This window comes from Leopardus geoffroyi, chromosome D2 (genome assembly GCF_018350155.1).
Source record: "Leopardus geoffroyi isolate Oge1 chromosome D2, O.geoffroyi_Oge1_pat1.0, whole genome shotgun sequence".
NCBI lineage: Eukaryota > Metazoa > Chordata > Mammalia > Carnivora > Felidae > Leopardus > Leopardus geoffroyi.
Genome location: NC_059334.1, coordinates 52285955 through 52430133, shown reverse-complemented (window position 1 = coordinate 52430133; position 144179 = coordinate 52285955). Strand labels below are relative to the sequence as shown.

At 40.7% G+C, this 144179-nt stretch overlaps 1 protein-coding gene across 4 annotated transcripts; it reads right to left on the bottom strand.

Moving 5' to 3' along the window:
* Positions 1-63704: 63704 nt before the first annotated feature.
* Positions 63705-142910, bottom strand: HECTD2 (HECT domain E3 ubiquitin protein ligase 2). Of its 4 annotated transcripts, XM_045438188.1 has the most exons (21): positions 142631-142910; positions 123564-123693; positions 106924-107062; positions 106116-106218; positions 105365-105454; positions 103266-103330; positions 99177-99222; positions 97352-97461; positions 95787-95935; positions 94852-94975; positions 92235-92331; positions 88284-88391; positions 87292-87424; positions 86270-86358; positions 82403-82561; positions 79239-79313; positions 78057-78144; positions 77864-77970; positions 76472-76587; positions 68172-68315; positions 63705-66191 (listed from the first exon to the last, which is right to left on the bottom strand). In XM_045438188.1, exons 1-21 carry the CDS (start codon positions 142766-142768, stop codon positions 66071-66073), a joined length of 2331 nt encoding a protein of 776 aa, XP_045294144.1. In that variant the 5' UTR covers positions 142769-142910; the 3' UTR covers positions 63705-66070. The 4 variants fall into 4 exon arrangements, 3 of the variants coding, with proteins under 3 accessions (XP_045294144.1, XP_045294146.1, XP_045294145.1); XM_045438190.1 differs by lacking the exons at positions 63705-66191; positions 68172-68315; positions 76472-76587; ... (1 more) ...; positions 78057-78144; positions 79239-79313 and having other exon boundaries at positions 82459-82570; positions 142631-142903; XM_045438189.1 differs by lacking the exons at positions 63705-66191; positions 68172-68315; positions 76472-76587; ... (2 more) ...; positions 79239-79313; positions 82403-82561 and adding an exon at positions 82881-83429 and having other exon boundaries at positions 142631-142903.
* Between the last annotated feature and the right edge of the window lie 1269 nt (positions 142911-144179).

Sequence of the window (144179 nt, the reverse complement as noted above, 5' to 3'; positions counted from 1 at the left end):
TTGGCGAGTCTAGACACCCAGTCTAGGACTCATTCTACGTCTCTCTGCTGCCTTGTAATCCTCCTCATCTAACAAGCACAGGTATTATAGCTGCTAACTGGGGGTCTGAGGTGGGCCGGGGAAGGAAGGTCTGTCACAGAAGATGTGGTGCTAACCTTGCCCTGATACTTTCCCTTGCTGACTTCTGCTGTTTCTCCACATTCCATGCAGCTACTTTCCCAGGCTCAGCTCAGAGTAATGAAAGTGCTCTGGTGTCTTCCTCCTTGAGGTGAGTACCAGCTCTCAGTGGCCTCCCTGTCTATATTCCTCTAAAGGGGAGAAGTTATTGGGTTAGTGGGGCTAGATCTCAGGGTATCTAGTTCAACTTGACTCCTACTCAATGAAATCATCTGTCTTGGAACTCAAGTTTCTCTGACCTTTTAGTGCTGTCTGTGGACCAAAGCAGATAACCTGTGACCTGAATATAAAGAAGAATCCAGAGAAGTCCTAGGGGTATCTCTGTCAAGTGTTCCCGTGATGGCTGGTTTGAACTTAGAATTCACTATGAACATCACAGGGTCTGGAGTGTTGAGGGAGTCTGGTAGTACCTCCGAAGTGCTTGACTGTCACATGGGCCAGAATGTGGAGCACCCCATGTGGGTTGGCTGGAATTGTGCTTCCCAAGTTTGAGTACATTGAGGGCTACCTACATCAAAATCACAGGGGTTCTTGTTATACAAATCACTGACGCTCTTTCTGATTCAGAATGTCTAGGATGAGACTTGGGGAGCTACAGTTTTAACAAGTATCAGCCATGATGGAAACTACCCTCAGGTAGCGGGCCTTGTTGACGTCAGTCTAAGAGTCTTTGAAATGGTCCTTCAGCAAACACCATGCATGACAACTTCTGTAGTCTAATCTCCTACCTTCATAAATAGATATTGTGGTTGAACTATGTTTCCCCCCAAATTTGTATGTTGAAGTTCTAACCCAGAGTGCCTCAGAATATGACCTTACTTGGAAATAGGGTTGTTGTAGATGTAGTTAAGATGAGGTCATAGTGGAGTGGGGCAGGCCCTTAATCCAGTATGACTGGGTGTCCTTACTAAGAGGTGAAATTTGGACACAGACACATACAGAGGGAATATGATGTCAAGACATACGGGGAGAAAGTCATGTGAATTATACTATCATGAGTCAAAGAATGTCTGGGGCTACCAGAAGCTGAAAGAGGCAGGGAAAGATTCTTCTACTTGTTTAAGAGGGCAGCATGGCCATGCCAATACCTTGGTTTCAGACTTTTAGCCCCTAGACCTGTTTAAAAATAGATTTCCATGGTTCTAAGCCCCTAGTTTGTGGTATACCATAATAATGGTAGCCCTTGGAAATTAATACAGAGCTTTTAACTTTTTAGTGTTTAATGTAAGCTACTCTCCATTCCTCTGAGTTGCTCTTGTCTGCTATCTTGGGTGTGAAATGAAGATTCAATAAGGCCAGAGTGTAGCCTATATGCTAGGGTGGGGTAGGTGTTTAGAGGGCAGAAAATCTTCATTCCTATGAGGAATGTGACAGTGCCCCTATGAAGTCAGAGAGATGCCTTAATGTAGAGAAGGCAAGTTACTTCTCCTCTTTTACTCCCCTGATGAATCTGACCAGCCATTTTAGCAGCCAAGCATCTATTCATGATTGCCAATTCTGTGAACCCGGAGTTTGTGATTGTAGATAGGAGAGGGGTGCTGACATTAGGATCCTACTGGCTGTGTGGTTTTAGATAAGCTGTCCAATCCAGGAGTCCTCATGTCATAGAGCACCAGAATCATCTGCAGTTGAAATTCACTGCTGGCCTCACTCCCAGAGTTTCTGATTCAGTAGGTAAGGGATGGAGCCTGAGAATGCTCATTTCTTTTTCTTTCTTTCTTTTTTATAGTATTTTTAATGTTTATTTATTTATCTTTGAGAGAGAGGGGGAGAGAGACAGAGTGTGAACAGGGGAGGGGCAGAGAGAGAGGGAGACACAAAATCTGAAGCAAGCTCCAGGCTCTGAGCTGTCAGCACAGAGTTTGACACGGGGCTTGAACTCATGAACCACAAGATCATGACCTGAGCCAAAGTCGGACACTTAACTGAGCCACCCAGGTGCCCCGAGAATGCTCATTTCTAACAAGTTCCCAGGTGGTGTCAAGGCTGTTGGTCCAGGGGACCACACTGAGAACTGCTAACCTAGTGTCTCTAAGCCTCTGTTTTCCCATCAGTAAAATGGGGTTCGTGATGTTCCTAAATTATAGAGTTCTTAGGAGGATTAAGTGAGGTAATGGCTGTAAAGTGCTGCACATTGCTATGTGCAGAGCTTAGTTCATTTTAGTGATCACTTGTTAGTAACACAAATTGAAGCCCTCTTCTGTGCTTAGCTTGCTAAGTCACTCTGAGATGTTTCAGAAACAGGAAACACTCAAAGGTAAATCTCTATAGGATGCAGAGAAACATCATATCCCATTGGAATTTCCAGAGAAGGAAATTATCCTCCTGAAACTAAGGGACACTTACTGCTGTGCTGAGGTTGCATCTTCTACCTGTGCCAGCAGTGGAGCCCTAGATAAGACCTTTGGTAGAGGTGGGATTAGGAGAAGACAAGGGCTGAATCTCACCCTCAGGCTCATCAAGCACAGAGCCCTGATTAACACGCTCAGAAGTTTGGGAGCATCACACTGCCCAGTCCTGCAGCTGGCAGCCTCCGCTATTCTATGCAGGACACTGCCCATCCATTTGGAAACATTCCATGGTCTGTGCCCTTTCCCACACTCCCAGCTAAGCAGCGATTGTCTTGGTGTTCAAGCATCAAGTGTTGGGGCCTTTCAGAAACCACTGTATATGTTTGCCTGCGTCTCCTCCAGGCTGGGCTGAGCACAGAGAAATGGACTGTTAATGGGTTGGCCTTCCTAACTCAGTATGACATCCTGGCACTGAGTCTTCTCATTAGCTTGGTTCTTGGGATTCTAGCTTCAGAAGCAAGAGTTTATGTCGATATAAATAATGCTTTGTCTCTGGGATTCTGGCCCCATCAGAGGACTGGGGGCTCTCGTTGGAAGCTGCTGGCTTGTCGCTAAGGTGCTTGGAGCTTATCCAAGTTCACATTTCCTAAGATGGTAGAGAATAGCTAATGATTACAAAGCTCTGAAAATGTATATGTGGGTTTCATTCTAATACCACTTAAAAACACTTAATTACTAAGAGCAGGATATTTTCTGGTTTTGTTTGACTTTGGTGATAGTCGATCTTTGAAGGTAAAATTCAAGTCCTGTTTTCATGTGTGTATTGGCAAAACTTCCCCTTTCAACATGGTGAACTTTTCTTGAATACCTACTATGTGCAAAGTAGTACTGTGAGGAGCATCCTCTCCAACTAAATTCTTCCAGTTTAGTTGGAGAGGATGTTCCTGGGGAAGAGGTTATGATGTAAAAGTACAGAGAAAGGTGGCTGACATTGGAGTAGTATTTCTTTGAAGCTAAACTGTCTCTGAATTACTGTCCTCCTCATCCCCCAATCCTAGTTTGGCTGCCCATACAGATTTCGTGTTAGTTGATGGGTAATCTCATTTGTTTTCTTGTGTGTGTGTGTGTGTGTGTGTGTGTGTGTGTGTGTGTTTTAATGTTTATTTATTTTTGAGAGAGAGAGAGAGAGAGAGAGAGAGACAGAGACAGAGAGACAGACAGAGCATGAGAGGGGGAGGGGCAGAGAGAGAGAGAGAGGGAGACACAGAATCTGAAGCAGGCTCCAAGCTCTGAGCTGTCAGCACAGAGCCTGACTCAGGTCTCGAATCCATGAACTGTGAGATCATGACCTGAGTGGAAGTCAGATGCTCAACCAACTGAGCCACCCAGGTGCCCCAGTGTGTGTATGTTTTAATATGTGGTCTTTTCCCATCCAGTACTTCCCCCTGAACAGGTGTCAGTTGAATATTTATTTATTGTCTCTTCCACTAGAATGTTTAACTCTGGTGGGTAGGTAACTTCTCAGACTAGTCTGTCTTGGCAGCCAAATCAAAAAGTCCAAAAGGAAATCATGGGGGCAATTATATAGGATATTATTTACTGCATCCAAGCAAGCTGAGGCTTAGGTATACACTCTGAAGCTAAACAATGTGTTTAGTGTACATAAAAGCAGGGCTTATTTTATAGTTCTACACTGTGTGAAGGCAACTCATAACTTACCACCTTCTTCCCTATTTTATGAGGTAATGCCAGCTAGAAATAGCTTTTTTAAAAACCAGGCTTAATAAAGCTAAACACTGCATTTACCATGCAATGCAACAATTGTGCTCCTAGGAACTTACCCAAATGAGCTGAAAACTTATGTCCACACAAAAAGTTGCACACAAATATTTATAGCTCTTTTCATTATAGCCCCAAATTGGAAGCAACCATGATATCCCTCAATAAATGAATAAACAAACTATAGTATGGATGTACCACCATCCATACAATGGAAATTTATCCAGGATTAAAAAGAAATGCACTATCGAGGCGCAAAAAGACACAAAGGAAACTTAAATACATATTACTAAGTACCAAAGAAGCCAGTGTGAAAAGGCCACACAGTGTATAATTTCAACTATTTGACATTCTAGAAAAGGCAAAACAATAGAGTCAGTAAAAAGATCAGTGGCTGTCAGGAGTAACTGGGGAAGGAAGGAGTGGTGAAAAGGTAGAGCACACGGGATTTTTAGGGTGGCATAACTATTCTGTATAACACTGTAATAGTGGGTACATAGCATGCTATTTGTCATAACCCACAGAACTATACAACACACACTATTGTAAACTATGGATGTTAATAATTAGTAATCACGCATCAATATTGTATGACCAATTGTAACAGATGTGCCACATAATGCAAGATGTTAACAACAGGGAGAATTGTGTATGTGGTGGGGGAGGAGGTGGAATGTATGGGAACTCTACTTTCTATTCAATTTTTCTATAAACCTAAAACTTCCCTATGAAATAAAGTCTATTGATTTGAAAATCTAGCCAATCAAATCAATCAAATAATTTATTCACTTATTCATTTTCTATTTTGACATTTACTGAGCACCTGGTATGTTGGTCATCACATGGTCACATATGTGAGGTCATCTAGTGGCTCTTGTTCAGAGATGACGTTATTTAAAGAAACTCAGTTCTCTATTATTTTCAAATGACATGTCAGATAAAGGGTTAGTACCCAAAAGTCTATAAAGAACTTATCAAACTCAACACCTAAAAAACAAATAATCCAGTGAAGAAATGGGCAAAAGACATGAATAGATTTATTCTCCAAAGAAGACATCCAGATGGCCAACCGACACATGAAAAAATGCTCAATGTCACTCACTCATCATCAGGGAAATACAAATCAAAACCACAATGAGATACCACCTTACACCTGTCAGAATGGCTAACATTAACAACTCAGGCAACAATAGATGTTGGTGACGATGCAGAGAAAGAGGATCTCTTCTGCAGTGTTGGTGGGAATGCAAGCTGGTGCAGCCACTCTGGAAAACAGTATGGAGGTTCCTCAAAAAATTAAAAATAGAACTACCCTATGACTCAGCAATTGCACTACCAGGTATCTATCCAAGGGAGACAGGTGTGCTGTTTCAAAGGGACACACGCACCCCCAATGTTTATAGCAGCACTATCAATGATAGCCAAAGTATGGAAAGAGCCCAAATGTCCATTGATGGATGAATGGATAAAGAAGATGTGGTATTTATATACAATGAAGTATTACTCGGCAATCAAAAAGAATGAAATCTTGCCATTTGCAACTACATGGATGGAACTGGAAGGTACTTTGCTAAGTGAAATTAGTCAGAGAAAGACAAATATCGTATGGCTTCACTCATATGAGGACTTTAAGAGACAAAACAGATGAACATAAGGGAAGGGTAACAAAAATAACATAAAAACAGGGAGGGGACAAAACATAAGAGACTCTAAAATATGGAGAACAAACAGAGGGTTACTGGAGGGGTTGTGGGAGGGGGGATGGGCTAACTGGGTAAGGGGCACTAAGGAATCTACTTCTGAAATCATTGTTGCGCTATATGCTAACTAATTTGGATGTAAATTTAATAAAATAAAATAAAATAAAATAAAATAAAATAAAATAAAATAAAATAAAATAAAATAAAGGGGCACCTGGGTGGTTCAGTCAGTTAAGCGTCCGACTTCAGCTCAGGTCGTGATCTCACAGTCCGTGAGTTCAAGCCCCACGTCAGGCTCTGTGCTGACAGATCAGAGCCTGGAGCCTGCTTCAGATTCTCTGTCTCCCCCTCTCTCTCTGCCCCTCCCCTGCTCATGCTCTGTCTCTCTCTGTCTCAAAAATAAATAAAAACACTAAAAAAATTTAAAAAAATAAAGAAACTCAGTTCTCTAAAAGGTTGAAATGAACAATGGCAAGCATCAGCAGAGCACCAAAGAGTGTTATGAAAGAGGTCCCTACTTTTGAGGATGAAATCAAAGGCTGTGAGTCCTTTTTATAATCCACACCCCCAAAGGATAATAATATCTGGAGCTCAAGAACTTCTGCATGTGAAAGTGTAAATGGAAAAACTTCTGCTAATGTTAGATATTATTATTATTACAGTAATAGTGATATTCAGGAAAAAATTATGGAGTAGAACTCAGGCTTAAAAAACAATACATTCATTCATTTTTCTAAATAAAAATAAAACACCTTGAGCACCCCCTCTTCACTCAGGTAGAGGAAAAATTCAACATCAGTCATCATTGGGGCTCCTCCATTCCACTGGATTGTATAAGACTCCTGGTTCTGGGAAAATATGGGAGACACTGGGCTATAACTCCTGGCAGCTTCATTGTTGCATGGCTCCTTTTGCTGCCTTGTGCTGGTGTCTGGTGCTGTGATCTTCTGCTATCTGCCCAAGACTGCTTCTTGAAGGCTTTGATCTGTTCTGGCCTTGCTCTCCCTTGCAAACCTTAAGCTTTCCATTACCACAGTCTTGACCATAGGGACCCTCTCTACAGCTCAAGGCCACTGTGCTTAGCATCCAGCTTCTGAAGGCATCTAGCAGTCATCCCCCATCCACGGTCAGACCTCTGTGGGACACTCCCTAGGAGCAGGGTCCATGTCCCTGCCTCTCAGATACTCCTCACCCTTCTGCCCACAGTTGTCTCTCTCCAGGAAGTCTTTATGCCTTTGAATCTTGAATCAATTTTTTCTATATCTCAATAGAGCTAAGCTTTCAAAAACAAAGGCCACTAAACTCTCCCTTGGTGCAAGAGAACCTCAGATCTCCTGGAGTACAGGGGTTCAGGAATACTGGTGAGGGCAGAGTGGGGAGCAAAAGGGAAAAAAAGCTTTTCTTTCTTTCTTTCCTGAAGAGCCTCCATCGTACATTTCCCAGTAAGGCTATCCTGCCACACTATAATTGCTAGTGGTAGGGAAATTTATTTTAAAAACAAAACCACTTTTCACGAGCCAAATATCAGGTCATATCAGATGTCAGGCTCTGGGCCCTGAGCCTTCAGAAGATGCCTCACCACATCAGACGTCCATCAACAGCGAAGTCTCACTGAACTGGGGATAGTTCCAACATCAGCACAAAAGGTTAAAAGCTTATCCGGTCTAAATTCCCATGACTCTGCATCAGGGAATGTAACCCTTTGTAGAATTTTCACTTAGTTTGTCACAGAGCTCTTATTCTGTAGTATTTGGACATATAATTCATTCTTTGGGTAAACACTAGATGAATTGGTTAGTGTACATCTAGAGGTCAGAATGTATAAAAAAAATACCTTTAAATACAACAATCACCTTAGTGTCATTTGATGTCCTTGCTAAGAGAGGCCTGAGGGGATCTCCTCTCCTGTGGGACAGCTGATCTCCTACCTCGCATTCACTCAGGGGTATGTGTTTATGGATTATGATGACTGGTGTAGTCAACAGCACTGCTTGGACTGCTCTCTTTTTCCCTTTCTCTCCTTCTCTCTCTCTCTCTCTCTCTCTCTCTCTCTCTCTCTCTCTCTCTTCATCTCCACTCTCCTAAGTGCATTTAGTTGGCTTCGGATGTGAAGGGACTCCACTGTGCTATAAATACCTGCTTGCTCTGTGCCAGGCCTTGGATGGTTAAACAATCCTCACTCTGTCAGTTGGCTTTCCTGTCTCTCTAAACTTTCCATTGATACTCTTTGTAGGCTGTCATCTTGGATTGTTCTTTGGTGGCTCTTGCTGTTTTTTGATCCTTAAACGTACCTATATACCTTTTACTCAATCTAGATTGGGTCTGGTCATCAGTTATGCCTTTGGGTAACCTGACTTTGGCCCAGGCCCTGTTTGGAACCAGGCTATTTCCAGGCTGGTACCGGTAGCTGGAAGGACCCTGCTCTGCAGTAATGTAACAGGAGGTCTATCTGTTCCAGTCTCCTGGGCTCATTCTCACTGGTCTTTTTAGAGGCCAAAACTTCCATATACATCCAACAGGTTCCTACCTCAGCTGTTTGCTGCTGAGCAGTTTCTACGGTTCTTTCTCAGTGATCTTCCTGGAGTCACAAGTAGTAAACCTCACGGTTTGATGCTTATTGCCTCTTCTAAGCTGGGAGCAGTGGGAAAAAAATTTTGCACCTAGACAGAGTTAGAGGGGCGCCTGGGTGGCTCAGTCGGTTAAGTGTCGGACTTTGGCTGAGGTCATGATCTCGCAGTTCGTGAGTTCAAGCCCCGCGTCGGGCTCTGTGCTGACAGCTCAGAGCCTGGAGCCTGCTTCAGAATCTGTGTCTCCCTCTCTTTCTGCCCCTCCCCCGCTCACACTCTGTATCTCTCTCTCAAAAATAAACATTAAAAAAAAAAGACAGAGTTGGAATATTGTCCCTGCCTGTAACCCAGCACAAATTCTTTAGCCTCTTTGAGCATCTCGTGAGCCCCACTGTAAAATGGAGATGTACTACATAGCTGCTGCTATGGATTGCATGACTTCGCTGAAGGTTATTAGTGTGAGGAACAGAGTTAGGCCAAAGTGCACTGCACACACAGACGGCTAACCACTGTCAGCTCTTACTACTACCTCATTCACTGGGGGCAGGGATGGGCGAGGTGTCCTGTGGGACGGCTTCTCCTACTGAGAATGGTCGGAGCAAGTGCTTCTCTTCCTCTGTGTAGCTAATCCTGTTTTGCTTTAGACTGAGGTAAAGCACACATCGGGACTCAGGGTCCCACACGGACACTCACTTGGTGTGAGACTTGGGTGAGTCTTTGGTCTCTCTCAGCCACAGTTTTCTCACTTATAAAATGAAGGTAATAATAGCTACCCCTTAGGATTACTGGGAGAGGAAGAAAGAAAGGACATAAGGTGGTCAGATCAGTGCCTGACTCAAATCTCTCATCTGATACTGGTACACAGCTCTCTCCCCTCTCAGATCAGTCACTCCTGGCCCTGTGCTGGCATGAAGAGGGGCCTCATCAGCTACTGATGGAAAAACAAATAATTCTTCTTTCCCTGGTTCTCAGGAGACCGGGGTTTGAAGGCTAAAACCTTATTTAACATAAGGCCCCATAGCAATTTAAAAGATAAACAATTCCAGAATAGGTTCCTACAGTATTAAATAGGGCAGCTTTCAAATCGGTCATGATGGAAAAAACAAAAATCTCAACGGTGTTATATAAAGGCAGGCTCGTAGGACTTGATTCACATAGGGAAAAAACTCTGGAAAACTGTATCAGGGATTTCACACTGAAGTCAAATACATTTGTAGTAAAAATATTCCACATGATTTGTTTATTTATTTATTTATTTATTTTTTCAACGTTTATTTATTTTTGGGACAGAGAGAGACAGAGCATGAACGGGGGAGGGGCAGAGAGAGAGGGAGACACAGAATCGGAAACAGGCTCCAGGCTCTGAGCCATCAGCCCAGAGCCTGACGCGGGGCTCGAACTCCCGGACCGCGAGATCGTGACCTGGCTGAAGTCAGACGCTTAACCGACTGCGCCACCCAGGCGCCCCTCACATGATTTGTTAAAAAAAAAAACTTTTTTTTTAAGCAAAAGAGTGTTTTAAATAAAAACACTGTGATGAGGGGTGTTGGGTCAGTTGAGCGTCTGACTCTTGATTTTGGCTCAGGTCATGATCTCACAGTTCATTGGTTCGAGCCCCGCATTGGGCTCTGGGCTGACAGCACAGATCCTGCTTAGGATTCTCTCTCTCCCCCTCTCTGCCCCCCTCCCCACGTGTATACATGCACACGTGCTTGAGCACTCTCTCTCTCAAAATACATAAATAAACATTTAAAAAACCCACTGTGGGGGGCCTGGGTGGCTCAGTCGGTTAAGCGGCCGACTTCAGCTCAGGTCATGATCTCGCGGTCCGTGAGTTCGAGCCCCGCGTCAGGCTCTGTGCTGACAGCTCAGAGCCTGGAGCCTGTTTCAGATTCTGTGTCTCCCTCTCTCTGACCCTCTCCCGTTCATGCTCTGTCTCTCTCTGTCTCAAAAATAAATAAACGTTAAAAAAAAAATTAAAAAAAAAACCCACTGTGATCATAGCATCCCTGAAAATGTCATTCTGGTACTCAGTTTCCCTTTTCCAATGTTTGATGCCTAAATTAGATTCATGGGGCCTCGCAGTTTTTGATAAGACATTAGGATTTTTTCCTAAATACAGGAAGAAGCTACTGGTATTTTATGTGGGGGTAGGCCATGATCTGATTTACATTATTTATTTGTTTAAAAATTTTTTTTAATGTTTACTTATTTTTGGGAGAGAGAGAGAGACAGAGTACGAGTGGGAAAGGGACAGAGAGAAAGGGAGACACAGAATCTGAATTAGGCTTCAGTCTCTGAGCTGTCAGCACAGAGTGCAACACAGGGATTGAACCCACAAACTGTGAGATCGTGACCTGAGCTGAAGCCTGGTGCTTAACAGACTGAGCCACCCAGGCACTCCTGATTTATGTTTTTTAAAGCGCTAACTACTTCTCACTTTTCCCGTTACCCTGTGGCCATTCTCCTTCCTGCCTTTTGTGCTTTAGTTCATGTCAATTTCTCTTTCTACAGTACCCACTCCCTTCTCCATCCCATAGCAATCACTCCTTCTGAGCTCATGGCATTTGCTGGGATCTTAATCACACTCTGCCCCATGACATGGCACGCTATTATTATCTCCTTCATGTTAGTTAATTAATTCAACAAGCATGCATTGAACAGCTGCTACACGTCAGGCACTGTGCTAAGTCTTAGAGACACAGAGATGATTAGAGTAGGTTCTCTACTCCCAAGTAGCCTGGAGTCAGGGGTGGGGGGGACAGCTATATAAACAAATCACTGGGGGCCTTGTGGTAGCCCAGTGATAAGCATGGCAGGGTTTTTATTACATCCAAGATAAGGGGTCCCAAGCCAACAGGGGAGGGTAGGCTGCCTGAGATGGGGCGTGGGGTTATGGGAGACTTCCTGGGTGGACAGAGGTTAGAACCCACTCTCCAAGGCTGACTGGGAGTGAGGGGTGAAGGGGTGGGGTGAGAGGGGTCAGGGTCAGTAAAGGCATGGGAGCAGAAACAGAATGGTGAGACACCACAAGCCGTTCATTGTTGATGGCATTTAGTGGGAGGCTGAGAAGAGCAGGAGAGAAGGCCAGAAAAACAGGAGCCAAATACAACACAAATCCAACAATATAACCTCCAGGATGCCCATCTTCTACTGGAAGGAACTCCTGGAGCTAAACTGGGAAAAGAGTACCAGAGTGGGACACAGGAAGGCAGAGGTGGTCTTCATTTCTTTCTTCACTGAAATACCACACTGGGGATGCCATAGTGAGCAAAACTGACCAAATCTCTTGCTGTCAAGACACCTGTGGAAGAATGGCTGGCGGCCAGCCCAATAATCCTGTGTGATAAATACTAGGTGCTGTGGGAGCACTTAGGAAAGAGCCGTGACCCAGCCTCAGGGAAGGCTTCCTAGAGGCAGTGTCCTCTGGTCAGTTGGGCTTCATGGGGTTGAAAGGGTAGGGAGTGAGACAGGCGTGTGCGGAGAAGGATTGCCGTGGCCTACCCTTTCCCCTGAGCCCCACAGCCTCTAGGCCCAAGAAACCGAGCTGCAGGCCCAGGCTGGAGCAAGGGGGTGGAAGGTGGCATGGAGAAGCCTGCGCAGAAATCCTGGCCGCTCTGTGGGCTTCGGCCATCTCCTGGAACACGGGCCTGTTTTGCAAACACAGCAAGTTAGGCCAACTATGTGAGGTTTGGCCCTGGCTCGGCCAACCCAGCTCATTAAGCAAACAGCAAGAGATTTTTTTCCTTTTTCTCCCTAAACTAAATCTTCTCTGGGTGCATAATTTATACAGTTCCAGCGAACTGCAGTCTGGCTTTCTTCCCAAGAAAGAAAAACATCTCCTCAGATTTTCCACACACCCTCCCCATCCTGCTGGCCGAATGCCAAGACTTCCCAGCAAGGCCGGGGCGGGGCTGCTCCGGGGAAGGGCAGGGATGTGTCGCTGTTGCAGGGGCCGCAGGGCCGCCCTTTCAGGGGTAGCGGTAGTGGTGCAGGCAGGTGTTTTGTATAGGAGCGGGCAGTGGGCAACAGGTGTGCGGCCCAGGGTGGGCAGGAAGCTGTGCAGACAGCTGTGCTGCTGGGAACCACTCTAGGACCAGCAGACCCAGGAATAGCTCATCTGTGTTTACAAAGCACCTTCTCACCTCCTTTGAGTCACCCAACAAGTACACGAGGAGAGTAGGACACACATAATTACTATCCCCATGTAATAGATGAATTGCTAACAGAAAGGACCGGGCAATTTAAAATTAGCCTGACTCAAGTTAGAATCCCACCTCTGCCATGGAGCGACCTCAGGCAGGTTGCAAAAATTCTTGCAGCCTCATCTATTAGGGATAATATCAGCACTTTCCCCCAAGGGCTTGTGCTGCAGGTTAAATGAGATCCCATACGTGAGGAGCCCTCTCCATGCCTGGCCCCTAGCAGATGCTCCCTTGTTCCCATATTAATGGCCGAAGAGGTTTCCCAACTCCTGCGGGCACTGCTGGGCCTGGGCCCAAGTGTTCTGACTCCCAGCACAGCCCCTTCTGTTGCCGCAGTCAGCCGTGTGCCCACCGGGCCAGTCTGTCCCCACGAAGAGGCTGCTCGCTCTGTGAAGCTGCCTGTTCATCCCTGGCTCTGAGATCTTGGCAGATAGCTTGGTCCTTAAGTCCAAATGCCTGCCATGCTCTGTGGGAGCAAGCAGCTCTAGAAACTGCATAGCTGGTGAAACTTAAGCTTTGGAACATGAACCCTAGCCCACAATCCGCCTGTTTCCTCTTATAGTCAAGGGCGAGCACCCAAATCCCCTGTCATTTATCATTGTCACTACTGCTCAGAAAGGTCAGTGTGCATTCTCGGTTGCCTCCAGCCCCTGGGCTCGGAGCAGTGATTCCGACTTGGAGGCGCTGAGCCTCACATGCAGGAGGCACTTGTGAATGTTTGCAGAGGAGTTGTCAGGTCATGCCCGTATGCAGACATGCCATCGCAGCCTGTGTGAAAGCAGCATTTCCTCATTGGGGCCTGCTCAGTGGCTCCTGTGTTATACACCCGGAGTGTCTCCTCAGCGAATACTCTACAACTTTTGTTAACTATTCCCTCTTCTCAGCACCCTCTTCCCCCATGGCTGGTTCTTCTCATTCAGATCTTTGCCTAAGTGTGGCTTCCTCAGGGGCCTTGTCTGACTATCCCAAAGAAAGGGACTCTCCCCTACCCCACCCAAGGCACTGTCTTTCTCATCACTGTTCATTATTTTTTTCCTGGCACTCTTCACTGTCTGAAGTTATTTATTCATTGTCTTTGTGACTAGAATAGAAGGTCCATGAGAGCAGGACATAGTCTGGCTTGGTCTTGTGGTATCCCTAGTGATTGGCAGATAGCAAGAGCCCAGTAGTTATTGAATGGGTAAATGAAGCAAGCTTGAGATCATGGGCTCTAATGTCTTCATTTTGCAGAAGAGAAAACCAAGGCCCAGAAGGGTTAAGATGCTCAATGTCAATTTGCTTGTGTAAGACACCCCTGCTTTTTCTCCAGTTGCTTCTTCCTCAATTCTCAAGGGTCTCTGGAACTAACATATGGTAATGGTCTGCCTTTCTATTTGGGACTCTTTCTTGTCTCTCAAGAGTGACAGAACCAAAAATATCTGATGTGTGCCCTTATGAGCCAAAGGATAGTTTGCTCACTTGGGCTGAAAACAGAAAACACACAGATGCACATACAAATACCCTGAAAAGAAATTAAAATGGGCTAACACGTGGGTAAGGAATGTTCATATAAAACGATGCCATCCTGTTGGGTGTCAGCTAGCCAGGGAAACACCATAACTGGGTCATATTTATTGATGTCAGAGGAGAAATACCCCCTCCAGATTCTGAAGGAAGAATCAGGGGGCACAGGAGGAGTCCGTGTGGAGTAGTGGGATGGATATCCTCCTCATTGAGTAATTTGAAGATTAAGTCTGAAGAGGCATGTAAAGAGTCCAGCATAATACCTGCTCAGTCAGGGGGTAGTTCTGACACCATCCCCAAAGATGGATTATTCTAGCTGAGGACTCACTTACCTCCATGTTTCCCGGTCTCCCACTGATTTTCTCATATTTATCCCTCTGGAGATGACGGGAGATGACTCACACCAAGGAGCAAAATGAACCAGTGTTCTATCTCTGGTAAAAGGTTATGCAGAGCGGTAAGGAGCTAATAATAATTATTATAACAGCCACTACCTCACTTACTTTACATGTTCCATGTCCCAGGCCATGTGCTAAGGGATTATGGGTATTACCTCATTCAATTGTATAAGGTTGGAACTATTTTTGTCCTGCTTAACACATAAGGAAGCAACCACTCAATCCTATGAGAAAGGGGCTATTTTCATTCCTATTTTACAAATGAAGAAATGAAATTCGGAGAGGTCAAGTGGCTTGCCCAAGGTTGCTCGCCTGATAAATAAACACAGCCAGAATTCCAGCTGTGGTACATGGTCTGAATGCTAACATGGTATAAAGTAAAGCTCCAAAAGTGATATCGTGATCCAGGAGGCTGGAACTGACGGCTAGAGTAAATTAGAGTTGGTAGGGTTTTGGTGACCGGCAGTTACCCACATTGTCCCTAGCCCTTTGCTTTTGATAACTGCATATACCAAAGACGTACTAATAATTAACAGGGTGCATTGTTATAAATTAAAGGGAGTGGGTTTTAAGAGAAGATACTTGGGACGGTACAAATTACTGTCACAGCTATGATCCAGTGAAGTAAAGTTCCAAGCACGGGGCATTCTGTGCTCTTGGCACACTGCCTTGCATCTAAGAGACGTGCACTGCATCGTTTATCTTTCATCAAATGAAAAAGAATATATAAAAGATCCCAGCTCAGACTATGCCCAATGCCTGGCACAAAGTAGGTACTTAATTACAAAATACTCCCTTCTGTACCTTTACTTCCTGATACCTACCACAGTGCTTGGCATGCAGTAGATGCTAAACACTATTAGCTGTTTGCTATTTTTTGACTAGTAAGCACTTATTACTTAATATAAAGCTAATATTTATTGGGGTTCCATGCTAAGCATTTCCATGCAATATCACTTCTGCCCATTATACTTATCTAGTGAAGTACACTTAGCATCTCCATTTAACAACAGGATTCCTTTAACTGAAGAGAAAACAGACTTCCAGAGGTTAAATACTTTTCCTAAGGACACTAAGCTATCAAGCAGTTAAGGCGTTTGAATAAATGGGTTCTCGGAATTTCTTCCCCAGGTTCCCATCTAACCAAAGAGGATGGTGTCTGTCATTCTCTAAGTGATTTGTGGGCCATAGCATGAAGCTTGACATTTCCTAGAAATCTTATTTCTTTGGGGAGCTTGGGTGGTTCAGTCAGTTGAGCGTCTGACTTTGGCTCAGGTCATGATCTCACGGTTTGTGAGTTCAAACCCTACACAAGGCTCTCTGCTGTCAGCACAGAGCCCATTTCAGATCCTCTGTCCCACTCTCTCTCTGCCCTTCCCTTGCTTGCGTGCACTCCCTCTCTCTCAAAAATAAACATTAAAAATCTTTAAAAAACAAAAGTAATATTTCTTTAAAAAAATTCATACCATCTTTGCTTTCTAATAATTCAATCTAAGAGAATGTTTTAAACCACTGACAAGTTTCATTACCTAACTCACCCTTTTCCCCAATCTCCACATTATCTGATGCTTCAGAAAGATGCATCATAATTTGTTTTGTGACTTCTCATTCTCCTGGCAGACCACAGACTGAGCAGGAAGCTAGAGGAATCTGGTAAGCTCCCTGGGAGAAGTGAGTTGTGAACTAGAATTTAACTGACTGAAAGAGGAAAAACTGGGACCAGGATTTTACAGCTCTTCTTTTACCTGTCCCCAACTCCCTACCCCTAAATCCATTCTTGTTCATCCCCTAATAGGGCAGAGTGGAAATCAGAGTTCAGAATGTAGTAGATCCTCAATGGCAAATAAATGAATGGATGACTAGGTGGTTGGGTGAGGTCTGGGTAGTGATGGGCATCAACATCTCTTTGTAAAGGCCAATGGCTTGAGAGAGACTAAGGAGGGCTTTTATATTATAAAGGGGCTCCCTAGGGGAGGAGGCTACAGCTAAGGACACTACAGCCTTAACACTCCAATGAGTCCTTTCTAGACCTCCTTACGCTATTATTGATGCTGCTGTGATCCCTACATGTCAGTCAGTTTAGGAGCACCTTCTGCCACTAGCAATCAGTACTCATAATCAACTGGGAAATAACTTGGAGGCCCTAGATATATTCTAGTCATTCTTTCCATTTTGCAGATAAGGAAACCAAGACGCAGAGAGGGAAAATCAATGACTCAAGGTCACATGGTTTGATGGAACTGTTTATTGCATATCCAACATATCCATTTCCTGCTCCTTGTTCCTTCATAGCAAAACTCCAGTTTTGTTTGGTATTGGGCAGCCATGGTGTCAGGGAAGACATTATATACCCCTTTCCGTCCTCAGAGAATGAATCTTAATTCGTTTGAACCAATCACAACTATTCTACCCTCTCTACCAGTGACTGGTTTGGAAATGAACATTGATACAACTCTAACCAAAGAAACATGAAGGGAAACCTGTTGCTAGGAGCTTTTAGGAAAGTCTTCCTTCATCTTAAAGAGCTATGAGAGTGAAGGCTACAATCTTAGTCTCCATGGCTTTGGAGTTTGTTGGATAAGGACAGGATGCTTGGAGTAATTGCAGCCAAGAGTCATGTTGAGGACAAATACCAATACACTGTAGATGGCAAAATGGAATGATGTAAAAAGCCCAAGCCAAAGATGGCATTGCTGAGTCAATGGATTATCCAGCCCTGAAACTCCTCTACCTCTGGACTCCTTGTCAACTGAGGTAACAAGATATCCTTATTGTTTGGGGCGCCTGGGTGGCGCAGTCGGTTAAGCGTCCGACTTCAGCCAGGTCACGATCTCGCGGTCTGTGAGTTCGAGCCCCGCGTCGGGCTCTGGGGCTGATGGCTCAGAGCCTGGAGCCTGTTTCCGATTCTGTGTCTCCCTCTCTCTCTGCCCCTCCCCCGTTCATGCTCTGTCTCTCCCTGTCCCAAAAATAAATAAACGTTGAAAAAAAAAATTAAAAAAAAAAAAAAAAGATGTCCTTATTGTTTAAAATAGTTGACTTGGGTTTTCTGTTATCTGTCTCCCAAAGCATCCACATGGCCAGGTAAGATCAGATTCCTAATGCTGTGATTAGGTGGCTTCTTGGAATGGCTGCAGTGATCTCTGTGGTTACCAGGAGGTAATGGGGGGGGGGGAGGGGTGAAGAAGTGTTCAAGATTGTCAACTGAGTAGCAGGTGGATTGAGCTCCTGCAGAAAACTGGGGGCTCCCAGGAAGCTCTCATAGGCAGGCCTGAGAGTTGGACTTGAACCTTTTAACCAGTAGGATTCGGGTTGGCTTCATGAGACAGAAAACACAAAATAATGGTTTCCACTCCCAAGGTGTTATTCTCTCACATAATACTTGTGGCTGTTCCATGAAGTCATCAGAGACTCAAAATCCTTTCACATCTCTGATCCACCATTCCTTATGTCAAAGATGGATGCTAGAGATCCACTATTTCATCTAAACCCAAGACAGCCAAATAGAAAGAGCAGGAAGAAGTGCTGTTCTCATCCCTTTTAAGGACGAAACAGGATTTTATTGTTCTTTGCATTGTTCTTCCTCATCTCTTCTTCCTTCTTTTCTCTCTCCTTCCAAATATCAACACAGAGGCTCAAGTAGATTTTAGGCCTACAATAATTCAAATTTAGTCTTCTGATATATAAATGCTTTAAAAATGTTTGTTTCTGATGATAATGGAACATATGACCCCCCCCCTGCATCTTAGCTTTTAGGGCAGGGGTCACAACCCCCAATGCCCTACAGGGCCAGTGAGGATATAATGCAAATGGATAAAACAGTTTGGTGTAAAGAAAATGAATGGTGGGGCGCCTGGGTGGCTCAGTCGGTTAAGTGTCCGACTTCAGCTCAGGTCATGATCTCATAGTCCCTGAGTTCTAGCCCCGCGTCAGGCTCTGGGCTGATGGCTCAGAGCCTGGAGCCTGCTTCGGATTCTGTGTCTCCCCCTCTCTCTGACCCTCCCCCATTCATGCTCTGTCTCTCTCTGTCTCAAAAATAAATAAACATTAAAAAAAATTAAAAAAAAAAAAGAAAATGAATGGTAACAATTGTCATAAAATGGAGAACAAAATCCCCTTGAAAGGAGGCATTGTTACTCAGTTCCAGCAAATTGTTGTCAGGTAGGAATATAAGTTCCATGTTGCCAACTCTTCTATTATTCAATAAAAGCTGAAAAAAATCTGTATTTTAATGTTAAATATGATTTTGTTTATTTTTATTAAAAATTTTTTTTGGTAATGTTTTATTTATTTTTGAGACAGACAGAGCATGGGCAGGGGAGGGGCAGAGAGTGAGGGAGACACAGAATCTGAAGCAGGCTCCAGGCTCTGAGCTGTCAGCACAGAGCCCAATGTGGGGTTCAAACCCATGAATTGTAAGATCATGACCTGAGCCAAAGTTGGATGATTAACCAACTGAGCTACCCAGGTGTCCCTGGTTAAATATGATTTTAAAATATTAGGTCAATATTGTGTCTTTCTTGGGTTTGAGAGCACCCTGAGGTCAAATTTTATAGATGATTAATTCAGCAGAATATGGAATATAATGGGAACTCAATATTTGTTGTTGAATGGATAAGTTAAAATTTTTCCAGTTACTTCCTCCTGGAAGACTGAATGGAACAGCTGGTCAACTGGTTGAAGACAAAGGCATGTATGCTTTTGTAGTGTATATGTTAATTTTTCCAGTGTTTTATTTCTCTCTACCAAAACAGTCTAAGCAACTCTAAGGCAGAGACTATACCCATCACATCATCCTCTTCCTTTTCTTAAATATTTACTTTATTTATTTTTTTTTTATTTTTATTTTTTTTCAATGTTTACTTATTTTTGGGACAGAGAGAGACAGAGCATGAACGGGGGAGGGGCAGAGAGAGAGGGAGACACAGAATCGGAAACAGGCTCCAGGCTCTGAGCCATCAGCCCAGAGCCCGACGCGGGGCTCGAACTCATGGACCGCGAGATCGTGACCTGGCTGAAGTCGGACGCTTAACCGACTGCGCCACCCAGGCGCCCCTACTTTATTTTTTTTTAAGTTTGTTTATTTTTGAGAGACAGAGTGTGAGCACAGGAGGGGCAGAGAGACAGGGAGACATAGAATCCAAAGTAGGCTCCAAGCTGTTGGTACAGAGCCAGATGCGGGGCTGTAACTCATGAGCCATGAGATCATGACCTAAGCTGAAGTCGGACTGAGCCACCCAGGTGCCCCCAGCCTCTTCCTTTTTAAGGAGAATTCCCCAAAGTTCCACATAACACTTTAATTTATATCTCATTGGATAGAACATAGTTAACTTGGTGGGAATGTGGGAGATTAAGTCTTTCAGCTAAGTGAAATTGCTTGCTTAAAAACTGTAATTCTTTTACTAATGTAAAAAGGGGAAAGGATATTGGGAAGTTACTAGAAGTCCCCTCCACTCAACCCTGAAGAGAAAACTAAGGGGTACTGTGGTTAATAGTCACCAAATGCCATGCTATACTATAATAAATATTATTTATTATAGGATTATAGGATGTGTTATTTGTATTACAGGATGTCAGAGCTAGAAGTGGTGATAAAGGCTTCTTGTCCAACTCACTCATTTTACAGGTAGGAAGTTTGAGGACCTGAGTAGGGAAGGAATTTACCCAGGGTCACATGATAAAAGAAGCAGTCCTAATACTGCCTTGTACCCTAAGTCTCTACCAACTCCTATTAATGTCTAAATCCCCATATTCAGCCCTCATTGCTTCTTCCTCACCATGGTGATACACCCAGGCTCTTTCACCTTAACACCACCTTCGAACTGGGTACAACTTCATCCTCTTTCCTAGTCAAGTTTCCACTACTGTTTTTCTCAGTACCTCCAGCCCAGGATGGCTCCTAGTTTTCATCACAGGGAGGGATAATATTGGTTGGTAGAGGCTTCCAGAGGTGGTCTTCCATGGCTAATTTTGAAGGCTCAGTTGAGAAAAATTACTGGGATTGATTAATGAGGTCACTGTGGTTGTTGCTCGATAAATGGAGGCTCTGGGGGCAAAAGTTTGTTATGAGACCTGGTTTCTTTTCCTTTAGGGGTAAGGACAAAAGCCTTCTATCTGGGCATATTAATAAGGTGTCTGGCATTCACATGTGATAGCCCTGTTCCTACAAGCTGGGTGAACCTCCTACCACACTGCAGTCATCTGGGAGGATAGTGGGCAGTGGTGTGACTTCTCACATATCAGAAGCTCAAGGCCATGCATCACCCCATGCCTACTGCAACAGGCCACCAGGGCAGGCCCATCTGATCCTGTCTTGCATCAGAAAGATAACTCTTATCACCACTCCACAAAGTGAGCTTGTAAAAATAGACAGGATCAGGTTGTGACCAGTGCCCTGGAGTTACCAAGGCAGCGAGGTTCTAGTTACAGTTCTGTCACAGGCCAGACACTAAGTATATCTTCCCCACAGTGACAAGGAGTGTCAGGGAGCACGCCAGCCACATGATCCTTCCCAATCACAAGGGAGAAACCCTGCTCTCAGAGTCTATTCCTGAATCACTCTGCTCCCAGAGTCTATTCCTGAACCAGGCCTTGGCCCAGACTACAAATAGATTGCCTGTGTCCTGGCCAACTGTTCTACTTGTGGTCTCCAGATAGGATGCCACGTGTCAAGCATGGGGGGCAGCTGTGGAGCAAGTTGCAGGACTCCTGGGCATGTCTTGGAAGACACATCAGAGAGGGCACACATCTTCTACCTGCCTCATGGATGGTGGGAAAGGGAGGAAGTCTGGAACTGGAGGGGAAGGGGGCTGGGAGTGCTCCCTCTACCCCTGCAAATCCACCAAAGGATTCACTGATTCTGATTCACTCCTAAGCAAATCCACGGCTGATATCTTGCATTTGGTCAGATGTGCCCATTCTTTTCCTGACACTTCATTTCTTTGAATAGTATACATCTATTAGCCAAATTAGTAATTTTACTTATACAAATAGTACATTAATACATGTTTTATGAAAAAAAAAAAACCTCAAACAATACAGAAATTGGTAGGTAAAAAATGAAAATTTCCCTTTTCATTTATCTCTCACCAACTCAACCTCTGTCCCCAGAAGTAACTGTGATCAACGGTTTGATATTTATCTTCCATACTTTTTCTTTCTTTTAAAAAAAAGTGTTTATTTCTTTGAGACAGAGAGAGAGAGAGAGAGAAAAAAAAAAACATGAGTGAGGAGGGGCAGAAAGACAGGGAGAGAGAGAATCCCAAGCAGGCTCCACGCCACCAGCACAGAGCCCGAGGTGGGGCTCAAACCCACAAATGGTGAGATCATGGCCTGAGCCAAAACCAAGAGTCAGAGCTCAGTCGACTGAGCCACTCAGGAGCCCCAATCCCATACTTCTTCCATGCACACAGCACATCCCACCAAAACACCTGCAACACACACACACACACACACACACACACACACACACACACAGAGTATAGTGTAAGAGGTTACAAGTGATCATTCTAATATTATCTGGGTTCAAATAGCTTTGTGGCCTTGGGACAAATTAATTTGCTTCTTTGTGCCTTGCTTTCTTCCTCTGTAAAATAAGGATAATATTGGACTCTACTTCATAGGGTTTTTGTAAAGATTAAATGTAAGTACTTTCAAAACAGTGACTAACACAGTGTAAGGGCTTGAGTCTTATTACATATGTACATAAGGAGGTCATATTAGTTATCCACTATCGTATAACAACTCACAATTTAGTGAGTATGCCAATTCGTGGCATACAACAGCAAACATGTATTATCTGCGGGTCAGGAATTCAGGAGCAATTCCTCATACTAGTTGGAATCTTATTCTTCATGACAATTTTAGTCAGCTATCTGCCATCCCTCCTTTTTCCCCACATACCATGATTTTGTTTAGCTCTTCTGGTTACCCTGGTTTTGTTTAGGATGGTAATGGTCTAGTTGCAGAGGTTGAATCTGATTAGTCAAAGTCATTCACTATAATTTCACTCACCAGATACTTCTATTTCTAGCCTCTCTCACAGTGAGGGCTGGCTCATGTAGCCATTTTGGCCAATGGAATCTAAGTAAAAATCAGTTGGGAAACTTCTTGGAAAGCCTTTGCATTCCAAATGAAATCATCAGATATGGCTAGCAACACCCTACCCTTTCTTTACACCTTAAACATAGAAATAATATCTGGAGCTGTGGCTGGCATCTTGAGACATGTTATAGACAAAATTGAAAAGCCATCATGCTTAAGATTTGGGATAGAAAGCCAGAAACAGAGAATTTGATGATATTGTTGAGCTGCTAAAACAACTATGGACCGACTACCCACACACTTTTTGTTACAGAGAAAAATAATTCTACCTTTTAAAAAGGTACTCCTCGCTGGTTTACCGTTACTTGCAGCTGAGAACATTCCTGAGCTATTTCCTGCTTCTCTCTAATCTCTCTAAGTTCAGGGCCTCTGTGTCATGTACTTTCATCGAATGACCAGCGCTTTTGGGAGACACCTGTTTCCTGATACCCAGACAGTCCCCACATTTCTGGCTTAGCAGAGATGGGGGTCCCCTGAACAGGCAGATGGGTTCATGATACCTAGGCCACTGCAGAAATGTCTCTGCTGTATAATGTCCTTCAACTCAGTTTCATCACTAGGAAAAATAACACATCTGACCACTCCATAAAAGCTGAGAAATAAAATTTCTTTTAATCTTTTTCTAACTAAATACTCTTGGGTAGGGTCAGAGCGCACCAATCTTGAATTCTGCTCATTAGCAAACAGGTTTCTAGCAGGGGAGAGACCAAGGAAAGTCTCCTACTAGTGACAGCCAAATCAGGGAATGTTGGCTGGCACATTATCCAGACGGAAGAGTAATATCTACTGGAAAGTGAAGTGGTTCTTTAGTAAAGTGGGGAGGAAAATATTTTAAGAGTCTCGTAACTACTGACGTAAGAAAAAAACTGAATTTCAAAAAAAGGCATCTTGAGTTTGTTGAATGTAATTTGACTCTTGTAGACAATTTTAGAACCAACTTCAGGCCATGTACAGGGGTAAAATGAGGGCTGAATTAGCTTATCTTCATCAGGCTTTTGATACGTATAACTGGGACCGGTAGCATCTTAATTTTCTGGTGTGTTCCAGGAGAAAGGAAGATTTTTGGAGTTCACAAAGCTTATCAGAATCCAGCTTCCAGTTCCTACTATACAACTCTGGGGCAGTTACTTTCTTTGAGCCTTGGGTTCCTCAAAAATCTTTGGTTTCATAAGTACTCCCAGTCTCAAAGGGTTTTTTATGAAGGTTTAAATAAAACCATATAGGCAACTAGCTGACACGTATTATTACTACTGCTACTTCCTCTACTGTCACTACCAGAATCACTGCTAACTGTCATCACCATCACCACCGCCATCACTATTATTTACAATAGAAAAGACAACAGGCTTTGTATCACTGCTAGTTCTGTTCTAGAGAGATTTTAAATGAAGAAAACAAACGTTTCAATGAATAAGGAGTGAGGTAGGTCAGAATCAAATGCCTCCACTTGGTTCAAACAAATCACCTTCCTTTGGGTTTTACAAGGACCATGTGGCAGGTGAACTGTCCTCACTGTTTTTGGTCAGAGACGGGAGAAATGCTATCTGCACACCCCCAGCCAGGCCTCCAAGTAGCACTTTGACACTCTTGCAGGAGGCATGCCATCTACTTCTGCTGCCTGTTTGTTTGCAGGGCTGTGAGTTTCCATTTCTGTCCTCCAGGAAGAATTTATGATTTCCTCTCTACTCCCCCCTCTCCTCTCGGTCTCTGAAGGCAAAAGATAGCTCCCCTCCCCCTCTGCAGAGGTATTTCTTAAAGTCTGCTCTCCCCCAGCCAGAGGCAGCTTTCTCTACGGATGAATACAATGATGATAAAAATAGTGTTTCTATTTTCTTAGGAATGCTATGCCTTTCTTTCAAAAACCAAACCAAAACAAAAACTTTCTCCCTTAGAAAATTATAATGCTCTTGCACTATGGAAAAGACAGATAAGCAAAACGAAGAACATAAAACTGCCCATAATCAGAGTGTACCAGGACTCACAAGCAACGAGCATCATGCTTTCAGTCTTTTTTCATGTGCATATTTATACACTTTTATTCAAACTGGAATATAATCACACTCCATACCATAGTCTTCAATATATTTTTATTAATCAGTGAGAAGTCACTAACAACTGTCCATATCTTTCGAGACATGTTTTCAACATTGTTTCCATGGAATTCGATTCTGCGGGTGCCATCATTTATTATGTATTATTACTGGTGTATTATTTAACCAGTTCCCTGTTGCCGGGCATTTAGGTTGTTAATAACTTTTCACTGTTCTTCACAATGCTATAGTTATTAACAGCCTTCACACTCATTCATAGTTTTCTCCCTAGGGTCTATGCCTGGCAGATGTGATCACACGTATTTTGGAAGCTGGGAGAACCGAAGAGCAAAAAAGTTACAAAAAGGTAAATGAATGGAGTGAGTTGCCCTAGAGAGCCTGTGTTTGACAAAACAATTAAACGCTGAAGGACAGTTAACAAAACAAAATGACTATGGTAGCTGCTCTGAAGCTCTTCTTTTCGGAATTAGATCTTGGGGACACTTGTCTATTGAGTGCCTGGCAATAAAACCATGTCATCAGCATATAGAAGGGAGCTTACCTTTCTCTTTTCTGTCCTCAGAGCAGGCACTTGGAGAGTCAGGAGTTCAGCTCATCCAAGATTCCAGAATGGTTAAATCACTTGGCAAAGGCCACTGAGCGGGTTAGTGGCTAAGTCAGGACTGGAAGCCAGGTCTCCCCAGTCCTGGATGACTGCTTTTTGTGAAAATGTCCTTCTCCGAGACAGCTGGGCTATCACCATTGACAATGTCACTCAATCTTTTACAGTTTTATAGACTAGAGCAATGATCTGGGGATCTTGTTGAAAAGGCAGATTTTGAGCCCAGTTGGTCTGGGATAGGGCCCATTTTCTGCATTTGTAGCAAATTTCCAGGTGATGTCTAGGGTCCAGACCACTCTGAGTAGCAAGCAGCTAGAGAATGACTCAAATGAAGACAAAGCAAATGACCTAGATAAAGACAGGCTTATTGACAAATAGTACAGCATTTCAATGTCAATGACTGGAAAGGGAGCTCCTGATAGTTATGAGTCTTAAAGTAAAGGTATATCCTTTTCCCATCAGCAACACCCTGACAGGAGACCAACTCAACAAGTCAAAGGAAGGACTGGGGCTGTGGTGGCCAAGTGATGATCAGCCACACCCAACAACAGCACAGTAAGTCCCTTTGTTGTGAGGAAGCAGCAGCAGCAGCAGCAAGAGAGCCAGAATAAAAGCCACTTTATTTAATATTCCAAAGGCGTTCCCAGTGTCTCCCAGAGTCCTCATTAATTACCTGGAGAATTACCAAGGAATTCTCAGACGGGATGAGAGCCTCCTTCCACTGCCTCTCACCACACCTCATGACACCTAGATGACAGAAGAGCTGCACTTGATGAGAAGAGGAAACGGAGCCTGGGCACAGAAACAGAAGAGCTTTGGCCTGTGAGATTTCTAAATCACAGGCATGGCTTGCCCTCTTGCAAGTAGAGGCAAAAGACGTCAGCCTTATTGGCAGTCCCGGGCACGCAGCTTTGGGATCGGAATAATAACGGTTTTCAAGGCATGGGGAGTAGCCGAGGGTGGCCTTTTGGTGCATGGAGGGGTGAGAGGCCAGGTCCAGGCTGGGCCAAGCACGGTGCCAGGGAAGGAGGGCTGTGAATGCTGGTTGTTTATTTTTTCTTCCATGCAAACTGCTCACTTGTTAGCATCGGTACTGCGACATAACAGTTTCCAGTAAATACACTGAGCTGCACGGAGGTGGCAGAACAAGGGGAGGCTCAGATGTACAAGCAGATGGTTCTTATTACTTCCAGTCGTTCTTGTCGTAGTCCCACTGGGCTGGGAAGCCCTGAATCGGGCTGGCCTTCACGTCGAGCATCCTCTGAGTCTGCTTGGGCACACTCTCCCCTTAAAAGGTGTGCAGGAGGGACGCTACAGGCAGCGCTTCTCCCAGATCTGAACCGGAGCTGGACGCCCCTCAAGAACATGGCGGCGCCCACAGCCGCCTCGCGCGCCTGCGCACTCCCGTTCGCGTCCGCAAAGCTCGGGCTGAAATTCATGGGGCCCAGTTCCACATTCTCATCAATGGAGAAGCTGCTCGAGGGGGTCTTCTTTTATTTCAAGGCCTTCTGGCTGGCGGAGAGATCTTGATGTGGGCCGCGTTAGGCAAGGGATAGTGGCGCTGGTGGACATAACCGGGGAGAGCATAGTCTTCACGCTTCACACTTCCAGGTGCTTGCACACGCACGGAGGTGGGAACAGCTCGCTTGCAGATTAGAATAATTACTCTGGTCGCCAACATTCTTGCCGCTGCCCACTCCCCACCTCCCAACCCCCCAGCCTCCAGCAAAGCCCACCTCCCTTACCCCCTGCGCAGCCCGAAGAGCGTGGTTACTTTAGACCTGGAACCAGGAAGTGCTGGCCTTAAAGCTAGAGTAACAGGATCACAGGGAAGCATCTTAGAGGTACAGAATCCTGGCGTTTAAGTCATGTTCCCTGGAGTTCTCAAGATTCTATGTGAACATGTTTCAAGGACTGCTGTTTTCTGTGATGTATAATGGGATGTGAGGCTTGGTCCTTCATCCCCCCATTTTAGCATCACGTTGTATCTATTTTATACACTGGGATTCTGAATACTATTTCTGTAAAGGGTTGTGTACTTAAAAGCTGTTCTTTTTTAGGGGCACCTGGGTGGTTCAGTCAGTTGAGCATCCGACTCTTGATTTCCGCGGGGGTCATGATCCCAGGGTGGTGGGATCCAGACCTGCATTCAGCTTGGCATTGAGCGTGGAGCCTGCTTAAGATCCCTGCCTCCCCCTCCCCGCCCCCGCCCCGTCCCTCTCTGGTGCTCATGCTCTCTCTCTAAAATAAAATGCGTGCATGCATGCATGCATGAATGAATGAATAAATAAATAAATAAAAATAAATTGCTGTTTTTCAACTTCTTCACTTGACAGGAAAGGAAGGTGAATTTCTGAGATTTAAAGCCAGCTCATGACATAACGCTATGGTGTTCACCACCACCCCCACCCCCTCACATGTGGTTGTACCATGGTTCTGTAAGTCCAACAGGACCCAGAATATCTGGCTGCATTCTTTTCTCTCAGAGAGTTCCCAACACCCAGACCAGTACCCAGATTTATAATATTTCATGCACACCAAAGTCTGGAAATAGAACTGACCTATGTTATGGTGGACAGCATTGTCTATGTGGTATGATACCTGCCCACCTAACTGGAATTCCCACTACGGGGCGCGCCAGCAGTTTTCAAATGAACTCGGGTGTCAGCGCACCTGTGAAATACCATGAATTATTGACTTACTTAATTCCATCATACAAATGAGAAGGCCACTTTGCCAGCAGAAAAGCCAGCTGGTAATACACATAGAATAACACTGTGATCACACACACTGCATTAGTCATTAAGACCAGTCTCACATATTCTGGTTCTCTTCTGGGCACATGGTGAGCTTGCACTTCTCCTCTTTCTTTCGTAGGCATGGCCATATAACATGTTTTGGCCAAATAAATGTGAATGGAAGCTTTTAAAGTCAGTGCATGATGTTCCTCATCCCCTTCCCTGTAGTATAGTCTTTGTGGAAGTCTACGTTGAGATGAGCGTTTGTTCACCAGAGTCCCAGGGTGACTATGGTGAGCAGAGGTCCTTTGCCAACTTACGTCAAATGTGGTATGAGCAAAAAATACATCTTTGTCTGTTTAAACCATTAATAGTTGGGAGTTTTGTTACCATGGCAAAACCTAGCCAATTCTAACTGATATATTTACCAAAAATAAACCAATAAGCTGTTAAATGGAGCACTGCTGATTTGCTCCTAACTTGTCTGTTAATTCAATAGTTCATCTCCAACTTTGGAGGTCCACGACCTACTAGCCATGTGACGGGAGTATTCCTATTAGAAAGATTTAGAATTGAATGGGAAAGAATTATACTAAATGGACAATAGCTAGATGAGCTGATGAAAGCTTATGAATTATTTTACATTCATTAAAATAGACCACAGAGACAGCACAACAAATAATGAAAATCATGATACATACTTAATGATGTCAAATACCAGAATCAATGATATTTAATGCACCTTAAATTAGTATCAATGGCATCTGAACCATTAATTTCCATTTATCATCCCTTATTTGAGAAGACTTCTTCAGGATTACTCTTCTTAACATGCTAAGAGACCTTTTTCTGAGTCTGGATCTCTGTTTCAGGCTCCATGTCTTTCTGATCTAATGACAAAAAGTAGCTGACATTCATCTCCCCTTGTCCTGCCATAGTACTAGATAACTGAAATAATTCGGATTTTTGAGACTGAAATCATTTTGTGCAACCCATACTTAGTTTTGCTCTCAAACCCTCTTGTAGGTACATATTCCTAAGCTCTGCTCATGCCAACATCACATCGGCTTTCACGTGGCTTTTGTGTAACTTCGTGTCAATTTTGGTTCCAATTTCATATAACTATATGGCTCTAAATAACTGACTCAGCCTTTAAGTCCTAATTCCTAACTGCTGCAAGAGAGAGGATCTGATTGGCTCACCTTGAGCCAGGTGTGTTTATTCTTGATGAAATCAGTTGTGGGCAGAAGAGGATCGTATGGTATATAGGGCTTCCTTTTCCCAGCTATGAGGAAGATAGAATCTCAAAGAAGAGGATGATGGACATTAAGGGCCTCTTTAGCACAGAGGAACCTGTATACTTAGCAGGAAATGCTTATGGTTACAAAAAAAAATTATAGAAGCAAATTGCATATTCTATAATTCCATGTGATGGATTGGAAGAGGTTATTGTTTCATTTATTATTTGTTTATTTTGTTGGCCACTAGCATTTGCTAGTGGGAAGCAACAATGGGTGACAAAAATATAAGAAAAATTTGCTGGAGAACTTTCAGTAAAATTTTTATCCACTTTTTTTTTTTGGTATAAATTAGGAAACACTTTTTTTTTTTTTAATGTTTATTTATTTTTGGGACAGAGAGAGACAGAGCATGAACGGGGGAGGGGCAGAGAGAGAGAGGGAGACACAGAATCGGAAGCAGGCTCCAGGCTCTGAGCGGTCAGCACAGAGCCCGACGCCGGGCTCGAACTCACGGACCGCGAGATCGTGACCTGAGCCGAAGTCGGACGCTTAACCGACTGAGCCACCCAGGCGCCCCATGGAAACACTTGTTTTTTTAAAAAAGTTATTCTTGTGGCCTAACGCTTTGAGTTGGCTTGTAGGATATTGTAGAAGCCTTGCTTTAGACAATAAAAGCAAGAACATTATTTTCATAACCTCAAGTCGTCATACGGGTGGGAATAAAGCAGAGGTTCCTTTTCTGTCCATAGAGTATTAGGGCACCTTAAAAACAATGTAACATCCTCACACACCCACCAGAAAATTGATGATACCAAGTTTGGGTGAAGATGTGGAATAACTGAAACTCTTACGCAGTTCAGGTATGAGGTATAAATTGGTACAGTCACTTTAAGTAATTGTTTCACAGTGTCTACTAAAGCAGAACATAGTGATACCCAAATGACCCAGCAATTCTGCTCCTGAGTAGACACTCAAAAGAAATGCTTACATATGTTCACTAATAGATATGTGCTGGTATATACACTATTTATAATATCCTTAAACTGGAAACTGCCCAGATGTCCATCAGCAGTAGAACGGATCACAACTTGTAGTGTAGTCCTTGCGTGGCAGTGTTAAGTCTGTTCTAAACATCTCTATAATCTTTGAAGTGGAAGGTGGGGACTAGCTGATGGCTGGGGCAGCCATAGACATAGATAGAGTGTGTCTTCCCTGGCATCAGCCTGCTTTCCCACCCCTTACTGCTCTCCTGCCACTGTTCCTCGTCCTGGGCTCTCAGGCTCCGCCCTCTTCCTCCCATATTGTGACTCACCAGTCACTTGCGTTATTGCTGAAGGGCGTTGCTGGGAGATGTCTTTGCTTATTTCTAGAAAATTATGACCACGTCATTAGGTTGAAGTAAAAATATGGTCACATTTCGATCTCTTTTTTTTTCTCTAGTTGGTTCCTCTAGCTCCTCTTCTCCTAGTAGCAGAAAGGCTGATATCCTGCTTTTGAAGCTCATCTCCTTCAGAATTAGCCAAACATCACAAGTGGCTATCAATACTGTTTCTATATCTAGGCAGAGAGCACTAGAATGTTCTATCATTCCAACTGTGTCACTATTTTGGTTGTGGCATTCCATTCCTCCCTGTCTACAGACATGTGTTCAATGATGCAGCGAGCCCTGAGCAATCAGAGCAGGGCTATGACCCAGGGTCATGGTTTCCAGTTCTCTCATGTGCCCAGTGGACGCTTCCAAAGTATGATACTGGTCCGTGGCTGGGGTCTGAGGGACCCTGTGTTCTGTGTCATCACCCTGTGCCACACCAATTGCCTTAAATTTGTGTTAAACTCAGGGCACCAGCCCAGGGCTCTTACCTTGGGGCAAGTTCCTTCTGGGCCATTGATGCCCTTTCCTGTGAACTGAGCCATAACCAGGGCGAATTGCTTCTACCCTCCCACTCTGGGAAGAAAGTGTGGTTGTGGTCACTTCCCTTCCAGAAGGGCTCCTTTGCAAATTGCTTCTCATCCTCTCCTGGCTCCACGGCTCCGGGGCTCTACATACAGAGGGGTGAGGAGGGGGCAGCCTTGGCCAGACCACAGGAAAAATTCCCCATTTCCCCCCTTCCCCGGATAAGGAATCACTCGAGTGATTTTTCCCATCAATGCAAAAGTCTGCTCCAAGGTGACTAACCATCTCCACCTCTGGACACAGAAAAGGCTGGCATTGCATAATTTCCCTCAGCAGCCACCCCTTTACAAATAATGCATTAGCTCCAGCAGTGACTGGCCAGCAGTGACTCAACAGGTCACACCCCAGGGCATTCATATCCTAGTCAGACAATTTGCTTTTTCTTAAACATGCTCACAGCTTTCCTGTCCTCTGGCCTGTGCTCTACTCCTTCCTCCTTTCTCTTCCAGAAATGCCTTCTCCTCAATCTTTGTCCATGAATACTGCCCATCCTTCAGACCCAGTCAGAAACCCCCTCTTCTAACTCAGCTTTTCCTGGGTACCTAAACTGAAGGCCACAAAACGACCAACTCTCCTTCTTCCTGCCCGTTGTGTCTGCCTCATTTGCTGCATTTCCACGGCCTCCGCTGGCTTGTGAGCCAGGTGGTGTTTCAGGGTGGAGCTACTGGGTCTGAGTCCTGGCTCGCCATGTTTTGGCTGTGTGGTCTTAGGAAACGTATTTAGCCTTTCTGAATCTCATCTGTAAAATGGGGATGATGATAGTTCTTGCCTCGTGGAGTTATTATGAAGCTTTAGTTGGATAACCCATGCCTGCCACGTAGAAAGTTATTCATTCAATAAATAATTATTGTGGGGCTCCCCTGTGCTGGGCCCTGAGGACGTCCTGGTGAACAGACCACATCCCTGCTTCGTGGCGCTTACATTTTAGTGGGGAAGAAACACAAGAAACAAACAAATTAATAATAATAGCGATAGTTGTCCTATGTGAAGCAGTTGCTCTGTGCCAGTCATTGCTCTAGGTATTTTCATTAATTATTCTCGTCTGCCCTCACTGAAATACTCTGTACTACATACAATTGTTGTCGACCAACAGGCAGGAAACTGAAGCTCAGAGAGTTACTAATCTGCCTAAAATCACGCAGAAGGTGGTGAAGCCAGGACTGGATCCCAGAGAATAAGGCTTCAAAGCCTGTCCTCAGTGTTAGGAAGAAAATAAAGCCAGGAGGGAGGAAAGGGGGTGAGGGTGTACATAGGGGGCAAGGGAGCTGGGGAAGGTCAGGAGAGGCAGGGGAGAAGGCAAATACAGAAACTCTGAGGCAGGAATGAGCTAGAAGAGTGGGCAAGAAGTCCAGTCTAGCCAGATCCAGTGACTGAGGGTGGAGTGTGCAAGGTGAGGTTGAAGAGCTGTTGATATTGACTATTTTATCTACAATTAGTTTCCGGACTTTATAATTATAGTTCTCGCGTCTCCTGGTAGACTGTGAGGCAGGGACAGTGTGTCTTGCTCGTATTTGTATATGCCCACAGGGCCCAGCTCTATGCCTTATTAAATAATAGACATTTAATATTTTGTTGTTGTTGTTGAATTAGATTTCCAGTCTAACTGGGAAAACACAGGCTCTGCTAAAAATGAGAGCTGACTTTGCACCCTGACCCAGCCACTTCTTAGTATCCCTGGGCAGCTCACTCTCTCTCTCTCTGAATCTGTTTTCTCATTTGTCACATGCAGAAAGGTCACATTTCCTTTATGGAATTTTTTTCAGGATTAAGAGAGAGAATGCAAATAAAGCAGCTGGCGCATGGTAGATATTCAATAATTCTTACTTCTTAACCCTTCCCCTTCTGCTAATACTCTGATCTCTTGCCCTTAGAAGCATCTCCCGATTATCCCCCAAGAATTTTTTTTTTTTAGTCCTTGAATGCCTTGGAAAGCTGACCTGTCCTATATCCCAGATGATGTCCATGGGCAAAAATTGCCCCTTCCTATTGTCTGGGCTCCGTGGAAACTTGAGGCATAACCCTGGATCAACATGTCCTGGCCAATCTTTGCTCCAGATGCTGTTTGTGGGGATCACCTTGACAACGAGCTAAGATTTCAGAACTGTGCATTGCCACAAAGCTCACCCAGGTGGGGTCTCTCAGTGCACGGATGTCAGCCAATTGGGGATCACAAGGGCATCTGTGGAACCAATGACTTAGCGGAGAGCCAGGCTGCAGCTGGGACCCTGGCCACATGTGCAGGGTCCTTCTCCTTGCCAATTAGGCCTTTTAAGAGACCTTGTGGTCCCTCCTGTATACAAATGATTCTTAGCTTGTGGTCAGTTCCTGAATGACACCCTCCAATGGGAGGCTAGCTCCCCTTTTCATTGTCGCTTTCAGTGCCTCCAAAGAACTAAAGCCTTTTCCTTCTCTTGTCTGTGACCTAAGACCTAAATCTTGACTCCTTGTTCCTCCTTCCCCCTTAGACTTGTTTGGTGGTGAATCATTCGAAGCATATGACCATTCCAGAGCTAAATTTGACTCCTCTACAAGGAATTTCAGGGCATATGTGACATGCAGGAAAGCAGTTTACAGGTGTGCTCCCAACTCTTGGAGTCCAGGGTGGCCTGGCTATAGGCATTCCAGGGATTGCCCAGTCTGTTCAGTGAGTTTTCTCAGCCCCAGTTCTTAGTGAAACTTACTCTTTTCTGGCTGGACCTCAAGTCCAGCTTTTCTGCAGCCACTAAGTGCTATTGGTTCCTTCCCTTGCGTTCCATACTCGCTTAGAAACCTGTAATGTTTCCTCCACCTGGGCCCCCGAGCCTGGGGAAAGTTTTATCAATGTCCAGCATCTCAACTTCAAATGGTTATCTTTTTTGTAGGCGGGTGGGCACTCCGTCTCAGGTGTTCCTTTTTCTTTTACTTCCCCTTAGCTCAAATAATTTATGTTTACAAAACAACTCTATGTACATTGTTAATCTCAGCAAAGACAGAGACAGTCCAAACTGTTGATTGAAACAGACTACACAGCAGACCATATGGCAGTTGCTGTATAAATATTTGCATATTTGTTTTTGAATATATTCAATTTATTTGAATTGAATTAGTTTTTGTGTTTTTTTTTTAATGTTCATTTGTTTATTTTGGGGAAGAGAAAGAGAGAGAGAGTTGGAGCAGGGCAGACAGAGAGGGAGAGAGACAGAATCTCAAGAAGGCTCCTCACTGCCAGCCCAGAGCCCTACGTGGGGCTCGAACTCATAAACCATGAGATCGTGACCTGAACTGAAATCAAGAGTCATACACTTAACTGACTGAGCCACCCAGGCACCCTTGAATGGAATTAGTTTTTTTGTTTTTTTTTTTCAACGTTTATTTATTTTTGGGACAGAGAGAGACAGAGCATGAACGGGGGAGGGGCAGAGAGAGAGAGGGAGACACAGAATCGGAAACAGACTCCAGGCTCTGAGCCACCAGCCCAGAGCCCGACGCCGGGCTCGAACTCACGGACCGCGAGATCGTGACCTGGCTGAAGTCGGACGCTTAGCCAACTGCGCCACCCAGGCGCCCCGGAATTAGTTTTTGATGAACGTGCCAGGTTATATGCTTTTCAGAACCCAACCCAATGCTTAGTGTGTATGTCTCAGCTAAGATGCTTTCAGCATTACGACTTACAAATACTTCTGTAGGAGGGTGGGGGATCCTTTTTCACAGTCCTTTCAGATACAGCAGGTGCTGAGGTAACAGTAATGATCATGGGAAGGCAGAAGCCGGGTTGCAATTTGATCAAGGTTGCAACCTTATCTACCATCCACCAGATTAACTGTAACAGAGCGAGTGGGCCTTCTGGCATTACAGCTGTGGGCATACGGCTTTGGCAATTGTCACAGTGACCAACACAGCTCAATATAGAAGCCACTGGCTTAGTAGGCTCTAGAGGAAGAGGCTGTGGTGGCCTGGGAGAAAGGGGTAATGGGGACTTGTTGGCTTCTCCCTCTGGTTTGCAGCACTCTGAAGAAGGTTGGGTCAGTTTGCATACAAAGCCCTTCTGGGGAGGGAAAGGACTGAACAGAGTGTGGAAGTGTGGGGGATTTGATGGGGGTGGACTGGGGTGGTCAGACTTTGACCTGACTGACAGAATATCTCCTCAAAGTCTCCAGCGAAGGACTTGGCATGAGGGAAAGCGGAGTCTGGCTTTATGGCTTGGGATCCACAGAGAGCCTAATGATGGCCGTGGAAGTCACTGGAGTAAAGCTCTGAGGGCACAGCTCCGCTGGTAGGTGTGATTGTAAGAGCTGTAACTTGCAGCCTGGGTTAGGACCTGGAGCAGGGCATAACCACATGGCAGAGGAGTATTCTAAGAGGTGCAGGGCAACCCTTCACCAAGAAGTGAATAGATTTTCTTTCTTTTTTTTTTTTTTTTGATTAAAATTTTTTTTAATGTTTATTTTTGAGAGAGAGAGAGACGGAGCGCAAGTGGGGGAGGGGCAGAGAGAGAGGGAGACACAGAACCTGAAGCAGGCTCCAGGCTCTGAGCTGTCAGCACAGAGCCCAATGCGGGGCTCGAACTCAGGAAGCGTGAGATCATGACCTGATCCGAACGAAGTCTGACGCCCAACTGACCGAGCCACCCGGACGCCCAGATTAGATTTTCCAGTTGGTGTTTTATTTGTATTTAAAAAGCCCCTGGTATGCTTGTACAATAAGTGGGAAATATAATGTGATGCCTGGAATGGCCATCTCAGGATGAGTCTGCCGAATGGAAACTGTAACTGAGACTACCAGAATAGAATCACGTGAGGAAAAATCTCCCACGCCTGTTTACCTGACCGAACGTCTGATTTGTGAAGTATCAACTTCCTTGTCGTCCTAGTTTTGCGTCAGAATTTCTGTCACTTGCAGCTGTGTCCTACCTGTTACCATCATGAAATAAGACTGGGTATTCGTCTTAAACAAAGTTAATGAGGTTTCCCTTATTCTGGGACTTCTCCATGCAACAGCCTTTATTATGTGGATTGGTATTGTAAATATCCAAGGGCAGCATTTCCCAACCAAGCGTGACCATGCAAACGGGCATAGAGGATCCCGTGAGGCTGATATTGTACCGAAACACAAGTATAGGCGATCGGGAGGCTTGTGAGATTTTAATGCAGGCAGATAGCCGTATGTGCTCGGTAAACCCCACCTTTCACTCTCCAGCCACACCAAACATTATGTCTCCTATAATCTTAAAACTTAAGGAAACTCAGAAGTAGCTTTTCAGAAAAAAGTCATAAGCCTTAACTTACTTTCCTAACTCATTTCTTGGTCTCCTTCGGGTTCTCGAATTCTGTGGGGCTTGTATAATTTGGTACATTTGCCTGTGAGCATTGAACAAAATTTTCCTTCCTTTTTTAGCCACTCGCCAACATCTGTAAATGAAGTTGAAGTTGTATACATACACACACACACACACACACACACACATCCACATCCACATCTGCACACTTGTGTCTTCAACACATCTTTTTCCGGAATGAATTATTTAAAAAAATTTTTTTAATGTTTATTTATTTTAGCGACAGAACACAAGTGGGGGAGGGGCAGAGAGAGCTGGAGACAGAATCTGAAGTGGGCTCCAGGCTCTGAGCTGTCAGCACACAGCCCGACGCGGGGCTCGAACCCATGAACCATGAGATCATGACCTGAGCCAAAGTTGGACACTTAACCAGCTGAGCCACCCAGGTGCTCCGGGAGTGAATTCTTTAAACAGGCTAGCTGAATGAATCCTTGCTCAGTGGGTCTCTAACATTCAAGTTTTACTCAGGTTCTGACTACATTTTTTATCTCTCTAGGTTTTTTGTTTGTTTGTTTTTGGTTCAACAACCAAAAACATTCAGGGAAATGTTAGAATGTTTTCTCTGCAGTTAGTGACAGGGTAGACATCATGGCATAAAAAAGAAAAATCTACTCCATCCCAGATGGGAAAACTTACTTCTGTGTCTTTTCCTGACCTATGTTAAATTCATCATGGTATTCAAACTGAAACCACTTTGGCCCCCAAAAGCAAAAGGAAAACAGGAAGAGGAAAAATATATGGCTGATCTCTACATGAAGTGATTGGACCTTATAAGATATTGAAAAACCGTGTAGCTTTTGGCAGGCCAATAATCCTCAGTTTCCTTCTCCATGCCATGGAGTGCAGTCAGCGACCTGCGAGGAAAGACGTGATGTCAATGTGAACCAAGGCATGTGGCAAATGGCAGAGCTCCCGTGAAGATGATGTGAACATCGCTGGTGTTTTCTACCTTCATGTTGTGCTCCAGGGTGTCTGTGGTAGGTGGTGAATTATGAACTGGGGGCCGTGGAAAGAGATACTTGCCCTGTCACAGTCTCTCCTTTGTTAGAAGAAAGGCCCTGTCCCCACCCAAAAGCCCAAACCTCAAAGACCTCCCTGGGAATTCCTCTTTAATTCTAGGACGACCATGCTGCTCAACTTGGGTCTCTCATTGATCCAGGGTTGCCCAACTCAGAATAAGTCCCTTATTTCTCTGTTGACAGAGACCAAATCAATATGGGAGTTGCTTTAAAAATCCCAGCTAGGGTCAGGAAGGCCAGACGAGTGGACTTTCATTACAGGGAAAGGATTGCGTGTGTCTTCTGACCAGGTAATTATTGGTTATAGGACAAAGAGGAAGCCTGATCACCAACCAACAAAGCGAAATTAAAAATTAACATGCTCCTGTTTGCTCAACCATAATCTTTGAATCAGTCAATATCCAGAGGCTGTGCCAGTTGCCTGATTTGAGGGTGGACACAGACTCTGCTCAGGGACCATCCAAGATACACAGTTAAGGCTGAGACCAGTTGGGCAGGACAGGGATTTATATACATCTGGGAGATGGGTACTGGGAGATTTGTTGCAGAGAGATGGCATTTGTGGTGCTGGTGGGCTGGAGAGGACCCAGAGCTCCAGTCTTTCCAGACAGCATTTATTGCAGCTGTCCATTCCAAGGAAGTCCAAGGGCACCAAGCAACACCCTTCCTCTTTTCTCTTTCTTCTGTCCCTTTCTCTCTTCTCAGCCCAATATGGCAGCCAGCCAGATGGAGGTGTGTGGGCAGAAGCAGGGAGGGAGCTGGTCAGTACTGGTTGGAGGTTGAGGTGTAACCATCTGAATCTGGGAATGACTTGCTCCCACTCTCCTTTCATTTGGAGGGTTGAAAGTGCCTATGAAGAAGGGGGCAGTGGTAGGAAATAGAGCTGTCATTTTGCATTTTAAATATATCTGTGAGCAGAGTTTCCAGCCCATAGTAAGGAAGCACTCAGGAAATATTTGGTGAATGAAGAGGAAAAAAAAATGAATAGACTAGGATCACAGAAGACTGGGAATCAGGAATAGGAATTTTAATTTACATTCAACCAGTTGTATGGATTTGTCTACACCTATGCCTACCAACCACTCTCCCTGCTCTCTTGCTCCTGCTTACTTGTCTTCTCTCTCTCCTTCTGTATCTGTACAGAATGGTAGTTCTCATCCAGGGTGATTTGACCCCCTGGGGGTATGTGGCAATGTCTGGAGACATTTTTGGTCATCTCAACTGAGATGTTACTGATCTTCTGGGTAGAGGACAGATAGGCTGCTAATCATCTAAGACAAAGAATTATCTGGCCCTAGCATGAAAGAATGTCCGTTGCCAAGCTGTTAATAATGGGTATTGGTGGGAAGGAAGCTGGAACAGAAGTTTGGAAAAGTTTTCACTTACTAAGTTTAATCATTTACGTGTTGCTGGGATTTTTTTTTTTTTTTAGCAATGTAAGTGATTACATTTGTAATCAGAATCAATTAGACGTAGAAATATTTACTCTACACTTAATATATCTCAGGAATCATCTAGACCCTGGGGATATAGCAATGGGCAAGCAGTAGATGGTGCACTTTAGGAGCCCACAGTTCACCAGGGAAGATCACACGAGAACTTGCTCAGCAAGGTAGAAAGTGCTCAGCGCTTGCTGAAATATTACCTTGTTCTTTGGGCAAATTGAGAAGAAAGTGCTTGGTGTCACCAGGTGTAATTATGGTGCAACGTGGTTTCAAAGCACAGCAAGACCTTCTCCGGCCTGAGGAGGAGGTGGTGAGGCTTGGCCCAGGCCTAGGCAATTCCTGTCTCTTCTGGCATCCAGGACAGCCTCTCTGCCGGGCTCTCTCAGCAGACACAGCCTCTGCCCTGGCCTCCCCAGCTCCCTCCCAGGAGTCCTTAGCCCTGAGGGTGCGGGAAGCAGAGTCCAAGGGGAGGAAGATGTAAGAGGGAGCTGCCAGCACAGAGGGAGAAGCAAGGCTCACTGACCAAACCCAGTACTTGTGCCGGAAGGGCCTTAGGAACATCAGTGCTAACACCTCATTTCGTGGAAGAGGAAACAGAAGCCCAGAGAGGGTAAAGGCTTGCCTGAGGTCACACAGTGAGTTAATGTCAGGGCTGGGGCTAGAACCCAGTTTCTGATTTCTAGCCAAAGGGGATCTTTTGCTGCTCCAGGACACCCCATAGCTTCTTGCTGGGCCTGCCAGTTTGCTCTCTTCCCTCCCGTCACCATGGCAGTCTCTGAATGTGTTTGCCTGGCCCTGAGCATGGTCCATGTTCCCAGGCTAAAGTTTTTACCTCTAGAAGGTCCTGGCAGGGACTGGGGAGGTGCATGAGCAGCCTGTTCAGAAGCTCAGGCTGGCCAGGTGGCGCGCCTTTAACCACCTTCTAGCGTCAAACCGGTGAGGTCTCGAAAGTGGTTGTGAGGGTGAAACCACGCAGCAGTGACCTCATGTTTGGCAGACTGGGGGCAGCACCAGCACGAATAGTCTTGGGGATGGATGTGTGTGTGTGTGTGTGTAATTATACACATATGTCTATGCAAACATAAGTAGGTGCAGATTGTGTGTGCGCACAGCTATTATAAAGAGTTAGATCCATACTGAGTTGATAGAATAGCTAAAATACAGTGATAACGATGTAAGTTGCTGAAAAAGAAGTTTAATAATGATCCTGTTTTCAGACCTAGAAATCCCTGATGAATGTTTATACGTGTTTGTGTCAGTTCCAAGAAAGATACAGGAGCACATATCCCAAACTACTAACACTGATAACATAGAAGCATTGAGATTATTAAAGTATTATCTTTGCAATACCTTGCCTACTGTAAGTATAAAAATCTTGTAATTATAAAATCTTGAATAAAGCAAAAAAGAGAGTTGTGATCGTGTATGCGCGGGAATACGTTAATGTGTGTGTATGTATATCCACATGTGTCTAAGTGTCTACGTGAGTGTGAGTGCACATGTGTCCTTATGGGGGAGGAAGTCTCCAGTGACAGCAGTACTAATGGTACAAATTCCAGACAGTGGTCACATCCGCCAACCCTTGCACTTGGGAAAGAACCCTCGAGGATATGCACCTGACTTGAAACTTGTGGCATAAACATGACCTGCATTGCAGGTGTGGGCTGTTCCAGGGATCCCTGCTCAACTGAATGGCCCTGGATAAACTACAAATGGGAGAGGCTGCAGCCTTGCAGCCAAGATACGGTGGTTTAAAGGCTTCTCTGGGAAAATCCACATCTCCTTGCCCAGTGCCTGTGGGGCGCCTCCAGTGTGCAGAGTGCTGTATGCAGTAGGAAATGGTTTTCTTGGGAGGATGGCTGCACAAAGGAGAGGGGGGCTTAGGAGGCTCAGCCTGCGTAGGTCAGCAGGGACTTTCCTGGCACCAGGATTTATTAGTTGAGTCGACTATGGCTCAGTGAAGCAGTTGAAGCTGGTTTTCTGCTGGTCTGGGCTTTCATATTCCCATCTAGAGCTGCAAGAGTCCATTTCTACCAACGAGGGGTTAGAATGACCTTTTCCTAATGTTGGGTGGGTTGCTGTGCCTAAGTGTATGTGTGCACACGTACACGTGTGCTTGTGCGTGCACACATACACTTAAGAAGAGGCGGCCCTGCCCCCTTGAGGACACACACCAAGACTGACATCAGGGTGTGCTAGCCGTACCTGACCACAGACCTCTGAGCACACGTGGTCCCTTGGCAATAGAAGCCAGCCTTTCTAGTGAGCTGAGGTCCTTCCTGCCCCAAATGCCACTAGTACCCTCTCCCCACAAGCTGGGTGGCAGCAGCTTGGAGGGTTTTGAGAAAAAAGGAGTCTTCCTGTGTCATTGGATCTTCTCCTTTGGGCAGGTTTTTGGGGATGAGGCAGCTGGAGTCAGGCTGGTGGGAGTAGTAGGCAGAGGTATTCTGGCATCTTCCCGATCTTCTGGGTCCAGTGAGTGAGGATGTCTGTCCTCCAAGAATTGGGGGCATAGCTGGGAGGAGCTTTTCCCCTAGAAGCCAGAAAGTTTTATGGTCATGTTTGTTATGGTCAAGCCAGGTCATGTTTATGCCACAAGAGCCAGAAGAGGAGGAGGGAAAGAGGAGGAGGAGTGGAGAAAGGGAAGGAAGAGCAGGGAGGGGAAATGAACAGTTCCTCAGAGGGGATTTCCAAAAAGCCAGGAGGGACCTTGCCAAGCCATTTCCTAACCAACTCAGGGTGTCAGTGTGAGGCTTAATGCAGATGGGGAGCAGCTGTGTGTGTCCTCAACCCTGGACAAGGGGAAATTTTGGTCTCCCTGTCTCTGCATGTATTCTCTGTGCCTCATCCGGGAGCTCTGCCATTTCTGTCTTCATTTGTGCTTCTCCGATCCACCCACCTTCTTAGTTCTGGATGCCTCTCCCCTCTTTAGCTTCCAAAACGTGAGCCTCTGTTTCTGGGGGCTGGGGGTCTCCTAGTGATTCTCCTTGTCTCAAGTTCCCCCTGCATACCTCAGCTGGACCTCCGCCACACCACTGCCCAACAGCCTGTGCCATATAATGAGATAGTAATGAGGCATAAATGGTCAATGAAGATAGGACATCTGGTGACTACAAGTTGAAGGACAAAGGAGAGGACAACTGAGGCCCCCATGGGGAGGTCCTGGAAAAGGAGAAGAGGCAGAGAGAAGAGAAAGACCACGTATATCCCTGCACTAAAGATAAGCCAGATTCCTTTCTGTATCATTAGGTCTTAGACCATAGCAGGTTATGGGCTTTCTCCAGGCTCAAGGGCTCTCAGGGGGCAAACAAGTGGAAGTAGTTATTGCCTTATGGCCTCTGACTTGTTACTAGGGAAGATGGTCAGTTTCGTGTGGGATGTCTAGGACGTGTCCTTCTGGTCAGACTTCATTTGGTCCTACCCATCTGAGGCCTTTTGAGGATACTGCGTAGCCCAAGATTATTGGCTAAGAGACGAGTGAGTCAGAGTAGCCAGAAACCCACTCAGATTAATTTAAGAAAGAAAAAAAAAAAGAGGAATTTATTGCCTTATGTAACTGGAAGGTCCAGAGCTGCAAATAACTTTAGGTACACTGGACTAAAGGGGTCATCAGGGTTGGTTCTTTTTCTCTACCTCTTTGTTCATCTCGTCTCTATAAGGCTTCATTCCTCTGATAGGCTCTCCCTATCAGGAAAGTTGCTGGTACTCCTGCCAAAAGTGAATCCAATTGTGAGGAAACAGTCAGACAAACCCAAATTCAGGAACATTCTACAAAAACAACTGGCTTACATATTGTTTAAAATGCCAATGTCATGAAAAACAAAGAAAGGCTAAGGAGTTCCTCAAACTAAACAAGACTAGAGAGTCTCATTTTCATTCATGAAAACTAAATGCAATGTGCCACCCTAGGTCCTGGATTAGGTCTTGGATGGGGAAAAAAGTTGTTATAAAGGAATTTACTGTATATTAGGTAATAGTAGTGATTCGATGTTAAATTTCCTGGATTTGATCGTTGTATTATGGTTATATAAACGAATATTCTTGTTCTTAAGAGATAAATGTAAAGTATTTAGGGATAAAGGATCATGAGGTTTGTGACTTTCTCTCAGATGGTTTAGCAACAATTACAACAACCACAATAGTACTATAATATCACAGAAGAAAGTACAATACAATAGAACAAAACAGAATAGAATAGAACAGAAAAGAATATGCAGAGAAGGGAAAAGGAAAGAGAATCATAAAGCAAATACAGCAAAGTGTTAATCTTGGTGAAGGACATACTAGGTTCATTGTACTATTCTTGCTATTTTTGTGTAAGTTTGGATTTTGAAAACAACATATAAATTAAAACAATTCTTTAAAAGGCATTGATGGCAGACTTCTATCTCTCAAAGTCTGTGTATAGATCTCATAGAAGAATCTGGTTAGCCTGGATCACATGCTCATTTCATTGAGATGGGAGTAAGACACTGTGATAGATAGCCTCACTGGGGACCTTATGAAATGGGGAGGGATTCCACAAAGGTTCAAAGGAAAGAACATGGGAGAGAGGGTTGGACACCAAAATAAACCAACACATCCATCCCAACCCTCTCTCAGTCTTCTCTCTTCTCACAGCTCCTGGTCCCGCAGATCTGCTGCTGGTCTCCCAATGTCCACATGCTGCCTCGTTTATCTTCCCAGACCATTATTCCCTCTGGAATCGCACCAGAGACAGGTTCCTCTCAATAAATAGCTCCACACGTGGGACTTCTGGAGATTCATCTCTCCTTTCATGATACCCCTTTGGATCCCATTCCTCTTGGTCCCACTATTTCCTAGTTTGTGGATGAAGGAATTTGTGTTTCTGTGAACATGTGACCAAAGTTCATCTGTGTGCTCTTACCCTCAGCCTATAGATTCACATTTTGATTGGGCCTTAATCTAGGCAAGAGATGCCAATGGCAGGAATTTCAAGCACAGAAGTAGTCCAAGGAAGTAAGTACTTTTGGGCAGATGGGCCTCTGGTTTCTTTTGCACCCCACCGTGTTGATGGCTTTTTACTTCATCTTAGGCCAGGGTTTCTGACAGGGGGCAGACAGCTCTTCCTCTTAGTTGGAGGAAGACAGGGCAGCCAAAAGGAGCCAGGCCAACATCACTTCATTTCCGAAAGGCAATTTTGACAATTGATTTGTTCCCAAGCAGGAAAGTAGAGTTAGCAAAGAAGCTGCTGGAATTCAGTCAGTGCAGCCTTGGCATGGATACCTCTGCATTCAGCCTTCTTGAGAACAAGGAAAGATTTAGGGAACCCATCTGCTGAGGGGGAAACTAGTAAGAAGTGAAGAGAATTCCTTCATTTATCATTTATTTATTCTTTCATTTACTCATTTATGAAACACTGAATAGCATAGTAATAAAGGTAGGCCCACATGAGAGGCCCACTCTAGAGGTCATGTTGTGTTCTGCTCAATTCCAGGGGGTGCCATCCACAGGGACCATATGTGGTAGCCCTAGGTTAGGGGCACTTACACTAGGATTTCATCATCTGGTTTTGACTTTGTCTCCATGACCTCCTAGATTCTTCACATCTCTGTGATTTAGTGACCTTACATGTAAAGTGAGGACACTCTTTGCCCCGTATGGTCATTAAATGAGAGAATGGGGATCAAATGAGTGAATTCATCTTCAGTTCTCTGAACAGTTTAAATAGCACTGCAATGATATACTCCTAAAGGGTTGGTGGAAGACACTTGGGAAGTTGTCTGGTCTGGGGTGTGTGTGTGTGTGTGTGTGTGTGTGTGTGTGTTCCTGGACATTTAAAAGGCAAATCTCAGACAGCATATTATTTCACTCATAAATACTCTATGTGCCTGTAACAGAAAAGGACTGAAACAAAATCCAAAACTACAACAACCCACCCATATACAGTGCCACTATCATATAAACATAGTTAATAATTCCTAATACCCAGTTCGCATTAACATTTCTCTATCTCATTCACTTCTTTCTCCTTGTGTCCAAAATGTGTTTATCAGGATGGCTTCCCACTCATCTTGATGCAGGTGCTTTTAGCGCTGCTTCCATCTGAGGGAGCGCCCTTCCTGGCTTTTCTTCTTGCCGCTGGGCAGAGAGGGTAACTCTCTTGTTCATTATTCCCTCTTCAGCTCCTGATGATTTCTGGCCCAAATACTCAATGAATAGTTATAAATTCAATTGAACATTTAAGAGGATGTTCCTGGTGCCGTGGACATTGGTGATGGTGGAAAATTCCCAATAACTCAGAAGTGGAATCATCATTCTTTTAAGAAAATCAATAATGCTGCATTACGCTTATACGCAGATGCCAGAATTTTGCCACTTCAAAGGAGAAAAGGGGGAAAAAAAGTGCATCCAAAGCTACCCAGCTGGTGCTTACAGAAACACTGCTCTGTGATGCTTCTTTCTTCACCCAGGAGAGAATATTTTTAAGCCTCGTTTCCAGAATTGTACAGTTGCATGCGAAATGCCTCGGCTCCTGCTGATGAAGTGATTTCTGTAGAGGACTGGCTGCCTTCCAAGAGGAAGGAAGGGCTCCTGAGATGCTTCTGAAAAAGATGAAAGAATTTCCAAAATAGCAGCTTAATGTTGTACCACATATGGGATTTTCAAATTCACAGCTGGTTGGAAAACCATTTCCGGCTTCAGGCCATTTGACTTACTGTCTCTGTGGCTTCGAGCACCCAGAGCTTTATTTATCTCCTGGTTACCAGGGGGTTTCTTTTTCCTTTTTCCTCCCCCAGTCCCTCCTTCCTGTTGAGTGTTTCCAACTGTGTGAAACCAGCATTTGACCAAGTGTCCACATAAAGTGTAAGCCCCATGGAGATGGCACCACATCTGTGCATTGTCCCTTTGATCCTGCAAATAGCTGTATTTGAATATGTATTATAGAATAAAGGAGCCCCCAATCAAAAGGTTGCATGTCAATCAAAAAAGCATACAAGACAGTATCATTTATCAATATAAAAGAGAATATTGATACAAGCTGAATCCTCAATGAAATGTGCTCACCTGTGCCCAAATAACACACACTCCCTGTTCCAGTTACTATTGCTGCATAGCAAGCCATCCCAAAACTTGGTGGCTTTAAAACAACAACCATTTTTATTATGCTCGCAGAGTCTTTGGGTCAGGAATTCAGAGAGGGCACAAAGAGGCTGGCTTGTCTTTGCTCCATGACATCTGGGACCTCAGCTGGGGGCCACAGTCACCTGCACGTTCCTCTACTCCCATGTCTGGTGCCTTGGTTGCTATGACTTGAAGACCAGGACTGCTGACCAGAGCACCTACATATGGCTTCTCCATGTGGGCTGGGCTCCCTGATATCATGGCAGCCTTGGGGCAGATGGAATTCTTACATGGCTGGAAGTATTCCAGTGAGCCAAGGTAGAAGCTGCATCAGTTTTTATGACTCAGCCCCCAAAATCAAAGTGTTACTTCCTGCCCTACTCTGGTCAAAGCAGTTCCAAGCCCACTGAGATTTCAGGGGAGGGAAATCTGTTCTGCCTCCTAATGGCAGCTTGGCAAAGTTGCATTGTGGAAGAGAAAGCGGGACAAGAATATTTGTGCAGCCATCTTTGGAAAATACAATCTGGAACACTCCCACCAGCTTCCCCTGCTAGTAGGTAGATAACCAACTTTCAGACACTGGGTGTTGGAGGAATGACAGGCAGTCCACGTAATCTCATGCTCACACTGAACCTTTGTTGAGATTTATTTTTTCATTTCAAGAAGAGGCCCCTGTCTTTATCTTCTTTTTCTAATGTTTATTTTTGAGAGAGAGAGAGAGAGGGAGAGAGAGAAAGAGAGAGAGAGACAGAGCATAAGTGGGGAAAGGGCAGAGAGAGAGGGAGACAGAGAATACAAAGCAGGCTCCAGGCTCTGAGCTGTCAGCACAGAGCCCAACTTGGGACTCCAGCTCACAGACCGTGAGATCATGACCTGAGCTGAAGTCCGACACTCAACCGACTGAGTCACCCAGGCACCCCAAGTCTTTATCTTCTTAATCATGATTGAGTTTTGGATTAGGGAATGATTATTTTTAGATGCAAATAGATAGACAAGACCTACATTTCCCACCTGTTTTATTTATGAAGATATCAGTAAGTGTTTGTTGGGAAAAAGCACTTAAAGTTTGGAAAAAGTTTTATAAATGACATTTTCTCTTAGAAATTAATCCACATTATTATAATAAAGACTGAGGAGTCCTGCAACAAAAAGAAAACTTTTAAATCACATTCTATTGTATTCAGCCCCAACTAGGGGGCTTAGGCTTTCCCAGGAAATGAAAACATGTCCATTCCCAAATCCACATAAGGTTCAGTTTTGTGCTTAAACAACCAGGGGGACAGCCAACTGTGTACAGAATCCAGTGTGGTGAGAGGAAGGTCAGTCAGACACAGTAGGAGCTGAGCCCAGAGCCCCAGGCTGGGACATGCACATTCATGTTTAAGGGGTTGGACCAGTGGGGCAGGGGAAGGAGCAAGGGTACCCATCCCACTTTGCCACTTCCTGGCTGTGTGACCCGGGGCAAGTCACTTGCCCTTCAGGGGCCCAAGTTTTCCTCAACTTAAAACAGAGCTGGGGCAGAACTCTGATACACAGATGGTATATTAACTCAGTGTGAACTGAAGACTCAAACTTAAGACCTGAAACCATAAAACTCATAGAAGAAAACATAGACAGCAAGCTCTGTGACATAAGTTTTAGTGATGATTTTTTTTTTTAATCTGGCACCAAAAAGCAAAAGGAGCAAAAGCAAAAATAAACAAGGGGGCCTACATCAACTAAAAAGTTTCTGCACAACAAAGGAAACCGTCAATAAAATGAAAAGGCAACCTACTGAATGGGAGAAGATATTTGCAAATCATATACCTGATAAGGGGCCAATATCCAAAATATATAAAGAACTCATATAACTAAAAAAACAAACAAACAAACAAACAAACAAACCAAAAAACCTAACCTCATAATACAACTCAATAGCAAAAAATCCAATCCAAATAAAAAATGGTCAGAAGATCTGACTAGACATACAATGAAGACATACAAATGCTCAACATTGCTAACCATCAGGGAAATGCAAATCAAAACCACAATGAGATATCACCTCACACTGTCAGAACGGCAAGTATCAAAAAGACAATAGATAATAAGTGCTGATGAGGATGTGGAGAAAAGGGAAACTTTCTGCATTGTTGGTGGGAACATAAATTGGTGCAGCCACTATAGACAACAGTATGGAGATTCCTCAAAAAGTTGAAACAGTATGCAGATTCCTCAAAAAGTTAAAAATCTACCAATATAGCAACTCCACGTCTGGGTATTTATGTGAAGAAAACAAAAACACTAATTTGAAAAGGTAGCTGTACCATGTTTGTTGCAGCAATATTTATAATGGCCAAGATATGGAAACAACCTAAGTGCCCATGATGGATGACTGGATAAAGAAACTGTGGTATGTATACACACAATGGCATATTATTCAGCCATGAGAAAGAAGGAAATCCTGTCATTTGTGACAACCTGGATGGACCTTGAGGGCATCATGCTAAGTGAGATAAGTCACACAAATACCGTATGATTCTACTTATATGTGGAATCAAATTAAAAAGCAAAAATAAGCTCAGGTACAGAAAATAGATTGATGGTTTGTAATAGGGTGAAGGGGTTAGAGAAAAGGGTAAACTGTGTTGTTTTTGTTTTTTTACTTTAAGTAAATTGAATTAAAAGAATTAATTAAATAATTAAATTAATTATTTAAAAATTAAATAAAATTTAAAAGATGGTATCCCCACTACAATACGTCAAAAATAAAAATACTTTTTCTAACAAAAAAGAAATTTACCAAATGAAAATGTGCTGGGCAGTGTGGTGGTATAGTAGAAAAATCACAAAAGTGGAAATTTGGAGCCCAGAGTTCTGTTCTTGTATCATTACCTTGAGTAAGTTGCTTCCCTTGTTTGGGCCTCGATTTCCTCCATTTGTAAAATAAGCCCATAACCTAAACTATTATAGCCCTTGGCCTCAGATAGTTTCCTCCTACTTGGAAATAATGTGTACTGAGCATCCACAGTGGGGCAAGCACCAAGTACAGTCTTCAATAGCCTTCAATAGTTTGGTGGGATGAGTATTACTATCCCCATTGGGCTCAGAGATGTTAACAGGCACAGAGTCACACAGCAGGAAGTGGAAGATTTACATCTGGTCTGCCCAGCCCGAGGCCTTGGTCTTCATCTTTCTACTCTCCTCATCCTTTCTGAGCCGGCCCAGAGCTACTCAGTTCAAACTGATCACTCCTTGGGATTCCCTGGCTCTTCGAGGATTCTCTCCTACAGCACATGCCACCATGAAATCTACGGGACTAGAATACATAGGTCCTATCTCTCTACCAGGTGGAGAGCTTAGCAAGGGTGGGGCTGGGCTCTTCTGTCATTTCTGTGTTTTCCGTGCTCCCCATGCCAACAGAGCAGAGAAGGCAGTCCAGAGCTGCATTATAAAAAAGCTTAGTATAGAGTCCTTGGGCAGAATTTTGGGGGCTGACACAAGCAGGAAGGATCCTGGGATCTTATGGGCAGAGCCTGGTAAATTGAGACAAAGGTCCTTTGGCAGGAGTTAGGGGGTGGTGTGGAGATCCTAAGGCTTTGAAGATTAAATGCCTGGACAGGATTTAGGGAGGAATTTAGAGACACTCATCATTCCCACATTCTTGTGCGGACTGCTCTTTCAGAGATGCCAGTAAGGTCAACCCATCATCCCTGCGCCCCCCCCCCCCCCCCCCCCCCCCCCCCCGGCTCTGTCCACACAGTGTTTCATCAGTGTCCTGCAGTGACTTAGTTACAGGCATCAGGCAGTGTGACTGGGAGACAGGAAGGGCAGCCTCCATCCCCACCATGTGCTTCAGTGTTGGGCCACACGGCATGGAGAAGCCTAGATGTAAACACTTAGGGCCAGTAATGATGTGCCCATAGGCCTTGCTGCAAGAGGATATGGCTGTCGGAGCTCCAAGAAACCCTGAAAAGAGGAAGAGTGGCCCAAGGGAGCCAAGGTGGAGCCCAGAGGGCCTGGCCCGGAATGTGTTTGGTGTGGGGCAAATGGTCCCTTCCTGCTCTCCCCCCCCCCCCCCCCCCCCACCGACTCCTCTTGAAGTCACTCCCCGAGGACACTGGATTGGATGGATGACATTTTCTACCCCGGGCTTTGGAGGGCCTGAGGTTCTTGCAGAGGCCTCGGGGGAATTGCATGACAGAAGCCAGGTAGCCAGAGCCCTGAGTTCCTTGTAGCTCGTTTCAAAGGAAGTAGCTCTTCTCTTAGCTAATTTCTGTGCTTGGATCTCTGGGTGCTGTCTTCTCCTCACCACCTTTCTCTGCTCCTACCCTGGGCCCTGGCCTATTTCAGCTCCTTCCACAGTTCCTAGACAGGAAATCATCAGGCCTTGGGAAGGGAAGGAAGGTGTTGTGATGAGTCATTTCACTCCTCAGAGTGGAGGAAGGAGGGAAGACTGCCAAGATGGTCAGGGCATCTCGGGACCATCTGCCTTTTCTTGCTTTCTGGAACACCCTGGATAGTGAAACTGAAATCTGATGTGGAAAAGTGGTCGCTCTCTTTTGCAGACTCCTGGAGCTCTGGGGCCTTATGTGCCATAAGATCATCCATTTCCTTTGCAATCGTGTGTATAAAGCCCCTGATGGTATGGCTGTGTTCCTCACTAGGTGGCCTCTGAATTCTGACCCAGCTTACAAGATTTCTGCTTCTATGGCCTCTTGTTCCCTTATAGCCAGGCTATGATACTGTCCACAATGAGGAGGAAAGAAAGAAGCTGGCCTTCAACAAATCAACCTTTAGTAGTACACAATGGCTTCCTCATAATCCCCAGGCATTTGAACATAGGAACCCAGAAGGAACAGAATGCTTCCATTGGAAGGTAGAGCTTCCTGGTGTCTGAGGTCTGGTCTCACATGTGCCCTACACTCCAAAGCCTGCCATCCTAGATAGAATTCTAGGTGGAAGACCCGGGGGTAGGACGATCTCCACTTACCAAACACAGGCTTAAAGCAATGGGGGGAAGGATGAGGGGCTCTTTTCCTAAGGACCTTTCTGTGCTCTTGGTTGCATAGAAGGACCAGCCCTCTGGCACACAGATTAGCTGGTTGGCTTTCCACACTGATGAATCCTTGAAAATTGGGACTGATGAGAACAACTTGGAAGGCTCTGGAGGAGATGCTTCTGAATTCTGAATTGGAGTAGATGCTTCAGTCCTTATTCACCCCACCCCCATAGAGCAAAGCACATGTTTCCAGCTTTCAAGGGAATGTAGCAGTGTAGTAGCTGGATCTATATGGTGTGGCACTGGGATCCCACTTCGTTTGAGAGAAAGCTTGGTGACTTTCTGCAGTCAGGCTTTGCTCATAGGTAGTGACACCCTGGAGGTGTCACACAGAAGCAGCTCGGCCCCCTTCACCAATGCTATGTGTCCTCAGCATCTTCCACTGTATGCCTTGTCCTGATAGGAGGAGAGTATGGTGACCACACCAACACTAGCAAAGAGTCTGGTGAGAAAATAGCAAGCAGCATTTCCAGGCTGGCTACCAGCTGGGCCACCTTTCTTCATAGATTTCTGCCAACTGGTGAGCCTTGGAGCAAATGTTACTATATCCTGGGACCTCCTGTCCTGACTCTCTGGGTGAATCTCAGGATTTTCTGCATGTGAATTTTCCAACTCACCTGGTGCTTGGTGGGTGGTGTAAACACCCCCAGTGATTTTCTAAAGCTACTCCAATTTGTCTGCACTGATATTCTCACTGGCCAGAACCATTCTGGGGTCTACGAGCCATAACATATTCAGTTCACTCAAGAGAATGGCTTTGTTGTAAAAGTCTACATTTAAGGGGCCAACGGTTACTTAAGAAATCATCAAGACAGTAGCATTAACACAGGTGGTGCTGCTTTGCAGCAGGAGCAGTCCAGCCACCCTCCAGCCTCACCCACCCCCCAACCAGCCTTTGACCCATTTGCAACATGTGTATTTCTGGGCTAACTGTTTGGGTGACCAATGCACCCAATTACTCCCCATGGTCACTAGTGTCCCAGCCTAAGGTGAAACAGGGCATGAGAGGAGCCATTCCTGCACATCTGGACCCTGCCAGTTCTCTGGAGCCCTAGTTAGAATCCCAGGAAGGGCCGTGTTCAGTATTTGACCAGGGGGCAGTCAAGCGGCAAGAACAAGGCTTCCAGAGTCCCATAGAGCTCACTTGAATCCCGCACTGCTGCTTCCTACCCGGTGACCTAGCTCTGTGTCTCAGGGTACAATGAGGGGCCTGCTTTCAGTGACTTTAGGGTCCCTCTTCTGTCAAAAGCCCTAGGATACTGTCCTGAGGAACGGGAACTGACCTATTTTTCCTGAGTGTACTGAGTGTTTTCCAAAGTATACAAACCCTGGTTACTAATTACCTGACCTACATTCCCTGTGATTGCAATGGTAGTGAACAGATCTCAAATTTCTAATGAGGAATTGGAAAGGAGGTAATAGGAAGTACCTAGAGGTGAGGCCTAAGGTTCTCATTGATTGGGCAGAATCCTGAAGTTTTGGTTCATGCTATTCTCTAGCAAAAACTATATTTTAGGAGAGCCCCTTAGTCTTTAAACATAAGCAAGTACTACCTTATTTTCCCCTGGTTATAAAAAATAATGTGTTTATTACATATATATTATATTATTGTATTACAGACAATATTTTACACACACACACATATATATATACACACTATAGATACACATGTATGTATATATATATACATGTACAATCAAACGTTATTGAAGTTGTATATATATGTATATACACATGTATATATACATATATATGTATATGTATATGTGTATATATATACACATACACACACACACACACACACACACACACACACACAATCAAACCTTATTGAAATTGTAACTCAGAAAGTGAAAATCTGGAATCCTATTGCCTCTTCTTCCCTGGATAACACAGTTAATAGTTTGGTTTATATTCTTGTAGGTATTTGCTCTGTAGAAACAAACACAAATTTGTTATTTTGTGGAACAGGGATCATACCAAACATGCTGCTCTGAAGGTCGCTTTTCATACTTAACCACGAATTTTCGACATCGGTCTATGTTAGCACAAGAAGAGGTCTTAATGCATTGGGGACTTTAGGGAAGGGAGGAAACCATGAAGTATATAAAGCTTACTTTCTTTCATTTTCAGTATTATTTGTGCTGTATTTAGGCACAGGATAATATCTAAAATTAGTTTTCAAATACTTCAGATATAGTCAAATAAAAAAAGTCACAAGAATGACACTTGGATCACTGAAGAAAAACAGTGAATGAGAAAGACCTGCTTTACCATTCTGACCATTCTGACCATTCTTTATTCTTGTGTCCATTTGGTCTTCGACTGGACTGGTTGAGCAATGGAAAGCTTTCTGTGGTAGGCAGAACAATGACCGCCAAAGATCCATGTCTGAATCCCAGGAATTTGTGAATATGTTGCCTTAGCTGGCCATTGGGACATTGCCCATATGATTAAGTGAAGGATCTTGAGGTGGGCAGATTATCCTGGATAATTTGGGTGGGCCTGATATAAGCACAGGGACCTTCGTAAATGAAAGGCGGAGGCTGGAGGGTCAGAGTGAGAGATTAGAAGATGCTACATTGCTGGCTTTGAAGATGAAGGACGGGGTCACAAGCCAAGGAATGTGGGCAGCCTCCAGAAGCTTGAAAAGGCCAGGAAACCAATTCTCCCCTAGAGCCTCCGGAAGAAATGTAGCCCTTCTGATACCTTGATTTTAGCTTGGAAGACCCATTTCACACTTCCGATCTTGAGAACTAGAAGAAAATAAAGTTGTTGTTTTAAGCCTCTAAGTTTGTGGTAATTTGTCATAGCAGCAATCAGAAACTAATACACCTTCGTTCATTTGTCTTACATGTTGAGACGTTGTTTGGTCTCCCCTGGATTCAAACATAAACACTGCCTGAAATCATGACACCTCCAGTACTCAGTATGACATGGCCCTCAGGTAAGCCAGAGTCATCTTGCAGAAATTATTTTAGGTTATCAAAATCAAAAAGAAAAGTGACAAAGGAGAGCTGATTGGCCTCCAGAAGAATGCACACAGAGCCTGGAGGTCTACAAACCCAAGGTTTAAAAAGTCACCAGAAAAGATAAATAAAAATAAAAAGCCACCACAGAGGTCAGTGGACTTGATACCCTTCCTTCCCCCACCCCCCCCCCCTCCTCATTTGATGGCTACAACATGGAGGCTCTGCAAGATCACTTGCCCAAGGTCACAGAGCAGGTGAGGGCCTGAGCAGGGCTGAGATGGTCTTTTCCTCTCAGTTCTGTGATGGTTTCTCATCTTTTTTTAAAAAAAATGTTTATTTATTTTTGAGAGAGAGAGAGTACTAGCAGGATAGTGGCAGAGAGAGAGGGAGACACAGAATCCTAAGCAGGCTCCAGGCTCTGAGCTGTCTGCACAGAGCCTGATGTGGGGCTCAAACTCATGAACCTCAAGATCATGACCTGAGCCGAAGTTAGATGCTTAACCAAATGAGCCACCCAGGTGCCCCTCTCTTTTCTTCAAAGGGAGCACCAGACTTAAGATGCCACTGAGGAGTGGCACTGAGGAGAAAGAATGGTGGGCCCAGATTTGCCCATCCCACCACGCCCTCCTCTGCAACCCTCCTGCTCCTCACCCACCTGGGCTGGCAGCCTGTCAGATTCCCTGCTCAGGGAGGAGGTAGCTACCCAGGGCTAGTTGCCTGTGCTTCTGGATGACCAGACCTGGGTTAACCCAGGCAGCCTCCCTGGCTAGGACTTGTGTTTGGCTTGAATTTCCCAATGTTCTCATGTGAGGGATCAAAGAGGAGGGCTTGGCAGCGGTGCTCTCAGCTGTGACCTACACAGAAAACTTCCCAACTCTTCCTTTGACCATTGGAACTTCAGAAATGACAGTCAAAAGAGAAAAGTAGTTCACTTGGTATAAAGTGGGGGATTTATTTCTAGGTTTCCAGATTTCTCTCTTGGACCTAGAAAGTGATCATAGGCCCTCAGCAGCTTGGAGGTCAAGGCCGATGGGCCCACACATAAACAAGAGCAGTTGTGTAATTCAGAGGCCATTTTCATCTCCCCCTTTCACTTAATAAATCACTCCCAATGCTGATAAGCAAAGCTCCAGATGGGGCTGTTCATACTCTCAAAGAAGTCCAATGCAGCAGGCAAACCTGGAGACAGAAGCCACATTGATCAGGCACCTTCTGTTTGGGTACTTTCTGGACATTATTGCCAGGGTTAGGTTCCTGTGCCCATTACCCACCCTCCTCAGGGCTGTAGCAGATGGAGTAAACACACGTGGCTAAATGGAAATCAGACTACCTGCTGTGTCGTTTAGCTCCCAAGTACAGGCCCCTCCTGGGTTTGGAGAACATGCTGAGATCTTGCCTGACTGTTGGGTGTCACAGCATTCTGCTTTCCCCTTTTTTGGGGCCTGGAGCTGGATCACATTTTTCAGACTCCCTGGAAGTTAGGTGTGGTCATGTATGGCAGACACGCAGGTGTGCCTCCAGACACCGCTTCCAGGAAGTGTAGTCAGTAGACAGACTTCAGCTGTCAGCTCCTTCAGGTTCAGCTTGAAGTACATGGAGCCACCTCACCCAATGTCACACCCTTCCCAGGGCTGTCCTGACTACCTGAGGCATGGAAGAAAGGCCTGGCCATTTTGAATGAAAAAGGACAAGTCTGACATGCAATATTCGCTCCCGAGCTCCCCATGGGTTTGGCCATTGCACTGTCAGATTGTGCTACCATGGCCTGGTTTCTCCCTCTACCTAGTTCTGCTTCCCCCATTTTCCTTCCATAGGCACTGCTTTCTAAAGACTTTCGTGCACCCCTGAACTTCATGTCAGCATCTGCTTCTTGAGAATCCAGCCTGTGGCTCTGTGACTGAGTTCTCTCTCATGTAGTGTGTGCTATTTTTTGGCCTGGCCCGTGAAAATCTTCTGGGTGGATCTGCCACACTTTCTCCTTCAGCCCACTGGATACGGACATCAGTGATGCACTAGGGGATGGTGGACCCACAAAATGGAAGTGGCCTGGGCATCATGATGGTGACAGCTGCCTGATGACCTGATTATCCTCCCAGAACTGTTAAGTGAGTTAGAAATTAACTTCTACTGGGCAAAGCCACTGAGTTTAGGGCATCTGTTTTGTTACTCTAGCTTGATCTTCACTGACCTATCTCCCCTCTGCATTTACTTCCCCACAAATGGAGGAGGTTGAGAATGGTGGGTCTCCATGGGCGTGGCCATTGACTGAGGAGTCTGAAAGCTCACATGCCCATGGTGGCTAGGCCACCCAGAGCACTAGAGAGAAGAACAAGGCCTGGGGAAGCTTTTCCGTGCATAGATCCATACTCCAGTGAACCATGGCCCAATGTGCCCAGGCACTCATCAATCAAAAAGCAGCTGCCCCAGTCCCCTGCCCCCAGTCAGAGATTGGAGAGAAGTTCTCATTCTAACACTCCCTGAATGAAGAGGAGAATCAAAGGCCTTTTGTGTGTGTGGGTGTGTTTGGGGGGGGGGGGGCGGTGAGGTGGGTGGGAGGGAGGGGTCAGTATGGGTATGTAGGAAAAGAAGCAGGATTTCCCCAACAATGGAATAATTCAGTTGTTTCATAATTCATGGATAGCTAGGTGACAGGTGACAAACAGAAGTGAGGTGGAGAGGTAGATGATAGATGGTATATAGATAGATTTTTAGACAATGAATAGATGCAGTAGATAGATGAAGATAGGTAAGTAAGTAGGTAGACAGGTAGGAAATCGAGGCCCAGAGACGCTGAGGTATGTTTCCATAGTCCCATAACTAGTACAGAGTAGAGGAGGATTTAAATCCAGGTCTAGTTTGACTCAGAGCTGGGACTTAAAACCTGGCTCTATATCCTTCTGTCTGCTGAGGATTGCAATGAACATGTCTTGTTTGCCCCATACATCAGGGTTTCACTTGCCCCATCAGACATTATGTTAGCTTTTGTTTTCTTACGTTTAGGATTCATCTACTTGTAGCTTGGATTTGCCATCTAGTAGTTTTTGTTCATCTGGTTAAGACAGGCATTTAAAGGGATGCATTCCCTAAATTCTTGTATACCCAAATATGTTTATTGCTCTTTTGTTTGAGGAACAACTTGGGTGCCTACACAATTTCTTAGTAACACTCTCAGAACTGTTGCCATAGCTTTCCAGCAAGTCTGTTTGGGAGGATTACGGCACATTTGAAGGAGAAGCGTAGGCGTTAAGGTTGAGAAAATTGGGTTGAACAATGGAAAGCCTCCAATCTGCTGCCATGTTTTGACCTTGTGTTGTGGGCAACAGAGAGCTGTTGAGGGTTTTGGAGCAAAGTGGTGATGGTAGCTTGTGTGTACACGGATTTGGGAAGAAAGAGGCCACAGAGAGACCAGGTTGGAGTTCCCAATGTGATTAGGGGGTCGAGGCTTGGACCAGTAAACACACACTGTACAGATAAAATTTTCAGGGCTCAGCAACTGCTCGGACAAGGATAAGGACAAAGGGGAAAGCTGGAGTGACCAGGTAGGTGGTGTCATTTCTAGAACCAGAGAAAAAAGGTGGAGGAGAAGAGAGATGAAGGACAGAGGGGGGGATGAGAGGAGGAAGGGAGGATCTGAGATCTGAGAACCAAGTGGCTGCATTTTGAAGGAGCTGTTAGGACCCTGAGGGGAGCACTTGGGCTGCTGCTGAAATCTGCTAGTGGAGTTCAGAGGAGAGGTTAGGGCAAAGGACAGAGCATAACCAGAAGGAGTCCCCAGGTGTGGTGATTAGGTCCAATGCGGTTTCTTTCTCCTTAGCCATGTTTCTGGAGGGTGTTGTGAGAACAGTCTCTGACATCTGTACTGTCCAACCTGTTTTTGTCCAGTGACGAAACTGCAGTCTCTGCTGAGCAGGATAAACGTGGGCTCTATGACACACCTCACCACTTGCAACTGCTTCTCCTGTCTAAGCTGGTGTGGTTTTCTGTTTTCCCTTAACGTTGCTAGAAGTTTATTGATTGTATCAGCCTCTTCAAGGGACCTGCTATTGGGTTAATGTCTCACTCATACTGTTTCTATCTTTTCTGATTTAGTTCTTTATTGATGCTTTTCTCCTTTTCTCTTTATTTTTCTTTGTCCCACCCGCCCCCAACTGAAATTTTAATTTATTTGTCAAATCAACTAATTTTATCTTTTGGCAATAAAAATATTTCGAACTATAAATTTCCCCACAAATACTCTTTGCCTATATTCCAGACGATCGGATATATAATGTTTCACTATTGGGGTTTTCCTAGACATTATTACAGACTAAATTTCTTCCTTCACCCAAAGGAAGTTATTTTTCGGTACTATATTTTAAAATTCCAAGAATATTTGTAATTTTTTTGAAGACAAAAAAAAAAAAAGGCAAATAAAGGAATCATCTAAGGTTACGCAGCCATTAAGTGTCAGATTTAGGATGAGAACAGAGACTGACTGACTCCTGGGCCAATCAATGAGGAAATATTTTGTCCACATCTAGCAGCATAGTTTGAGCTTAGGAGTTTCTGGAAAGTCTCACTAATTGGGGAAGCATTTGAAATGGAAAATCATAATGTTTTGAGTCAGACAGACATGAGTTCAAATTCTGCCTTGGTTCCTGTGTGACCTCGGGCAAACTTCCAGACTTCTCTGAGTTTCAATTTTCGTCTCGATTTTTATGTCGTTGTTGTAAAGATTGAATGTGAAATGTATATGTCTCATACATCATAAGTGTCCATAAATATTTATCTCTGTTCCTTCATTTAATATTCTGTAGGCGCTTAGAGTACTGGATAGCTGGTTTAGAAAATTAAAAAAGTTTTTTTTCCCCCTTATTAGGAAGTATTCATGCAGAGAAATTAAAAACACATGAGCAAAAAGACAAAAGTAAAATTATACATAATCCCAGAGATAACTACTATTAAAAAAGTGCAATATAATCTTTCAGAACATAACACACACATACACAGGCACATACATATTCACACACATACGTACACTCATAACCAAAATTTGGATTATACCACAGAACTAATTCGCAGTCATTTTTTTCTTCCCTTTCACAGTGAATGTATGATGACCACCACTGCTCCTTGGTTTTGTTTCATTTGGTGAATGAACCACTTGGTAGTTGCAGGCAGGCAGGCTAAGGCTCTGTGTAGTTGGGTGTGGAAAGGTGGGCCTAGGCTGATGGGAACATGGTGGTAGGTGGGGGTTCAAAAGCTGTTTCTCCAAGGCCTACACACGGGAGTCTTGCCAGCCAGAGTGTGAAAGGGTTTGCGTGAATCAGGACAATAGGCCACGATTAACGATGAAACTACCCAAGCAGGGTAAGTAGTTTTCTGGTTCACTCCACTGATTTGATGACTGTTTCACCTGTCCAGTCAAGTCAACAAGTCAGGTAGGATTTTATCTGAGTTTACTGACCCAGCACTGTGCTAGGTGCTAGGTGCTAGGTGGGGACACGAGAAATATCTTCCGTTCTCAAGCTGCTGATATGCACGTACTGACCCACACAACAGTTTGAAAACATGAAGCACCACCTGAGGAATGAAGATAGGTGGGGTGGTGTGAAAAAGAGTGAGATGTGCCTTCAAGCTAGCTTTTTTGTTTGGGGGAGGGAGGGAATGATGGTTCAGGGAAAGGTTCAGCCGGGGACAGAAAATTCGAGTCTGGGAGGCTATGGAGGACAGGAGACTGTGGAGTTGATTTGGGGTAGAGCTGAGGGAGGACTTGGCTGGAGAGGATCAGGAAGTGTACTTCAGAAGCACTAGGCTGAGCAGGGATGGGACTGAGTAGGGTGTTCAGTAAAGGAGGATCCTCTTGGAAGCTGGTTTTGGGGAATATGCAAAATAGAAGTGGAATGCATGTTAGACTCTGGAGTTGGAAGGTGGTCAGATAAGCACCAGATATATCTCCGACATTTGATGGCGAGGCACGTTAAAAACAGAATTTTATAAAGATTAACTGTAGGAGCCTTAGGATAAATGGGGAAAGAGTGAGCCTACAGTCAGGGAGGCCAGTTAGATGTCAAGGTTGAGTGTCTAAACCAAGGAGGAGCCTGTAGGACTGGAGTAGAAAGAAGGGTGAAATTGGGAGATAAAACATAAAGGTGAAGCTTGCTGATAGGAGGTTGAAGAGAAAGAAGAGTCAAAATGAGACCAATGTTTACCAGTCAAGTCAATCAGGAGAGTAAGAGAGAAAGAGACGAATAGGGAAGGCAAATTGAGAGGTGGGCTATCTACAAGTGGAAACACAGTACAAGACTGTGCTTCTGGAGAAATTCTACTGAAATAATTCTTTTTTTTCTCTTTTGTGATGTGTGTGTGTGTGTGTATGTGTGTGTGTGTGTGTGTGTGTTCATACACATAGAAAAAAACAAGTTTTGTTGCTGGAAAACCCAGCAGCTAAACTTGATGGGGACTAATGCTCCTATTGTATGTATACCCATGGGTGCAGTCACAATATCTAAATGGTATGAAAACATTGAGTTGCATAATTGCTATGAAAATCCTGGAGAAGTTTTTGTTTTTTTTGCTATAATACATATTTTAATGCTTCATAAATATTTAAAATTACATCTGCTTTGTATGTTTGTAAAGAATAACCAAGAGGTGTATGGAGTGGAAGATCAGCCTCCAGCTGAATATAATAGTAACTCAGTAAACAAGTGTTAAATCAACAAATTAGTAAGGCTTGTTGCAAATAAGCTACAGAAAACAATGTTTTTAAAAGTTTCATGCATTGGATGGGGTAAAAGAACCAAGGGCCACGCTTATATAGGCTGAGCTGAAATGGAAGAGGCCATTGACTACTGTAAAATTTTATAAATTTTAGAAACATATCTATAAAAATCTTAAAATATAAATGTCCAAGATTGAAAGGAAGGGAAATCATTCGTTATAGGAAATGAGGATGAAATGAAAAGCTGAAAGCAGTAAGCAGGATTAGGTGACTCATGGGGTGATGAGACCTCTCATGGATTTCCATGTGCATGAGTTCAGTAGACATGCCTCAGGCCTATTCAAGGAGAGGAGCCAAAAACTAACCCCACTTTATAAAGCCTAGAATTTAAAAGGGTTGTTATGTGTATGAAAAGGGGATAGAAAAATTCTACTCATAAACCCACCACAGTTGAGGGTGTCCACATTTACATGGAAAGAGAACCCTAATCTAAGAAGTTAACATAAATTGGTGTGGGAAATATGTGCGGCCTTGGTTGAGAATAACATAAAACTACTGTGCTAGGGCACTTGCACGATTCAGGACCCAAAATTAAATAGAAAATGCAAAAATACAAAATTACAAATTACACGAGGAAGCAAATCACTACGAGAGCCAGCGGATGAAGAAATACAAGAATTAGGGGCACCTGGCTGGCTCAGTCGGTGGAGCATGTGACTCTTGATCTCGAGGCTGTAGGTTTTACCCATGTTGATGTAGAGAATCCTTAAAAAGAAAATCCTAAAAAGAAAAAAAGAAATATGAGAATTAGTACTTCAAGAACTGAAGAGTAGAACCATCTACAGGAATATCAAACAGGTATGCTGAAAATTGTTAAAGAAATAAAACCATATGAAGGAAAGAACAGTATGAAAAAAGAGTAGGTGAACTTGAAAAGGAACTAAAGAAATTTCTAGAAATAAAAAGTATAGCCATTGAAAAAAAAAAAAACAAAACCAAAAACTCAGTGAGTTGGTTAAACAACAGATTAGGCACACAGAGAGATGGAATGGTTGAATGAGATGTTCCATTATACGCTTAATAGGAGATATTAGAGAGAAAAGGGAAGAAATAATATTCAAAGAGGAAATGGCTGAAGAATTTTCTAGAATTGAAAGTTACAAATCCATAGATATAAGAACCATAATGAATTCTAAGTGGGATAAAAAATACACTGCATATATATATATAAACATCTCAATATCATTTTAATGCCTCAGAAGCTCTGTGTTTTTATATATGTGTGTATATATATCTATGTATGTCATTGATGTTCAGCAGTGTCATGGGAAAATATTAAAAGTAGAGAAAAAGAGATTATCTACCAAGGAATGGCAATTACACTGACAGCTAACTTCATATCAACAATGAAACCCAAAGATAGTAGATTAATATATTAAAAGTCCTAAGAGAAAAAAACCACAAAAAGCATCAACATAAAAATGCATGCTTAATGAAACTTTCATGAATAAAAGTGAAAGAAAGTCGTTTTCAGACAAATGAAAAAAGAATTTACTACCAACAAACATTAAAGGAGCTTTTAATAATTGTAACTTAGGAGGAAGAAAATTGATCCCGGAGGTAAGTGTGAGGAACAACAGACAAGGGAATGGTGTGCAAGGAGATTGTAAATACGTGGTTAAATCTAAACAAACTATATTATATAATGTTTTATTTTATGGACTACAGTAACAGTTAAAAATTTGTATCATGAAAGTCAGGCCTCATACTGGAAGATCTCTGCGATGCATAATCTATACTAATAATAGTCATCGTACAAACACATAAATGATTATGGGATAAATTCTGAAGCTGTTTCTAGAATAAGAAATATTCTCTTAACATCATTTTAATGCCTCAGAAGCTCTTTGTGTTCTTTAATCTGTGGTTGGCCCTCATGTCTGATAGACCAAAACCTCCAGAAGGCTTCAGAAGCAGGGGATTTAAGATGTTACCACATTACCACCATGGTTCCTCTTGCACCACATCATACGGTTTACTATAGGCCAGGTACTGTGAGTGCTTTACACACATTAATCCATTTAATCTTCCTACAACCCTATCTACGAGGTAGGTAGGTTTGTTAGCTCCATTTACAAATTATTTTCAAGCAGCAATCGAGGCGTGAGGAGAGTAAGTAACTGGTCCAAGGAAACAAAAGTAGTACATAGTAAACCCCAACCCAGGCAGTCTGGCTCCAAAGCACGACTGGTAAACCTAAAGGATTGATGGCTGTGTGGCCATCTGGGTGAACTGATCTTGTATTTGCTCCTGTGAAAGACCACCCTGGTGTTTCTCCCACCCAGCTACCTATCTTCTGTTAATCAGTTATCTACCTTCTTCCATTAATCACCCATAATATTCTCCCCTACATTCTCACAATCTCCTCTCTCTTTTCCTTAAGCATAGGAGATGTGGGCAAGGGGGAAATGGCCAAACTAATGGTTTTGGGGAGGAACACATAAGATCTGAAGCTAGCCAATGAAATGCCATACTTAGTTTGTTTCCAGTGGTCTCCATGGCATTTTAACATTCATTTGACAGAATATCTGTGACCATCCAGACACTGGATATACATTGTTTCATACTGAAAATAATGTGAAAGAAGTTGGTTTTATTTGGTGTCAATATTAACACATAGCTTTTGAAGCTGTATGTATTAGCAGTTTTCCTAAGCACTAGTTTAAGAGTGTAGTGAAAAGAATAGTTTGCTTTTATAATGTATTTTAAACTAATGGTTTTAAGTAATTGCCAAATGTTAAAAAATTGAGCTGAAGCCTGACTGATTGTATAACTTTAATATTTGAAAAATTTTCTTCCAGAAATGAACAACTTAATACAATACAGATTTGTACAAAAAAGACAGACCATTAAAAACTTTTGATCATACAGACAAAAATATGATTAAGCAAAGATTTAAAAAGGACAGGACATTTTGTAAATACTGATAAATACTGTGCAATGCTTTAATTTACTGTGGCGGATATAAAAATCAAGAATTCCTTAACAGATTATATTTAAAAAAGCAACTACATGAATTTTCTAGCTATTTAAATTAATGAAATAGAACAGTAGTGATTTTTTTAAAAAAATGAGGTATTATTACACTGTAAACCAAAAACAGAACATAAATAAATAAAGGCAATGTGTAAGTAAGTGATAAATGGTTACAAATTTCAACTTATTAACAACAGACAACAATAGTTTTCCAGTTATTTATGGACTTTGTCATTTAAAAATTTGGCTTGCTTGTGTACTTATTTAAAAGTGACATAGCTATCGATATACAAGCACATCATTAAACATGCAGACCAAGCCAGCACAATTTTCCCGTCTCTACCAAATAAAAACTGTTTACATTTTATTTAAAACACTTAAGTCTGATTTCTTATACATGATTCTTTTGTGCTTACTAGTAAGCAGTAACCTACATTAAACATCTTACGTTCTATTTCAAGCAGAGTAACCGAGAAGCAGTTTTATTTGCATATGGATAAAAAACAGAGCAAACGAAACAAAACCAACATGCCTTGAACTTTCTTAGGATTTTCCAAGATTTTTAAGAAGAAAAATCCTTGACATAGTATACCCTATGGAAAAGCAGAGTCACTTCCGTCTTAAAGAGAATAGTAAACAAAGTAACTCCTTTTCCTTGAAGATTGGCGAATTGGCTTTCGAACTACAGGAGAATGAGTTAATTCGTTCCTCCACCCGAAAAGAATTCTGCTGGTTGGGTGCAGGAAGCAGAGCAATAAGAAAACAGTGTAACTGAGAAAAAATTGGGGGACAGTATTATTTGCCTGTGAACCATATGCTGGTACTAAATGCTGGCTTCATTATTATTGCAAATACATCTTCAGAGTTTTCTGAAGGAAAGCTATCAAAGTATAATAGAGAAGTCTTGATTTGAAAATATTTGTAACATGCTAATAAAACTGCTTCATTTGCTGTAAATAAAAAGAAAACCATTTACTGTCTCACTTAAAATGTAGTTTCTTTTTACATGCTGCTTTTTTAAGAAACTCCAAAAAGGGAACTTTTGAATTTACTACATTCAGAATCCAGTGAAATACAAACATTTTGGCCAAAATGTTGAACTTTATTTTTACACCAAGCTATATCATTTTGACACAGATGTTATTATTGTATTCACTTTTGTCAAATATCTTATCCTAGCCTTTAGCAAAAATTAGTGTTTCAGTACAACTGGTGATCAAAAATACTAGAAATAAGCCTTGTATGTCAAAGTATGTATAAAAACAGTTCTTTTCTTTTGTGCTTGTAATTGACTTAATTTATCAACAATTAGTTAGATCTGATTTCCTTTCTAATATTCTGACCCTTAAGAAGAAATGATCATTATACAAATATTACAGAATACTCTAACTAGTTTACTGCCAACGTGCATGCAGACTAACGTTACTTAAAAGAACATAACCTCGAACCCAATGGTCTGAAAATAGTTAACACTCCTGTACAGTCATCTTTATTGATTTGTAAAAGCTGTATACACATCTAAAACCCTGAATTTACTTTGTAAAAATAAATCTTTTAGCAATAAATGGCACTATCAAAATCCCATTATTCTCAGGCTAGTATGTAGTTATTTACATGCTTTTCAGCAACAGTTGAAAAGAATCTTATAGGACCAAAGCCAGTATATCAAAAAACCCTGTAAACTGCATTTATACTGCTGTTTGTTGTTGCCCTCAGGTGTATGAAAATATGGCTACATGCCTTACATGAATGAGAATGTAGCTATGTGCGTTGCTACGTGTGCTGGCAGCACGCAATCTGCCACTGGGCTCCGCTATGGGGTCAACGCGTGCTTCACTGTGCTTTGCTTTCCCAGTGGAACACCTGTGAGAAGCTACTTACGGAGAATCATAAAGTGCTATAAAAAAGAGGGGCCGGACCCACACCTGTCTCTGCCGTCTGGTCTCTTCCTTACTCGAGCGATTTCTGTGTTTTTAGAAAATCGTGCCTCCCCCATTGAACACACTTCATACTCGATTTAAAAAAAAAAAAATCAGTATTTTAAAGTTGGCGAGCTTTGTCAAGGTGTTGTGAGACAGAGACATGAAAAGGTTAAAGGCACAATAAGAGGGAAGTGAATGCTACATATAAAATATATTTCAAGTCTTCTAGGTTACTCAAGTCCAAAACCTTCTGAATTTGAAATTCCAATGATCAATTTCTGCTTCAGGTCCTTTTTGCTCTTGTAGGGGGGAAGGCAAAGTTGATTGAAGCAGGTGTGGGCCACAGGCAACCTAGGGGAAAAAATGTATTTTAAAGATACTAAGTCTCAAAATACATACAGGATAGCTGCTAAACTACTTTCAAACAGGGCAATTCAAATCTATTTCACTACGGTAGGAGGCGGCTCATCAATCCCTTCGCTGAACAGATACTTACAGAGTACTACTACCTATCGGCACCAGTCTAGACACTGAGGCAGCCTCTGAAGACAAGGCAGTCAATGTCCCCGTGCTCCTGGGAAACTTTCATCCTAGAGGCATTATGTTTGGAGTCAGACTGAATTTGAATGCTGTCTCCCCGACTACTGGCCGTGGGACCTTGTTCCAGTAGCTTCATGACTCCAAATCTTAGTGTCCTTGCCACCATGACAGGGTAAGCCATCCAAGTGGGTTGTTTAAAAGATTTAAACAGGCAGGATGGTAGACAATATAACTGTTACTATAATTTCAGTCTTGACCGTCAAAAAGTAATAAAAAGATCACTCCTGGATACTTGATATCTGCACTCTCCATGCCCCTGCCCTCAGCGCAGCACCCCCCCCCCAACCCCCCCTCATCCTCTCCTCCATGACACTGTGTATCTATCTTCACCCTAGAGGCTACGGATTTCTTAGGCCTTTCCTTCAGTCTTTATGAACATCACAGCATCACAAAGGTTGTCAGAGAAGTCCGTGAATAAAAATAGGGAATGTACCAGGGAAAAGGAGAACATTTTAAAAGAAGTTTATATTATTAGAAACTAAACTTTGACAGCCCTCTGTACTGAAAGACTTAAAATTGTTATAGTCAGTTTGCATTTACTGAGTGCTTGGTCTATGATAAGCATTGTGCCAAGTGCTTTTATATGCAGTGTTTAAGACTCAAAGCAATCTAAAAAACAGATTTTTGTTATCCTCAATTTACCGATGAGGAAAACTAAACATGGGAATATACGAGTTAAGTAATCTGTCCCAGGTTGTAGAGCCGGTGAAGTCACACACCCGAAAATCAAATTCAGATCAGTCTGACTTTACACCAATATTGTTACCATGTAAAAATTTAACATTCTTATTTAACAAAAACCTAGTGGGTCTATGACAGTGATGTATACATCTTTGACGGTCACTTATATTTAATCTTTGTGAATGTCTTACTGCAAATCCTAGAGTTGTGGAAGATTCATGCCTAAGCCATGGGGACTCATAAAATAATCCCTGAAATAATAATAGGAAAAGTTTAGATGTAATGTCACCTTTGTATTAAATTACATAACTCAGATTACCTTTTTTTTTTTTTTTCCAACGTTTATTTATTTTTGGGACAGAGAGAGACAGAGCATGAACGGGGGAGGGGCAGAGAGAGAGGGAGACACAGAATCCGAAACAGGCTCCAGGCTCTGAGCCATCAGCCCAGAGCCCGATGCGGGGCTCGAACTCACGGACCGCGAGATCGTGACCTGGCTGAAGTCGGACGCTTAACCGACTGCGCCACCCAGGCGCCCCTTTTTTTTTTTTAACTTTGAGAGAGAGAGAGAGAAAGCGAGCTGGGGAGGGCAGAGAAAGGGGGAGAAAGAATCCCAAGCAGTCAGCACAGAGCCCAATGCACGGCTTGAACTCATGAAACATGAGATCATGATCTGAGCTGAAATCAAGAGTTGGACGCTTAACTGACTGAGCCACCCAGGCACCCCTCACCTTAATATTTTTTAATAAAAAAACCTTTAAATAAAAATGAACATTACACATATTCTACTAAAAGCCAGTTAGATTTTAAAAGGGACTACAAAGCAGTTGACTTAGCATTGTAAAAAAGGCAATAGGTTATCAGTCAGCGTTGGCAAGTCTCAAAAATTAACAGAGAACTTTAAAGCACACTCTCTCATTTCAGGCTTGTTTTTACTCCCAAGATTTTTCTATGAAAATGACTTCAGATTGAAAGACTCCTTTAAGTCCAAGCATATTATTATTAGCAAAACTTACAGATTAAAAATAAAATTACAATCTGGAAAGTTACCAGTTAGTAGAAGTTTCATTCTTTGAGATTTTAAAGTTCAAGTCAGCCATTCCTCCTACAGGCACTCTGTCACTTCCTGTAGTAAAATGTAGCAACTTCTTTTGAAGATCAAGAGGAAATCCAAGCACAACATCCCAAAAATATCTAAAGAACACCAAAGGAAATTTACATAAAATGTCTTGTCAGAAATCCTGCAGGTCAGAGTAAAGTAACATAAAGTAAACTCTGAGGATAAAAATTCCCTTAAACATACATAATATTTCTTAATGTGAGATTGACAAATGACAAGCCTCTATGTATGACTTATTTCTAACATTATTATAAAAGCAACATTTTTATGTTTTTTTTTGTTTTTTTTTTAAATTTTTTTTTCAACGTTTATTTATTTTTGGGACAGAGAGAGACAGAGCATGAACGGGGGAGGGGCAGAGAGAGAGGGAGACACAGAATCGGAAACAGGCTCCAGGCTCTGAGCCATCAGCCCAGAGCCTGACACGGGGCTTGAACTCACGGACCGCGAGATCGTGACCTGGCTGAAGTCGGACGCTTAACCGACTGTGCCACCCAGGCGCCCCTAAAAGCAACATTTTTATAAAATTATAAAAGTAGTCCAACAGGGTATAGTACAAAAGCCATTTCTCTATTATATAACTTACAATTCTTATTTCTTCAGTACAGTGCTATCAAAATTCTACTTATAAGTATAGCATCCCTAAAATTCTAGAACCAAAGTCATTTTTTAAAATTTAAAATCTATCCTTTTATTTATTTTTTAATTTTTTTAAATTTTATTTTTTAAATTTACATCCAAATTAGTCAGCATGTAGTGCAACAATGATTTCAGGAGTACATTCCTTAATGCCCTTTACCCATTTAGCCCATCCCCCCTCCCACAACCCCTCCAGTAACCCTCTGTTTGTTCTCCATATTTAAGAGTCTCTTATATTTTGTCCCCCTTCCTGCCTTTATATTATTTTTGCTTCCATTCCCTTAAGTTCATCTTTTTTATATCTTAAATTCCACATATCAATGAAGTCATATGATATTTGTCTTTCTCTAATTTCGCTTAGCAGAATACCCTCCAGTTTAATCCACATAGTTGCAAATGGCAAGATTTCATTCCTTCTGATTGCCGAGTAATACTCCATTGTGTGTGTGTGCGTGTGTGTGTGCGTGTGTGTGTGTGTGTGTGTATACTACTTCTTCTTTATCCATTCATCCATGAATGGACATTTGGGCTCTTTCCATACTTTGGATACTGTTGATAGTGCTGCTATAAACATTGGCGTGCAGGTGTCCCTCCAGAACAGCACACCTGTATCCCTTGGATAAATACCTAGTAGTGCCATGCTGGGTTGTAGGATAGTTCTATTTTTAATTTTTTGAGGAACCTCCATACTGTTTTCCAGAGTGGCTGCACCCACTTGCATTCCCACCCACAATGCAAGAGATCCTCTTTCTCCGCATCCTTGCCAACATCTGTTGCTACCTGAGTTGTTAATGTTAGCCATTCTGACAGGTGTAAGGTGGTATCTCCTTGTAGTTTTGATTTATATTTCACTGATGATGAGTGAGTGATGTTGAGCATTTTTCATGTGTTGGTTGGCCATCTGGATATCTTTGGAGAAGTGTCTATTCATGTCTTTTGCCCATTTCTTCACTGGATTATTTGTTTTTTAGGTGTTGAGTTTGATAAGTTCTTTATAGATTTTGGATACTAACCCTTTGTCTGATATGTCGTTTGCAAATATCTTCTCCCATTCTGTCAGTTGCCTTTTAGTTTTGCTGTTTCCTTCGCTGTGCAGAAGCTTTTTATTTTGATGAGGTCCCAATAGTTCATTTTTACTTTGGTTTCCCTTATCTCCAGAGACATGTTGAGTAAGAAGTTGCTGCGGGCAAGATCAAAGAGGTTTTTGCCTGCTTTCTCCTCGAGGATTTTGATGGCTTCCTGTCTTACATTGACGTCTTTCATCCATTTTGAGTTTATTTTTCTGAATGGTGTAAGAAAGTGGCCCAAGGTTCATTTTTCTGCATGTCGCTGTCCAGTTTTCCCAGCACTACTTGCTGAAGAGACTCTATATTCCAGTGGATATTCTTTCCTGCTTTGTCAAAAAATAGTTGGCCGTACGTGTATGGTCCATTTCTGGGTTCTCTATTCTGTTCCATTGATCTGAATGTCTGTTTTTGTGCCAGAACCATACTGTCTTGATGATTACAACTTTGTAATACAGCTTGAAGCCCAGGATTGTGATGCCTCCAGCTTTGGTTTTCTTTCTCAAGATTGCTTTGGCTATTCGGGGTCTTTTCTGGTTCCATACAAATTTTAGGATTGTTTGTTCTAGCTCTGGGAAGAATGCTGCTGGTGTTATTTTGATAGGGATTGCATTGAATATGTAGATTGCTTTGGGTAGCATTGACATTTTAACAATATTTGTTCTTCCTATCCAGGAGCATGGAATATTTTTCCCTTTTTTTGTGTCTTCTTCAATTTCTTTCACAAGTTTTCTATAGTTTTCAGCGTATAGATTTTTCACCTCTTTGGTTAGATTTATTCCTAGGTATTTTATGTTTTGTGGTGCAATTGTAAATAGGATCGATTCCTTGATTTCTCTTTCTGTTGTTTCATTGTTGGTGTATAGGAATGCAACTGATTTCTGTGCATTGATTTTATATCCTGCAAGTTTGCTGAATTCATGAATCAGTTCTAGCAGTTTTTTGGTAGAATCTTTTGATTGGTAGAGTATCATGTCATCTGTGAAGAGTGAAAGTTTGACCTCCTCCTGGCTGATTTGGATGCCTTTTATTTCTTTGTGTTATCTGATTGCTGAGGCTAAGACTTCCAATACTATGTTGAATAACAGTGGCAAGAATGGACATCCCAGTCTTGTTCCTGACCTTAGGGGGAAAGCTCTCAGTTTTTCCCCATTGAGGATGATACTAGTGTTGGGTCTTTCACACATGGCTTTTATGATCTTGAAATATGATCCTTCTGTCCCTACTTTCTTGAGGGTTTTTAGCAAGAAAGGATGTTGTATTTTGTCAAATGCTTTCTCTGCATCTATTGAGAGGATCAGATGGTTCTCGTCCTTTCTTTTATTGATGTGATGAATCACGTTGATGGTTTTGCAGATATTGAACCAGCCCTGCATCCCAGGTATAAATCCCAGTTGGTCATGGTGAATAATTTTTAAAAATGTATTGTTGGATCCAGTTGGCTAGTATCTTGTTGAGGATTTTTGCATCCATGTTCATCAGGGAAATTGGTCTATAGTTCTCCTTTTTAGTGGGTCTCTGTCTGGTTTTGGAATCAAGGTAATGCTGGCTTCATAGAAAGAATTTGGAAGTTTTCCTTCCATTTCTATTTTTTAGAACAGCTTCAAGAGAATTGGTGTTAACTCTCTCTTAAATGTTTGGTAGAATTCCCCTGGAAAGCCATCTGGCCCCAGACTCTTATTTTTTGGGAGATTTTGATTACTAATTCGATTTCTTTACTGGTTATGGGTCTGTTCAAATTTTCTATGTCTTCCTACTTCAGTTTTGGTGGTGTATATGTTTCTAGGAATTTGTCCATTTCTTCCAGATTGCCCATTTTATTGGTGTATAATTGCTCTAATATTCTCTTATTATTGTTTTTATTTCTGCTGTGTTGGTTGTGATCTCTCTTCTTTCATTCTTGATTTTATTTATTTGGGTCCTTTCCTTTTTCTTTTTGATCAAACTGGCTAGTGGTTTATCAATTTTGTTAATTCTTTCAAAGAACCAGCTTCTGGTTTCATTGATCTGTTCTACTATTTTTTTGGTTTTGATAGCATTAATTTCTGCTCTAATTTTTATTATTTCTTGTCTCCTGCTGGTTTTGGGTTTTATTTGCTGTTCTCAGTTCTTTAAGGCATAAGGTTAGGTTGTGTATCTGAGATATTTTTTCCTTCTTTAGGAAGGTCTGGATTGCTATATACTTCCCTCTTATGATGGCCTGTCCTGCGTCCCAGAGGTTTTGGTTTGTGGTGTTACCATTTTCATTGGCGTCCATGAACTTTTTAATTTCCTCTTTAACTTCTTGGTTAGCCCATTCATTCTTTAGGGGGATGTTCTTTAGTCTCCAAGTATTTGTTACCTTTCCATATTTTTTCTTGTGGTTGATTTAGAGTTTCATAGCGTTGTGATCTGAAAATATGCATGGCATGATCTCGATCTTTTTGTACTTGTTGATGGCTGTTTTGTGTCCCAGTATGTGGTCTATTCTGGAGAAATATCCACGTGCACTGGAGAAGAATGTATATTCCGCTGCTTTAGGATAAAATGCTCTCAATATATCTGTTAAGTCCATCTGGTCCAGGGTGTCATTCAAAGCCATTGTTACCTTGTTGATTTTTGATTAGATGATCTGTCTATTGCTGTGAGTGGAGGGTTGAAGTCCGCTACTATTATGGTATTACTACAATGAGTTTCTTTATGTTTATGATTAATTGATTTATATATTTGGGTGCTTCCACATTTGGCACATAAATATTTACATTGTTATTTACAATGTAATATTTACATTGTTAGGTCTTCTTGGTGGATAGACCCCCTTAATTATGATATAATGCCCTTTATCTCTTGATACAGTCTTCACTTTAAGTCTAGATTGTTGGGGCGCCTGGGTGGCTCAGTAGGTTGGGCGTCCGACTTTGGCTCAGGTCATGATCTCACGGTCTGTGGGTTCAAGCCCCGCGTCGGGCTCGGTGCTGACAGCTCAGAGCCTGGAGCCTGTTTCAGATTCTGTGTCTCCCTCTTTCTCTGACCCTCCCCTGTTCATGCTCTCTCTCTCTCTGTCTCAAAAATAAATAAATGTTAAAAAAAAAATTAAAAAAAAAAGTCTAGATTGTCGGATATAAGTATGGCTTTTCCAGCTTTCTTTTGCTGATCATTAGCATGATAGGTGGTTCTCCATCCCCTTACTTTCAATCTGAAGGTGTCTTTAGGTCTAAAGTGGGTCTCTTGTAAACAGCTTATAGATGGATCTTGTTTTCTTATCCATTCTATTACCCTGTGTCTTTTGATTGGAGCATTTAGTCCATTGATGTTTAGAGTTAATACTGAAAGATATGAATTTATTGCCATTATGTCGCTTGTAGAGCTGGAGTTTCTGGTGGTGTTCTCTGGTCCTTTCCAATCTTTGTTGCTTTTGGTCTTTATTTATTGTTTTTTATTTTTATTTTTTCATCTTTTCTCCCCTCAGAGAGTCCCCCTTAAAATTTCTTGCAGGGCTGGTTTAGTGGTCACGAACTCCTTTAATTTTTGTTTGTCTGGGAAACCTTTTATCTCTCCTTCTATTTTGAATGACAGCCTTGCTGGATAAAGAATTCTTGGCTGCATATTTTTCTGATTCAGCACATTGAATATATCCTGCCACTCCTTTCTGGCCTGCACATAACCCTTCTACCCCTATTTCTCTCTCTTCCTCTTCTAGGACCCTTATGATTCTGATGTCGTTCCTTTTTAATGAGTCACTGATTTCTCTAATTCTTAAATCGTGCTATTTTGCCTTAATCTCCCTCTTTTTTTCTGCTTCATTATTCTCCATAAGTTTGTCCTCTGTATCACTGATTCTCTGTTCTGCCTCATCCGTCCTTGCCACTGTGGCCTCCATTCGAGATTGCAGCTCAGTTATACCACTTTTTATTTCATCCTGACTAGCTTTTACTTCTTTTATCTCTGCATAAAGGGATTCTAATCTATTTTCGACTCCAGCTAGTATTCTTATTATTGTGATTCTAAATTCTGGTTCAGACACCTTTCTTGTATCTGTGTTGTTTAAGTCCCTGGCTGTTGTTTCTTCCTGCTCTTTCTTTTGGGGTGAATTCCTTCGTTTCATCATTTTGAAGGGAGAAAAGGGATTAATGAGGTAGAAAAATTAAAATAAAAAATTGAAATTAAAACAATATTAAAATTAAAAAATTAAAAACAAGCACACACACACACACAAAATCAAATAAATGATGCTAGATCCTAGGTGTGTTTTGGTCTGGGTGTTCAAAGTGGCTTGATAGACTAGAGAAAAAAGGGGGGAAAAAAGAAAAATTGTTTGAATATTTGAAAAAAATGAATACACTGAAGTAGACTAAAATGAAATGATTGCAGTAAAATAGAATTTGAAAAAATTTACACAAAAGTAAAAAATACAGTAGAAAAAAATTAAAGAAAAATATTTTTAATAAAAATTGAAAATAGAAATGAATTTTCTCTTTTTCTGTATTCAAGAAAAAAGAGAAACAAAAAAGAGAAAAAAGAAAAAAAAAAACAAAGAAAATTGGACAGACTGGCTAACAGACTGAAATACGACTTAAATTACTTCATTTTCCACTAGAAGTCAAACTATGAAGTGCTTTATAGTCCATAAACTAAGCAGCAGTGAGACTTGTGTTCTTGAAGAGCGAGGTTGGCCCAGTTGGGTGTGGCTTAGTATAATGGTTCTGTTCTCCACTAGATGGCGCTGCTTAGCTTACTGGGGTGGATTGTTATGGCGCTTGTAGGTGCGTATACACCGGAGTGGTGAAAATTGCATCACCCAGCTACCCAGTCTCTACTATTGGAACTCTGTTCTCCTCAATCAGCAACTGTGCACCTGTCCTTTGTCCTCGGCTTCCGTCCACTCCCTGCTTTTACACAGTCCATGACCAAGCCCCAGGCAGCACCTCCCTCCCGAGTTTTGTCTCAGATGTGGCTGTTTTTCCTGGCCCCTTTCATCTGAGGGACTGTGGCTTTGACCCGTTCAGCCCCTATGTGGAGGGTCTCACCGAGCAATGGCCGGGTGCTGGCCGCACCCAGGAGTGCTTGCGGGACTGTGCTGCTGCAGATGCCCAGAGACTGTGACCAGGTGCCAGCCCGCCCCAGAAAAAGTTTGAGAAATAGTGTAGCAGCAGCATTTCAAGGATTATGAGAAATCACAACACACATCTGGCACCAGGCTTCACCCTTAATGACCTTGTTCCAGCACCAGTGAATGTGGCTGTTCTCTGGGGTCTGCTGGGACCAGATGGCCTCACATCCTCTACCAAATGTCCTTCCAGCAGTGGAACTGGTTATCCCCATGTGGCCTGAGAACCTCCCAGACCCCACTCTGCTCCTGGGGATTCGCCCTTCCCAACAGAGCACCTCCAGGTATCAGCTGTGGAGTTTCAGACTCTGTGCTCCCTGTTTATAGTCTTAATGGAATTTAAACTTTCTCCTTTCTCCCTTTTTAGTTCAGTCCCTGTGGCTGTTTCCAATTTTCCACTTTCTCTCCAGCTGCTTTCAGCGGGAGGTACTTTTCCCATATTCTCTCCCATGGTCTCCGCCCTCTCTCTGCATGCAAAAGCAGCTCCCTGTCCTCCGCGGCTTCTCTTTCCCCAAGTTCATCTCTCTGTGCCATGTACCTGCTGAATTCTGTGGTTCAGGCTGTGCAGATTGTTGTGTTAATCCTCAGATCAGTTTTCTAGGTGTGAAGGATGGTTTAGTGTTGGTCTGGCTGTATTTCATAGATGTGAGACACACAAAAAACCTCCATGCTGTTCTGCCATCTTGGGTCCTCCCCAAAGTCATTTTTTTTTAAAAGTAAAGTCTCTAGGGGGTGCCTGGGTGGCTCAGTAGGCTAAGCATCCTACTCTTGATTTCAGCTTAGGTCATGGTCTCATTGTTTGTGAGTTCGAGCCCCAAGTTGGGCTCTGTGCTGATAGCTTGGAGCCTGCTTAGGATTCTTTCTCTCTCTCTCTCTCTCTCTCTGCCCCTCCCCTGTGCTCACTCATGCTCTCTCTCCCTCTCTCTCAAAATAAATAAATAAACTTAAAAAAAGAGTACATTTTCTATAGTTTTTTTTTTTTTTTAAAGATTTTTTTTTCCCAACATTTATTTATTTTTGGGACAGAGAGAGACAGAGCATGAACGGGGGAGGGGCAGAGAGAGAGGGAGACACAGAATCAGAAACAGGCTCAGGCTCTGAGCCATCAGCCCAGAGCAGGCCTGACGCGGGGCTCGAACTCACGGACCGCGAGATCGTGACCTGGCTGAAGTCGGACGCTTAACCGACTGCGCCACCCAGGCGCCCCCATTTTCTATAGTTTTATAGAAACTTACTTAGATCACTTTCTCCCAAGTGGATTGCTAAGTGACTTCATATTTAATAGTCTCACCTTACTTTCTAAAGATAAAATAAGGTAGGGTGGGACTCTACAATATTTGAGCTAACTTAACTTGATTCGAAGACTGTGAATTTGACAAATAAGTCACATTCTCTTTCATTCCCTCTCTGCAATCTCACTTTCAGAAGGAAATGAGCTCACCGTATAGTTAAGTCTGTTTTCGCGTAGCCATCATACTGAGTGCTTCTCTGCAGAGCGTGCATATCCAGCTCAGGACTTCCACAGACCAGAATTTCAACCTCTTCTGGACGAAGCAGCTGCCGACAGTCATTTCCCCAAAATAATAATAAAAAGTGATGATTAAAAAAGTGAAATTGGAACTATCTTCCCTGAATCAAATTACAAAACACGTCTTCTAGTAAATCAAGCCATTTTTGTTAAGGAAAAATCTCCATTTTTATTTTTCTACCGAGGTTAAGATATTTTTGCTTCTGAAAGTTTATAAATCTTGTCAAACTATTAGGCTCTCCCTTTTGCAAATAGTAATTAGCTGTTTGCCAGAAAAACAAGCAGATGACTAAGCATGAATCCAAATTACAATTCTCCCCCCACAGCCTGCTTGAAACTCTGAGTTACTCCAGCCTCCTCCCGATACCCCACGCACCTTCTAGGTGCATGCAGAATTTGGGTACTTGGGTTACAGTCTGTCTCATGTCGCCTACTTGTTTTTTCACCCATATAAGTTGTCTCCCACCTAAAGAGATTAAAACTTAAGAATAGAGACCATGCTACGCCATTTCATTCTTATTTTCCCTCCTTCCACCCCCACAACTACCAGTGCGTCACAGCCAAAATTCACTTAGAACTCAATAAAGTGCTCCATTTTCAAAGGTGTTTTTAACAACAAGTATGTGACAAAGGTTACTCTAAAACAAGCTCTCTTCTATAAAAATAACTCAAATGGAAGACCTTACTCCAAACCCTCATAATGAAACCGAGGGGAGATACAAGTGGCATGATGGAGTGCACCCTACGTAGCTTGGGTGGAGAGCAGTGCTTCTTTAGAAAGCTATGCTTTTATCTTAGGGTATTTCCGACACAGTGTTCTATATAGCAGCTGACCCATATTCACATAGCTAAGGCAAGCCAAACCAACGAGAGTTCATCATGATTCTGAAGACAAACTATTTCCTATGGGTAAATGATAACTCCAAGCTGCAGCCAGAAGCAGTTTCAATATGTTCCTTAATCAGAAGAAGTTGTGGCTTTCGCCCAGGAGCTTATGTGTTGACTCCGTTAAGACCTTGAGCCTATGGGATCTCTTCATCTACTCTTGAGGAAAATTCTTAAAGCCCCAAAAGAGACAGTATAAGACACAGCACAAGGAAAGAAAAATAGAGTTGACTGGCCTTTTTTCCTATTAGAAAATTAAGGCTGAAATGAGAAAACTCTTTTTATTTCTAGCTCTACCTTTAAAAAGTAGAAATTATTTTCTATTTTAGAAGCTTATCTATTAAAATACTTAAGGACTTATTTGTCAATATTATAGTATTACAAAACCTAATTTAAAGCCTAAGTTAGTTTTAAACTCACCATCAGGGCATTTGAAGCACACACACTATGAAATCCATAATAAAATGCAGCAAACTGCTTATAGATGGATTTGTTGAGAAGAAAGTCAACATAAAGCTGTACATATTCTGGAAAGCAATTTTACATCTGTTAAACAGTAAAAGTAAATGGTAAACATTAATGCATTTTAATTAAGAAATGGTGTCTAACTTACCTTTCCTATTTTGATTGGTAACTGGAATTTTATCACCACCTGGCTTTAAATTATAGGACTTAATTATTCCAAATTCTTCTTGAAAAACCTGATGGGAGATTCCAACACACGATATTTACTGCTATGGTTAATTTAATAGTAGGATTCAGTGAACTGGTCTGTGACATTTAAGAACAGTTTTCTTCCTGGTTTTAAATATAGAAACTACAGGGACAAATCCTCTCTGTTGAATACAGTTAAACACCTAACAGCTGTTCATAAACTTGTGTGGCCATTTAGATAATACACAGGTCTTTGGAGCTTTTGGAGCTATGTGGATTACTCTGATTTCCATCTCCCAATTATTGTTAGGGGAATGGAAATGAGACCATTTTGGTCTGAACCATTAGTTCCTGCTTCTAACTTTTTTCTTGTAAATATTTAGTCATTTTTGAGAGGTGGTGGCGGGGGGGGGGAGGAGGGGGAAGAGATGAGAGGGGAAGTGGCAGAGAGAGAGGGACAGAGGATCTCAAGCGGGCTCTGTGCTAACAGCAGCAACAGCAAGACTAATGTGGGGCTTGAACTCACAAACCGTGACATCATGACCCAAGACGAAGTTAGATGCTCAACTAACTGAGCCACCCAAGTGCCCCATGCTCCTATCTTCTTGTATGAAGCTAAAATAGAGGCTTATTTTTATTTTTGTTTGAGAGAAAGAGAGAGCATGCGTGCACAAGACAGGGAGGGGCAAAGAGAGAGGGAGAGAGAGAATCCCAAGCAGGCTCTGCACCACCAGCCCAGAGCCCGACCTCATGAACCATGAGGTCATGACCTGACCCGAAACCAAGAGCTGGACGCTTAACTAACAGGGTCACCCAGGCTTCCCGTTTGTTTCTTTTAGTTTTTATAAGGAGAGGCTTATTTTTAGAAGCTGAAAACTGTGAAAAAGTAACTGAGTCAAGGAAATATGACAGTTGCCTAGCAGAGTCATAGGAATTTCTTTAGGCACTCTCTTGACTGCTCATCTACAGGTGTCTACTTCACTGTCTCTGCTTTATCGAGTTAAGATCCTTTATGACAAGGAATGGTGTGTACTGACTAATCCTTGTTCATCTTTTCTAATGATAGGTGTTAAATAACAAATGGCATTTTTTCATATATGAAATACATGGTTAACAGAAAGCTATTTGCCTTTAATAGTACCTGGAATGTTGAATAGAAATCTTCTTCAACATTGCCTTCATATGATAGGAGTTCACTTAACCCATGGGCCAACTCCTGTAAAAAGAAATCTGTTACCCTTGTTTTTAAATCAAATAACGTTACCTAAAATAGTTAAGCACGTCTACTTCAGTTAACTTACATGTGAGTAGAGTCAATACACTCCAATTTTGAACTAAAGGTAATATTTGGGATATATTTTCCAGGGAATGAAATGTTTGTTAGTGATTTCTACGACATAAAAGGCTTGGAAAAACTCACTAGAAAAAGTCATATAAGAGGAAAACATCCAGTTGAGATGATGGAGGCATGACTCTGGGATCTGTTCTTAGGTAGCAAGAGTGCAGTTTCCATACTAAATCACTGCTTTCTTCAACATTACTACTTACGAATTTGTAGTATTTAAAAAATCTGCTGTATTAGGATTCATCTTTTAAGCATAAATACACACAGTTCATATATGTTAAGTGGTTCCTACATTTGTTACAGTGCTCTCCTCTCCCCCCAAAAAGTGAGAACAGTGGAAGAAATAGTTTCCTGTAACTCATGTTATCCATGAACAAATATTTACAAACAGAAAAATTAATGCATTATTAAAAAATTTTTCACGTTTTATGAAAAACATTATAGCTTAATTTATTTTAAATTATTAGAAGAAAAGGTAAACAACAGAATAGTTAGATTTTACATACATAATACATTTTCCATTCCATTAAAGTCAGAAAATTTTATACAAATCTAGGCTGGCACAGATTTGGTATGCTTGTCATCCTTCAATTATTAATAAAAATTATGGATGCTGAAAATTATAATTGGGAGTTTGAAATTTGTAAGAACTCCAGGGACTAGTAGGTGAACCCAAGGGAAAGGACTTCTCATCTTTCAGAGGTGAAACTTTTAATGACAAAGTTAATAGGTCATGATGTTATATATTCAGATCTGTTTTATTTAGGACTACAGGCCCTTTATTTCCAGACTTTGTAGTTTCAAACCCCTATTTTTGTGGAGAATTTTTTTTTTTTTACCTGTACTATCAGTCTTAGACTCTTAACTATAATATACTATTTCTAAAATATTAGTTACCCACATAAACTTTTTATGATTTTGTAAACGTGTAATTAAAGAAAGAGTGTGTGAAGATACTGAATACTATTTTTATACACCATTTGAATACCCTGGTCTTGTTTAATACAACATATTCGGGAGTGACTTAAGCAGAAGAGATATTACAGTTGCTGATTCAAGGTTATTCTGGAGTCTCTTCTATTCTCATCTAACACTCTCAAATGTAATTTTCACAAGACTGTGTTGGGAAGATTTCTTATTGTTGCCACTGGACAATTTTAGTGCTTTGTCTAAGGCAACAGTTGAGTATTACTGCACTTATTACTGTATTTATTAACAGCACACGCTAGGCTCCATCGTTGAATATTTCACTTACTTTCTGTACTTTTCATCCTGTGTTCACATATACTGTCCTTAAATTAAGAAACCTGTCCACTTCTACATGTTTCTCTTTGCTTTCCTGTTACTCTTCTTAGAAACATACAGTGTACAAATGGGTAAACAAAGATTTGAATAAAAAAGCATTAAAAATTTTTATGGATATATTTACCCCATGTGAAATGGAAATTAGGTAGCAACTTTTAATAGGTGCTATTAATAAATAATCCATTCATAAAAGTTAAAAAATTACCCACATTCCACTACTCTAACACAGCAGTTTTTCTACATCCTTTTAATCTTGATTAATGCATGTATAGAAACTTAATTTCTTCTACAGCTGATCTCCTGGTATACGCAGAATCTTGATTCATTAAAGAGCCAACATAAGAATATGAAATTAGTGCAGTGAAATCTTCAGCTCCATAATATAAAACAATGTTTTGGTATGGTTATTCATAAAATATCCATTATTATTGACAACAACAACAATAAAATTGGACCTAAATAAGCCAAATTTGAATAACTTTAATCATAAAATTAGGCAATTTATTGGCCAAAACCAGTAATAAAATGAGAAGACTGGTAACAAATTTGACAAAAACTGGATATGTGCGACAAAAAAAATCACAAAAATCTAAAATGAGACAGTAACTCAGATATCAGTCTACTCCCAACATTTTACAAATAAAAAATTAAGTGAATCATCCAGAGTCATAGCTAGTGTGTTACAGATACAAGACCATAAAAGGGAGACCTTTCAGTTTCTTATTAACTTGGGTAAACTCTCATATCATACTTTTTCTAACTACTAAGTCTAATAAAAATGTGGTTTTATGCTCTTAATTGAAAATATCCCAAACTAACTTCCAAAAATGTGCCTGGTATCAACCCACTGAGGAATATGAAGAGTAGTTTTCTAACCAAACACGTGTTCTGGACGCGTTTCTCAACTTTCACAGGAAGGTGCCAACCCTGCACCAAACTCATCGGGCCATTAAAACACCGGGGTATTTACATAGGAATACTTAGCAACAGAGATTCTCCACATCTAGGCTATTTGCCAAAGACTTTACTGAGAATTTTCTGCTGACCAATAGTTATGAAAACTCAGCTGTAAAAAACATGATCATAGGGGTTTGTCAGAAGGATATGGATAGTATCCACTCCTCTACTAAATTTTAATCTTGGATTAAATCTGATGATCAGAAATCTAATTTCTGAATTGAGGAATGTTATAAGAGACAGTACCATGAAATTCATTTGTTGTCTTCATTTTAGAGACATTTTTGCAGATACTATTAATGATACTGCACAGTATCATCTTAATAAGAATCCACAGAAGTAATCAAGTACCAAGAACTTTATTATCCCATGTAATCCTCCATATATAAGTTTTGCTATCCCATTGTTCACATAAGGAAACTAGAGTTCAGAAAGATTAAACAACCTATCCAAGGTCACAGGACTATAAGTGGCAGAGCTCACTTCAAAGCCTGTTCCACTATGCTGCAAGAGCTTAGGGGTGCTGCAAAGTGGGTGATGTGTCTCTGAGGAAGGAGAAAGACGAAAAAGGAGATGGGTTCCAAAGGTAGAGAGAAACCATATTTAAAAATAAGAATAGCATTAGAAGGAGAAAGGCTTCAGGTAGAAGAGAGATGATTTAGCATTAAGGAATAAGATGCTAATGACTTTATACTTACAGGCATAATTTGACATAAGTCGTCAGTGGTCACACTGCAGATGCCTACTGGTGTATTCTGATCACTAGGAATGATGGGAGGGCTCAACAGTTTCTTGTAACAGCAGGGGGGGAAACGAATATCCAAGGTAATGCTGTTATAAACAGCTAGTCCCATAAGCTATGCATACTGAATGTTAAGCATTAACATAAAATCCATGACAACAAATGAGTTTTGAATTATGCATCAGTATATTTCTTGCACAGTTTTTTCAGATCTAACACCAACTTTAATTAATCCCACATACTTCCTTTCCTTTATTTTCCATAATATAATTCCTTGATTACCAAAAGTCATGTGAAAAGAGGGAAGGGTTCAGGTGACAGTATTTGATGATTTCCCTAGAAAAAATCATCTAAGATCACAGTAGATAACAACTGCAGACATTTCATAAATTGTTTAACATACAAGGAAACATTTTCTAAATTTAAACAATTTTGGTGATAAGTAGCAGCAATTTATTCAGAACTTGATGCAGAACACACTACTAATTCTGGTGATCATTTTGCTATTTTAAAACTAACTACAGACTATGTAAAGACAGCTGAACTGAATAAACCATATGGATACACGCACACACGCACACACATGCTACTGGTAAGCTAATAAGATGATCAGTCTCCTACAGAAATAGTTGAAAGGGCTTTATTACCTGGAGTTTACTCAAAGTACTGAAGTTAAAAAGCTATAGATGTTATATATCTAAACCCTGCCCCACTATATATTATTACTTATATGGCAGAATTTAACCTATCCATTTGCTGAAAGAGGGTTTTAAAATTTTTTTTTCAATGTTTATTTATTCATTTTTGAGAGAGAGAGAGAGAGAGCGCGCGCGAGCATGCGCACAAGCAGGGGAAGGACCAAGATAGAGACACAGGATCAAAGCAGGCTCCAGGCTCTGGACAGTCAGCACAGGCCCCAACTTGGGGTTTGAACCCACAAAAAGAGGGGTTTTAAATGTCATATTTCAACGGTCAAATAAAGACTATATCAAGTTATTAAGGAAATCATTAATTTTATAGGCTCAAAAGGAAATCTAAACATATGAGCTGGCTAAATTACTGAAAATAATTTTTAGAAATTGGAAGGGGCACCTGGGTGGGTCAGTCGGTTAAGCATCTGACTCTTGATTTCAGCTCAGGTCATGATCTCACAGTTGTGAGATCGAGCCCCAAGTTGGGCTCTGCACTGAGCATGGAGCCTGCTTAAGATTCTCTTCCTCTTGTGCACGTGTGTGTTGTCTCTCTCAAAACAAATTTTTTTAATTGGAAGACAAGCAGTATTTCAATTTACTAAGGCAGAACAAAAGTTAATAATAATTTAAGGAATTGATAAGTTATTTTATAGGTAGCCATATCGACAGAGACTGAGCAGTGTATTCAAGGGACAGATACTGAAAATGAGCTATAACATACTTCTATAATTGTGATAATAACAATGATGACCATAATATAATCATAGTTACCATTTATGATCATCTACCAGAGTGACAAGTTCCAAGCATTTTTGATTAAAAATTAAAAAAAAAAATCATAACTCTGAAGGCAGGTTTTTAAGAGTAGGCTCATAAGATTTGCTACAGGGCACTTTCATATGCAGAGTACAGTGTTTCATTTCACAGTAAGTCAGCTGCGCTGGTTGAAGCAGGGGCGAGACAAGGATAGGGAGGTTCTGCTGGGCCACTGAGGGAGGCATCATGTAGTGCAAACAGGGTAGGGTTTGAATACCATGCGTCAATGCCCTTTTTGGTAAAAGCCATTCTAGTTTTTAAAAACTGGTATACTATGGCTCTTCATGCAATCTTCGAAACATTTTATAATTATTGTTATAGGTTTCCCTATAACATTTCTTGTAACCTCCAAAGCCTTACTGTATATAAAAATGAACTATTTGGAATGCAATGCTGTCAGAACTACTAGCACAACAAATCTTTGGAACTGAAATTTATAAAGTGAAAATACGTTATGGAACCAACTACATCTTCTCAATTGTCATGTGTGTTCTCAATTTTTACTTCTCCTCACCTTTGGTAGATCTCTCAGCTACGTACATGATCACAATCCATGTGATCTCACAACCATCCCACATTTTTCCTATATATTATCGTGCTTTTTGGGCATCAATCTCACTTTCCATAGTTTTGTCATGTGTGTGCATGTGAGATAAAGACACATAATAATGAGATAGTAGTGGCTATAATAATCTAATTTAGATTTAATAAATTAACTTGAAATATGCAGCATATGTAAATATGCTTACTGTGCTTGCTCTTTTGGGTAATGATTGGATAGAAACTAATGCCTATTTGCCAAAGAAGCTAATTAGTAAGCTCATGACTTAATGTATAATACCATTCTAAAAATGTGATGGCTAAGTAAGCTCTAATACTTCATTATAAACATTAGAAAGTCAAAATATCACCCAAATCTAAGCTGTGATAAGAATGTAAAGTATAATAAACATATATATCAGGGAATTCAAATAGCTCATACTCATACTATAGTGAGAAGCATCTGTGACTCAGGCCTTCAATGAAACTGGAACATGCAACAAACGATTACTGTAGATAATACAAAATAAAACCATAGGTCTAAGAACTGGTAAGCGTTCTCTTTTGTGGAACTTGGCACTTCAGACCTTTGGACATAACAACATATACAAAATTTCAAATTAAGTTTATTCTCTTAATGTGTGGTTTTCTCCCTACTACCTTTTCTTCCATCTACTCTCTCAGTTTTAATATACAATCCTCAGGATTTATTACAAGTATAAGAGACATTCCAAGCCCTCTCTAAGGTCATTCCTGACTGCTGAAGGTATCCTCCCTAACTCCCGGGGTGCCCTCCGCTTCAATCAAGGCCCCCCACACCTCTCTGTAACAAGCCCAGCACAATGCAGCCTGTTTTCTAGCCATTCTCCCAGTCACTCCAGCCCTGTGCTAATCAGATAGAATGGTTCCATTTTTAAATCTCTATCTTGCCTGGGAAGAATACACTGACCCTTCCTTCTCCAAACTCCTTACCACTTCGTGTCAAATAATCATGTGACTCTGAGAATTGATGACCTTCAATTGGTGGTCATCTGCCCATCTAGAGGGTAACCTTCTTAAAGGTGGATAGTCTTCTCTCTTTTAAGCTAGTTATCTCCAGTGCTAGCTCACTTATTTACTCTTCCCTCCTTTCTTCCACTGACAATTATATTTCTTAGAATTAAAAGAGCTAATGCGGTAGGTATCTTTTCCAATCTCCTACCCAATGCAGGAATGCCATCTTCAATACACCGGAGAAGTATCAGAGGATGGCACAGAGGGTGTAAATTAATTTACATAATTAAAAAAACACTTTAAATAACAACATATACTTTAAATATTCCCACTCTATCCAATTTAAAATTTTTATGGATGTCTCAGGATTTGGGGGAATATTAAAGACGTAGATTTAATTTCCACAATTTCAATTTATTAAACTCAGTGAAATAAGCACAAGGTAAAAGAACAGAAAAATAGTTCATTATGAATGGGAAAGATACTTTTGTTTTAAAAATATCTTAATTTTCTAATAATTTAAATAATATATGAAACAAGAACTGTTTTTATTTTGAGATCATGTTTTCAGAGAAAAATATAAAAAATTCATAATTCCTTTCAATTAAGTCTGCTGACATATAACTGTGATATACTGTGATACTGCAAATGATTAAAAGTCTATTAGCAAATTTGACAAGAATATTTAATCTGCAAGACTTAATGAGAAGTTTTCCAAAATTCTGATAAAATTTAAAATTTCTAGTCTACTAGCACCTCCTAGTGGAAAGTTTAAAGGATACAATTCCAACCAATCGGAATTCAGAATAGTTATCACATTTAAAACTGCTAAACCAATGGCAGTGTGAATCCTTGTGATATGTAAACATGCCTGGAAAAAAAAAAAAAAGAAACATTTCATTAACATGACTGATTAAAAAAAATCAAAGTACTAAAAATGTACATGATATCTCAACTATTAGAAGCAAAACATTTCAGCAACAGTTATTGTTATAAACCATCTTTCATGGTAAAATATATAAAATATATACACAAAGAGTATGTAAGAACATTTTACTGTTTATTGGTATCCTGAACCAAGGGTATATATGCATTAAAAAGATAGAAACTAAATTAATCAGTTGATTTTCTTTTATAAAAACAACAATGTATAATTTATAAGTTATGATCAAAATTAATTATGAGGATTATCTGGAGATTTTAATTTATCCATGTCATCTCTATTTTCCATTGCCAGAAAGAGGTTATATCTACATATATACAAAATAAAAAGTAAGAAAAACACTTAAAACTGTTTGAAGAAAAATATTTTATAGATACTAAGGACTGTATAGGTGTTTTCTCTAAATAAAAAATAAAATTTAAATTTCAAGTTTACTTTTGTCTTAAAAAATTAATGAATTCTTATTTATGAAAATGGCTCACAATGTAACGAAAAAGCCCTCAGCTATTAGTGTAAAGCAAGCTGCCATCTTGTTTCTAATTCTGAATGTTCTTTTTTCAATGACAAATTTTCATGAGTTTGATTTATTCAGGAAAGAGGTGGATGTTGCCTTGCAAATATATACTTACAGTCTTTATACATTTTGTGTATGATTCCCAGTAAGGTAACAAACATTTTGATCATCGATTTGGTCACTTTTAAAAATATAAACAAAAATCCTTAAATTATTCAACATTTTTGGTTGACAAAAAAAAAACAAAAAAAAAAAACCTATAAAGTCATAGGGTAGGTGAAAAATAAGTCACTACTTGAATCTAACAATTATGAAGAAACACCAGTTCATAAAAATTAAATGCTCACCATAATCTGGATGAAAAATTTGGCGAATTAGAAGAAGGAACCATTCTTTGGTCAAGCCACCCATATCCAAACCAGCTTCCCCTACAAACGTAACTTTCAACTTCTTTTTTAAGTCTGCTCTTTTCCGGGTTAACTATTTGAAGAAATTATATTATAGAGAAGAACAAAGAGCAGTAAAAAGGAAATTAACTTTTTCAATTCTGGGAAATGTGGTAAGCAATCTTTATCTTTCTTTACAATGTCATAAAACTCACTCCATTCATCCATTCATCCAGTAATTTGTCAGATACTATGTGAATTAAGCATTATTATGTCTGTCATATAGATTAAGAGAAAGATTAAGAGAGATCAAGTACTTTGCCCAAAGTTACTGTCTCCTGGGTTCCTACACTGCCTCCAAGATTTTAATTTAACAGGTTATATCATAAAATAATTAATTTCCTTTTCTTTAACTTTCCTTCCTGATTTTAAAAATCACATAATGACATCAGCCATTATCTTATAACAGCCACATGAAGATCTGGCTGAAGCACTGTAAACACACGAAGCTCTGTAATATACACATATACATACAATCAAAGTACCTCTGAGCCTGAGTATACTTAATATACCCTGTAGGTCAGACCTCTATAGATGAGTAATCTGAGGCCTGGAGAAGTTAAAATGACTTGTTACCCACCCAACCAGTAACAAAGGTGGGTCTAGAATCTAAGTTACATATTCAGAAACACGAATTACTCATTTTCAGTGTTCAACACAAAATCCTTTTCTGGGGAGTTAACAACAAACCATTAAGAAACATAAATAATGAACATAAGGCTTAATTGTGAACACACGACTGATTTTAACTATGGTATCAAAATATAAGGATGCACACCTACTGGCATACAGAAATGAAAAACAGATTACTAAGATTTCAGTAATACACCATGTTGTAGAATTTATTTAAAGTTTTAATCAATTAGTTCCATGTTGGAATAAATGATCTATACCTCATCAAGCGAATCACTAACCAGGTGTGTCCGTCTTACTTTCATATTTAGAAATAGCATGTTCATATCAGGTCTCTGTCTTCGAGATACTTTATCCACCAGACTTTGCTGATTAAAAAAGAAAAGCAAACATTTTACTTTTTAGTTTTTACTTAGACTATAATTTCATTTAAAACATTTAAGCACTTGACTAAAAATCAGTTGTATCCTTCTCTATGCCCTCTCTCATATAAATATTTTCATAAACTCAATTATACAAATTATTATTATTATATATTTATATATTTTTTTCATTTTGAAATAATGATAACCAAACGGGGTCCAAAAGGGAGGACCAAAAATAATTCACCTTCTATAGTAAAGTATGTTGCATATCAGTTTCCATATGTCTCATGTTTTAAATGGTAAGTCTTTCTGTCCAATAGATACAAACAAAGTGGGAACATTTGAAATGAGGTACATACTACTGATGACAAGCTTGGCTTAAGCTTTTTAAATAGTACTGAATTTACTCTAAAAGCACAATTAGTCTACTTTTAGAAAATAATATGTCAACGTTTATCAGAAACATTAATAAGGTCCATACCCTTTGTCCCAATAATTCCAATTCTGGGAATTCTAAACACAAAAACTATTTTATACAGTGAGATGTTCATCACAGCATCACCTATAAAAGTGGAACTTTAGAAATATTCTATATATGTATTTATATAATGGAATCTAATACTATTAAAATGGATGGTTATAATTATATAAATACCATGAAAATATTCAAGAAAGGTACAAGTGAAAAAATAAGGGAACAAAAGTGTGTATACAAAATGGTTTCAACTCTATTGCCTTTTAAAAATAATACAGAGAAGGAATAGCAGAAGAAAATTTACCAAAATATTAACAATTGTTATGTTTGGCTAATGGAAATGTAATTTAAAAAAATCTTTTTTTCATGGTTTTTCAAAATATAAGTAACGAGTATGTAAAAAACATTAAAGATATCTATTAGAAATACATAAATATTTATCATATAGCATCTACAAGCTTGTATAATTTATTTAATTAATTTTATATAATTTATCTAAATAATTTTTATCAGACTACTTCATCTTCTTTGGTAGCAAAGGAAAATTACTCTACAGACTAGAGATGAACATTTCAGACATTTTAAATACATGCAGCAAAGTGCTTTAGTAGATAAAATGTTAATACCAAAAATCTACATAACACTATACTCATGATTTTATAGATTGCTATAATAAAACACTCTAATTCAGAGCACTTCATCTCTGTATTTCCAATTCTAAAGACTTTTACTTTTTATTTTTGTTTCCTATTTTAGAAATTTTATTCTTTTTAAAAATTTATTTGTCTAAGTGATATAACGTACAGCATAGGGAATATAGTCATGACACTGTAAAAACTTCATATGGTGACAGATGGCAACTAGACTTATCATGGCGATCATTTCATAATGGGTAAAAATATCGAATTACTATGATATACATTGAAAACGAATAGGATACCATTTGTCAGTTACACTCCAATTAAAAAAATTATTATTTTTTTTTAGTTTCACATTTACAGGGTAAATATTAGTTAACATACAGGGTAATATTAGTTTCAGGTGTAGAATTTAGTGACTCATCACTTATATACAAACCCAGTGCTCATCACAAGTGTCCTCCTTAATGCCCATCATTCATTTAACCCATCTCCTCTAACCTCCCCTCCAGCAACCCTCAGTTTGTTCCCTATTGTTAAGAGTCTGTTTTATGGTTAACAATAAACCATAAAACCACGTTTTATGAACCATGTTCATTTGTTTTGTTTCTTAAATTCCAAGTAGGAGTGAAATCACATGGTATTTGTCTTTCTCTAAAGGTTTTTAATAGTGTTTTTCTTCCTTCTCTGGGTCTTCCCTTTGATACTCAAAAAGATCTATACTCCTGGGGTAGTATCCTACTGTCCCCTTTCCTATGTTCTGTTCCCAGTCTAGCTCCTGGAAAGCCATAGCTCTGGAAATAATCAGCAAACAAATTTATACTAAGATACTAATGGTAGACAAGGTTTAGTGGCTACTCCTTCCATCAGGAACTAATATTTAATAGAAAATACTTCAAACAAAAGAAGTAACCCCCAAATGGTAGAATTTGGGACACAGTCTGATGAGGAAGTTATTTTTGTTGGGCAATCTCTTTCGCAACTTCAGATAAGCTCTTGTTTACATTAACTACTTGTAAGGCTCTCTGTCCTTGGGTCAAAATGATCACCAGTCATTAATTCCAAGTGGTGTGACAATTTACAAGTTAAAATGTTGGGAAACACCCATAATAACACATAATTCCACTTAAGTCTTCAGTCTCTACTCATTTGTGTCCATTCTCTGTGGAAGACGCCTGTGACAGCGTCTACAGCTGCCACTCTCGTTTTAATTAGAAAAAAGTTCCACAGAAGATATCTGATGTTTCAAATATGAGTGCCACAGCAGAAAACTGCTCAGAGGAACTAAGGGAAACTTCTAGCTCTTTCAGACTTTTTGTTTTTACAAACGTACAAAATCATAGCCCTAGGTAAAAAAAAAGTACTAAAATTGCATAAAATTGTAACTATTGGCTGCATTTATGTTCTGTTCCCAGTCTACCTCCTGGAAAGCCATCACACTGGAAATATCCAGCAAACCAAGTTATACTAAGATGCTAATGGGAGACAAGGTTTAGTGGCATGAAATTGCATAAATGCAACTAATAGAAACTGCCAAAATGAGTAGCTCTATAGACTAATATTTGAGCCAATATCTACCCGAGATGAAGTAATAATTCTGATGCCAAATATACCTGTTTAAATTTACTTTTCAGGGGGGTACAGTGGCTTTGGAACTCCCTTGGTACACACAGGCAATAACGTTTCTTCTAATATTCTCATAGTCAGTGTAAGCTGACTCTGGGATGTCACCAGTCACTCAAATCTTTTGTCCTGCTCTGTGACAGAAAAAAATACTCACCTTCTGGGAACTGAATTACTTAAGAATAAACATTTCTTATTTTTAAAAGCATTTTGAAGTATTATAATTTATACTTTAGAATTGTTTTTATAGTCTTGGACAAGACATGGAAATCATTTCTTTTTATTCTGAGGATCTCTTTTTATCTTTAGAAGACTACAGCCAACCTTTCTTCTAATTTTTAAAGTAGTGTCATGAAAGCAGATACTCCAAATATATGAGCATTTAAATATATAGTCTAGCATTCTAATAAAAGAAAATCTGCTCCTTCAGAGCAGTATCTATTAGATAGATCTGTATTTATTAGATAAAATACGTAGTTTTCCTGCACTGTGCTGAACCACAGGCGGCAGGGGTGGTAAGGATAGGCCCAGAGATCAACTTCATCCGAACGCACGATCTGCCTTCAGCCAGTCTGACTACCATCCCAGTTTCTATGGGTCTCCATGCATTTTGGTTCCCTGAGAATCGATAAAATGTCTTTCACTTTTTTTGGACTTATTTCCCAGTTTCCCAACATTGTACATCTTATAACTTTCGGGTTATTTCTGTTGGATTTTCATCAAACCTAGGGAATATTCCAGTGGTTTGAGAGGTTTGCTCGTAAGGACACGCCTGGCCTTCCTATAGTTCCCACCAGTGCTCTGACGGCTGCCATGGACCTGGAATATGGTCTCCCCAGAATGGCATCCAACAAGTTCCCAGTACTTTGGATCTGTGAGAGGCTTCTAATCTTCCTGCTCTACTCATAATACAGTGAGAATTTGATGAGGGCTAGCTCTTTCTTGTATAGTGAATAGGTTTAAGCACTTCTGGGGGGAGTTAGAAAATGAATTTTACTTTGAACTTTTCCTGATTATGCTAGAAAAATTCACAAGACACTTGATTTATTTATTAAATTAGGTACTATATTGATTATAGTCAGCATAAATACGTTTTCGTAGCTGGCTTACCCTTGCGATGCTTATCATCTGTTGCTCTGAGTCTCTCTGAATAATGATTTTTTTTGCAGCTATAGAAATAACGAATGGGTACTGACAGAAGGAAAACCTGCTCAACAAATGAAAACAGAAAAAGCAAAATGGTGTATTTTTAGCAAAATTATACTAAGGGAATCTAAGGTACCCCTCCTAACAATATAAAACATTACTTTTGTATTGTGTTTTACCATTTACAAAATGATTTTATGTGTATCATCTCTTTCAATCCCCACAGCCTTGTGAAGCATAGATCATTACTAGATGCACTATGCTTTCATCCTCTAGAGCAAGCTACATCGAACGTTCTGAAACGTGCTCATCACTTACATGGTTTATACAGAAAATTTCAGTTTATGAATAGTCACCTGTAGATCATTACCTGTGAAAATATGGCCGACATCAAAACCAGGAGGCAGAAGTGCTAATGAAGGAGGATTAGGACAGAAAATTCATGTGTGGAAATTATTATAAAAATCCATTATTACATGGATATTTCTGATGTGCAAGCTTCATTGTATTTAATGATGTAGTTGAATTGAATGGTATATATTTGTAAAGACACACAACATTATGATCAAAGGTCATGAATATAACTAACTTCCTTCCTGGATCAGAGCTGATCTTATGTTAATAAAAGAGCCACAAACTATCCCAAGAGAAATGCCTTTAGAGAGAACTACTATGGCAACTGTGACACTTCAGGAGCCAGCCTTTCACCAGAAGTGGCTGCAATCACTCCATCAGTTACAGCTGGAATCCACTCAAGTACAGTCAAACCCTGGATGCAAAGAAGGCATTATGAGGAAAAAGGAGATAGCCCTAGTGTGAACCACAAATAAAGCAGCTTTCTCCAAGAGGCGACTGTCAATTAATAAGAGCTATTCAGTACTAATGTGTAATAGTTTTGAATCACTAAGTGCTAACTAAAAATCTGGAAATAAAACAGGTACAATGAGCTTAGCAGGATATATAACGGTTTTATTCTGTACTTTCAAACAGTGTGTCTCAACCTTGTCCTAGTCATGCACATAGAAAAATGGTACTAAGCAAATAAACTGATGTGGCTGCTCATGGCCAAAGGTGACTTGCTCTAGGGCTCCAGGTCCCCCTCTAAGTCCAGGCTGGCTTCCCCCAAACTGAAAGGATCATAGGATCAAAACTCCCCTGTAACTCATTCTGGTACACCAATGCTGTAGCCCAGTGGTTAGAAGAGCTCTGTATTAAAAGATGTCACTGAAATATGCACAGTAACTTTTGGAATTGTTCTGTCTACAACATTACAATTATATTAAAGGTGGAGAAAAAAAGTGTCTTTGTAAAATAAGTCAGCTTTGCCAAAAGAACATCCATCAGACAGAACAAGGTCCCCAGAAACAGTTCTTATCTGGTTCTGAGTGTTCAGATATGGACTGAGATATGTCCATAAGACCAGTCTATAGTTTTGGCCAATTCTAGTAGAAAGGGTCCCTGGTGGACTGAACCAATTTATAAAGTAATCTGGGGTTTTGAGGATACTTATATCCACACTATATCTCTTAATCTCCTTTAGAATAAACACACTCTCCAGGATATCACATGGTCTGGGATTAAATTATGTTTGGGACAGTCTCACTGGTTTAATTCAAATTATGAATGTGGATACAGGTGCAGTGTATTAAAGAATTTGGTCAAGTGTTTAAAAAAATCTATTAAACTATTGTAGTAAATACTTTGTGGTGAAGCCCCTTTGCTGTAACACCCCTTCTTTTTATATTGTGTATAAAGGATACTTTTTCTGCAGAATAAAGTAGAAAAGGAATGAAATGTATGTGTGTATGTGCACATGTGTGTGATTGCTGTGTTAGATCAGGCACTGCACTGGCAAACTCAGGCCCATGGAACAAATATGGCCTACCACCTGTGTTTGTATAGAAAGTTTTCTGGGACACTGATGCATGCATTTATCTATATATTATCTAACACTGTTTTTGTGTTACAGTGGTACACTAGAGTTGGTATAGTCCAAAGAGCCAAAAATATTTACCATCTAGTTCTTTTTTTTTTTTTTTTCAACGTTTATTTATTTTTGGGACAGAGAGAGACAGAGCATAAACGGGGGAGGGGCAGAGAGAGAGGGAGACACAGAATCGGAAACAGGCTCCAGGCTCTGAGCCATCAGCCCAGAGCCTGACGCGGGGCTCGAACTCACGGACCGCGAGATCGTGACCTGGCTGAAGTCGGACGCTTAACTGACTGCGCCACCCAGGCGCCCCAAACCATCTAGTTCTTTAGAGAGAAAGTTTGTGACCACTGTACTGGATGATAGCATATAGAAGAAGACGACATAAGAAACTTGCATACTAAGATACAACTTTTCCCTTCTTAAAAAGATGTTGTTAATCAAACCAAAGCCAAATTAACATGTATATAAACTCAAAATGTAAGAAAAAAATGCCTTAAGAAATATAATGATGTTTCAGGACTGGATATCCAAAGTTTATATATAAAGTCATATGCAGATTTAAATTTATTTTTAGAAATTTAACATCCAGTCATTGTTTTGAACAGTATTTCATTTAGGTAAGTAACCAAAATGAGCTTTTGAGCGTACCTGTGAGAGTTTCCAAAGCTCTGCCAGGTGTGGTATTCTTCCATGAGATCAATGTGATCCAATGTGGAATTATAGAAATCAGTATAAGGAATAAGGGGAGGGTGAGCCAAACTGTTTGCAGTATCTGTAAAGATAAATTCTAACAATGATCTTTTCCAAAATACATATGATTCACTCTAATAAGAACACCAGATAGACTTTATCTAGATAATTTCTAGACTTTATCTAGAAATTCCTATTTTAAGCAATTGTAGTTCCGAAGTTAAAAGGTAGTTTTAAAATTATGGTCCGAATGCAGCCAATAGTTTCTTGCTTTTACAAAATAACTTGTGGTGGGACTAGAAGACTATAGTAAAGGGAGTACACAGATGGTCACCTTCTCCCACCACTTCCCTGTCAGTGTGTTCTCTCCTAGGAATTCTCAGGAATCAATGCATGTTCCTGTTTCTTTATGGGTCACTACTTAAATTTTTTTTTTTTTTTCAACGTTTATTTATTTTTGGGACAGAGAGAGATAGAGCATGAACGGGGGAGGGGCAGAGAGAGAGGGAGACACAGAATCGGAAACAGGCTCCAGGCTCTGAGCCATCAGCCCAGAGCCTGACGCGGGGCTTGAACTCCCGGACCGTGAGATCGTGACCTGGCTGAAGTCGGACGCTTAACCGACTGCGCCACCCAGGCGCCCCTATGGGTCACTACTTAGCAGGTCACGTACAGCAGATGGCCATAACACAGAACACTGCCCAATAAAATGCATAAAGCTTTTCCATGCTTATAAATTAACTGTGAAATCTGTTATCAAAACAAGTAGATTACAACTCTTCACTTCAAAGGAAAGTTTTAAAATTTAAGAGAATGCCTCTACAGTACTTTGAGATCCTTATAGAAACGTCCCTAATATTTCACAAAATACAAGATAAAATCATAAAACCTACTGAGTAAAGACAACACTTTAGATGCTGATGGGATCCACCAGGAGCACTTTGTTATAGGTGGAAATTCTTCAGGCTTTGCAGGAAACAGGCGTAAGGAAATAAATTGCAGCAATCTCTCTACCAATTGTTTGAACCTCTTCTGGGATAATCTGGTAAAGATTTTGAAATAATTCCAATAAAATTCACATTTTCTACTTTGGCAATATATTTGTTAGATATCAAAGTGCATCCTGTACACATACAATTTTAGAATATCCCCTCAAATTTTATTTCTTAAATTGCCAAACATTTGAAAAGATGCAAAATCTTACCTTGAATAGTGTTTCTTGGTTAAATAAGAAATAAACACCAAAATTACTATAAAGTTAGTCTTGAGCATTTCATTTTTAAGGCTTTCAATATGCAGTCAATCCTTGTTATTCAGACTCAGTATTTGCAAATTCGCCTACTTGCTAAAATTTAATGGCAACCCCCAAAACCGGTATTGGTGGAGCTTTCATGTGTGGTCATTTGCAGATGTGGAGAAGGGCAAAGAATGTGAGTTGCCACATGTGCATTTTCCCAGCTGAGGTCGAACAAAGAAACACTCTCCCTTCTTGTTTTAGCTTTCATACTGTAAACAGGTATCCTTTACACAATTTACTCAGTGTCATGTTTTCCACACTTTTGTGCTTTTTGCTGTAATTCTGGTGTTTTAAAAGTTCCCAAAATGCAGTGCTGACGTTCTGTCCAGTGTTCCTAAGTACAAGGGGAATGTAAGGTACCTTATGGAGAATAAACTTGTGTTAGACAAAGTTTGTTCAGACATTATAGTACTGTTGGTCATAAGTTCAATGTTAATGAACTGACAACTTATATTAAATAAGATATCTTTACAGAGAATGGAGATAAAGCAAGATTATGTATTCATTGGTTGATGGAAATGCTATGACCCACAGCTCACATGAACCTAACCATGTCATGTCTCATGGGAACAATGGTTCAGTATTTGTTAATTCACTGTTAGCAGCAACTTTACAGAACACGAATATCATGAGTAATGAGAATCCACTGTATTTAAAAATAATTTTGAAAATGTTTTGCCTCTAATATTTTCTCAATCATAGAGAAAAGTCACTGTTTATGTGAGTATAGTTCTATGAAAAAACATACCGTATTTTTAAAAAATTGATATTGATGGCTAATCTATATTTTATGATGATGTTATTAGGTAAGGAAAAGACACTGTGTGTCTTTACTGACATAAAGATAGGAAATTAAAAAATACACACTGAAATAGTAGTATCTGAGCAAATCCAGTCACCATCTTTGAGATATATGAAAACCAATGACAGGAAGGTGAAAGCAGTGGACAGAAATCTCAACAGCTTGCACCAGCAAGTGGTTACTTGCCCTCTCTGTGGTACTGACATATATGTTTATAACTGGCTTTGAAATACTGTTAATTAGAAGATCATTTCTAAAGACCTGAAAACATTTGAATATATTTTGTTATAAAAGCACTAATATCAAACTTGCAACTGTACGATTATCAGAGTTCTTATTAGTATCATAGAATGATTTACTTTTTAAACCAGTGAACTAGGAAATGATGATCAGCTTCCACTAAGGTAGCTATCTGTCGTAGCAAGTGAGCATAGATGACATACGTAGATGTGTTATTAAATTGAGGATTCTGAAAAAGATATTAAAGATAATTGTGTTAAAATTTTGTTAACATGTAAAAGGAAAGACACTGTGCTTAATGAGCTAAGTGGTAAATTAGGAAACTACATTTGAGATTACGAAATACTGGGTGAAATTCTAGAAAACAATAATCTATTTGTTTGATTATTTAATTAACAGATTCTTAGATTTTGGCTATGGTACAGCAGAAAGAGCATGGGCTTTGAAATTAAGACAGATCTGGGTCTGAGGGCTGATTCTACCACTTAGGCATGTTCCTTAAACTTTGATTCTCAATTTCCTCATCTGTAGAACAGGAATGATAATACCTATCTTACTTGTTTTAAGTAGTAAAAAAGAAAATGTATGTAAGGCTCCTAGCTCAGTGGCTGTTATAAGTGATGGCAATCACTGTCATCCAATTTAAAAACCTGGTTCTTCCTTGATTAAAAAAAAAAAAAAAAAAAAACTAACAAAAACAATGCTGGAAAAATGAAATAAAAGCTGGTTGTGAAACTTTGGCCATTATGAAATGAGTTAGTTGCATATCTCACAAAGAACAAGGAGAGAACCATATAACAGCTTTCGACAACTTTCAGATGTTAAAGGGACACTGAAGGAGTACCTGAAGGCTAAGCAAAACCTCTAGTTATATTTCCAAAATCTAACACTCTTCTCACGATGTGCATTTCAAAACGTCATGGAAGAAAGGATTATTATTGAAAAATAAACTGAAATTGTGGGAAATAAGAGAGCACCATGTATTTTCAAAATTGACTTACTGGCAAGCACGAATTCAAATTCAGAGAATGCCCTCAGTTGATAGCCTCACCTAGTGGTGCTCAAGAGAAGGTATCATGGGCAGAGGGGACTGCTAATTAATATACTCACTTAACAAATCTGAACAAGCTGTCATTTCTCTGGCTTTTACTATCTACACGTGTCCTCTCTTTCTTCTCCCTTTGCCTTTGTCCTCCTACTTCTCTCTTTCCCTTTTTTCATCTCTCAACTACCTCTTTTCCATCTTCCTCTTTTTTTCCATTTTTCCTTTCTCCCCTTTCTTTTATTCCTACCATGCAGGTTTCTTTTTACTGGACATAAAATTGAATTGAACACCATATCTTATTTAACATAATTTTTTCTTACCTTTAAATGAGATAAGTATATACACAAGCACCTTTTGTAAATTGTAAAGACTATACAAAAGCAGTATGCTTGCTATGTAATAACATATTTCTTTTTCAAAAAATAATACAAACTAAAAATTGCTTTTCATTTGTATCTCTCACGAGGAAAAAGTTCATCACCTTTGTAGAGCAAATATAAGCAACCACTTTGATTTTTCCATTAGAACTCTAACAAAAGCATTTACTGAAAATACCTAGAGAAGTTAGAAACCTACTAGTTGGGAAATACAATAAAGTTTTGGAGCCCGTTAGAACTAGTGACAAGAAAAGAGGTTGGCTGGAGGAGAAAGAGGTGCTTCCATGCTGCTTGTTACCCAATACCACAGCAAAAAGGCAAGAACTACATTAAAATTTTAATCTCCAAGATAATTTAGCTTCCCATTGTTTATCTGTTATAACTTTAATGTTCTGGTTATATTATAATCTAAAAAGTATCAATAATGTTGCCCAAAATACTACTTAGTACTTGATATCATTTCCCTTAACACATGCATAGACCAAGATCTGAGTTAGACAACTTCGATTCTTGCTTTCTTACCTGTAAAAGTATAAAATATGCTCTAAGATCATCTTTTGTTCGTGGACTGTAAAAGAAACAAGCATAATTGACTATAGATTCATACTTGATCTTATAGCATCAAACAAAAAATGATCACTACATGTTTCTGCGAGAACTGAGTTGGTAAAAGCCAAAACTGAGACTTAAGTTAATATGTATGATTACTGAGACAGTAACATTCACGATATGCTGGGAATATAGGTTCCTCTGTGCTTACCCTTGGCTGGTTCTGAAGATAACTAAAAAGTGAATTAAGTAGGCTATAACATTTTTGGGGGTAAATATCATGACTAACTCAGGAAGGAGTTAAAAATCTATGAACAATCAACAATTTTAGAACACTTATGTTTTTGTTTTAATAAAGGATAGCTGATATCTCACTTAAAAATACTGATGCACTGAAGTAAGAAAATATGTTTGTGTTTACAGGTCTATTTCTGAAGAGATAGATCTAGAAATGTCTGCAAATCAAATCACACTTTAAATATATCTAGTATGTTTCAAATTAAATTCTAAATTAAATTCATATTTTAATACCTCTGAAAAATGACTAACTGGTAATTGTCTTCCATGTTAATCTGGATTGTCACATTATCAAATCTGACCAAGAGTTTTTGATATTCCAAAGCTGGTAAGGGTTTTTTTCACCCTCTTGGGATCGATTGAATACGTTCTCGCAAATACCCGGAAGTAACTTCTTGAATTAAAAATGGTTCACCTGTATGTTAACCAGATGCAATTCATGATCCTTGACTGGGTCCTTGATTGAAAAACAAAACCCAGATATTAAAGAACACTTTTGAGACAACAGGGGGAAATGTAAATGTGGACTGCATTTGAGAGAGTCCTATTAGAAAAATGTTAAATTTGTTTGGTGCGACACAGTGTTATGGTGATGTAGGAGAATGTTATTAGGGAATACACGCTGAAGTAATTAGAGGTGAAGTGTCTTCCACTTGCTAAAAAAATAATTATACGTGTACTCACATACATAGGGCGAGAAGGCAAAAAGCAAATGTGGCATTAAATTAACAACTGGTGAATGTAGGTGAAAGATGTACTGAGTTTTCATCATCTTTAAGTTTTCTGTGGTTTGAAAATTTTCAAAATTAAATGCTGGGGGAAAAATGGTTCCCCTCCCAGTATCTCCTTGAATTTCCTTTAAGAAAATAAAATCACTAAATAATTATTTACTTTTCTGTTATAGTTACAAAATAAATCTAAAAACATAAACCATTCCCCCAAATGTCCTAAACGACCTTTACAAAATGTGAAGCTACATAATCTGAAAATAAATATATAACATATGTATTAAAATGTGAAAAATGTATACACATATTTTTATAAAAATGTTTAGTCAATAACATTTCTTTGTAGAATAACTATCTTGACTGAATGAGGATTTAAACTGTTTACGCTTAAAACAAATCTAAACTATTTCTGTCTGTAATATTCTAAATAATTGTCATACTATTTTCTGAATGGGACTATTGTTATGTTTTAGAAATTATATTTGGAAGTATTTTAGGGGCGCCTGGGTGGCTCAGTCGGTTAAGTATCCGACTTCGGCTCAGGTCACGGTCTCGTGGTTCGTGAGTTTGAGCCCCACGTCAGGATCTGTGCTGACAGCTCAGAGCCTAGAGCCTGCTTTGGACTCTGTGACTCCCTTTCTTTCTGCCTGTCTCCTGCTCACACTCTGCGTCTCTCAAAAAATAAATAAATGTTAAAAAAAATTTTTTTTAAATGCTCAAGGCAATTCATAAATATTAAAATTCCTGGTGACAGGCGAACACTATTTTTTCCATTTTATAGCAATACCATGCCAATTTCCAATTTCCTGTCCTGGGGACTAGTAATCCAATGCAGTACACAGTTCTGCGCACTCAAGTTGTGGCGGGAGATCACAGCTCTAGGCCAGACTGCTTGGGTTCTAGTCCTGACTCCAGCACTTACTGTGTTAACTTGGGCCATTTATGTAACTTTTCTGTAAATTAGTTTCCTCTACTGTGAAATGAAAATAATCGTATTACCCACTTCACAGGCTTATAGTGAAGATTCAATGAGAAACACATGGATGATTATTAGAAAGGTGCCTAGCCCATAATAGTCAGCGAGCTTTAGATCTTGTTGTTATTCTAATAAACCCAAAATAAAACAAGATTTTTGGGTAAAGACCACACGCTCCTTAGATAGATCAATGGAATTATCATTTAATGTGTCTCAGGCACGCTTCGGCAGGGCATGTGCTAGGCTAGAAAGCACTGAGTATGCTGAGCGCGGAATGAGGCCGGGCAGGGTCAGGCCCCTGGGCTTCCTCATCTCTCCGGAACGCTCCGCATGTGCTAAATCTCTCCATTTTCAGTAAAGCACTACGTGTTTGACCACAACCATACAATTCAAGGAAATGCAAACTTATTACTGGAATGATAAATTAGGAAAAATACTGTTAAGTTAAAAATCACATGAAACTACACAGTGTGATGTCAATTGTTTAAAAAAGGTGACTAGGAAAAAAGATGGCAAAATGTTAACATGTTATACTTTAAAAAAAAATGTTTTAATGTTTTATTTTTTGACAGCGTAGAAACAGAGTGTGAGTGGGGGAGGGGCAGAGAGAGAGGGAGACACAGAATTCAAAGCAGGCTCCAGACTCTGAGCTGTCAGCACAGAGCCCGATGTGGGGCTCGAACACACGAACTGTGAGATCATGCCCTGATCCAAAATCTGACGCTTACCCGACGAGCCACCCAGGCGCCTCAACATTTTTATGCTTTTAAATAATACTAGTAGTGCTTTCTCTAAATTTTCTGTAATAACCATGAATTTCTTTGAAAATCAGAGCAATGTTACTTAAAAATACGGAGCACATTTAACATTTAATAATTTTGATATTTTTAAATGGGGCTTAATATAAACATTCGGATTATAATTTAATGGTATTTCTTTGGCTTCAAAAGAAGCTATTATTTACATTATATCCTACTTAAATAATATCATTTTATTTTATTATTTTTTTTTTTAAAATTTTTTTTTTTTTTTCAACGTTTATTTATTTTTGGAACAGAGAGAGACAGAGCATGAACGGGGGAGGGGCAGAGAGAGAGGGAGACACAGAATCGGAAACAGGCTCCAGGCTCTGAGCCATCAGCCCAGAGCCCGACGCAGGGCTCGAACTCACGGACGGCGAGATCGTGACCTGGCTGAAGTCGGACGCTTAACCGACTGCGCCACCCAGGCGCCCCTTTTTTTTTTTTTTTTTTAAATTTTTTTTTTCAACGTTTATTTATTTTTGGAACAGAGAGAGACAGAGCATGAATTAATATCATTTTAAATAATATGGACTTTTCAAAGTATATTGTTGTGTTATGCATATCCACAGTTTCAACATTATCAATCACATGGCCCGTCATTCCTTATATAACGATTCAAGATTTAGTTCTAAGAAAAAAATACTTCAGTAGCCAAACTTATATTTCCTTATATTAGAAAGAAGAAAAACTTTGCTCTAGTTACCAAGAAGTCCAAAGCTAAATTTAATGTCCACGTTATTTAATTCTAGATTACAATGTAACTACCCACCCCGTTTTTGTTCCACACACATATCTGTACATAACAAATTTTATATGTAATTTTTTTAATGTTTATTTATTTTTGAGAGAGAGATAGAGTGCAAGTGGGCAAGGGGCAGAGAGGGAGACACAGAATCTGAAGCAGGCTTCAGGCTCTTGAGCTGTCATCACAGAGCCCAAAGCGGGGCTCGAACTCACGAACTGCAAGATCATGACCTGGGCTGAAGTTGGATGCGCAACTGACTGAGGCACCCAGGTGCCCCTATATGCAATTTTAAAGGACTCACAGATCCTCTGAAGCTCACCTATGGACCTTCCTGAGAAGTCACAAATCTCAAGTTAGAAAGCTTTGTCATAAACAGTTTATAATTTCTTTCTGATCTATGTTTTTATAACAACTAAAATTTTTTTCTGAGAGTAAACTACATACATATATATTAAAGACGTATGGGATGTAGAAATTATCTGTATCAATTAGCTAAATGTTAGTTACAATTACCCTTTCCATTCTCGTAATAGGCTGTTAATGATTCCCTTTAATACCGTCTTCTGAATGTCTTGAGGCTGTAGGCAAAAGAAAATCATAAAATAATTAGGATTAACTACTTAGGTGACTTTTATATGTTAATTATAGTGACAGATCTGTTTCAATAGTTAAAATCTGACTTGAGGACCCAGAACTGCCACTTATGGCGGTAACACTTTCACATCTGAGAGGGCTAGAGCACCAATGACATAAGATTACAATGAGAATGCTCCCTGGGATGGGTCATGCACCACCAACTGCACAAACACATATGGTGGCCCTTTGATGACCAACATCAGTTTTGTATGACTGAAAAACAATTTCATTCTCCCTAGATTGACAGGATAAAAGCACGAGCACAAGTCCAAGAGTAGCATGTTTAACAGTATAAAATGGCTGCATATATTTAAATATATGAATACCACCAGAACCAAGTTATAATTAGCAGTTAAACCCACAATCCTATTAAGTGCAATGAAATTATGTTCAATAAAAAAAGAAGACTTTTTTTCAGGGGCGCTTGGGTGGCTCAGTCGGTTGAGCGTCCAACTTCAGCTCAGGTCATGATCTCATGGTTTGTGAGTGGGAGCCCCCGATCAGGCTCTGTGCTGACAGCTCAGAGCCTGGAGCCTGCTTCAGATTCTGTGTCTCCCTCTCTCTCTGCCCCTCCCCTGCTCATGCTCTGTCTCTCTCTCTCTCGCTCTCAAAAACATAAAACATTAACAAAAAGACTTTTTTTCATTGTTGGATTTGGAAAAGGCATAAAAAAAATTCCTATATAGTTTAATAATTCAAATACTAAAAAAAATCGTATTTCCATTTTAGAGAGTTTTCCCCTTGGGTTGTAGATTTAATTTTTTAGTGTCTATAAAACATTGACAATATTCCAAGTCAAAAAAGGTCAGACAAATGTCCTAGGAGTGGAACTTTTTGGGTCACAGTATATATGTATATGCTTAAGAGTTAGTGAATAATGCCAAGCAATTTTCCAAAGTGGTGATACTAGTTTATCCGTCCCTCATCAAGGTATGAAAGTTCCATCTGCTCCACAATATTGTCAATTCATGGTAAGGTGCTTAAAAAACTTCTTACTCATTTTGAACAAATATGTAATGTTATTTACATTTCTCTCATGACAAATATTATTATGTACCTTTTTATACATATTAAATAGTAAAGTACTCAGATATCTATTACTTCTTTTATTTGAAAGTGTACAAGAGGTCCTAGCCAGTGTAAGATAAAAGGACTAAAGAGGTCAAAGTCTCCTTTTTCACAAATGACAGGATTGTCCATACAGAAATCCAAATAAATCTACTGATGCACTATTAGAATTAGTGAGTGAATTTGGCATGGTAAGTAAATAAAGATAAATATATGAAAGTATTTCTATATACTAGTAATTAGAATATGAATAGCAAATTATAATAGCATCAGAAAAAAATCAAGTACTAGAAATAAATGTAACAATATACAGGTAAGACCTTTATCCAGAAAACTACAAGGAATCACCAAGAAAAGCTAAAGAAGATCCAAGTAATTGGAGGGATATAGCATGCTTACGGATTAAAAAAATGTCAATTCTTCACAAATTCATCTATTGTACTGTGGTTCTCAAAATGTGGTCCCTGGATCAGGAGCATCAATATATCCTAGGAATTTGTTAGAAACACAAATGCTTGGGCTCTACCCAGACCTACTGAATCTGAAACTTTGTATTTTAAAAAGCCCTTCCTGTGATTGCCATACATAGTAAAGTTTGAGAACCACTATAAATTCAATGCGATGCCAGTACAATCAAATAATTTATCTTCTTTTGCTGACTAAGTGAAGCGTGATTTTATTTCAGCAAGCCTTAGATGAACTAGACACAGAAGTATTTTCTGCTTAATTCTTTAATTAAAAAAATCTAATTTTCTGAGAATTCCAACTAAATTTATTGTAAAATTATATCAGAATTTCTAATATAATTATGTTACAAAGTGATTATTACAATATTTCTGTGGCTGCTTTTGAAATACATAAGAGATAGAGAGTTATGCTATTTGCATCTGTTCACAAACAATACTTACAGTATTAAGTAAGGCATCATATACAGCATTCACAAACTTAGCATTAATCCCAGAGTCTTCAATGGTATTAAATGAGGTGGTGGCATCTTTCTGCAAATTCAATTAATAAGTTTAGTGTATATATAACATTTAAGGACTGTTCTTAGTAATATCTGAGCCCTAACCATTACTTCATAATTTCTTGGTAGGATGTTGAAAAAGAACTTTCAGAGCCAAGTTGCTAAAAATAAAAATGAATGTATGAGAATTATTTTAGTCACTTTCCTTTTTAAAACTGAAAGAGTGGCGTGAAGCATCAGCATTAGTACAAATACAAACAACCTTTAAGATATCAGTTAAGTAATATTTATTTGTGATATGCATAATTTCAGAAATTAATACCTATAAATATTTGCTTAAACGGCTGCTTAAGTCAATATTGGGTAGGGAAAGAGCTGAATTATCGTATCTTCTTTGGAAAATTGAAAACTAGGGGCACCTGGGTGGCTCAGTTAGTTAAGCATCTGAAGGGCTCAGGTCATGATCTTGCAATTCGTGAGTTCAAGCCCCACATCAGGCTCTGTGCTGACAGCTCGGAGCCTGGAGCCTGCTTTGCATTCTGTTTCTCCCTCTCTCTCTGCCCCTCCCCTGCTCATGCTCTGTTTCTCTGTCTCTCGAAAATAAATAAAAACATTAAAAAAGTAATAAAAGAAAAAAAAGAAAAGAAAAAAAAGAAAACTAAAATTGAAAAATGTGTTTTATGTGTAATTACCTTAAATGCAGCATTTAGTTCTGGGAAAGAATCAAATGTTGTCAGATAAAAATCATGTACTGCTTTCCAGTCTCCTGACGACTTAGCTTTTTCTGTATCTTCCCTAAGATGAAAACATACATCAACTATGACAGAAATACTACCCGGATAAAACAGCATTTCTTCTTTACAAATGTCGCCAAGCATGTAACTTGAAATACTGAAGCCGTTCAGTATGTTCCAGTTAATGTAAATATAGTTTATGAATCTATAATTCTTAATTAGCTCATGATATCAATTCAGCTTTCCCATCTACATGCTTTTGAAAAAGGTCATTCTTGACATGCTCCTTACAATTAACACTTCCTTTCCTCCACTTCACAGCTAAGCTTCTTGAAACATTTGTTTACATTCTCTGTCTCTACTTTCCCATTATCACTCAGCCCTTCAAGTATCCATTTGGACTTTCTTCAGTAGTGACATAGGTTTTAGAGTTTATGTGTTACATAGTAGATGAAATACTATTTTTTTAAAAAGGCAACATTTTATTATTTTATCACCACCTTCATCTCCTTTTTGTCTATTTTAACTCATATTCTGTTATTTAGTGTTTCTACTATATTCTGTTATTTAGTGTTGCTGCCACAATGTCTACCCCTTCCCTGTTATTTATACATTTGTTTTCACCTTCAACTTTTGTGTCTTCCCTCTTGACCAATGCCTTACAAATAGCCACGAGTCCAATTTCTCACACAAAAATATTAAAATGTGGAAAGTACTAGCATGCAGATATCCATATGTCTACATGTAACAGTGAGCTGAAACTTACTGAAAGTCTTTCATGGTCTTGGGCTGGTTAGGAAGAACAGGTTCTGGAAGAACTGGGGCCTTCATTTCAGATGATGATGCTTCTGTAGAGATACGCTGTTTTTGTCTAACATCAAGGCAAATTGGTGGTAGGTCTCTCACTGTGAAGTATAAAAAAAGCATTCAATGTAATTAATGGTAAAACTTTTCCAAATTATAAAATGCCAGGCTACCTCAACGTGAACAGAAAACAAATGAATTATTTAGTAATACATTTGCCTTGGGATCACATAACAGAAAACCCACCACAGTTAAAGGGCATCTACTGTAGGCTCTATTGCCACCAGTCCCCTCTAACCCCAACTTCACTCACAACAAATATTAGGCCGTATCTTAATTAAAAGTTATCTACAGATATAATCTACTAAATTTAAAGTTTCTTTCCTTGTTCCTTTCCAGAAAGTTGTGTTTCGGGGAGTATTTCAGTGAGACTCAATGTTTTTAATGTTTATTACCTTCTTGAATATATGTAAACCCTTTATTTACATCCGCTGTAATTATTGACTGTAGTTTTAGGTTTTTTGTTTTTTTTTTTTAAAAACCTATTTGCATGACACTTTTCCATATTTTCCTTTTTCTTTTTGCAAATATTTGCCAGTTCACTGTTTGCTTTTTTGTTGCATTTCATAATCTTTTAATTGCAAAACAAAACAAATACAGAAGAATCTCACAAAAGGAATGCATGGCTTAATGAATTATTAGAAGACAAATAGCTTTGAAATCATGAATCAGTTGAGTGACAGAGTCTTACCAAGCCCCTCCTTTCTCCAATTACCCAGATGTGAGCCTCTGCCTGTTTCAATTTTAGTTAATTTCTGTCAAATTTTTTATCGATTTCATTTCTTTTTAAATTTTAAACATTTCCTCCTTTTCATCTTCTAGTTCTCTTAGGGCATTATCTGGTATATATGTTTGCTTTTGTGTTCCCTCTGGTTTATTTCTAAAATTAAAAAAAAATATTTCTAATTCTTTCCTTATAATTCTGATTTTATCATTATATAATATTTCTCTCTCTCTCCAGGATTTTCTTTGTTCTAGGTCTACTTAGATTATCTGATATTAATACAGCCACTACTGTATATCTTTCCCCATCCTTTTACGTTTATCCTGCCTGTACTGTTATATTTGAATTGAATTTCTTACAGATGACATACAGTCAGGTCAGATTTTTAATCTACTCTGCCAATCTCTTTTTTCTGATGTATTTTAGACCATTTACAATCAATGTAATTATTGATCCATTAGGGCTTAAGTGTGTTGTTTTATTTTTTGTTTTCTATTTGTTTTATTTTTTTCCTACCTTCTTGTGGGTTATTTTGAATATTTTTTAGAATTCCATTTTGATTCATCTGTAGTGTTTCTGAAAGGTTGCTCTAGATATTATATACATACAACTTATAATAGTCTACTGGTGTTACCATTTTACCAGTTGGAGTGAAGTATAGAATGGTACCTTTTACTTCCCTTCACTGTTTTCTGTTTATAGTGATCTTACCCTACAGGTAAGGTGCTGTGTTTGGCTGCTTTTCAGAGGCCTTTAGTTTTCAGAGATGTGATTATCGAATGTCTTGACGTAGATTTCTTTGGGTTTATCCTGTATGTGGTTCACAGTTTCTTGAACCTGTTTATGTCTCTTCCCAAATATAGGAAGCTTTCAGTCATTTCCAAGTACTTTTTTAGCCTACCCTCTTTCTCCTGTCCTTCTAAGACATCAATGACAAGAAAGTAACCTCTTTTGTTACAGTCCCACAGGTCTCTGAGATAATTCATGTTTTCCTTCTAGTCTATTTTCTGCCTATTGCTCAGAGGGGGTAACTTCCATTGTTCTATGTTCCAGCTAATTTATTCCTGTCTCCTCCATTCTGCTTTTGAGCCCATCTACTAAGCATTTTATTTTGGTTATTTTACTTTATGAATTATTAATACTTCCAAACCAATAGAGTAGATGAATATTTTTCATATCCTAAATTCTACAATAATGAAATGTACACATATAGAATTTAATTCTACTCTTATGTTATCAGGATATATCTTCAACTAAGCAAACATAGCTGTATCAATCATCACAGTCATAACATAGCTATAAGGTCTTTCCTTCCTTACCCACTCCCCCAGTCTAGTATCTGTCCTTGCATCTATGACTAACTTCAATAAACTAGGATAAATTTCATTAGTGTCAGGGTGTATTTTAAAGTAAAATATCTTTCATATTAGAGGATACTTCAGACATGCCAATTTCTTATAATTAACAGCAATGATTTTCAAACTTTACTGTGTATCAGAATCACCTGGAGAGCTTGTTAAAACACAGGTTACTAGCTCCTTCCCCAAGGTTTGTGATTGAGGAGGTCTGGGGTGGGGCCCAAGAATCTGTATTTCTAACATGTTACCAGATGATGCTGATGCCATGCCGCCGGTCCGAGGATCGCACAGAGAAACATTGTTCAGTGGGTACTAGGAAAGACCAGTGACGCCGACAGTACAAGAGAGACGATTAAATTTCTTTCATTCAGTTCCAGAACTGATTTTTATACACTTTATTCAATATGGAAATACCCAATTTCCAGCAATTTTTACTTTAGGCATATATTGGACTGAGGTTCAATTTATTAGCAAGTAAAATTAGGTATCTCTACAAATGATATCTTGTTGTGTTTGGAAACCTATAACCATAAGAAAGAAATGGGCATCTCAGCAGCAAAGAAACAGATGATAGTCTCCTCTCTCCAACACTGGTCTTGTTACTGTTGTCTTGAGGCTCCTCTACAGTTTCTCTTCCTCTTCACCAGGCTCATCCTTTTCTATCCCTTCCCACACACCTTTCCCAACCTGGGCTATAAACACCCACTATTAGATACACACAGACTCATTCAAATATAAATTAACTTATTCACTCACAAAGCGTATATATGCATTTTTATACCCACTCATTTTTATTAATACCATGCTGAGGTGGAAGAAGAGTGAAAAAGTCTAGTTAGTAAGAGAGCTGGATTTTGGCAAAGCCTGAGAGTGGGAAGATTCTTATATAAGAGAAATAGTAATGCTGAGACCGAGAGGATTATAGGGTGAGATTAGATCCAGAGGCCCAGATGGGATTTATTTTTAGGTCAGAAGGTAACTTGGACAGAAGAGTAACATAGAATGTTAACGTACTATGTAAATGGAACTTGAGTCAGAAAGAAAGGCAGATCATTTGCTCACATTAGTGAATGAAAGCCAAACTACAGGATGTGACTTTCAACTATTAAGAAAGGAAGAACAACAGCTCACAGCTGCTCTCATGTCCCTAAATATCAAGGCATTGTTTCCAGAGACAGGCTTTCAGTCTGTTCTCACAGATGGTTATTAAAGTCTAATTCAAGAGAGAAAATCAATAAATGTGGTGATGAGAGATTAATTAAATCTCAAGCTGATATTATAAATAGAACAATTCTTTGTTCCATCACATGCAGGCTTTTCTGCAATATAGAATACTGTAATACGCTGAAAAAAGCCAAAATATGTTTATCAGTGAAAACCTGTCATTTTGGTTTCATTCAGCCAATACTTGGGAACAATTTGTGCTAAATTGATAAGCAGTAATCGTCTTCCCTAGCTTTTAATATAGTGCTGCCAATTTTAGTTGGTTGCTTAGAAACATTAAGTGAAACACTTGAAGCCAGTGCAAAAAGATTAAGGGTTCTGGTGGCGGCTGGAAGTATATTGGGGGGGGGGGGAATGAAGATCATAATACAACTATGTATAAGGGTGTGAGATTATCAGCCAAATTTTGCCAGCTCACTCACTGTTTTCAAGAAGCGATCATAAGCTGACTCTGGTTGGAAACTAGTAATATGTGGTTTTCCACAAGTGGAGCCACCAAAATTAAGACTGACATTTTAAATTGGCCACATGATTAGGACACTGAAGATTGTTCCTGGCCATCCAGCACAGATGGCAATGGCAGCATCAGAGGTAAACACGAGTCTCTGTGGAGGCTGGGCGTTCAGGAGGAGAACCTGGGCCTGTTCCTTATCCCTCTACTGATAGAAAGGAAACACTAGTTTAAAAGGTTTGCTGCTGGTGACACAGTGTTGCAAAATGCCATCCTCTAAGTGTCATCCCAAATAATTTACACTCAAGTAATAATAAAAAAGTAAGGACTTGGTCCCATTGTTGGCTCACTTACTCCTATAATCTTAGACATGTCACTGAAACTCCTTAGACCACACTTTTGACACTATAATATGAAAGAGATGGGGGGGGGGCGCCTGGGTTACTCAGTCAGTTGAGCATCCAACTTCGGCTCAGGTCGTGATCTCGCAGTCTGTGGGTTCAAGACTCGTGTCGGGCTCTGTGCTGACATCTCAGAGCCTGGAGCCTGCTTCAGATTCTGTGTCTCCTTCTCTCTTTGCTCCTTTCCTGCTCACACTGTCTGTCTGTCTGTCTCTCTGTCTCTCTCTCAAAAATAAATAAACCTAAGAAATAATAATGATAATATGAAAGAGATAACATAAGTTAGTTATTCCCAAGGTTCCAAAGAACTTCAAGGACCACCTCATGGGACCGGTGCTGGTGGATATGTTTGCTCAGAGCAGCTTAGCTTTTCTCTGCTTTTAATATAATGATGCCCCAAGAAAAATTTTAGTTTTCAAAAAAGTGTTTTCTATGAAAATAAAAAATAAAAATAAGTTTGAAAACCACTAGTTTAATAATTGCTAATGTCCATCTCTACAACTACTTAAGAACAAAAGGGATAGAACTTACAAACCAATCAAAAAAGTTGAAAAAAATTCTCTATTAATAGAGTGAACTATACGATGACATTATGACAGAAACTGAAGCAGCATGGAAACGTAACATGCATATGTCTTCTAAACACCTGATTTTAGTTATGATTTCCTGTCCTACAACAGGGTATAAGAAAAAGTTCTAAAACAAGAGTCAAAAGACCTGGCTCCTCTTTGAGGATTTTACACTCACATGGTGTGGTCATTTTAAAATACATAGATGAACATAGGGGGAGGGAGGGAAAAATAAGAGAAAAACAGAAAGGGAGACAAAGCATAAGAGAGTCTTAAATATGGTGAACAAGCTGAGGGTTGCTGAAGGGGAGGTGCGTGGGAGGATGGGTTAAATGGGTGATGGGCATTAAGGAGGGCACTTTTGGGGATGAGCACTGGGTGTTACCCGTAAGAGATGAATCACCAGGTTCTACTCCCGAAGCCAAGACTACAATGTATGTTAACTAACTTGAATTTAAATTAAAAAAAAAAAAATTAAAAAATACATCTATAAATCCTTTTATATTTCCCCCATGAAAAGATGGAGTCTAACTCTTCTCCCTTGGAATACGGGCCAGCTTTAGTTAATCCTTGCTAATGAAAAACTGTGACAGAGTGATGCTGTATGACTAGGTTACGAAAGGTAATAAAACTTCTGCTTGGTTGTCTCTTTTTGGGGTGCTTGACCCTGGGGTCTAGTCACCATGCCGTGAGGAAGCCAAGCAGTCCATGAAAAGGCCAGGTGCAGGTGTTCCATCTAGAACCTATTTAAAGTCCAAGACTACAGCCAGCATCAGTCACCAGCATAGGAGTGAACAAGCCTTCAAGGGATTCCAATATTGTAGAAACCAAAACAAATGAACAAAAGCAACCTGGAAGAGTCAGAAATCATGCAGGGAGGGGAAAAATTAAAAAACCTATCACAAGCCTTTCAGCTGGAACCGCCATCTTCTAGATTCGCTAAAATGACCAACTCAAAGGGAACGGGGAGAGGCACCTGCCATACGTTCTCTAGGCCTTTTAGAAAACATGGAGTTGTTCCTTTGGCCACATACATGTGAATCTACAAGAAAGGTGATGTTGTTGACATCAAGAGAATGGACATTACTCAAAAAGGAATGCCCCACCAATGTTACCAGGGCAAAACTGGAAGTCTACAGTGTTACCCATCTTGCTGTTGGCACTGTCGTAAACAAACAAGCTAAAGGCAAGATTCTTGCCAAGAGAATGAATCTAAGTATTGAGCATATTAAGCACTCAAAGAGCCAAGACAGCTTCCTGAAACCCGTGAAGGAAAATGAGCAGAAAAAGAAGGAAGCCAAAGAGAAAGGTACTTAGGTCCAGATGAAATTTCTTGCTGTGGTATCTGAATCAGCTGAGGGCACTCAGTGCACCTCACTGCTTTAACCTGGGGAACTGCTGACAGCTGGAGAGACCATATTTCTGCCAGACATTTACTACATGGTCCAAATCACAGCTCTGTCAGATATGCCAATGGTTCTTTTGTTTCCCAGGGCTCACTCATGACCTGGAAGCCCACTGACTTCCCCAGAAAGGACTCATAAATTCTTGGGGAAGTTGGAGCCAGATTTGATTCAGAGACTCTGTTCAGACTATCATCTCCTGGGAATCTTCACCTAATAGTGGCAGTATTGTCCCTTAAACATCCAAGGTTTATGCTCGCTATTCAGTTTTTCAGAACTAAGCAGTGTGTGTGTGTGTGTCTGTGTGTGTGTGTGTGTGTGTGTGTGTGAGAGAGAGAGAGAGAGAGAGAGAGTGTGTGTGTGTCTGTATAATTATATAATTTAGCAGTATATTGTTTACAGGAATGTATAAAAACAAAACTATTTTTTTTCAAATCAAGGGAGGGTGCCTGGGTTTGTGAGTTCGAGCCCCACGTCAGGCTCTGTGCTGACAGCTCAGAGCCTGGACCCTGCTTCAGATTCTGTCTCTCTCTCTCTCTCTCTGCCCCTCTTCTACTCATGCTGTCTCTCTCTCTCTCTCTTTCAAAAATAAAAATAAACATTAAGAAAAATAAATAAAAATTAAAAAAAATCAAGGGAATAGTAGTTACCTCTGGACAGAAAGGCAGGGCAATGCAACTGGGGTGGGCTCAATGGGGCTTTTAAGGGGCCTGTAATGTTCTTTTTCTTGATTTGAGTGCTAAGTTCGCATGCTTTCCTTTTATTATTATCAAAACCATACACAAATGTTGATGACATTTTTCTATACGTGTGATGTTTCAAATTTTAAAAAATTTGTGCAGTTACTCATGAAATAAGTAATGGAAACTCCTGCCCATTGTAATCCCTTCCCTCCAATGTAACTGCTTGTCATATTATCACTCACACTTACTGAATTTCATAAGTCACAGAAGTGAATGCTTTAAAAAAAAATTTTTTTTAACATTTATTCATTTTTGAGAGACAGAGACAGAGCGTGAGTGGGGGAGGGGCAGAGAGAGAGGGAGACACAGAATTCGAAGCAGGCTCCAAGCCCTGAGCTGTCAGCACAGAGCCTGAGGTGGGGCTCAAACCCATGAACTGCGAGATCATGACCTGAGCCAAAACTGGACACTTGACCAACTGAGCCGCCTAGGCGCCCCATAACTGAATGCTTTTAAATGCTTTTTTTCATTAATCCTTACAAACTTATGAGGTGATTTCTTTATTACGCTATTTTATAGATGGAAAAACAAGCACAGAGAGGTTAAATAACTTTTCCAGGATCATACAGCTGGTAAGTTGCAGAGCCAGGATTCAAACACACCCTGATAAGTCATAACATCCATGTTTTTTCCACTGTCCAATAATGCCAAACCTTCTACCATGTAGGAAAACAAGTAGCAAAACTAAAGCCTAAAGTGCATGGAAGTAGGGGCTGGTAAACTATGAAATGTCAAACAAAACTCAGCAAGGATCGAACAAAATCATATGTTAGAAAATTAACCCTTTAAATCATAAAACTTCAAGGTAGAAGATATTTCCAACACATAACGCCCCATTTCCTCACTCTATAAATGAGTAAAAGAAGGCTCATGAGCGCTATGTGTAATGTCTAAGGTCACAATGACAATTACTGGTAGTAGTTAACTCAAAAATTCAATTCTTATTTAATATCATAATTTACAATGTGTGGATACCAGGCAGTGATAAATGAGCTACAATTTGAAGGATCCCTCTTTCAATTCAGTGCTTTTATTGCTTTTGATTACTTTAGTAGTGGCAGGCAACTGAAACAGAAAGAGACCAGAGTGGATTAGTCATAACAGGTGGTGTTTACATCATTGTCTATAGGGTGACTTTTCTGAACATTTGGCAAAAAATAAAATGGAAGGTGGGAGAGAGAAAGGAAGAGAGAGGGGGAAAATCCTCTGACTCATAGGACTTTAGCCACCAGAACCAAATATACTGCAATATATTCATTAGTTTTTGGAGATGTACTTTTTACTAAGTTCAATGATGTTTATGTTTGTAAAACTGCAACAAAAGCATAGGCGAAATGTTCTCTTGTGGGTCTACTTATGAAAATATTAAAAAGTCCTTTTGATGTGCTACTGGACATATCTTTGAAAATTTATTATAGGGATGAGTCTGACATTCCAACAGGGAAAACTGACCAGAAACCCAGAAAAAAAAGGTCTCCCATGTATTTCTGCACTGAGTAAAGATACCATGTACCGTGGAGGCTGGATCCTGATGCACAGATGTATTAAAAACTCAAGGAGATTGTAGATGCATTTGCTCTCAGACCCAACAATCCCACTTCTAGGAATATCCTAGAAACACCGACATATGAACAAAAAGACACGTACAAATTCATTCAGTGTGACGTTGTTTACACTAAAAAAATGGACACAACTCATTAAATTTCTTTTAATATCATCTTATTAAATAAGCTATAGTATGTCCAATACAGGGGAAGAAAACTATAAAAAAGAATAAGGGTGCTCTTTATGTACTGATACAGAAAAACACACAGGATACACGGACTGAAAAAAAATAAGGTGCAAGACAATGCACATGCAGTTATTTTTTCTTTAAGAAAAGGTAGGAAGTGAAAATGTGTATTTGTATTTGATTTCATTTCCATAAAGAAGCACAGGAAAGAATACAACAGACAGCAGGGAGGAATGTAAAACTGAGACGTCCAAAACATAACTTATTTTTTATAGTACTGATTTTTGAAACACACAAATGTGCTACCTATTCAAAAAGTTACCTTCAGTATAAAAAATAGAAAGGATAGATAGCCCTTTCCCTCTCCAAAATAGAGGCTTAAGGAGCCTACAGACTAGTAAAGAGACAGATGAATAAACAAATAAATGCAGCAAGGTACTCTGAGTTCACGATAGATGTACTTCTCCCCTAGGTAGAGTTAGGAAAAGTCAAGTCCAAGGTACGCACTCTGACCTAGGGAAAGATTTTGGAGATTTAGTCCAAAATCAGTTCATTCTCCCCAGAAACCTGGAAACGGGGTCATCTGAGGCTTTGGAGATACTTCTAGGGTAAGATTCCGAAAGCAGCTATTTCAGACCCTTTTCTCTCTCCCAGATGGCAAGTCCTGCGCTGGATTTCTCCTAACAGCTTGTGGCTCGGTCGGCCTCTGAAGCCGCTGTTGGAGAAACCGTGCAAACTCTGTGGTGCTTCACCTGTTCACCTGTGTAGAGGTCGCAGGACCCCGCTACACACGGCTCCACCCACCATTTGAGCTGAGGACCACTCTGTGTTTCCCAGAGCTATTTCACAGGGGCAAAGCTCACAGGACGCCTTTCTCCGGAGTTACGCCTAAAACTGCAGAGCTCACGGTGTCACCTCAGGGCTCTTCTAGATTAAACTCACCAAATGCACTGAGCCGGAGAGGGACAGTGACCCTGAGGGAAATGTCAGGGTTCCTGTCTACTCTTTTCTGAATTACCAGAAGTGCAAAGACATTTTAAAAGATACGGGGAGGATACTGCTTCATTTCTTTTAAATCTTTCTGTGCTGTTTAAAGATGTTTTAAATAAGTCTGGAAGGGGACATAACCACTTTAGAAAGGAAGATACAAAAGAATAAGAGAGAAGGTAGTGCTAATCCCCCTCCACCATTACTTACCACTTATATTGTTTCTCTGAAGATGTATCATCCCCAGCAGCTGTTGTAGTAGGTAAAACTCCTACACTTCCCTGATCTCCAAAAGGACAGCCAACTCGACACACATACCTAGTCATGTGATCTCCAGGGAGGAAAGGCATCCCTCAGCTGTTAGGTAAACCCACGCTGGGCTTTTGCAGCTTCTCTAATACCACTTGAAGATCAGATGGGGAGACAAGCTGTTAGAGAATACCCAGCATAGGTCCTGCTACCAGAGGGAGGAAATTGTAATAACTGCCAAGAATGATGCATCTTTGAGGAAACCATCTTACTGGCAAGTAAAAGAGGCTTCCCAAAAGATCAAGGAATTACAAACATGCTTACATTTGTCAGACTTAGTCTAACTTCCCATTCAAGAAAGTAATTCTGTCTACAGCATCCCTGACATATGAACTCCAGGTTATACCTGAATCCAGCCGGCATCCAGACAGAACAGCTAGGAGAAGTCAGCACTAGGAATTCCAAGAGGGTAAAAGAAGTCTGCTAAGAGGTCTTTTCCTCTAGAGTGGTGCATACAAATACTCCAAGTTCAGGTTGGGGCTGAGCCCAGATTCCACATGACTGGCACAGATGAGAGGGCCTCAGACAAGCAGTGGGGGCTCAAACACATGGACCATATTCAGAGTCAACGCACCCACCCAAGGAGGAGGCAGGTAGGTTGTGGGCAAATAAGTTGGTTCAGACATCAGGATTTTAGTATGGACAGAATGGAATACAGGAATCAGTGTGGAAGCAAAGGCTAATGAATTTGAACAAACAATCCAAACAAAGAAGGTCATAGCTAATCATGACTTTCTTTTTGACTGTCATTCTCCACAGCAGACATTTCAATGTTCTTTTTTTTTTTTTTTTTTTAATTTTTTTTTCAACGTTTATTTATTTTTGGGACAGAGAGAGACAGAGCATGAACAGTGTCTCCAGGGGCAGAGAGAGGGAGACACAGAATCGGAAACAGGCTCCAGGCTCCGAGCCATCAGCCCAGAGCCCGACGTGGGGCTCGAACTCACGGACCGCGAGATCGTGACCTGGCTGAAGTCGGACGCTTAACCGACTGCGCCACCCAGGCGCCCCTGTTTCAATGTTCTTAAGGTTCTTGACACTGTTGTGGACTGAACTGTGTCTTTCAAATAGATAGGTTTGAAGATATACTGAAGTCCTAAACTCTAGGACCTGTGAATGTAACCTTAATTGGAAAAAGGGTCTCTGTAGATGTAATCAAATTAAGATGAGGTCATACTGGATTGGGGTGGGCCCTAATTCAATGACTGGCATCCTTACAAGAAGAGGGAAATGTGGACACAGAAAGGCATACACGAGATAATGCCATGTGAAGACAGAGGCAGAGATTGGAGACAGGCATCTCCAAGCCAAGGGACACCAAGGATTGCTGGTAACCACCAGAGGCCGGGACAGAGGCATGGAACACATTCTCTCTCAGAACCTTCAAAAGGAATCAATTCCCCCCAATGCCTGGATTCTAGACTTCTAGCCTCCAGGACCTTGAGAGAATAAAGTTCTGTTGTTTTAAGCTATCACGTTTATGTTCTATGTTACAGCAGCAGGAGGAAACTAATATACCCTCCACAGAGAGAAGTGAATTTCCTACTTCCATTTCCTCTTCCTACTTCCTCTCTTCCTTCTCATTCCACAGTGTGAGTAAGAGGTGCTCTTCTCTCCTCACTGGAGCTGACGTCTCAACCCCTACGCTTTGCATTTTTCCTTGATCCCATCCTCATACCGCTCACTTCTCTATTCTACAAGTTCATTTTATTATTCTATGTTCCTACTGAAACTTTAGTCTCCCTCTGTATTAGATCCTTGCCCTTGACAACACTACCCTGCAAGATCCTGCTTTTCTTTCAGTTCAAGCTACTCTAAAGGCAGTCTACGTTGCCCTTACATCCTCGCCACTAGTCCACCCCTTAACTTTTACAATTTGCACTGTCCTCACGCCATCCTACTGAAACTGTTCTGTTAAGTCACCTATGCACACATTGACCAACAAATCTTTGGCTTTGTCTCAGTTCTTACTCATCTTATCCTCACTTAGCAATGACACTATAGACTATATCCTCTCCTTTAATTTTTTCCCCCTTGATTTCTAAGTCACAGCGCAACATGATTTTTTCCCTCTTTCAGGACTCACTTCCTTTTCTTTCACCAACTCTTCTTTCCATGAAGGCATTACAAAAAACTACTTTTGGCTTTCTTTTCCTTTATCTATTTCTGCCATTCATTAGCTATGTACATTCAAGCAGGGCAAGTCACTTAAAAGTCTCTGTGGCTTAAGTTTCCTTAGCCTTGAAATGGGAAAAGAATTCCAACATCAGACTGCTGTAAGGACTAAAGGAATTCATACATATGTACAGTGCTTAGAACTGTGAGTGGCACACAGTAAGCACTACATGAAGTTGCTGCTGTGGCTGCTGCTGTTACTGCTTGGGGACATCTACTCCGACAGCCATTTCCTCTGTTCTGAATTCTCTTTTGTTTTACTCTATGTAGTATATACAGGTGACCACTTAACAATGTGGGGGTTAGGGGCAACCAACCCCTCATTCGGTTGAAAATCCATATATAACTTTTGACTCCCCCAAAACTTAACTACTAATAGTGTACTGTCGACTGGAAGCCTTACTGATAACATAAACAGTTGGTTAACACATATTTTGCATGTCAGATGTATTATATACTGTATTCTTACAATAAGATAGAGAAAATAAAATGTTAAAAAAATCATAAGGAAAATATATTCGCTGTACTGTATTTATTTTAAAAATCTGGGGGCGCCTGGGTGGCTCAGTCGGTTAAGCGGCCAACTTCGGCTCAGGTTATGATCTCGCGGTCCGTGAGTTCGAGCCCCGCGTCAGGCTCTGTGCTGACAGCTCAGAGCCTGGAGCCTGTTTCAGATTCTGTGTCTCCCTCTCTCTGACCCTCCCCCGTTCATGCTCTCTCTCTGTCTCAAAAATAAATAAACGTTAAAAAAAAAAATTAAAAAAAAATCTGCATATAAGTGGATCTATATGGTTCAAACCTGTGTTAAGAGTCAACTATACTTGCTAAGAACCTCTAATGGACAAGGTAACTGCCTAGGGCCTGTGGGGATTACAAAGGTATTTATTCCCTCATGGAACATACAGTCTAAGAGATTATAGTATACAAGTGATATTTCATAAGACTGGGAGACTAATAAGAGGTAATAACAAAAGAAAACCTAAATGGAACGTCAAAGAAGGGAAGAACTGTATCTGGTTGGAGAGAATCAGCAAAGGTTTGGTAAAGAAGTAGCTTGGAAGGACAGGATCTCTGTCAGGTGGAGATGAGGGGAGAGTGCATTCCAGGCAGTGGGATCAAACTGGCAAAAAAAACCCTCTGAGGTAAGGTGTGAGGCATCCAGGAGAAGAGTTGAAATGTAAGTTATATGTGGGGGAAAAGTGGGACATAATGACGAAAAGCTGTCATATTTTGAACATCCTTGAGTGTCATGGTAAAAAAATTTTTTAATTTAATTTTGGAAGCGTTAGGGAATGTGAAGATGATGTAATAAGAGTTGTATGATTAATGTGATATGATTAATCAGGCAAGAGAAACAAGTCGATCAGGAGTTTCCTCTATCTGTCAGAGGAACAAGAGTTTTGTTGTCAGAAATTGTGAACTGAATTTTGGTTCTGACACTTAGCGGTGACCTCGGCCCAGTCATTTACCCTCTCTGAGACTGTTTCCTTACTTATAAAATGGTGTTCTAAACAGAAACTAAGATGGCCCCCATGAGTCTCAGTTTTCTAATATTCCATCGGGATTACATGACAAAAGGGACTGCAGAGAAATAAGTACTTAAGGTTACTAATTGGTTGACCTTAAAATAGGGAGATTATCCAGGTGGGCAAACCTAATGACTGAAACCTTTAGAGACAGAGAGTTTCCTCCCACTGGTTGCAAAAGATAAAGTCAGAGAGACTGGAAGCAGGAAGAGGGTTCAACACAAGGGCGCCAGCTGCCAGCCTTAAAACAGGAAGCTGTGATACTCCAGGGTCTATGAGCGGAGGTGGAGGGTGCAAGTGGTCTCTAGAAGCTGAGAGCATCCCTGGCTTATGGCCAGCAGGGAGGCGGGACGTTGGCCTTACAACTGCAAACAACGAATTCTGCCAGCAGCCTGAAGGTGCTTGAAGGATTCTTCCCCAGGGTCTAGCCCAGCAAACACCTCGTGAGGCGTGAGGCGCTGAGTAGAAAACCCTGCCCACCCACCAAGACCTCTGACTTAAAGAGCCATCAGCTAATAAACAGGTGTTGTTTTAAACAATTAGGTTTATGGTAATTTGTTATACAGCAATAGATAACTAATACAACAGGGATTGTAATATCTATTCTATTTTATGTGACTGTTGTGAGGCTCAAATAAAATAATGTATCCACAAATAATACACAAATAAAATTTATAGCTGGTATGCAGTTAACATGTCTCATATACATATCATTTCTCTCAACTCCACTCCCTCATCAAATAGGCTCATTTTCTTCGTTTGTTTAATGGTACCAAACTACAGGTTTATTTTATTTTGTTGTGGGCTAGGGGACTGTGACGTAAAGGGCACAAGTGCCTCCTTGGAGTAAGCCTGAGATGACAGAATATGAATTTATGTATGTGTGCACACTGTTGAGTATATAAATAAAGGAAAAAGGAAGTTACCAAAGGCAAAGGTTGATAAATCAGATAATGTAAATACTAACCTGCAAAAGTGTAAATTATTGTGTAAATTAAGTAAAAGTGTAAATCAATAGGTCGAACACTAGTGTGGAATGTCACCTAAAAATCTGTGTAAGAATAATTTATGCCAGGGGTGCCTGGATGGCTCCGTCGGTTAAGTGTCCAACTTTGGCTCAGGTCATGATCTCATGGTTCATGAGTTCGAGCCCCACGTCGGGCTCTGTGCTGACAGCTCAGAGCCTGGAGCCTGTTTTGGATTCTGTGTCTCCCTCTCTCTCTCTCTGCCCCTCCCTGGCTCTCTCTCTCTCTCTCTCAAAAATAAATAATCATTTTTAAAAATTTTAAAAAAAGAATAATTTATGCCACATGCACCTGATGGACACAATAATTTACCAAAAACTGTGTCCTTAAACGTTTCTAGGTTTGTTTTCTTTTGTTTGGATGCAAGGGACATTTAAACCTTTGCAGATTTCTTTTGTTATAGGCCAGGGGAACTCAAAATTATGCAAGTAATGGATGTTTCCTGTGACGAAACAATACAGAGTTGTATAAAGAAATAAAGCATATTTATAATATACACCCAATTCTACTTTTCTGAGAAAACCATTAACTGATTGGTGGGCATCCTTCCATGCCTCTTCATATGCTCAAAGAAGTAAAAAAGGTTTCCCTATTCTTAGAAAATTGGAGTCATATTATGTGTAACTTGGATTCTTCATTTTACAGTGTATTGTGTGGCTCTTTCTCCTAGACACTTTATATACATATCACATTTTTCTTAATAGAGGCATAGTTTTCCAAGCCATCCATTCATAAAAGTGCCAATTTTCACACTCCCTAGACAACATCACAGATATAAATCCTTTCACTCTTTGCAACTGAAGAGGAAAATGTTAACTTCTTGTTCTAATTTGTACTTCTTTAAATACAAGTGAGACTGAGCATCCTTTCACATGCGTGTTAACTGCTCATATCTCCTCTTTTGACTGGTCTGCTCATACCCCTCGCCTTTTTTTTTATTGGAATATTCCTTTTATTGATTTATTCATAATCTTTATGATTAAGGATATGTTTCTCACCAACTGTGACATTTATAGACATTTATATTTTAACTTTATGACTTTTAAAAATTCCTACGGAAGTTTTAAATTTTCTTATGTACTCAAACTTGTCAATTTTTTTGTTTTATGGCTCTTGGCATTGTCGTCATGCCAGGAGACCGTGTAGAAACAACCTCCTGCCTTTTCTTCTAGTATTTTTTAGTTTTAAAAATCTCAAGTTATTATTTTTGATAGGTTAACCAGTCATCCTGATTCCATTTTTTGAACAGCTGAATACCACTTATACACTGCACTTTTACTGTCCATTTGGCTACTTTTGATGCAAGTAGAATAGCTTTATATGTCCTCTGGAGGAACGGGCTTCCTCAGTGTTTTTGCTTGCATTTTCTTGGACAATGACTCTTCTAGATCACATAGGGTACCATTTTCTTAAGTTCCCCCCCAAAGAACTGCCCAAAATTTGATTAAATGTAGAGAGTAAACCAGGTATACCTGACATCTTTATGATATTCATGACATTTTTCCATCCCACGACCTTTTAGTCTTTTGATAAAGTATTACACTTTTCTTCATGTAGGTTTTGCTTGTTTCCTTTTAGGTTTATTTCTAAGTATTTCATTGTTTTCCATCAAGTCTTCTAATTGATTATTCCTCAAATAAAGGAAATCTAGTGAATTTTCGTATATTTGTTTTGTGTCCGGCTGCCTAGCCAAACGTTATTATTCATGAGATTTATATGCCATTCATACCTTACCCTATGTAACCATCACCTACAAATAACAATTTTGCTTCTTTCTGTAAATATTTATACAGCTTATTTCTTTTTCATACTGTATTAATTAACTTCACCTACCAGATGACTCTTTAATAGTTTGATAATATACTTTCAACCAAAATATACAGACTATGTGTACTTTTAATTATTATTAATTTACCATTCTTGATGTTAGGGAAAACAAGATGTGTAGGTGAACTTCTGTTTTCAGCAGCTTCTTTCTTCTGGTTAACAGTTGAAATAAAACTGCTAAAAGTGGAAATTTGGCCTTTGGATCCTCTGTCCAAACCCTAAAAACAGAAAAGTTAACATTGCAGCACAATTCCCACTGGCTATATTTAAATTATTTTATTGCAGAAATCATAAACACTTATAACAGAGATTTTAATTTGATGATAGATGTATGATAATAGACAAAATATGTAACATTGACTTACCTTTTCTAGGACCAAATTGTTTTAAATATACAATGAAAATAGTCATCTCATGCTATAAACCGACAGAGTTTGGAAACAGGGGTATTAACAGTATCTTCCTCACAGGGTTACTGTGAGGTTTCACTGAGATAATGCACAGAAAGTAACCGGCATAGCTCCTCGCACAACACGCTCCATTCATGTTAACTGCTCTTTTCATTTTGTATTTAGATAACTTTATTTTTATGAGCTCCACAAATATTATTTCCAATAGGTAACATGCATGTGATACTTCACACATCAATTCATTGAAGGTTTTGTTGTCTTTTGATGCAGCAACTTGAAAAGTTCAGGCAAAAAGATAAACCTTTTATTAGAGTTCATTTCTTTTCGAGCACTGTGACTATACCTTGGGTGTGCCAGAATTTAAAAAGATAATGCTAACATAATAAAGGTCACATGTGAAAAACTCACAGCTAATATCATCCCAAATGGGGAAAAACTGAGAGCTTTTCCTCTACGGTCAGGAACAAGACAGGAATGTGCGCTCTCACCACTTTTATTCAACATAGTACTGGAAGTCCTAGCCTCAGCAATCACGCAACAGAAAGAAACAAAAGACATCCAAATCAGCAGGGAAGAAGTAAAACCTTCACTATTTGCAAAAGACATGATACTATATATAAAAAACCTGAAAGACGCCACCAAAAAAACTGCTAGAACTGAAAAACGAATTCAGAAGTTGCAGGACACAAAATCAACATACAGAAATCTGTTGCATTTCTACACACCAATAATGAAGCAATAGAAAGAGAAATTAAGGGATCGATCCCATTTACAATTGCACCAAAAATATTAAGATACCTACGAATAAGCCTAATCAAAGAAGTGAAAGCCTCTACTCTGAAAACTACAAAACACTGCTGAAAGAAATTGAAGATGACACAAGGGAATGGAAAGACATTCCATGCTTGTGGACAGGAAGAACAAATATTGTTAAAATGTCTGTACTACCCAAAGCAATCTACATATTTATGCAATCCCTATCAAAACACCAACAGCATTCTTCACAGAGCTAGAACAAACGATCCTAAATTTTGTATGGAACCACAAAAGACCCTAAATAGCCAAAGCAATCTTGAAAAACAAAGCAAAGCTGAAGGAGACACAATTCCAGACTTCAAGAAAACCCAGAAATGAACCCACAACCATATGGTCAATTAATCTTCAACAAAGCAAGAAAGAATAATCAATGGGAAAAAGACTGTCCCTTCCACAAATGGTGCTGGGAAAATTGGACAGCAACATGCAAAAGAATGAAACTGGACCACTTTCTTACACCATATACAAAAATAAATTCAAAATGGATTAAAGACCTAAACGTGAGACAGGAAACCATTAAAATCCTAGATGAGAACACAGGCAGTAACTTCTTTGACATCAGCTGCAGCAACTTCTTTCTAGATACGTCTCCGGAAGGGACACAAAAGCAAAAATAAGCTATTGAGACTGTATCAAAATAAAAAAGTTTATGCACAGGGAAGAAAATAAACAACAAAACTAAAAGGCAAGCTACAAAATGGGAGAAAATATTTTCAAACAACATATCTGATAAAGGGTTAGTATCTAAAATATATAAAGAATTTCTAAAACTCAGCACCCAAAAAATGAATAATCCAATTTAAAAATGGGCAGAAGACATGAAGAGGCATTTTTCCAAAGAAGACATACTGATGGCCAACAGACACATGAAAAGATGCTCAACAGCACTCAAGATGAAGGAAATGCAGACCAAAACTACAATGAGATACCACCTCACACCTGTTAGAATGGCTACAATTAACAACACAAGAAACAATAGGTGTTGGTGAGATGTGGAGAAAGGGGAACTCTCTTGTACTGTTGCAAACTGGTGCAGCCACTCTGGAAAACAGTATGGAGGTTCCTCAAAAAGTTAAGGGGCTCCTGGGTGGCTCAGTCAGTTAAGCGTCTGACTTCAGCTGAGGTCATGATCTCACGGGTTGTAGGCTCAAGCCCCGCGTGGGGCTCTGTGCTGACAGCTCAGAGCCTGGAGCCTGCTTCAGATTCTGTGTCTCCCTCTCTCTGCCCCTCCCCCATTTGCATTCTGTCTTTCTCTCAAAAATAAACATTAAGAAATTTTTTTTAAGTTAAAAATAGAACTACCCTACAATCCAGCAACTGCACTACGTATTTACCCAGAGAATACAAAAATACTAATTCAAAGGGGTACCTACACCTTGATGTTTATGGCACATTATCTACAATAGTCAAATTATGGAAAAAGCCCAAGTGTCCGTTGATTGATGAATGGATAAAGAAGATGTGGTGTATACATACTATGGAATATTGCTCCTTTAATTTGTCTTTCAGTTTCTTTTTTTCTTCTCCTCCTTCCTCATTCACCAAACTGACCTCCATTTGCCTTTTCAGAATCAGCTCATATAACATGTAGCAGAAATATTTACAATTACCATGGATTCACGCTCCCACTTTCCCCACTCTTTTACAGACAAGTGGGGCCATCTGACTCATTCTAATGGGGACAAGTAGAAATTTTACTTCCTCATTGCCTAGACTTAGGCTCAGTGAAGACTAATTAGCATTTCTGAGTTAGGATTAGTCTATATAATCCAGCCCATTAAACATATTGCCTAACTAAAGTAGTCTTCTTTTTTTATGTTTATTTATTTATCTTGAGAGAGAGAGAGAGAGAGAGCACATGAGCAGGGAAGGGGCAGAGACAGAGAGAGGGAGAGACAGAATCCCAAGCAGGCTCTGCACTGTCAGCACAGAGCCTGACACGGGGCTCGATCCCACGAACCATGGGACTATGAACTGAGCTGAAATCAAGAGTCGGATGCTTAACTGACTGAGCCCCCCAGGCACCTCTGTAAAGTAGTTTTCTAATGGATGTAGGATATGAATCTGTTTTCAGAATCATAAACAGGATCATGTAGGGTCTTGTACAAAATCTATGATGTGATGAGTGGCTCAAGAAATGACTATTCCTGTGATAACATAGTAAAACAAGTCATTTATTGAGTACTTGCTATAGGCTTGGTGCTGTATTAAGTACCTTAATATAACATTCCTATGAGGTATGTATTTACACCCCACTTTGTGAATGAGGAAACTGAAGTGCCAAGCCCACAGCCACAAAGCTGGTAAGTGGGGATTCAAACTCTGAATGACTCTGAACTCTCTACCCTTAAATCACCTTATATCAAAGTCTCTCAGTATAGTAGCTATCACTTATTAAGAATCTATCCTGTGACAGTAAGTGTGTTATACCTAACACAGGCTGTTTTCACAACAACCTTTTGTGGCTGACATGATCTTCTTGACTTTTACAGATATATGCTGAATGAAATTCAATAGCTTTAGGACCAACTCACCTAAGCAGAGGAAATTAATGTTAAAGAGAAAAACTAAGTGTACTTTAAGGAAATATTTGATGTCCTAGCAATCCAGGAAAGACTCAATATTTTATTTTCCTCTTGCTTCCTCTACCCCTTCTCAATAAAAGAAGGTCCCAAAGAACATTGCTCAGTTCATATGTGGAATCTCCAAATAATAAAAAATAACAACTAACTGATCCTATCAATAAAGCCATTTAACAGTTATCAATTCTAATCTCTAGTAGAATTAGAATACAGATTCCCAAGGAGAGAGAAAATTGGATAAAGAGATAAGACAGTGATATCCAGGGGCACCTGGGTGGCTCAGTCGGTTAAGTGGTTAAGCATCAGACTTTGGCTCAGGTCATGATCTCACAGTCTGTGAGTTCGAGCCCTGCGTCAGGCTCTGTGCTGACAGCTCAGAGCCTGGAGCTGCTTCGGATTCTGTGTCCCCCTCTCTCTCTGCCCCTTCCCTGCTCATGCTCTGTCTCTCTCTGTCTCAAAAATAAATAAAAACATTAAAAAAAAAAAGACAGTGATATCCAATATTTTTCTATAAAACAGTCTTAGTAAATTACATAATTTGCATAATCAAATTCACAAAACTAGTATGTTGATTAGGAAAATAAAATAAAAATAAGCTATATATTTAAAAAGTAAATCATTCCTTACTATAAATATTAGGATACTTAAATAAGAATTTTATTAACTACTAGGGCCAAGTTTGCTTATTTGTATGTTTTGTTCTATAGAATATCTTAAAGGATAGTGGGAGCAAATGCCAAATTTGATGCACTATATATTTCATTTACACATAGCAAGCAATATAAGTAACCAATTTGTAAAATGAGATCAATGAATGGCCTCTCAATAATGGAGCTTTGTTAACTTAGCTTTAAATATCTCTAATAAGTTAATATGCAAAGGAAGGTTTTTGTTTTTTCCACTGATAACTGTCAAAGACAGCCGTTATTTAAGACTTAGCAATAGTAGGATTTAGGGAGCAGTGTGGTTGAAATAGAGAATCAGAAGGGGAGAATGGCCCAGTAAGATGAGACTGGAAAAGCAGGCAGAACCATCTCATGAAGGCTTCAGGCTATGGAGTAGAGATGATGTGCTGGAAGGAGAAAGGGAAAAATCACTGAGGACTTCTAAGCAGGGAGTGACATGATCATATCTGTATCTTAGAAAAATCACTCTGTCGGCAGTGTAGGCAAGAGGCTGAAGGGAATAATACTAGAAGCTAAACCAGGCCTATCAGAGGAAATCTGAAGTCTGAACCAAGGAAGTCTGAACCAGGACAACAGGAACAGGGAAAGAAGAGGCATGGAGGGCTGGGCCAAAACAATGGCAAAACATAACAGCTATTTCAGTTCCAAATGTGAAGCGTAATGAGAATCACAGAACTCTTCCATAAATTACAAAATAAATAAGGAATGTAAAATGCTCTATTTCAAATTTCAGGAGAACAGGCATACTTTGACAACTCACCAAAAACTTGAAAATTCTAGACTGGGTTTTATAAGACTATGATTCATGAGTGACCAGAAAAGGAATCAATGCTCGCTGCTAGGCAAAAGCATGTTTCTCATGTCAAGATAATGGATATTTTACTAATTGACAGGGTTATCATTATGCCACTGTTGTGTAGCCACTGTTATGCACAACTAATATAAGGAGAGAACTGTGGGAAATACAGGCACACCTTTTGTTATGCTTTACTTTATCCTTTTTCACAGATACTGCATTTTTACAAATTGAAGATTTGTGGCAACTGCATCAAGGAAGTCTATCAGCACCATTTTTCCAATAACATTTGCTTACTTTGTGTCTCTGTGCCACATTTTGATAAGTCTTGCAATATTTCAAACTTTTTCATTATTATTATGGTGATCTGTAATCAGCGATCTTTGGTATAATTGTTTTGATCTATTGTAATTGTTTGGGGGCACCACAAACCATGCCCATATAAGATGGGAAATTTAATTGATAAATGTGTGTGTTCTGATTGTTTCATGGATTGGCCTTTCTCCCATCTCTCTCCCTCTCTTTGGGCCTCCCTGTCTCCTGAGAAACAACAATATTGAAATTAGGCCAACTAATAACCCTACAATGGCTTCTAAGTGCTCAAGTGAAGGCAAGACTTGCATATCTCACTTTAAATCAAAAGCCAGAAGTGATTCTGCTTAGTGAAGAAGGTATTTTGATGCATGCAATAAGCTGAAAATTAGGCCTGTTGCACCAAACAGCCAGGTTGAAAATGCAAAGGAAAAGTTCTTGAAGGAAATTAAAAGTGCTACTCCCATGAACACATGAATGATAAGAAAGCAAAACAGCTTTATGGTTGATATGAAGAAAGTTCTAGTGGCTTGGATGGAAGATCAGAGCAGCCACAACTTTCCCTTCAACCAAAGCCCCATCCAGAGCAAGGCCCTAACTCTCTACAATTCCATGAAGACTGAGAGAGGTGAGGAAGCTGCAGGAGAAAAGGTGGAAGCTAGCAGAGGTTGGTTCATGAGGTTTAAAGAAAGAAGCTGTCTCCATAACATAAAAGTGCAACGTAAAACAGCAAGTGCTGATGTAGAAGCTGCAGCAGACTATCCAGAAGATCCAGCTAAGATAATTCATGAAGGTGGCTGCACTAAACAACAGATTTTTCAGTGGAGACGTAACAGCCTCCTATTGGAAGAAGATTCATCTAAAACTTTCACAGAAAGGAGAAGTTAATGCCTGGTTTCAAAAGACAGGCTGACTCTCTTCTAGGAGCTAATGCAGCCGGTGATTCTAACTTGAAGCCAATGCTCATTGACCATTCTGGAAATTCTAGGGCCCTTAAGAATTATGCTAAGTCTACTCTCCCGGTGCTCTATAAATGGAATAACAAAGCCTGGGTGACAGCATATCTGTTTACAATATGGTTTACTGAGTATTTTAAGCCCACTGCTGAGACCTACTATTCAGAAAAAAAAAGATGCATTTCAAAATATTACTGCTCATTGACAAGGCACCTGGTCACTCAGGAACTCTGATGAAGATGTACAAGGCATCGGATATTGTTTCCATGCCTACTAACACAACATTCTACAGCTCATATATCAAGGAGTCATTTTGCTTTCTAAGCCATATTTAAAAAATACATTTCATGAAGCTATAGCTGCCATAGACAGGATTACCTCTGATAGGCCTGGGCAAAGTCAACCGAAAACCTTCTGGAAAGGATTTACCATTCCAGATGACATTAAGAACATTTGTGACTAATGGGAAGAGGTCAAAATATCAGTATTCACAGGAGTTTGGAAGAAGTTGACTCCAACCCTCACGGGAGGACTTTGTGGGGCTCAGACTTCACTGGAGGGAGATGTGGTGGAAAGAGCAAGAGAACTGGAATCAGAAGTGAAGCCCAAAGGTGGGACTGAACGGCTGCGATCTCACGATAAAACTTGAACAGGTGAGGAGTTGCTTCTTATGGATGAGTAAAGAAAGTGGTTTCTTGAGATGGAATCAACTCCTGGTGAAGACTGTTGAAATGTCAAGAAAGGATTTAGATTATTACGAAAACTTAGTTGATAAAGCAGCAGCAGGGTTTGAGACAAATGACTCTCATTTTGAAATTCTACTGTGGGTAAATGCTATCGACCAGCATCAGAGGCCGAAGAGAAATCATTTGTGAAAGGAAAGCCAATCAATGCAGCAAACTTCACTGTTGTCTTAAGAAACTGCCACAGACACCCCAACCTCAAGGCAAGACTGGGGTGCTTGGGTGGCTCAGTTGGTTGAGTGTCTGACTCTTGATTCTGGCTCATGGGATTGAGCCCCATGTTGGGCTCCACACTGAGTGTGGGATTCTCACTCTTCCTCTGCCCTTCTCCCCATCCTTTAAAGAAAATAAAAAGGCTTTGCTTAAGAAAAAAAAAACAAGGCAAGACCCTCCACCACGAAAAAAATTACAACTCACTGAAAGTCCAATGATGGTTAGCATTTTTTAGCAATAAAGTATTTTTAATTAAGGTATGTGTATTGATTTTTAGATATTATGCTTTTATACACTTAATAAGCTACAGTATAGTGTCAACATAATTTTATAGGCACCGGGAAACCAAAATACTCATTTGACTCACTTTATTGCAATATTTGCTTTATCGCAGTGCCCTAGAACTCAACCTACAGTATCTCTGAGGCATGTATGATTAAGCTGACAAAGAAGAAAAGGAGTCAACAGCCAAAGAGATATGAAATCCAAGAAAAGGTGATGTGTTAAAAACTAAGGGAGGATAAAGTTTCAAGAAAAAAGTAATCAACGATGTTAAATGATGGAGAGTGGTTAGGTCCGAAATGAGCCTACTAGAATGAGCAAGTGTGAGATCTAGGGGACACTGGAGACAACAAATTCAGGGAAGGCAGTGGCAGAAACTATATGAAATGGACTGGTGAATGAATGGGAAATTTGGGATGTAGGCAATGAGCAGGGATTGCTCTGTCCAGAAGCTTCATAGCAGGGGAGAAAGGCCAGTGGCTGGAAAGGTACAAAGGTTTGAGGGAAGATACACCGAGCATGTTTCATGGCTGCCAAATCCAATGTTTGCTTCTGTTGACCCCATAGCATTACTGCTATTCTTTGTGCAGGAATGGCCAAGGATGGGAGCGGAGACAGGCACTCAACCAAAAGGCAGCCATCTGTAGCCTATGTGGCTACACATTAGGTTACCTGACATAAAGGGCATCGATGCTTCCTAGCATTTCATCAGAAGGTCTTTCCAGACTTCAGATAAAGGAGTATGGAAAAGAGAGCCCAGCCAAGAGTAAGAGAACAGCAGAGGCACAGAAAGTAGCCAGTCTCTCTTCCACTTTGCTTTCTGGTTCTGATATGCATGCATGTATCATTGCAATAAATCCCCCTTTTTCTTTTCTTTTTTAAAAAAATTTTAATGTTTATTTTTGAGAGAGAGAGACAGCGTGAGTGGGGGAGAGGCAGAGAGAAAGGGGGACACTGAATCCGAAGCAGGCTCCAGGCTGCAAACTGGAGCCCAATGTGGCACTCAAATCCATGAACTGCGAGATCATGACCTGAACCGAAGTCGGATGCTTAACTGACTGAGCCACCCAGGCGTCCCCCACCTTTTTCAAAAAGGAGGCATATTTGGCCTTACTTTCTGCTCCTTCTAATCAAAAAACCTTAAATGAAATGAAAAAAAAAATCCTTGGTCTCGTAAGTCTCCCATTTGTAAGACAGCTGTGTTCTTGATACCTTATACTTAGATGACATGGGATAAATCGTGGACCGTTTTACAGGTTGACAGTACACTACAGATTAACAACAGCCAACTCTCAAAACAGCCGCTGCCCCACACTCTTGTCCAAGACATAAGAGAACTCTTACACGAAACCAATACTTTCATGAGAAGAAACAGGGCAGCATATTGTGCCGTGTAAACTAAAAATCAGAGAATCAACTCACCAAGCTATTGGGTATTAACTGACATCAAACATCAGACTAAATTAAAGGTTAGAGATCATTACTTTTTGAGTCATCTAAGAATTGGATCTACCACAATTAGTACATCTGGTTTCGTGAGGAGTTTCGGAAATGCGATCTGTGAGTCCTACAGAAGGAGAACATTAAGGATGAAGTCCTGGAATGTGGCCAGCCTGCAAACAGTGGGCTGGATGTGTTGAAGAACACAAAGTAGCAGGATACCCAACCAGCTGTTACAGATTGAAGATAAGCACTAATGGAGGGGGGGGGGGGGGGGGGCAGGGAACAGCAAGAATTCATTAAGGAAAAAACTCAAAATATTTAAACCTGGTATAGCAAATAATAGACTTGACTCTCTAGGCAGAGGCAACTGTGAGTTCAACGAACAGCAGGAAAATTTTTACGCAGTAATTATATAACTAATCAAAGATTACATTTCACAAGTACCTAACATTGACCTCAGTGGTCTCTATAATCACAAGCAATTTCAAAAAATGGAAATAAAAAATACTTAGACAAATAGACAAAAACTGCTCTGCTCCTGTTAACATATAATACTGTCAACTTTATTTTAAATTTTATTTTAATACAAATTCCTATTTTCAACTTTTACTGAGGAACAAACTACCCGAGTTAAATTTCTGATTTCTTTACCATATTTCTCATCAGATACTAATAAAAGGGGCATTCATAGTTTTCCATAATAGCTTTTGTGCTGAATACCAAGTTCCACCATATTCAAGATTGTGATAAAATTTACCTTGCTCATCCTCTAATCCCCAAAAGCTGCTGTACAATATAAAACATTTTTGTTCACATTCTAAACCAATCACTGATAAAATAATCCTTGCTGGCTCTGTTTCATCATGAAACATTTTCAAACCATAGCATCTCACCACTATGTTAGACTGAATTAAAATTGAATTTCTCTATCTACAAAACTCATTATTCATTCATAACATGGTTCAACCTACTAGTTTTGTGAACAAGCTGGAAATGCTTGCATTTTAAACTGTATCAAGTGAAAATTAATGTTACATTCTAGCTATTTGGATGGGTCAACTGGCCGAAATTTTACTCACGGAAGAGACCAACACTGCAAATGTACAGCTAGATGGACTTGACACAGAGCTCCGCGGATACGTAAGCTCTGGATGCAGAGCTGTCGCAGGGGCCCAGTCAATAGGACATGCTAGATTACATTCAGTATCGTCTATCTGACATGTACATGATGTATTTCAGAAAATGCTCCATACAATAAACAACATCTGGACATTCTAAAATGTGCAATAACACTTCGTTAGTTGGAAAACACACTTATGTAGAATACCTGTCATCAATAATGCCAAATAAAGAACCAAGGGAATTCAACCTGTGTCTCCAACTTTCTGGTCTCAGAATCCCTTTACCCTCTTAAAAATTATTGCATGTATTAATTCCTTTTAAGAGAACAATAAACCCATTTGTGGAAAATATTATTTTCCCAAACAAACAAACCTCTTAGTGAGAAGAGTGCCATTGTTTTGCATTTTGCAAATCTATTTTTTAACATCTGATTTCACAGAAGACAGCTGGATTCTTCTACCTGCTTCTGTGTTCAATTTGTTGCGATACCAAGTGTCATGTATCCTCTAGAAAACTAGGCTCTACACTCCGATGCTACACTTAGTATCATCATAGAAGTAGTTTCCACCTCATGTATCTCTATGAGGAGGAGGAGGAGGACACTCTGAGGATTGCAACAATAGGCATTCAAAGTAAGAATGAATTTAAGGAATCTTGGGAGGACAAGAAGATATTCTCTAGATCTGCACTGCTTAATATGCCCATTTGCTGGAGCATATACTACATTTGCTAGAGGGAGCTACTGAGTACTTGAAATGTGCTAGTCCAAACAGATATCTATGAAGTATAAAATACACAATTTTCAAAGGCTTAGTACAAAAGAGAGGCAAAGTCTCTCAGGAAGTGTCTATATTGGTTAAATACCGAAGTGTAAGTTTCTGGATATGTTGAGCTAAATAAAATATATTATTAAAAGTAACTTTTCCTCTTTATTTTTACTCTTTTTAATGTAGCTATTAGAAAGTTTTTAATTACATGTGTGGTTCACATTATATTTCTATTCGACAGAGCTGATCCAGACAGATGAAAACATACTTTCCTAAGCTAGACTCAATACAACATACGACCTTAGGAAAAAGAAAAGAACTATTATTCTGATTCAGAATATCCCTGCATCACTTTTGGATGAAGGGCTTTGCTGGAAAAGTGGTAAATATAAATGCAGTATAAAATAGACTATAGAAAAAGAACGAAAGATTATCTAAATGGATAAAAACTGAGTTTCTCGCATTGGTGATTTCTGATATGCATGTAGGGATAATAGCAATCTATACTCTGGGCCATGCCTCACTGAAATTTATTTTTCAAATCCAAAGATAAATATTTCAGCAACAGTTTAAGTGCTCCTAAGGTAACGCATGTATCATTCAGTATTAAGGAGTCCGGGGACTACCTATCATGCATAGAAAAACTACTTTACAAAAGATTAAGTGACTTTCTATGTTACTGAGCAAAGGTCACTGTATCAAAAGGCAGGTGAACATATGTACATTTATATGTTTTAAGTTAATGGGGCGCCTGGGTGGCTCAGTCGATTAAGGGTCTGACTCTTGATTTTGGTTCAGGCCATGATCTCATGGTTTGTGAGTTCGAGCCCCATGTCAGGCTCTGTGCTGACAGCTCAGAGCCCGGAGCCTGCTTCGGATTCTGTGTTTCCCTCTCTCTCTGCCCCTCCCCTGTTCTCTCCCTCTCTCAAAAATAAACATTAAATTTTTTTATATGTTTGTTTTAAGTTAAAGTAAAAAGCATTTAAGGTTCTCTGCTGTATCAATTTTTTTTTTTTTTTTTTTTTATAGAAACTGACCTAAACCACCAGTTAGGGACACATCAGATGAGAGGCCTCAATTGTATTGTACAAAGGAGACTATTTTAAGCCCTGTTACTGGATAAAGACATTTTGTTTTTCTTTCTTTTTTTTTTTTTCACAGTTCCCTATTAGGATGCTGCATTATAAAATCAGAAGTGCTAACTTTGCTCTATAGCCTTCTATTAAGATGTGAAAAGTTAGCTACTTGCAAGGTGTGAACTTCCCTCCCAAACTAAGTAGCACCAGTCCAAGTGGAATTGCTTTTCTTAAGTGACATAAACCAATTCTTTCAAAGGAGACTAGGAATAAGGATGTGGATTCTGAAACAAAATCTTGACACCAGAAAAGTCACAATGCAATTAATTAATCTTATAAATAACTGAAAAGTAATCCGACTTAATATAAAAGAAAGGTTAGTCCTGAAGCTCAGAAAATTCAGTATTCACTTATCAGGAAAGCAAGGTGGCATGGGAAATTTTATTCACCTATCTTACAACATAGGAATAGAAAAAAAATTTTCATCAACAGATTATCTTTATACAGTAAAATACTACTTTTAAAATGTCTGATTTGATGCAATCGCAATTCCTCAACCAATTTGCTATTCTTTAATAAAAACATGTGGATCAAAAGCAAGGTAATTTGAAAGAGAGCTCTTTTTAATGACTAGGCTCAGACTTCAGACAGACTTTTCAATTCAGTTGAATTAGTAAAATTTCAATAATTTCTAATTTTAAAATTTTTAAAAAATGTTTTATTTATTTTTGAGAGAGAGAGACAGAGTACGAGCAGGGGAGAGGCAGAGAGAGCAAGAGACAGAATCCACAAAGCAGGCTCCAGGCTCCGAGCTGTCAGCACAGAGCCCTACATGGGGCTCCGACCCATGAACCAAAGGATCATGAGACCTGAGCCGAAGTTGGACGCTTAACTGACTGAGCCACCCAGGCACCCCAATAATTTCTATTTTTAAGAGGCATATTCATTTACTACAATCATTCCCCCAAGATGTTTTTTGATTGCATACCAAAATGTCACTAAGTTACAAATATCAACTTAGGAACAACTTGTTATTCATGTAAGGCGTAGCCGTCTAACATTTTTGCCAGGCAAGACCAGAGAAAAAGTAGGGAAATCAAAGCTTCCCAGAGCCTTCTCAGCTCCACCTACTTCCTCACTTGTCTTCTGTTGATCCTTCTCTACTCCCTCTTCCTCAACTCAAACTCAAAATAAGTTAATTTCCAAACACTATGCCAAAACAAGCTGCTGCTCTGGCAACACTAGCTGTATCCCTTTGTGAAGCTATTTCTTTTCCTCTCCAAAAAGAAATTCACGTGAACCCAGGCATACACCAGCCCTGAAGAGTTCAGAGGACGCGTGAGGTCCTTTAATTCAGTGTGTGTGAGTGTCTGTGTGTGTATGTGTGTGTGTGGTGTCTACGCACAGAAAGAAAGGAGAAAGAAGACAGGGTGGTACGGGGCTGGAGGCCTGATACACAAAGTTGTGAAGGAGAGTACCAAAGCCACAGGATGGACTTAGAAAGGGCTGGCTGGCTTACAAACAGCTTTCCAGCGACAGATGTTGGTTTGCAAATAATAATAATAATGATAACAATATCATCCAACATTTATTCAGCTCACTTTGTCAAGCCTCTTTCCTAAATGCTTTTTGTGTATTAATTTAGTCTTCTCATTTCCCCTGTGAAGAAGATTCAGAATCATATAAGGCACCCTGGTTCACAACGCACAATGACCACTTTTCTCCAATCGTTAAATATAGTCAAATTACTCGCGTCCTAACATTCTGAATTAGTTATGAATGAGAGAATAAGCAGGCAACTACACAATGGCTGTGCAGTTAAAAAATTGACAAACAGACTTTACAACCCACTCAAAATTAGAGACACCCTGGATATGTGTTTATATAGCTATAGCCCTTCCTTTTTACATCGCAAGACTCTCAGATTATTTTTCTCTAATTAGACTGCTTTATTTTACATAGAAGTTAATGATATATTCACACCATCATGAAAACGGACACTATCAGATATCCTTGAACACATCTTTCTCTTCCATAATAGTTCTATCTCCAGTAACAAAATTTTGAACAAACTTGTCACTGGACCATAACCTCTTTTCAAAAATAACAAATACTGCTTGCTGTAGGTGCAGGTTTTTTGAACCACACTGCCCCTCACCAGCAATATAGTATGTGGAAAGAGCATACTATAGAGTTTTTGAGTCAGAAACATCTCAATTTTAAAACCAACTCTGCTCCTAACCGGCCATTTTACCCTCCAGCAAGGAACAGGTAACCTCTCTGACTCTCAGATTCCTTTTCTGTGAAATAAGAAGAGTATCTTCCTCACCATCACAGTGGTTGTGGTGACTGTTTTTGGTGGCAATCTGACTAAACAAGAGACACAGGGAAAATGCTTAGTGTAGAGTAGGTACTCAAATACTAGCTATTATTTATATGACTTATATGTATTAAGCATACACATATATGATGTATTTTTGTAATATCTGTTGTTTATTCAATTGCTTAAAATACCTTCGGCACCACAGCCTTCACTCTTTCCTGTCTCACCTCTTGTTTAGAACAAGATGGACAAAGGGCACAAGATTCTCCATATGTTAGATTGTTCCGAACACTAGATGGGACAGAGTTTATGTGAGTTTATACACATCATTTGGAATGATGTTGGCTGGATTACCTTTTTATGTAAACATGTTTCTCTGAGAGAACCTGTCTGGAAACTGCAGAATCCTTTTATGTATCAATCTTCCTTCTTTTTCATTCTGTTGTCTAATAAGGTTCCACATCATGCGGGTTCCTCCATCCCTCACCCTTATCACGTGGCCACCACCTGAGTGGATGCACCTGTCATCTTGGGTACCAACTACAAAGCTCCTTCCTTTACACTCTTCCTCCTCCTGTCCATGCTATTGCTAATCACCACCATGGATTTCATTATGTCATTCATTCTCTATTTAAGCAACTCCAGTGGCTTCCCACTAACCATGGACAAAAAAAAAAAAAAAAAGTCCATACTTCTGTGCCTAGTGATCTGGCTCCAGCCCCCATGCAATCTTACTTACCTCCCACAAGTTCCCAGCACGCTTCCATTGGACTCGCTGTATGGCTCCCTAATGCTTCTCTGTAAGCCTTGTTCATGTTGTTTTCCCCACTGGAGTACTTTTCCCACTTTCTTTTGCCCATCCAAATCCTATCATCCTTCAATGGCCAGCCAGCTTAAATAATTACCTTTACTTCCAGGCCTTTCTTCACAGTTCTGCACACATTGATTTCCTTACTCTGGTCTCCTAAGGGGCAAATTGTTTCTATGGCTCACTGTGACTTCTACACATTGCTTTGCTTTGTTATGTTTCTATGTGTTAGCCCTGCCTACCCCGAGGCAGGAATGTTTTTAAACCTTGTTTTTATGTTTTCTTAGCATCTAGCCCAAAGCTAAACATAATAGGTGTTTAATAACTGGTAGTTACATTTTGGCTAGTGGTTCCACTAACCCCATTTATACACACCTCATACAATGTGTACAAACTTCTCATTCCTGCTACTGATTTTCTATCAAATCTTCTCCACAAACTTTGTGCTTTCCCTCAAAACCTTCCCTCACCTTCCACCTACTTGACAAGTCCCCTGGCCCTCACTGTGGGCAAACTTCTCTTTGAAATCCTAAACTGATTTCCCCATTTCCCTTCACCTTCTTGACCTGATTAAAGCTAACTCTTGCTAGAACCCATTCCACTCCTTGCCACCCTATTCTGTGGAGAACCTCCTCCCTTTTCCTGTTCATCTGATTTAAATGTTGAAGTAGACAGTCAAACTCATCCTCACCACCACTCATTTCTGCTCTTCCTTTGACCACTTTCTTCTCCCCCATTCACCATATTTTTCTAACTTCCGTTAGCAACTATAGTAGCAACTAATTTGCAATATTCTCCTCCACTCTAATCCATCAGTCTCAGTAGATTCAGTGTTCACACCACCAGCCTTTCGTATCCACGCACTATTTCCAATTCCTTGGGCTCCTCACCTCTGCAGATCTGCACGACCTCGCCACACAAACCACGCACCTTGATGGTTCTCTCAGGGCTCTATCCTGAGCCTCTCGAGCATCCTAGAGCCACTTTAACCACCTTTTCTCTCAGTTCTCCCACCACCCCTGGTTTCTGCTGTGCCTCATTCATTTAATCCCTACCTTTCACCAGTCCATTTCAAATACTGCTCTACAAACTAAGTAGACTTGAAGCAATGTAGTTAAAACACAGATTCCATGGAGCCCTTAATTCAGTAAAGCATCAATTTTTCAATCTTAGCTACATGTGAGAAGTAAAAAGAAGCCGGAGATTGATTTCACTGGCTTGCATTTGAAACCGGGCAATGATGGCTCTAACAGCTCCCCAGGCGATTCTACAGTGCAACAAACGTTGAAAACCCGTGCTGTGGAGGGAGACCTGGGAATTAGGATTTTGACGTGCTACCAGGGTAACCCTGGTCAGTCAGGTTTGAGACCACTGTGTTAGGCACTTCCTGGCTAGAACGGGCTTCCTTCACACTTCAGGGGTCTTAGGATCAATCACTTTAGGGTTCTCTTTCCAGTACCCTGAAGCCCACTCCTGCACATTTCTTTAAACTTCCAGGATATAGTCCCAACTCTTCAGGCTTCATTAGGGTCATCATAATCTGACCTTCTACTTATTCTAGGGAGCTGTCACTCTGAATTATTTCCAAACTCTCACAAAAACGTGACAGAATGATTTTTGGAAAAAGCCAATAATGGAGGGTTACATTAATTGAATCGTGAACTCAGTCTACACAGACAGAACTGATCACCTGGGGCAAAAAAGAATCACGAAAGTAGCCCAGAGAAAAAAGTTACTGATGGCAATCAGGTTCCTAAGCAAACTTCCAGAAGCTCCATCTAATCCACAATGGAGGCTGAAAAAGAACCAAACAGGCCACAAACTGTCTTTCCCTGCCCCTCCACACCAAGGCCTTCCCCACTTGCTGGTGAACTGAGACATCATCCCAGCTCTCTTGCCCTCTGGAGAACCAAACACATATTTTCTTCAATTTTCTTTAATTTCTGTAATTCAAGGTTAAAAAAAAAAAAAAGCTTACTGAACTCTATTCTTCTGTTTGACTAGTGGTAAAAGTCCATAATCCTTTATTCACACTTCCGAAACCCCATAAGCTATTAAAATGGAAAGGCTTTTGTAACTCATATGGTGATGAAACATGTACCTGACCTGACCTCTTTGACAATCCAACCTGATCTGAACTGATCTGACGCTATTTATACTTAAGTCTGACTTCACCTCACTTAGTGGGAACAAACATACATTCCACTGCAGAACTACTGACATATTGGTTATAGGGAACTGGCCAGGACCCCACTTGTGGATATTATACATGACCTACATACCAAATTACCTTCCTAAAAATCTGAAAATTTCTGAATTCCAAGGGTTTCAGGAAACAGTCTGTAGTCCTGGGTCCATACTATCAATTTCTCCAAGTTTTTATTACAAGCCTTCAATTTTTCAGCCACACTGAGATAAATATGTTTTGGGGAGGACACTCACTTGAGGACCCACATTCATGTAACTTTCTCATAAGCATATGCATTCATTGTTTTAAACAACCGAAATAGAAATGAACTTTTAAAACACTGCCTTTTTGCAAGTTCAGAAAGTCCTGGATAAGCTCTGAAAGTCCAGGGTACCAACACAGGAACCCCAATGGGTCTGCAAGCAGATGGATGACAAATTCCTTCAAAGCATTTCCCAAAGTGATTCCTAACCGCAACTCCAATTTACCACTCAACTGTAGCTATATTTTACCATATGTGTTCTTTTATTACTGTCCACACTTAGCCACAATGATTTAATGAAGAGAGCCTGTTCTAACAATTTCCAGTTATCGCAGTCCTTAGACATTTTTGAAAAACCTACAGAATCAAAACATTATTCCTAACGCTTTAAAGAGTGAGCTATTTTAGTAACTTCTTAGTCATTTAAGAGGGAGGTTTTAAGAAATGAATTGCAAGTAGGAATAAAGAAAATGTATCATGTTCTTTAAACTTTTACTATTTTGTCAAGCACAGATGCATGACAAGTCATGGTCTTTAAATGTACCAAAGCAAACTTTCAGAAAGTACATGTTATGTCAAATAAAAATCCCAGAAGTTAAAGATTAATTTTTGTGTGTGTGCTCCAAAGTACCAGAGTCATAACCATCAGTAAAAACAGGGAAGGGGGGGGGGGGGGGTTGTCCCATTACATCATCTGGCAATATGTAGTTTGAAGCCGCTGAGCGCTCTCCAAATAATCCTTAAGAAAATCCAGCTGGGAAATCATCCCTGTCAAGCTTAGATAACTTGAGTTTAAATAAAAGGTTAAAAAAGCCTCCCCACCTTACGTCACATGTCTGTACCATATGAAAACTAAAACCATCACCGAGGCATCTACCTCCCACTACCCTGACAGCCACGGAAAGGTCACAATTAAGTGGAAACTCGCCGCCCAGCCTGTGCAATCCGAAGGGGGGAAGGGAAAGAAAAGCGAAGCCAGGGGGGAAATCTCGGCGCTCCTAAGGCAGGCAGGCAGGCAGGCAGGCACCTCCGTGGAAAACCCACTCCTCCCTGCCTGACACCTTATCCTCATCCAACAGATGATAACGTCGCCTCCGAGATGCTGGCCATTTCCTTAGACAAAGCGGGCCCCTCAAAGCAGACAATAACCGCGAACAGCCAGCGGACGCGGCCACCCCAACATTTCCCGAGGGTGAAAGGTGCAGCTTTAGAGGTGTTCGCGGCTGTCCACCAGGCACACTCTACTGAAGCCCGGGGAAGGGTGGCCCCGGCGCATCTCCGCGGGGGGCCCGGAGGGTCTCCGAGCGCCCCCCGCCCTCCCTCCAGACGCCCGCCGTCGGGGCGCCCGGCTGCCCCCGCCCGTCACCTACCGCAGTCGCGCCGGCGCCCGCCGACACGATGGGCGGCAGCTTCTCGCGCTCCGGCTCCTTCCCTTTCCTCTCGTCCGGAGCGGCCGCCGCCACCTCCGGCGGCGCGGCAGGCGAGGGCACCCGACCCGCCTCACTCATGTCGGGCCGGGCGGCGGGAGCGCGAGGCGGCGGCGGCGGCGGCGGCGGCCGGGCTGCTGCTGGGGCTGGCGCTGCTGCCGCCGCGGCCGCGAGAGGGCTCTGGGCCGCCGCTTCCAACCGCCGCCGCCGCCTCCGCCCGCGCTCCCCGCGCCCGCGCTCCCCGCGCCCGCGCTCCCCGCGCCCGCGCTCCCCGCGCCCGCGCTCCCCGCGCCCGCGCTCCCCGCGCCCGCGCTCCCCGCGCCCGCGCTCCCCGCGCCGCCCGGCCTGGTGTGCGAGCCCAGATGCCCCGCCCTGCCACCACCCCCGCGCGCGCCCGGGCCCGCGGCCGCCGCTCGCCGCTCGCCGCGGCCGCCCCCGCCCCGCCCCGGGCTCGCGGGTTGCTGGTCGGGGCGCCCGCCGCTGCCGGCCGGGCCGTTCTCGGGGTTGGGAGAGGAGGCGCCGCGGCCGACGCCGGCCGCCATGTTGTTTGCCGACTGTCGCCATGCAGGGCGAGGAGGGGTCTGCCCTAGAGGGTCTGGGCTCCGGGGTACAAGCGGAGGTCTGCAGAGGGTCGGGCCGGGATAGAGAGCGCCCGAGTTGGCGCTGGTTAGGGCGGGGCGGGCGCGGCCACATGCTTTACATGGACAGCCCTGACCTTGGGCGTCCGGGACCCGCGGGACCTGGCTGGTGGCCTTTCCCCTCCCCTCCCCCGCCCAGTGCCCACAAAGCCTTGGGGTCACTGCTTGTCCCTGCCTGCCCGCCTGCTCCAGGAGAGGCGGTCTCGAGCCTGCGCATCCTCAGGCGACAGCCTTTCCTTTCTTAGCCCACCGATCCTTTCCAGATGCCCTGAGAGCCCCCACCTACAAAGGAAAAACCTGGGGGTGGGGGGGAAGTGAGACGCCGTGGGTTCCACCTTCTCCACCACAGCGCTGGACGGCCAGGCCACACTTTCCATTCCTGTTCGTTTCGTCCCCCCTTTGACTGCCAAATCCGCCTCTCCCTTCCCGTCCCCACGCGCCTACATCTCGCTCTCTCCCTGCATCCCTTTCCTGCCTCCTATCCCTGCTTCGTTCCTTTCCTTTTATAAGTTACAGATGGACAGGCTCAAACTCCGCTGCTGCGTAGACTCATATTCCTTAATGTCAGATCATTAATATGGGAAAGAACTTTCAAACAGAAAAGGAAAGCTTCTTAATCATGATATTACAATCTCTCCCCCACCCCCAACCACAAAGACAATTTCCTTTTCTTTCTTGTCGCCCCCTCTTTTTTCTTTTCTCAGTCTACTGGAGCAGCGGGGACACCTGCAGATATGAGGAGGGAGAGAGTAAGAATGCGCTGTTTTGCCTATTAAATGTAGGCAATTTCTTGGCATTCAGGTCTTCAGATTTTTAGGTTGTGGCTTTGTTGCTTTGAGGTTGAGTGAATTGTC

Excerpts from the sequence above, each read along its gene's own strand:
- HECTD2 (XM_045438188.1), bottom strand. The coding sequence starts at position 142,768 with ATGAGTGAGGCGGGTCGGGTGCCCTCGCCTGCCGCGCCGCCGGAGGTG. Across the intron at positions 105,455-106,115 it reads AACTAAATGCTGCATTTAAG|AAAGATGCCACCACCTCATT; the intron begins GTAATTACACAT and ends TTGAATTTGCAG. Across the intron at positions 82,562-86,269 it reads AATTCCGATTGGTTGGAATT|CTTATGGGACTAGCTGTTTA; the intron begins GTATCCTTTAAA and ends CAGTATGCATAG.